The 143,769-nt window shown below is 44.8% G+C and overlaps 5 protein-coding genes and 1 pseudogene across 14 annotated transcripts in view; 2 read left to right on the forward strand and 4 right to left on the reverse strand.

Annotated features, from left to right (window-relative positions):
* PITX1 (paired like homeodomain 1) overlaps positions 1 to 5,742 on the forward strand; it is an 11,937-nt gene extending 6,195 nt beyond the window's left edge. For both annotated transcript variants that reach the window (XM_054568431.1, XM_054568432.1), the window contains exons 3-4: positions 2,069 to 2,301; positions 4,264 to 5,742. In XM_054568431.1, the coding sequence (XP_054424406.1) occupies positions 2,069 to 2,301; positions 4,264 to 4,806 (776 nt within the window). In that variant the 3' untranslated portion in view covers positions 4,807 to 5,742. The remainder of the gene's footprint in view (positions 1 to 2,068; positions 2,302 to 4,263) is intronic.
* Positions 5,743 to 21,921: 16,179 nt separating this feature from the next.
* CATSPER3 (cation channel sperm associated 3) lies at positions 21,922 to 41,577 on the reverse strand. The gene is made up of 8 exons (XM_054567859.1): positions 41,555 to 41,577; positions 37,450 to 37,603; positions 28,198 to 28,437; positions 25,199 to 25,381; positions 24,376 to 24,516; positions 23,932 to 24,051; positions 23,002 to 23,159; positions 21,922 to 22,066 (listed from the first exon to the last, which is right to left on the reverse strand). The coding sequence occupies exons 1-8, from the start codon at positions 41,575 to 41,577 to the stop codon at positions 21,922 to 21,924; spliced, it is 1,164 nt and encodes a 387-aa protein (XP_054423834.1).
* A 2,132-nt stretch (positions 41,578 to 43,709) lies between these two features.
* PCBD2 (pterin-4 alpha-carbinolamine dehydratase 2) lies at positions 43,710 to 99,354 on the reverse strand. Of its 4 annotated transcripts, none has more exons than XM_054568435.1 (4): positions 99,303 to 99,351; positions 91,418 to 91,549; positions 45,497 to 45,577; positions 43,710 to 44,293 (listed from the first exon to the last, which is right to left on the reverse strand). In XM_054568435.1, exons 2-4 carry the CDS (start codon positions 91,502 to 91,504, stop codon positions 44,198 to 44,200), a joined length of 264 nt encoding a protein of 87 aa, XP_054424410.1. In that variant the 5' UTR covers positions 91,505 to 91,549; positions 99,303 to 99,351; the 3' UTR covers positions 43,710 to 44,197. The 4 variants fall into 4 exon arrangements, with proteins under 4 accessions (XP_054424410.1, XP_054424409.1, XP_054424412.1 ...); XM_054568434.1 differs by lacking the exon at positions 99,303 to 99,351 and adding an exon at positions 98,867 to 99,047; XM_054568437.1 differs by lacking the exon at positions 91,418 to 91,549 and having other exon boundaries at positions 99,303 to 99,354.
* On the forward strand, positions 76,282 to 76,661 carry LOC129066748 (40S ribosomal protein S15a-like; annotated as a pseudogene).
* Positions 99,355 to 101,953: 2,599 nt separating the features above from the next.
* Positions 101,954 to 116,985, reverse strand: TXNDC15 (thioredoxin domain containing 15). The gene is made up of 5 exons (XM_054568438.1): positions 116,781 to 116,985; positions 108,501 to 108,988; positions 107,209 to 107,372; positions 105,322 to 105,452; positions 101,954 to 103,454 (listed from the first exon to the last, which is right to left on the reverse strand). Exons 1-5 carry the CDS (start codon positions 116,845 to 116,847, stop codon positions 103,258 to 103,260), a joined length of 1,047 nt encoding a protein of 348 aa, XP_054424413.1. The 5' UTR covers positions 116,848 to 116,985; the 3' UTR covers positions 101,954 to 103,257.
* Positions 116,986 to 133,271: 16,286 nt separating this feature from the next.
* Positions 133,272 to 143,219, reverse strand: CUNH5orf24 (chromosome unknown C5orf24 homolog). Of its 6 annotated transcripts, none has more exons than XM_054568441.1 (3): positions 142,962 to 143,219; positions 142,283 to 142,495; positions 133,272 to 137,785 (listed from the first exon to the last, which is right to left on the reverse strand). In XM_054568441.1, the coding sequence occupies exon 3, from the start codon at positions 137,780 to 137,782 to the stop codon at positions 137,216 to 137,218; it is 567 nt and encodes a 188-aa protein (XP_054424416.1). In that variant the 5' UTR covers positions 137,783 to 137,785; positions 142,283 to 142,495; positions 142,962 to 143,219; the 3' UTR covers positions 133,272 to 137,215. The 6 variants fall into 6 exon arrangements, with proteins under 6 accessions (XP_054424416.1, XP_054424417.1, XP_054424419.1 ...); XM_054568442.1 differs by lacking the exon at positions 142,962 to 143,219 and adding an exon at positions 142,574 to 142,749; XM_054568444.1 differs by lacking the exon at positions 142,283 to 142,495 and having other exon boundaries at positions 143,020 to 143,219.
* Between the last annotated feature and the right edge of the window lie 550 nt (positions 143,220 to 143,769).

Raw genomic sequence — 143,769 nt, forward strand, 5'->3', positions numbered from 1 at the left:
GGCGTTTAGTGCTTTACGAAGGCGCTTCCACGCGGTGGCCACACGCCCCGAGGCCGCGGAGGCACGAGCCGCGCAGCCTGGAGGCGGACTGACAGCCCTTCTCGATCGGGAGAGAGCGGACCGGGGAAGGGCCAGGCTCGCGCGGGTGGGCGCCGGGGGGCCGCCGGGGCCGAAGGCAAGACGGCCGCGAAGGGAATGGGGCGGCGGGTGAGAGGGAAGCACCCAGAGAGCCTGAGAGTGGGACAGACGCCGGCAGCGGGTGGCCGACCGAGGAGGCGATACCAAAGAGCAGGGGTGGCAGTAAAGTCAGAAACGCAGACCGAGGGCGAGGGGCGAACGGCAACCTCAATGGAAAGGAAAACTGAGGACGGCGAGGGTGGGCGGCCAGTGGGGCGGCCGGGCTCGGGCAGGACTCCGAAGCGAGGGGTCCCGGTCCCATGTCCCATGTGCGTCGCGGGAGCCGGGAGCCTCCAGGCCGCCCAGCCAGGGCGCCAGCCCCGCCCGGGGCCCGCCTGCCTCCCGCCGCCTTCCTGTGCGAACTCCAGCTCTTCTCCGCGGGCCGCGCCGGGCCCCGCCGGGCCCCGGGCGGGCGGTGCGAGCCGCTGCGCGGCCGAGCCCCGCCGGCCGCCCTCGGGGCCCCCAGGCGGCTCCCTAACCCGGAGCCTCTTGCGTTGCTGATCTAAGCCCCCGCAGAGGGCTTCTCCGCGGGCTTTTCCTCTCTATTTGTTTCTGTTTTGCATCCCTAAGTGACTTTCTCTGAGAGGTGCTGTTTGCTTGGTTTTAAAAAACAATCAACGCTAGACCATACTTTTGTTTTCAAAAGTTTAAAGCATGGCCTTTGCTTGGTTTTTATTTTTAAAATCCAGAGAAATATATAGTTACAGGTTGTTTTTTAAAACCAAAGGTAGGGGGACGAATTTAAATTTTTGATCGTGTTTTTCTAAACAGAAAGAATTATAATAGCTATGTTTCTCTGGAATTTAAAATATCTACATGCAACATTATTCTTCAGGAGATTTTTAAAAGTCGATCCAAAATGGCGCGTTTCTTGGGTAGTTCTTCAAAATCCATCTCAAAACCCGGTGTTAATTTGGGAATTTAAGTTACCTATCTGTAGTGTTGTATTTCCCTGGAATTTGAAAATTGCCTTTAGAATGACATTATTGAGAAGGGGTTAAAAGCTATCTACAACAGTACATTGATTTTTAAATCCCAGAGAAGGCTGGCCGTGGCTGCCTGGAGCTTATACCCCACACACAGCACTGTAGTTAGTTAGGGGTGTGTTTCTGGCGTCTTACTTTGCATCTGCTCTGTGTTCCTACCTGACTATTTTTAAGTTTGTGATCCTTTCTATGCTTTTAGGCATGGAGCTGTGAACTTTGGGGGCTGCTGAGTTTTGCTAAGTTCTCTTTTTGTGTTTCGATGTTTCTATGACTGCTTGTGTTTTGTGTCGCTTTTACAAAGCAGAGAGGCTAGAGCTCCAGGTCTCCTAGACAGAGGCCGGCAGCCTGGGCTGCCTGGGCCGCAGCTAGAGAAATGTCCTGGGCCTTGGGACCAAGGCCTGGTGCTGCAGTGGAGAACAGGGCTGCGCCGGCCTGCCCCGTGGGGCTCCCACACAGTGCAGGAGAGAAGAAAGTTGGGGGGGGCAGCAGGTCACAATGCCTGGCTCCTGCTCCACCGACCCGCTAGCTTTGGGCTAGGAAAATTTGATTCCAGTTCAGCAAAGCAGAGACCTCCCTCAAGTTTAGGCTAACTCTTGAAAATGGTACCGTGGCGGGTGACATTCGCAGTCGGCTCAAGCCCGAGCCAAGCTGGGAGAGCGGGCCCTGCCCTGCCAGGAGTCCAAAGCCGCGCGCAAATGGGCTGCTGGGCTGGGCTCTTCCCCAGGCACCCCAGCCCAGAGGTGACTGCTGACCACCAGGCGCCCGGCGGGCTCTTCCCAATGGAGACAGTTCCAGGGCCCCTGGCAGGAGGGAGGGCGCTGAAGGCGGGCCCTTCGATGGAGCCGGGATGGGATACACAAGGGCTTAAGCCCAAGGTGACCGGAGCCCCGTCCTGCCTGCTTCAGAGAAGGAGCGCAGCGGGGAACCCAAGGGGCCGGAGGACGGCGGTGCTGGCGGCGCGGGTTGCGGAGGCGCAGAGGACCCCGCCAAGAAGAAAAAGCAGCGGCGACAACGCACACACTTCACGAGCCAGCAGCTGCAAGAGCTGGAGGCCACCTTCCAAAGGAACCGCTACCCCGACATGAGCATGCGGGAAGAGATCGCCGTGTGGACCAACCTCACAGAGCCGCGCGTGAGGGTGAGCCCGGCGCGCGCACACACGGCTGCCGGCGCCTCTGCCGCAGCCTCCGAAAGCTAGACCCGCGCTCAGACGTTCACTGTCTCCCACCGCGCAGACCTGCTCCCTCTTTCCACTGCAGCAGATTCCACCTTAGGCCCCATCTGCGCAGCTGCTGCCGAGCCCTTCGGCCGCCAGCACCCTCAGCTGCGGCCGCTGCTGCTGTCTCGGATCCCTCTGACCCGCATCCTCCCTGACCCTCTGGCTCTACTGCAGCCTCAGCCCAAAGACCTGTGGCCCCAGGGAACTTTCCATGCCCTGGATGGTCCAGGGCCTACCCAGATGGTACCACCATAGACAGCACCTACGGTACCCCACCGCTGGGGACCTCAGAGCTGCTGGCGCACCTCCCCCCTACCCCCCCCCAAAAAAAAACCAAAAGGGAAACACCCGTCCTGCCTGGTAGCCTGCGAGAGGCCTGGAAGGTGCCTAGGCTCAGGGTCTCAGAAATTCCTGGGACCGTAGTCCGATCCATACCAGCTTCTCCAAAATTGCTGGACTTGTCCCCCTGACTCGTCCCTAGCCATTCAGCCAATCAGTAGCTGGGCCTTTTCCCTAATTCATTTTCCTTTGGGGATGGGGTCAGGTGGGGGAGGTAGCTCTGGTGGATGAGTGACCGGCAGGTCGAGTCCCCTTGGAGATATAAGGTTTCCTACTAAGACCAGGCGGCACCCTACTTCTCCTCAGCCTTTCGTTCCCAGTAAAAGCAGGCTCTCCTGCCCAAGCAGCAAGAGAATAATTTCTTCTCTGGTGCGCATTTAATCATATTAGGAGCACATCTCAAGCCAGACCAAAGTCCCACCTGGACTCCCTGCTATAACCCCAGCCCTCTCTCCTCCCCAGTCAGGCCGGCCAGCCTGGTGAACGCAGGGTGAAGACAGCACTCAGAATCCTGCCCGCTGATGGTGGGGTGGGGGTGGAATCAGGCAGCGTCAGTGCTGGAGACTGGAGCTGGCCGAGGAGATGCAGGGCCCGGCAAGGAGCTGGGGAAACGCAGCCCAGGGCTGGAGGGCTGCTAGGGAGGGCAGAGGGCGTGCAGGGGAGGCAGGCGGGGAGCCGCAAGGGGCAGGAGGGGAAAGAGGAGGTTCCTAGTCAATGTTGTGGGGGAACGTGGAAGGGGAGATTAGAGGGAAACTTGTAAGAAGTGAAAGGAAATTAAATATTTGCAGAGAAACGTTTGGCATATACTTAGGTGGCAGAGACGAAATTAAATATTTAAGGGAGAAGCAAAGGAACCAAGTATTTGAGAAAATAAAGAATCAAATATTAAGAGAAACAGTGAAGGTCAGATATTTGGAAAGCAGGAAAAAAAAACAATATTTGAGAAGGAATCAAAAAGACCAAAATGGGGGATAACGAAGAAAATGGACTGTTTGAAGGAAAAGAAAGCAGTTCAGATAGCAGGGTGGACTAAACGAAAATAAACATTTGGGACAGAAATGAGAATATCCAATATTGCAAATAAAGATGAAAACAGAGCATACGAGGAATGAAAAACAGATTGAAGAATGGGGAGGGGAGGTCGGAAGATCCTAAGCTTCAGGGAAGAAAAATACCTTTTGTATTCGAGGAAGAAGAAAACGACCGGCTATTTAGGAGACAGGGCCCGTTAGGGGGAGAAAGCAGAAGATGGCCTGGTTGAAAGAGGAAGGAAAAAAAAGGAGTATTAGTTCGAACAAGAGGATCCGTATTAGGAGAAGAAAACGGATTTAATTTGGGGAAGAGGATAAAGATCAGAAATAGGGAAAGACTAATATTTACTGGAGACAGGAAAGCGACCATTACGGAGAAAAGGCAGGGGCGGAAACACGGAAGAAACTGCATTCAGAGACATTCAGGGAGAAGGAAGTGAGCGGATTGCTGGGGTGGGGGGGCCTTCCCGCCCTCTGCAGCCCTGACCCTTGTCCTGCCCCCTTCCCCCAGGTCTGGTTCAAGAACCGGCGAGCCAAGTGGCGGAAGCGCGAGCGTAACCAGCAGCTGGACCTGTGCAAGGGCGGCTACGTGCCGCAGTTCAGCGGCCTGGTGCAGCCCTACGAGGACGTGTACGCAGCCGGCTACTCCTACAACAACTGGGCCGCCAAGAGCCTGGCGCCAGCGCCGCTCTCCACCAAGAGCTTCACCTTCTTCAACTCCATGAGCCCGCTGTCGTCGCAGTCCATGTTCTCGGCCCCCAGCTCCATCTCCTCCATGACCATGCCGTCGAGCATGGGCCCGGGCGCCGTGCCCGGCATGCCCAACTCGGGCCTCAACAACATCAACAACCTCACCGGCTCCTCGCTTAACTCGGCCATGTCCCCGGGCGCCTGCCCGTACGGCACACCCGCCTCGCCCTACAGCGTCTACCGGGACACGTGCAACTCGAGCCTAGCCAGCCTGCGGCTCAAGTCCAAGCAGCACTCGTCGTTCGGCTACGGTGGCCTGCAGGGCCCGGCCTCGGGCCTCAACGCCTGCCAGTACAACAGCTGACCGCCCCGCCGGGCCACGCGGGCCGCAAGGCGCGGGGGCGGAGGACGCACGCGGGGCCCCGCTCCCGGCCCCCGGCGCGCGCCTGCGCCGCCCCCTCCTCCTCCACCCCACTCCGGGTTGGTTTTGTGTTTGCTTTTCCGGACCCCACTCTGCCCTCCAAAACCAGTCAAAACAAAAAGACGTCGGAGCGAAATGCCGCAAAAAAACGGATGAGTTGCAATTTCCCTCGGGATGGCGCAGATGGTGTGTGTGCGTTCCCTTGGGCCTCGGCGGGCCACTCCGCGCAGAGGACACGGCGCGGGAGGCGGGCTCCGAGGCCCGGCGGCCCGCGTTCCCGCCGCGCTGGACCCGGACTGCGCCGCCGCGCCTGTGAACTAGACGCGCGGGACCCGGGAGCCTGGCCCCGGCCCCGTACGAACCAAGATGCCCCCTCCGAGCTGGGCCTGGCCGAGCGAACCTTAGCTGGATCCGGATCCGAGTTGGAGCGGGCGTTCAGCCGGGGATGACGGCGTCTAGCCCGGGACCGAGGACTCGCCTAGGAGCCTCGCACGGCCCTGGCGCGCCCCAAGAACTCCCGCCCACCCGGCGCCCGGGAAAACTATTTTAAGGCTACGTAGCCGCAGCTGGCGGCGAGAGGGTGGGTGGGCTCGTCTCCGAGCGCCCCAGCTTCGCCGCAGGCCCAGGCCCTGTGCTCTGCTCCCAGGCCAGGAGGTGGCCCCCGGCCCGGCGCAGAGCCGCCTCCTCACCGCCCGCCGTGCAAGAGTCGAGCCGGGAGAGCTCGGGGCGCGGCCAGGGCCTCGCGCCGCGCCCACTTTGCACACCCGCTCTCCGGCCCGCTCCCCTGTTTACAGCGTCCCTGTGTATGTCGGACTGACTGTATAGAATTATAAATCTGTCTATATCGACTTGTCCATGTACGTCTATTAAAAACATAGTACGAGCGTGCTAATCACTGCCGAGCCCCGCCTGCTTCTTTCAGCCGAGGAGGGAGGCGGGTAGAAAGGGAGCTTTGCCACCGAGGGCCCCGAAGGTAGGGAACGGCGAGGCAGACCCCGCCGGGGCCTGTACCCGCACTTGCCCACCACCATTCCTGACCCGTCTGCCGGGCCTCCGGGAAGGCGCTGCCGGGCGCTCCGCGCTCCCAGCCCCTGCGCCGCTCGGCCGGGCGCTCGCCGGCCACGCTGCCCAGCCCGGGCGCCGCCCCGCCCGGGAGCGCCTCCAGCTGCCCTCAGACCCCGGCTGCAGGCCGCCGGCCTCTGCAGGCTTTCCCTGGACCGGGTCTGCGGTGACCTTCCGGGCTCTCAGGGTGTGCGCGACCCTTGTCTGCCCAGAGCGCAGGGATGGGACGGCTGAGAGCCTCTTTAGGTCTGGGGTTGCCTTTCTCCCATGGGCCCGGTATCCCCACCGTGGAGCCCCCGCCCTGACTCTTTGAGGAGGACTGTGCACGCTGGATCCGCCAGAGTCTAGCCAGGGCCTCCCCCTCCCCTCGCCCGCCCAGTCCCATCCAGAGGCATGTGGCTTGCCATGGAAAGTGTCCATCACACAGAACTCACTTCTCACTTCCCTCCCGTCCCAACTTACTGGAGGCTACGGCTGCCTCCGCCTTCCCCGGCATTGGGACATTACTGAACAAGACCAGCTTGCAAACTGCCTGTAAAATTCTGCTTTCCTTAAGTCCTCCACTTCTAACGGCAAAACAAGATGTATGCAGCTGCCGCGAGGAGAAAAGAGTCGGTCATTCTGCTTTAGAATCACCTTATGACAGGGACGGGCACTGCCCGGGGACTGGACCGAGGCAGGCCTGAGCCGGGAGCGGGTGCAGCCGCCAGCTTAGTCAGGACCTAATGGCGGGAGAGCCCTGCGCACACATTCTTAAACCAGGTCGGCGCTGCCTCTGAGGTCAGGAGTGCTGTCCCTGCCACGCAGATGGCAGGACGGAGGCTCCACCACCTGACGTAACGGGGCCAAGCTCACGCGGAGCCAACAGTGTTTAGATTCCAAAGACAGGCACCTTTCCACTGGCCTTCCCACCATCAGAGGAGGCATGAGGAAGGGTCTTCCTGGAGGATGGCCCCGCCTGATGCTGTCGCACCTAGAGTGTAGGGTGCTGAGGGGGCAGGGCCAGATGCACAGGCTGGAGGAGGGAGGTGGGGGGAGGGAAGGCTGGGGCAGGGGGCTGGAGCCAGACCACCCCTCCCCCAGCGGCTCCAGTCCAGAGCTCCGACCCCTGGCTCTCTGGAAACATAAACACAATCACATCTGGACTCAGAGTGCCTTCCCCAGCCTCACACATCTGCCAAGGCCAAGGGGCCCTGGTCTCAGCTGAGGGCAGGAGGCAGGGGAGACCTAGGAGGAGGTGAGACAGGAGGGAAGTGGGAGACAGAGAAACTCCTCTTGAAAGGCCCAGCTTCAGCTCCAGGTGAGAGGGGGGCGCAAGGAGCTCTGGTGGAGACTCGGCGTGGCTGTGGGGCCACAGGCCAGACAGCTGCAGAAGGATAGGAGGGCAGAGGCAGCCCCAGAGTGACCCCATCACTCACCAAGAGCCATAGCCAACAAGGTGAGCGCAAGGCCCAGCCGAGGCCCCACCCAGCCACGCTGCCTCAGCTGTTCCGCCCTCCGGCACAGCAGACGGCATCCAGCCCTTTCCAGCTGCACCAGCTGCAGGGCCATCTCTGGTGGAGGGGCTGGGGGACACACAGGGCTCAGAAAGCCAAGTGCTCTGAGAAGAGGCAGCAAGTCCTACTCCTGCGCTGCCTGGAGAAGACCAGGGAGGGGGTGCCATCCACTCAGCCGCCGTTTACTGTGCTCCTGCCCTTGGCGCTGGGGGGCAGGCAGTGGAAAACAGACACAGTTCCTGCTCTCATGGACAAGTAAACAAACGTGTGTATAATTACACACTGGGCTGAGTGCTCTTGAAGAAAAAGTGCTGTAAGAAAAAATGAGAGTCCTGCTTTCAACAGGGTGGTCAGGGAAGGCTGTCCCAGGGAGGAGGCTCCTTCTGTCTTCCGTGGCAGGCGCTGTCATGGGTTGAGCCTGCCTGGGGTCCAGGGTCCGGTGCTAAGTGTACACTCCTCATTGATGACTCCCTCCACCTGCACGTCAACCCTACAAGGAAGGGTTCCTGTTAACCCCTTTCCCTGATGAGGCCCCAAACTTCAAGAGGTCAGATCACTTGCCCAAGGTCGCACAGCCAGAAGGGATGGAGTGGATTCAAATCTGGTCAGTGTCCGTGGGCAACATGGGCTGTCATGGGGGGCGTGGAGGGGCAGTGACCTTGAAGAGACTGGCCCCAAGGAGACTGAAGCGCAGATTTGTTTTTACCTGGCTCTGACAAAGTCACAGACGGCTGATGGCCCGAGCGGGCTGCTGCAGGTTTAGGGAAGCCATGAATTAGGGGCAGGAGGGCAAGAGGCTGGTACTCAGCACCTGTCTGCAGGCACTGGGGCACCAAAGGAAAACCCACCAGCCCCTGCAGCCTGGTCATTGAGGGGTAGGTACGGTGGTGCCTTCCCGAACTTTATGGCCCCAGCTCAGCTGCAGGCCCCCCTGGGGCCACAGCATCCAAAGAAAAGGCACAGCTGGCAGACCTGCCTTGGAGCGAGCAAGGCCCAGGGAGTCCAGGCTCTGGAAAGGGCTCCGTGATGCCTTTCGGGTCCCCCTGAGAGAGCGGCAGGGCCTCAGTCACCAAAGGGGCCAGTCCAGGAAATGAGAGTTGGGGTGGTTTTATGCCCCTTGACCTTCCCATTTCCTGGGCCAGTCACTTGGCTCTGACATCCTGGGTCTTTTAGAGACAGAGGGTTTGAGTTCTGGCTCCATCTCAGAGATGCCTCGGACAAGAGATTTAATTAATGTCTCTGAGCCTCTGTTTCCTCTTCCATAAAAGGGAATAACAACAATCACTTCACACAACTGTTTAAAGAATTAAATAAGACACATAAAGTGTCAGTTGGGGTGCCGGTATAGTAAGTGCTCATTGAATGATTAGTGATGGTAGTGTTTTATTATTAAATATCATTTGGGGTCCAGTTTGGTTTCCTCCCTCCAGCTTTGCTGGGTATCATAAATGTGAGTCATGGTTGACGGTCCTGCTGACTTGCCCGCTCCGTCCAGCGTTCCCTTCCCCCAACCCCTGGACCCACCCTAGACGTGGGCCCTCAGTCACCCAGCCTGGGAGACCCAGAGGAACGAGGCCCAGGCTCCGCTGCACACTGGGCCTGGGACAGGCAGGTCAGCAGCCAGGAAGGGCTCTGCAGCATGGGACGAAGATGCCCGAACACTTCTTTTTGTGTTGATCATTTCATCAACAGCTCACATCAGGCCCTTGCTGAGCAAGCGCCAGGCTTCCGGCAAGCACTTTATAAGAGTTAGAACATTCGTTCCTCACAGGAGGGAGGGGCTTGTTATTCTTACACCAGAATTAAGGGAGACTCAGAGAGCACAGCTCATCTGGGAGAGTCGTACTTCCTCCGTGCTGCCTAGGAGCTGGCAGCCCTCTGCTCCTGGGCACCGTGGCTGCCATCGGACCCTCATGAAACCCGAGACTGTCAAAAAGAGGACAGGAAGTTCATCCAGCACCAGTCAGACGGATGTGTCAGAACGAAGCGTGACTGGCAGAGACCCAGAGGCACTGACAAAAGGGTGCGCAGATGAGTCAAGGGCCAGGCCTTGAGCCCCACGCTGGCTGGGGAGCAACAAGAAAACAAAGCCCATGCTGCCCAGTGGCTTTCAGAAGTTCCTGGTCCACAACGTGAAGGAGCTCGAAGTGCTGCTGATGTGCAGCAAGTGTCGCTGTGCTGAGACTGCTCACGTCTCCTCCCACAACCGCAAAGCCACTGCGCGCAGAGCAGCCCAGCGGGCCATCAGGGCCACCAATCCCAACGCCAGGCTGCACAGTGAGAAAAATGAAGAGACAGCTTGCCTGTGCATTTGTGTTAGTAAAACCATAAAATTCTGCCATCTGGCAAAAAAATGAAATAAAAACTAAAAGAGTAAAACACGCGGGAGAGAGTCAGGACCTGCACTCGGGCCGCTCTGACCAGGTCCATGCTCCCGCCCGCTGCCCCGCACACCCTCCGGAGGAGAACCCCCTTTGGCCTGGTGGTGGGGCTGGGGTCGGGGCATGCACTGTGGTCATTCCTGTCAGGAGGCTGGGCTCGACTGGGCTCTGGGGGAGAACAAAAGGGCCCCAGGCCATGAGATTTGCCTACCCGGAGCGCACTCCACCGGCTGTGTGAGAGGACAGCGGGGGCACGGGCCACAACAGGGACTGAGGAGGCACTGGGGTTGGGGGCAGCAGAATGTGGTGGGCAGGCAGGGCCCTGAAATAACAGCCATTAAATCCATCCTCCCACCTCATTCAGCATGTCAAGCTCCTCATTTCCTAGATGGGTGCTTCCAGTTTGCCTCCCTCTGGAAGCCCTCCAGGCTTCCTCCCAGCCCTGGCCGCCCCCTCCTTTCCCCTCTGTCCACAGGAGCCCCACTTGTCACGCTCCTGTGTTGACTTTGCAGGACCCTGGGCCTGTCATCCAGTTGGCAGGTGTTGCCCACTATCAAGTAGCTGCAGGGACCCAGGAGCCAGGGTGGAGGGGGCTGCAATCCCGTGGATCCGGACACTGCAGAGGAGCAGGTTGGGGTGCAGAAAGCAATTCAGCAACCCCTCTGCACCCCCTACCTTACGCACACGCACACACACACAGTGGGCCTGCAAGCCATTGTGGTCATGGAATCTTTAAAGAGGCGGGGCAGAGGCCAAGGACAGGATGGCCTTGGTGGGGAAGAAGAGCCACTCTGGCCGTCCCAAGCATGTGGCCCCATGTCTCACTCTGCCCCATCCCCCGCTGGGTACTGGGCATGTTTAATTTCTCTTATGAGCCTCATGTTCCAGATGAGGAAGCTAAGGCTCAGGGACATCATGTAACCTGTCCAAAGGCAGCTTTAGGGATGCAGGCCCCAGCCTGGCCGCCCGCAGAGCCTGTAGCAGGGCGCTGGCAGCGCCGCGTGACTGCCGCAGCCCTGGAGAGCCAGGGCAGAGGCGCAGGCAGGCGCAGGCGGCAGCGGCCGGAGAGGGTCTCCACACGGTTGGTGCTCAATCAACATGTGCTGAATCAAGTGCTGAGGGACTGCCTTACCCCTCACTCCACAAAAGATACTTTGGCCCTTTCTTCCTCTTTCCATTCCTTCCTCTCCTTTCTCTTTCTTTCCTTCCTCCACTCACTCCTCCCTCTCAGCACAGGCAGCTTTTGGCATTGCTTTTAAAATTGTGTCTGAACAACAACAAAAAAATGCAAACAACCCAATCCAGAAGTGAGCAAAGGACTTGAATAGACAGCTTTCCAAAGAAGATACACAAACAGCCAATAAGCACATGAAAAGATGCTTCACATCACTAATCATTAGGGAAATGCAAATTAAAACCACATAGTGAGATGCCACTACACATCCATGAGGGTGGCTGAGAAAACAAACAAACAAAAGAACCCTAAAAAAAAAATAAAATACCACCCAAACGAACAAAAAAATAGACATGTTGGCACAGATTTAAAGAAACTGGAACCCTTGTGCTTTGCTGGTAGGAATGTAAATGGTGTCGCTGCTGTGGACAACAGTATGGCAATTCCTAAAAAAATAAACATAGAATTATTATATGACCCAGGAATCCACTTCTGGAGAGAGACCCAAAAGGAAGGAAGCAGGGACTCAAACAGATTTTTGTCCACCCACATTCACAGCAGCATGATTCCCAGCAGCCCAGAGGTAGGAGCAAACCAAGTGTTCATCCACTGGTGAATTAACAAAATGTGGAACATACATACAACGGAATACGATTCAGCCTTAAAACAGGAGGATATTCTAACACTCGCTACAACCTGGGCGAACCTTGAGAACATTATATAGTAAGTGAAATGAGCCAGTCACAAAAGGACAACTATTGTGCCTCCACTTACACAAGGTACCTAGAGTGGGCGAATTCAGGTGGGCAGGCACTGGGATGGGGCGCCGGCGGCAGCGGGGACAGCAGGTGGGGAAGTACCGGTCAGTGTGCTTCGAGCCGCGTTCCAGGATGATGACCCAGTTCTGGAGACAGGTGGCGGCCATGGCTGCGCCACCACCTACTTAATGCCCCGAACTGCACGCTTTAGAAAGGTTAAAATGGCAATTTTCACATTGGGTGTATTTTTCTACAACTTAAAAAAAAAAAAAAGAAGTCCGTTTATGCCCCTTCCTTCTCCAGAGGCCCTCGGGGGCCGGCGCCCAGGACACCCAAGGCGGAGCCCACCGTTGGAGCTGGCCGGCGGCTCGTGAGAAAGCCCGCCTTTGCAGCCCCCTCCCTGCACGGGCAGCCCGGGGAGCCCCAGGGACAGCCGGCCTGCGCCGGGCCCTCACCCTGCTCTCCACCCCTCCGCTGGGTGTGCAGGGGGACCTCGTTCAGGGCGCTGCCCTCACTGAGGATCACAATGTGCGCAACTTTGGATAATGGCTTTTCTCTATAAATTGGGCATAAAATTGATAGGTTTGTCAATGCCTTTTTCATTTTTACTTTTTACTGAGCTTCTCTGCCTGAAAAACTAAACAAGGCAGGCTGCGAAACAATCCATGAGCACAGCACCATTTCTGTTCTCCTACACGCACAGACAACTATCCTGCATGTGCCCTTGTGGTGGGATGTAGTTTTATTTTCATTTGTATTTTCCAAGTTTTTTGCGCTGCGCATATAATACTTTTGTAATGATGGAATGAAACAATCAATATTATTTTAAAAATACAAAGACCTGCGATCTTTAGGACTGGCGATGGCCTTCTGCCCAAGGCCCCTGTCCTCACCCCAGATGTGTCCGTCATCACCTGCCTGGGAGGACGTGTCGATCCTCGGGATTCGGCCTCATTTGGGGAGAGGCCAGCAGGACAGGTGTCAAGTAAACATTTACAGATTTTTACAGAAATGGAAGTTCTGTTTTCAAAGACATTCTCCTTTAAGCAGATGTCAAATCAGTAGGTGCCAAGAGGAATAGACAAAGACTCATTTGTAATGACCTTTTATCACTAGGCAAAGAGGGCTCGGGGTTTAAAAATGGTAGTCGTGAGCAGAGAGCCCATCTCCCTCCTCGCTGCCCTCCCACCCTGCAATTCAGCAACGCCCCCCCCCCCCCCGCACCCTTACCTTGCGCGCACACACAGTGTGCCTGCCAGCCAGCGTGATCATGGAATCTTTATTAAAGAGGTCCAAATTACCAAGGTTTTACTACACTACTAAAAATAGTCATGCTTACTTAGCCTTACTTAGGGTTTAATAAGCACACCATTTCTAATTTTTCTGCCTGAGTAAACTGAAACATCATTCCAGAAATGCATTTTTACCGAAACAGGAAGGCTTGTTCTTTTCTTCTTTGTTCACACACTTGCCTCCCTCTTTCCCCTTCCTCCCCCTCTCCTCCTCTCTCCACCCCCTGTCCCCATCAGCTCCCCGCCCCTACTCTTTTTAAAATTTCAAGACACAAAGGGGAAAGTAACAGTAATTTGGACTTGGCTTCCATGCAAAATGGACCAATTTTTTTTAAGTGTTGGTAATTTGTCCTGAAAATGGATATAGGGAGTCGGGCTGGAAAGGCTTTGAAGAGGGGGTTTTATGAGTGGAAAATGAGGCCCGAGCGTGTGAGAATGTGGGCTGCGCCCCCTCCGTGCCTGGGACAGTGCGGGCACGTGTGACAGCCACAGCTAATAGCACCATTATTGCTATTATCACATTACGTGATTATGCATCAGAATCGGACAAAGCGTATTAACCCACTTAATTGAACCAAGGGTTTAATGTCCCAGTGACTCCACGGAAAGTGCCTGGCAAACCCTCTGAGACGTTGCCGCCGTAAAGTGCTGGCCACTTTGTCGCTCGCCTGGCTGTGGCGAGGCCAGAGAGGGTTTCCCCAAACTGTTCCCGCCTGTGGCCTCTCTGGGCACTTTCCAGAACACACAAGGATGAATGTTCATTCCCACCCCAACTCAGCCTTTCGTGCACACACCTATCCCGCTTTGGGTAAACCGGATCTCATCAAGGATGTATTTATACCAGACACACATACAGACACCCCAAGGACCCCTCCTCCACCCCCTAAGCTGGTACCCTTATTGAGTCACCAAGGCTGGTACTGAGTACTGACACCCACAATTAATGGTGAGCACCTGGCTTCTTCCGAGCTTGGCACCCACGCCTCCGAAGCTTCTCAGCTCTCCCTTGATCCAGAGCCCGGGGTAGGGCCACAGAGGCTACGCCCAGCACCCCCCCAGGCTCACAGACTGGCCCGGCCTGAGGGGACAAGGCTGATGGAGGGGCCCCCTGATCTAGTCCCGGTACTGAGCTCCTCCCTGGGACACAGTCCCCCTCCCGAGGGCCCAAGTTTCCCCTCAGGCTTTGAATACCCCAGATGTGACGAGCAGGTAAGTCTTTCGGGTGGGCTGCTGCTTCAGAGACACAAAACTGTCCCTGGTCATGTCACTGGCCTCCTATGTCTGGAGAAGCTCTGAGAGGGGAAGCTGATGTTTGGGCAGGGCATCTAGGCCCCCCTTCCACATCCGTCCCCAGTGCCCCCGCCGGCTGGCCCCACAGGGAAACAGCGCTCCATTTCCGGGAGGATAATGGCTGTCCCAAAGCCCCCGAACGGAGGTTGCACGGCCCCTAGGTCCCCCACAGGGTCACCTAAGTGAGATGGCATCACCCTCCTGACCCAAAGTCCATTTCTGCTGGGCCTGGGGCAGCAAGGCACAGGACAGTCCCTCCTCGGACCCAGCCCAGCCAACCTCCAGGGTGGGGACAGCCCGAAACAAGCAGACCAGGGGGTTAAGAGAATGGACTTTGGAGTTAGTGCCTGGGTTCAACGCATAGTGCTACCACTTACTTCCACCCTTCCTTTTGACAGCTCAGTTTCATTTTTCAACGGCTCTAAGCCTCAGTTTCCTCATCTGTGAAACAGGGATAAGTATGAAAATGTATGTACAGTGTTTGGTGCTGTGCCTGTGACCTCATAGGCTCAAAATAACTCCTGGGTCTCTCTGGCCACTCTCTGCCTCCCCCATCATGACTCGAAAGCTGGCCTATCGGGGGCAGCCCATCACTGCCACCCACGTGTCAGGGCACGACCCCTCAGTCGGTGGCCCTCCCCAACTGGGGGCTGGAGGAAGAAATCACTACGGGTAGAGGAACTGAGGTAAAATTTAAGGTCAGGTCTGAAGTCCAGGGTGAGAGTCTGGGGAAGTAGAAATCAAGGCTACGTGGAGCAATCCGGAAAGGCTTCCTGTTAGAGGGGACCTGGTGCGGAGCTTTGAAAGACAGGCAGGACTGGAATGGGTGTGCAGGGGAGGGGGTGAGACTGAGCCAGGCAAAGGGGAGCCCTGGGGGTTATGGAGAGAGGAAAGGGGAGACAAAACAGGGGAGCCTTAAAGGCCAGGTGAGGGGGATGAGGCCCTTCCCAGAGAGGCAGCGGAAATCACATCTGGCCAGGTCAGGTCGCTGTCCCGCTTCGACTGACTCCAGTCCATTGAATCCTTTCCCAGTGCCACCCCCCGCGCCCCAGCCCGTCCTGCAGGCTGCAGCCGCTCCACCTTCTCAGCGCCCCCCCCCGCCCCATCCCGGGCGCCTGCGGCTCCTCCTGCCCGGAACACGCCTCCACGCGCCGCGGCTGTGGCCGCTCACACACTCACACTGCCCGTCATTTCTTTCAAGCTGGAAATTGTGATTCTTCCCCAATTATGAAATACATTCATTCTTAAAATTCAAAAAGTTCATCATAGTGTGAGGACAAAAAGTTAATTCCATCGAACCACTATTCGTATGGGTACCCTTGCAGACATCCCTGAGCGCGCATATCTGCGTGTGTGCAAAAACATGCTGTATGCTCGCTCACCAGTACACAAGGGGTAGTAGTACGTCCCATGTTGCTCCAGAAGCCACATTTTCCACTCAATATCAAGAACATCTATTCTTATCAAGAGATGACTTTTTAAGTATATGTTTTTATGTACTATTTTTATTACAGATTCATAGTAATTGAACCAGCTTCCTCACCAATGGGCATTTAGTTAATTCTCTTCTCTTTTGCTGTTTCAGTTATAACAGGCCACATGAACATCCTTAGCCATGTGTCTGCGCTTTTGTCTTTCGGCTTCTTAGGATCATCTCAAAAAGCTGAACTGCTGGGCCGAGGGCACGCCCGCCTAAAACCCAACCTGTGCCGCCTTATGAAGGCAGCCCTCCCTGCACCACCTGAAGCGAACACGGTGCCCTCTCCCTGCACCCTGGCCAGTGCTAGGACTGTCTATCGTCTTTGCTGCCTGAAAGAGAAAAAGTTTCTCACTGATACTTTGTGTGTGGTTTTATTTCTCCTTTTAAAAAGAAAATACGGATGTCATGATGTACAGCACTGTAACTGGCTTTTTCCTCCTGACGGCTCTTTCGCCCCTTCTCTGCTTGCCCACTCCCCGGTCCGGTAAAAAGCCATCTGCTTGGGCCCAGAGGCTCCCAAAGCGCCCCCTGGAGAGGCCCACAGCTTCTACCCTTGCTGACCCCCCTCTGTTGTGCCACCCCACCTACAGGCAGGGAAGGGAGGCACCTAACAAGCCCTGCTTCTGCACAAGCCATGATTTCCTGGTTAGATGCCACAGCCGCCTCGCCATCTGCACACACTGATTGCTTCCTGCCGTCCTCTCTGTCCCTCCGGCCTCCCAGGGCCACGCCAGGAGCCACTGGGCCAGCAGACTTCAGACCTCGCAGTCTCAGCCAGGCAGTGAGAAGGCGCCAGGAAACTGGCAAACCGAGGCCCATCTGAGCGACCACCCTCCCTCCTCCCAGAATCAGGCCTTGCTCAGGAAGGAATCATGGTTTGATTTTTAAAGTTCAAAAAATTCCTTTGAGCCCTGGCTGGGTAGCTCAGTTGGTTAGAGAGCTGTCCCGGTCAGGGCACATACAAGAGTCAACCAATGAACACATAAATAAGGGAAACAACAAATCATCTCTCTCGCTCCCCACCCCCTTCTTCTCTAAGGAAGAAAAAAAAAGTCAATAAAATAGTTGGCCTCTTTAAAAACATTTTTTTTTTAAATAATTTTGAGCCCTGGCTGCTGTGGCTCAGTGAATTGAGTGCCGGCCTGCAAACCAAAGGTCGCCTGTTTGATTCCCAGTCAGGGCACAGGCCTGGGTTGCGGGCCAGGTCCCCGACTGGAGGAATGCGAGAGGCACCCAGTTGATGCCTCTCTCGCACATCGATGTTTCTCTCCCTCTCCTTTTCTCTCCCTTCCCCTCTCTCTAAAAATAAAATATCATCTTTAAAAATATAAAAATAAAAATAACTTTGATATGAAAGAACAAGGGTGCTGTAAGGCAGCAGAGCAGAGGGGCACAAGTATGGCCTGCATTCGAATACTGACGCTGCCCTTCAATGACAATCTTGGCCAAGTGACAGCCTCTGAGAGCCTGCTGACCCCCCGATGAAAAGGGCGTAACAACTCCGTAGAAGACTGACGGCCAGCATTATAGCAGGGCGGACAAAGAGCCAGACACGCTTGCTTGTGGGTCCTGGTTCCTCCCGTAGTGGTACAGCCTCGGACAGGTTATATCGCCTCTTTGAACCTCCATTTTACCACCGGTTCAATGGGAATAATTAGAATACCTGAGTGTTACCTTGAGATTCCAATCAGGTATGGGTAAGTATCATATACTCAGAAATACTGACTACACAGAAGGCCTTCTATGCACAGCCAACAAAGACAACGGCTGTTCCTCTGCAGGCTGGGCCTGAACTGTTTGGACTCCTCCGTCTCTGGTCCAGAGGCAAGTTTTGAAGAAGACTTTTCATCTCAGGCCCCAATCCCAGGCATCAAGGTCCCCTGAGGAGGGGGGTCCAGGGGCGGCTGCACTCTCAGGGTGCCGAACAGTGGGGTGCCCTGCTGCGACAGCGTCGTGGGATCCCCACCGGCTTACAAAGGTCGGGGCCCATCTCCAGTTTCCCCTTCATCCCCTCTGGCCTCTTCCCCACTTCCTTTTGACACCTCAGTTTCATTTTTCAAAAAGCCGGTCGCATTTGGTGCCGCCACCCCCTGGAGCACTTCACCAGAGGTCTCCGATCCCAGCAGGGGGCTCTGTCGGTGGTTTGCAGACCCCTCTGGACACGTCCCAGTTCTGGCCTGACAGCTTTCTATTATACGGGGTGATCTTTATGTCACCCAATATATTGCAGACTCTGCAAAGGCTGCAATATATTGCACTCAAATCTGTTCCACAACTCATCTTTCAACAATCCCAGTCATTATTTGCCTGACTGAACGAACCTCGGGGAGGGTCCAGTTCTTACCCCACAAGGACACCTGTCACCCCCATCTCTCCCTTTTCCAGGTCTCAAGGTCTCATACTCCCACCGTGTCAGAGGCTCTGTCCAAAAGTCTCTGTCTCCTGGGTGCCAGCCTCGCTCCTCCCCCGTGTCCCAGAGCCGGACCGCACAGGCTCACGCAGCCTTATTAGCACCCAGGTGGATTTCTCCTGTCCTTCCCATCTCCCCGACCCTCCGCCGGGGAGGAGAACCCAGGAGCTGACCGAGAAGGCACAAGGCCCCCTTTCCTTCCAGCGCCCCAGTCCTGGCTCTCCCCCGTTCTCCAGGCGCTGCGTCGCACCAGACTGAAAGCGAAGTCAGAGCTACAGCCGGGGAGGCAGGTGGCCAGCCAAGGACAGACGCCATTCCTGGTGGCAGCGCGTGGGAAGAGTGGGCATTCCGCGAAGTCCCGCTCCTTTCTCCCCACTTCCCATCCCTGTGACCGGGATCAGCAACCACCCCCTCTCCTTTCCGTGTAGCCTAATTAGGAATTCAAGGCCATCTCTCTTGTGTCTGCGGGACAGTGGAGCGGACCCAGGCAATGCGGGGCTAAGGACAGAGACCAAAACAGACGGAGGTACCCCTGAGAGTAAAGCCTGATGGGTGAAGGGCTGCTCATTTTGAGAGGCGCCCTGTCTCACCCATGCTGGAAGAAAGGAGGTGGTGTACAGTCCCTGGCACCTGTCTTGGACTTCAGCAGCTGCGGGGATAAATAGGAGAGCTCACACTCTCAGGCACTGCCTGGATCTCCACAGCACAGGAACTGCTTCCTGCTGGTGGAATCAACAGCAGTTTGAAAAAAAAAATCTGGTCACTTTCCAAACACCTCCAGCCTTGGATTCCAGATCCTTCTTACAGAGCTGGGGGAGGGCCCGGGTGTAACCAGGAGACTCAGGCTCAGGTGCCCCCCGCTTCCCACTGCCAAACCACCAGGCTGGCAGACGGGAGAAGAGCGAGCCATGGGGGGAAAGCTCTGCTGGGTCCCAGGGCAGGGGGAGGGGAGGAGGGTCCTGCTTCCACTGCCAGGCCTGGACAAGCAGAGCCACTTCTGCCCCAAGCAAATCAATTCAAAGTTTGGCCAAGCCTGTTTGAGTTGGTGAGAGCCCAAGTGGGAATTCCAACCTACCAGTGTTTGCTCTACAGGCAAACAGGGCCAAACAGAAATGCTGCTTTGGGAGTCTGCGCCAAGTATCCATCGGCTTGCTCTGCCAGCAGCGTTGGGCCAGCCCTCTGCAGGTCGCCCTCTCAGTGCTCTGCTCCATGACAGCCTGCTGCGTGCGCCCTCAGACGCAGCTTGCCGCAGCCCAGCGGCCCGGGCTCGCGGCTCCCCTGCTATGCCCGGAAGCCAGCCTCCCAGCCCGGGTCTGCCTGGGGCATTGCCATCCTGCGTCAGCCCCACCCCGTGCGGCTCCGGGCCTCTGCTCCCTGCTCGCAGCTCCACACTTTCCTCCCGCCTCCTCGACCTTGGCCCGGTCCCTTTCAGCCCCTGACCGCCATAGCCCTCTCTGCATCTGATGCCAGAGACGGAGCTGACAGCCAGAGAGCACGAACCGTTAAGTTGACTACATCTTTTCTTCACACTGTCATGTGTATTTTATCTGATCCTTACAGTCTTATCAGCCCACTTCTCAGGGGAAACAGCTGAGGTTTCCAGAGACAGGACGCCTTGCCCAAGGTCCCCCCGATGAAGGAAGCCAGGTCTCCTGACTCAAAAACCAGGGTACTGACTGACTTCCGGAGGCAAGTTTTGAATCTTTTGCTGCTCCCAGGTGCCGGGAGCAATTCCCAGGGTGCGGGGGGAGAGCAGCTGGGTGTGCTCTCACCTTCCCCTGAGCAAGGCTGGTGCAGCCAGTGTGGGCATCGGGCCATGTCCGCTGTGCCCCTCCCCGAGTGGAGCCACCGCCGGAGGCCCGCCCACCCCGCCAACTGCGTTCACCCACCCTGCACCCCGGGAGCCCCCAGCCCACACAGCTAGGCACTGAGTGCACAAGGCCCTGCGCCTCCTCCCCGCCACCGAGGGCTCAGTCACCCTGTGTGCCTCAGGTCCGGCTCCCGGGCAGTGGTACAGAGTTCCCTCTGCACCAGGAGGCAGCCAGTTCCGTTCCCAGCCCTCGGAGGGCGCCCCATGGCACGGAGACCAGCCTTGCTCTGCAGAGCAATCCTTCACCCTGCTCACACACTTCTCGGTTTTGTCCCGAGACTGTGAACGTTTGCAAATGGACATACATCGAGTGCCCCAGCAGATGCGTGCTCTCTGCATTCAAACAAGTATCGTCACTTCCTCAGGAACTTTCTCTCCCAGTCTGATGGGATGTCTGTCTCCCCAACACAACCGCGGGCGCCAGGAAGGCCAGGAGCAGGCTCTGCACAGAACCCCAGCACCCTGCACAGCTCAGAAAACAGCGATCAATACAGAAATGAAACCATAAATATACTGTATTTTGCCCTGTATAATGCGCACTTTTTTGCCCAAATGTTTAAGGGAGAAGTAAGGATGTGCGTTACACATGGGTAGTACCTGAAATACCTTGTATCTGTTTTGTGTTTTGTAATTATTTGTTACTTCAAGTTCTTTTGTACCATGTATGTTCAAAAATAAATGCTAAAATTCCTTTATAGTACAAAAAACAAGTATCTAAATCTAAATAAATAATTAAATTGAAAAATTAAAAGGAAAGATTTTTTTTTTCCTGAAAGTTTGGACCAAAAAACATGGGTGCACACTATACACGGAAGCACCTTATACATGGCAAAACTCAGTAGATTTCTACCTGCTCTTGTCCTGGGGCTTCAGGGCTATTAATTCACCCAGGCCTGGAACCCATGGGCCCACCCACGGGACCCTTTGGTCCAGCCACTTGCAACCCAACCCCATGTGTTTTCCGCTGACCTGACTCCCGAGTGTGGGTTTCGGGTTTTCTGCACTCGGCTCCTCCCAGAACCCACCCTTCTGTCTGAGATGTTACTGCCAAGGTGACCAGCCTCAAGGACACTCCTTGGCCATGGAGCAGAAGGGAAACAGCCAGACCTCTGGCCTGGTCAGCTGGGAGCAAGAGGTACCAGCCTCCTGCCCTACCTGGGCCTTCGAATGGCCCCATCATGGTTGGACCAGTGTGGTACCAGGACTCCGGCAGCTCTGTCACTTGACTAGGGATGTTGCAGAAAATCCCACCTTTTCAGTGAAGAGTCCTAACCAACCATAAGAGGGGAAGCAGCCCGAAGCGCTTGAGGCTAGCCAGCCAGACCAGCCTGCCCTGAGCTCCACGCCCACACAGCAGAGCCCTCGGAGCACCAGGCCTCTGTGAGCCTAGCAGAATGCCGAGGCGACTTCCAAAGAGGGTCCAAGGGCAGTGGGCCTGCGGAGGGGGTGTAGCTCTGCCAGGGGTAGGGGTGACTCCGGAGATGAACCCAGCAGAGGTTCCAGAAGAAAGAAGGTCACACCAGCTCCAAGGAGCCGCACACTCTTAGGGGGCTGCTGGGTCCGAGGCCCTTCTCAGTCCGGGGTCCTCAGGCGGCTTCCCCAGGAACTCAGTGGGTCCCTGCTGCTGGAGTCAAGGGAGGAGAGACCCAGCGTGGCCTCTGGGTGTGGCCACTGGTGGGGACGAGTCTTGAGCCCCCTTCTCCCCACTCCCAAGACCTGGCAGTGTCGTGAGGTGGGTGGTGTTGGGGAATCAGGCTCCATGGGCACCTGTCAGACCCAACCGACAAGGAGGGGAAGCGCCACGACCACAGCAACCACGAAGAGGCTAATGCGGAAAGCCGGCATTTACTCGGGCCTCACAGCCTCGAGGCTCCCCACGCCTCGGAGCTCGTCATCCACCTTTACTGAGAAGTGGGACTGCCTCTTCTTGGGCAAGTCTTCAAGCATCAGGCCCAGCACGTGCACAATCTCGTAGTACAGCTCCTGAAGCCTGGAAGTGCGGCAGGAGGGGGGGCATGAGCGTGGGGCTGGGCCCCGCACATCGCACCTGGGCAGGCACCACACCTGGCAGGTGAGAAAGGGCAGGAAAGAGCCAGGACTTCAGAGCCCCATCAGGCTGGACTGGAATCCAGACCCGCCCTTCTACCTGTGGCCCCCGGAGTAAGTTCTTTTTATCACATGAGTCAAGTTAGAGACAACAAACTCCTGGGCTGAGTGAGGTGACCATATGGAGGGGACCAGGCACTGCCTGGCCCGCTCTGGGCCAGGAGGGGTACTCCCTGATGCCCCCCAGCCCCGGTAGTTCCTCCAGTCCACAAAGCCCTCCAGGGGACTTCTGTTGAGAAGCCGGGCCAAGTGTGTCCTTCCTTGTTCCAAGAGCCCACTGTGGCTCCCTAGAGCCCACGCCTAGGCCCCCTTCCTGCAATTAAAACCCCGGCTAATGTCCGCTGAGCACAGCTCCGGGCCAGGCCCAGCTCACATCGTCATGGAATCAGTCCAGCAGCCCTTCACATGGCAGGTGGGAAAGGGGCGGAGATGGCCCGAGTCACAGAGGAAGGTTTTGGCTGAACCAGGTCAGGAGCCTCGGCTCTTGGCTCACCAGCCATGCTCTTTCCTCTGCCCTTGAAAGGGGCGGGCAAGGAGGGGCCGGGGCGTCAAAGGAGCCAGCGCTGAACACAGGCCAGGGCAGGCTGCAAGGGGCAGGGGGCACAGTCGCCACAGCCCTGGGCCTGTCCTCACGCCAGCCCAGCCCTGTGCACTCACGGAGTCCTGCACGGCTAAGCAGGGCCTCGCTCCACCCGCCCGGCTCGTTGGCCATCCTGGCCCTTGCTCCCCCAGGGCACCGGAAACGCTCCACCTCAAGGAAGCAGGGGACCGGGAGACACCTGGTCTCCTTGGGCCAGGGGCAGTGGGGCTGGGACTGACTTGTGGATCGTAGTGTCCTGGTTGTCCAGAGTGGACAAGTAGACGTCGATGAAGGGTAGGCTGGTGCCAAAATCATCCAAGACCATGGGGTCAGTGTGCCGCAGGGTCCTCTTGAAGTTCTCCACCAGCTCAGTGAAACTTCTGTAGTCAACATTTTTCTAGAGAGGGAAGAATAAAGAGTCAACAATAAGGAGGAGGTGACATCCAAGATGCACAGAGACCTGGGGACCCTCCACAGGGGCCCCAGCAGAGCTGACCTTGACCCCAGGACGAGTCCTGAGCCTAATCCCAGTCACCTGGCCCCTTCTGAGCCCGGACTCCCGGCCCGAGGTAACCTCGTGAGCCACCGTCACTGACGTCAGGACGGATGACACAGAAAGGAAACCGGGAGAGCCTGAGTATGGCTCACATGGCCTCGTCTGCCCTGAACAAACCTCGAACAATCAAGAAAGGCAGATGTCTTTGCCTCAGAGAGGAGGCCGAGGAGGGATGCACGCACCACGTGCAGGAGACAGGGACCGCGGTTCCGAGCCGGGCAGAGCGCCCCAGGCGCGGCACAGGGGGCTCAGAGCCCAGCCCCAGTGGCTGGATCCTGCCCAACAGACACTCCCCAGCCTGCTGTGCTCTCTGTGTTCGGTTTAGAATGGCCTCACTCGCTCAGAGGACGGGGGCCTGCGCCCATCTGGCACCCAGTGAGCCGCAGTAACAAGAGCACAGCAGGCAGAGAGCCCAGCAGCGCAGCCGGCCGGGCCCCGGAAGGAGGGAGATTCTACAGTCTGAGCACTCCACGCGCTCACAGGTCCAGAGAAGTACTAAGCACCGAGAGTAAAGCCTGCCCTCTCCACAGGCCCTGAGGCCCCTCTTCCTGGCCATTCCGCCAGCCTGTCTGTCCATGTATCTGTGTGTCCACCTGCCGGGGAGACCACACACCTGTGTCTGCATCAGCCTGCTGACCTCCTCTTGCTGCCGCTTCATGATCACCTGCTTCTCTTTCAGGAGCGTCATGTGCCTCTCCAGCATCAGCTCCCGCTCAAACTTCTTGATGGAGTCCTGGAGTCAGCGGAAGAGGTGAGCGAGGGTTCTCTCTGCACACCCGCCCCCAGGCCTTCTCCCTCCCTAGCCTCACACTGCGGCTCAGACCCCTTGGCAAGAGGACCCGCAACTCAGGCTGCCGATGCAGCTGCAGTGGCGTCCCAAGCCCCTGTCTCCTGGCCGCCACCATGAGGCAGGGAAATGCACTGGCTCAGGGAGGGGTAGGGTTGGGTGGAGAGGGGCCCCCTTGGCCACCTGCCCTCCACTTCAGGAGGGAGATAGCTCAGGGCCCTCCCTGCAGAGTTGGGCCCAAACCCCCGACCCTTACACACGCAGCCTCACCTCAGTGTGGATGATCATCACCCCCACAAACATGCTGAGGAAGATGAAGGAGGCAAACAAGATGAAGGTGATGGAGAATGCTCGGCTCAGAGCAAAATTCTGGTCGTCCAGCTTCCCCTGCAGGTCTGTCCAGCCATCGACCTGCTCGGGCGAAGGGGGGGCATGCCAAGCGCCAAGGCCCGGGGAGGGGGCCTCCTGCTCACCTACCTTATGGGAGCCCCCACTCCACTAGGCGGAGGCCGGCGCCGCCTCCATATCAGCCCCTCAGCAGCCCCCAATCCACTGACTGCAGTGCATACGTGGCAGCTTGGGGTGCAGAGCACCACTGGGCGGGGGCCCTTCTGGCCAAGGTGCCCCGAGGGCTCTTCTCCAAAAGGCTTCCCATCCTTCTCCAAAGACACTGCCTCTCTGCCAGGAACTCCTGTGGAAGGACTCCAGTCTTTCCAGAGTCCAACAAAGTCTAGACTTCTAGGCTTGGGCTTTGCAGGCTTATTCTGCGTGGATCTGTGACAGCCTGTTCCAAAAAGGCTATGTGACGTGGGCTTCACTTCTAAATTAAACTTAATCCAAATGAATCACCTTTCGAGAACCCTTTGAAATTTTTACAACTCTGTAAGACCAGTGGGAATGCTCTAGGGCATCACAAGATTAGAGACAGAGATGGACCCTTGGCCAGAGCACTTACTCCTGCCTCAGTTTCCACGGCCCAGCGAGGTATCTGAACATGGGAAAGGCCCAGCATGTCCACACACTCACACCAGCTGGCAGTCCCTTCTCAAGGAGCCCCCGCCCCCGCCCCAACCACTGTTCCCAAACACAGTACCGTCGCCAGGCTGAAGAGGGTGAAGAAGGCCTGAGCCAGGTTCCCCCAGTTATTCAGGTTGCCGCCATCTGGACCTCCGAACAGGCAGAAGCCCAGGACAGCGAAGATGTACATCAGGATGAAGAGCAGGGTGAGCACGGAGGCCACAGTGTAGGCTGTCTGCCCAATGGCGGTGATGAGCGTCTGCAAGGCAGAGGGGCCAGGCTAGGCAAGGCCGCGGCAGGGCGGGGCTCAGGGGACCACGGCGGTCCCCAGATCCAGTGCCCTGCCTGCCCATAAACGGTTGGATGGAGAGATGGAGGACTCTGCCCGGACTGAGCGCTGGACCAGCCGAACGTTCCCAGCGCCTGGCCTCCGCCCTCTGCCATCTATGGGCAGATCGTGTGCCGCCTCAGGTCTGGGGGCTCCCCCCATCAGCACCACTAACTGCCCCGCTCGGACCCCTGCCCGGCTCCACGAGCGATCATGCCGAGGTGTCCTGCCCCTGCTTCTCACCAAGGGCCAGCCCTGAGTGCCCCTCCAGGCCCCAGAAGAAGGGAGGGGCCGCTCAGGGAGCGGGAATGAAGAGGACGGAGAGGAACGTGGCTTCCCATTCTTTCTGGGCCCCACTTCACGGGCAGGTCTCTGTCTTGTGACCTCAGTCCAGCCTCCCACTGCATTGCCCACTCCTGGGGCGCACACTGCACGGCTCCTATCGTTCACTCTTCACGGCCCGGAATCCCGCATGTCGTAGGTGCTCGGTATATGTGGACTTGCCTAGACGCTGCCGCAGACATCGCGTCAAGGCCGCCAGGTGTCACCTACCCTTCTTGCCATTTCAAGACGAGGGACCAGAGGCTCAGAGAAGAGAATGGCTTGGCCAGGCTCCAGAACAGTGGCGGAACTGGGACCAACTCTCAAGCCCTTTGGCCCGTGCACCGCCTTCCACCACTAAGGCCCCTTTTCCTAAGCCAGGAAACCGCTGATTAGCTTAACGCTAGGAAAGCAGGTACCTGACAGAGCTGGGACCCAGGACACTGTCTCGGAATCTCTCCCTCAGGCTCCACCCCATCCTGCTGTCATCCTGGGGGCCTTGGCCCCCGCCACCCCCCAGGCCTCCTCGTGCCTTGACTTCCTCGACCCCAGCGACCCTTGCACCACATTAGACCCCTCCTCCCTTGGTGCCCAACACCTGGAAAAACCAGGCTTCGCTTCCTACTACGTGGTCACTCCTCACCGCCTGGTGCTCACCCCCCCAGGGACCCCCAGTTTTCTCTCCTGACCACCTGCCTTACTCTTGAATCTACATGACATCAACTCCAATGCCCAGAACCTCAGGCTCTCCCCTCCCCACTCCTAGGTCACATTGCAGGGTCTGTCTCTAGCCTACAACCAAGGGGAGCCCGACTCAGGTTTCAAAAGGACGGGTGTCATGATTTCATGCCCGCTTTGGAGATTCCCCCAGTTGTTAGGGCATTTTGGTTCTGAAACTCTCAATAGTATAGGAAGCCATTGCAGGAACCCAGGTAAAGGTGGATGGTGGCGGAGAAAAGATGATGACTATGGGAATGAGAAGAAGTGGACGTTCAGTAACTATTTAGGAAGCCATACAACAGGGCTCTGGGAGACAGGAGTCAAAGCTTACGCTCAACTGTGTTACTTGGAAGTTGAACAGGGTTGGGGAGGGGGGCCTTTCAGCAAAAGACAAAAGGAGGAGCCAGGGTTTGGGGCTTGAGAGAGGGGGCCGGGGAGCGAGTGATGACTCCCCGCTGAGACGTGCCGAGTTGGAGGAGCATGCAAGATGTCCAGGAGGCAGTTGGGGGAGGAGGTCAAAGAGGGAGGCATGGGAAGGTGGAGACGCCCGGAAAGTGGAAGAGGTGACCCCAAAGGAATATGCAGAGAAGAGAACTCAGGGCATGGTCCTGAGAAAACAACACTCAGGAGCCAGGCAAAGAAACGTACCTGGAAAGTCACGCCCAAGAGGCAGGAGGAAAACCAAGAGAAGGCAGTGACGAGAGAAATGACCAGTGGACTTGATGACAAGGAGGTTGCTGGCAACCTCAGAGGGACTAGTGACTTTGGAGCGGAGGGAGGAAGCCAGGGCGTAAGTGCCAGACAAGGAAAGGGGGACTGGGAGTACAGACACTTCTTTGCAAAGCCTTGCTGCGAGGAGGAGGGGGAGGCTGGACTACACCGCCTGGGAAGGTGTGTGACCCCATGAGGGCAGGGGATGAGTGAATGGGGCTTTGTGGCTGGGCAGCCTTTTCACATGGTCCTGATCTTTCCCCCAGGACCGGGGCTCCCCGAGTGTCCGTTCTGGGCCCTAGACAGGCACCAGGCTGGGCCAGGAACAATCTCTTGGCAGAACAGGCTAGCACACCCTCACTGGTCACATAAGAGCAAACCAGCCCCTTCCTAGAGAAGCAGGGACACAGGGCGCAGGGCCAGGGCAAGCCTCCTGCGTCCAGGCTGATGCCCAAGGGAATGGCAGGTCAGCTCTAACATGTGAGCTGGTCACGCCATGACTTCTCAGCAGGAGCAGCATTTCCAGAGCTGTCTGAACCGAGTAATGAGAATATCCCCGTCAAAAGCAGCAGATTTTTAGCTGTTTGGAGAAATCAGTGAGTGGCCTGGGCTACCAGAAAGCTAGAACCCCCCTCCCCTGCCCTGGGCATGTAGTTTGAAGAGTTTGCACCTAAGAAAATGGTACAGTTTGCGGATTGGCAGAGAGGAAAAGTTCAGGGGATTCTAGAGTCAGACATGCCTTCCAAATCTCAGCTCCAGCATCTAACTGCTGAGAGACCTTGGGCCTCAATTTCTTCATCTCTAAAATGGAGCTAATAATGTGTTTCCTACCACTGTTAAAAGATTAAATGAGATATTAGTAAAGATCAATCTTCCATACAGTAGGACTCACTAACTGGATGACAGTAGTCCAATTATTATTTTATCGGGGGCTGGTGGGCAGGCAGACCCTGACACCGGCACCCCCAGAACCACGGCCCCCCCAAGTTGCTCACCCGGATGCCACGGCTATAGGTAATGAGCTTGAGGATGCGCAGGGACTGCATGCCATCAGCTATGTTGAGGTAGGGGTAGTGCTTGCCCTTGATCTTGCGGAGAGCGTAGGGGATTGAGAGATTGACAATCATCATCACATCTAGCAGGTTGTAGCCATCCTTCCAGTAGTTGATGGGGTCCACGTAGACCTTCATGTAGAACTCAGCACTATAGATGGACACAAAGATGATCTCTGAGATCTGTAGGGGTGGCAAGGTTTGGAGGGTCAGAGATAGATGATTGATTAATAGATAGATAAATAGATAGATAGATAGATAGATAGGAAGGGAGGGAAGGAGGTGGAGGGGGATCTATTTGTTGTCCCACTTATCTATGCATTCATTGGCTGATCCTTTTATGTGCCCTGACTTGGGATTGAACTTGCAACCATGGTGTATCAGGGTGACTCTCTAACCAACTGAGCTACCTTGCCAGGGCCTCTAAATATTTTTTTTCTATTTTATTATTAGAAATGTTATCTTTTTTTGTTGCTGGTATATTAAATATATTTCAACTTGTTTATTAATCATATAGCCAACAAACTTGCTGGACTTTTTATTAACTTTATTAATTAATAATTCTTTCAGATTCTTCTGGGATTTTTATGCAGGAATCATATCACTTGTGAATAATGATAGTTTTTCACTTTCTAATCCTTAAATGTTTTTTCTTTTTCCTGTATTATACATTGGTTAAGACTCTAATATAAATCTTATCAATAATAACTGGAATGCTGCTAAAGTTTCACAACTTAATGTGAATATTGATATAGGTTTTTCACAGGTACCCTTTATCAGGTTAAAAATAAATCCTTCCCATTATTAGTTTGAAGTTCTTTTTTTCAGTTTGCTAAGTTTTTCTCGTGAACAATATTCATGATATACTTTTTTCTGCACCTCTTGAAATGATCTTACAGGGTTTTTTTCTTTTTTAATATTTTAAGCTGGTTAATAAAATGTGTCAATTTTTCTAATACTTGCATCCCTAAAGAAAAGCAACTTGGTAATGGTACATTATCTTTTTGAGAGATTTTTAAAATTCAGTTTCCTAACATTCTGTTTTGAATTTTTGTGTCCAACTTCATCACATTGGGTGTAATTTTCCTTCTTCATACCGGCCTTGTGTAGTTTTGGCATTAAGGTTCACAAAATAGATTGTCTGTGGACAGGGTAGATACACTCATTTATTTATTACTTAAAGTATTTTATAGGTCTGGAATTACACGTTCCATGAATATAAAACCATCTAGTCCAGGTTTGTTTTGAGAGATAAAAAATTTTAACTACTAATTCAACACTTTATCACCATTAAAGGACATGTATGAACATAGAAGATGAATGCAGGTTTTGCTTTTTTTACTGAGACAGTTTTGTAACCTTTTTTCCTAGAAAATTGTCTTATTTCAGCTAGGTTTTCAACTTTATTGGCATGAAAGTATTAGATTTCTGATATCAAATATACCTGTAATTTCCTGTTATAATTCCTAACAGGTTTCGGGGCTTCTATTTAGCTTGTCTCATGAAAAAAGTTATTTTAATTATTTTCTAAGATCTGACATTTGGCTTTATTGATACTTTCTATTGAATCTTTTGTTTTCTGTTTCTTTCTTTTTGGTCTTATCTTTACTATTTCCTTTCATCTACATTCCTTCTTTTTCCCTTCTATGTCCCTTTTTTCTTCTTTTTTGATATTATTCTATTGTTCTTTTCCAACAGGTTAGCTCATTAATTTTCAAAATTGAAATATACTTCATGTGCCATAAAATTCATCTTTTTAAACTGTAGAATTGCGTGCTGGAGGATTAGTTTTTGCTTTTTGCTTGTTCATAAGTATACATACCATGACATTTCTATTTTTGACCATTTTTGTGTGTACAATTATTTCAGTGGGATCAAGTAGATTTACGATATTGTGCAACTATCACTACAATCCATTTCCAGAATTATTTCACCACCTCAAACAGAAGTCCCAAACCCAACGAACAATACTGATTATAACCTCTCCCCTCTGCTCCTAAGAAACTCTATTCTACTTTCTGTATGAATTTTCCTATCTTAGGTACTTCATTTAAGTAGAACCACACAGTATTTGTTTCATATGAGGTTTCTCTTAACATAATGTTTTCAAGATTGATCCACATTATAGCATGTAGCAATTTCATTCCTTTTAAGGCTGAATAATATTCCATTTCCTTTACCCATTCATCAATTGGTGCACATTTGGGTTGCTTCTACTTCTTGGCTATCATGAATAATGCTTCTATGAACATTGGCGTACAAGTATCTGAGTCTCTATTTTCAATTCTTTTGGGTATATACTTAGAAGTGGAATTGCTGGATCATGTGGTAATTCTATGTTTAACTTTTTGAGGAACTGCCAATCTGTTTTTTTATGGTTGATGAAATCTTTTATTTCTATAAGAAATCTACAGGGCCCTAATTTCTCATATCCTCACAAACACTTATTTTCCATTTATGGTTGTTTTTATACTAGCTGTCCTAATAGGTATGGAGTTGTATCTCATTGTGGTTTTGATTTGCATTTCCCATTCTAATGCTTAGTGATGTTGAATATATTTTCATGTGCTTATCGGTCATTTGTGTATCTTCTTTGGAGAAATGCCTATTCAAGTCTTTTGACCTTTTTTTGAAATCGGTCACTCTAGATCATTGAGTTGTAGAAGCTCATTATATTTTCGGGATATTAGTCCCTTTTCAGATATATGATTTGCAAGTATTTTCTCCCATTCGGTGGGTTATTTTTTCACTCTCTTGATAGTGTCCTTAGATTCCCAAATGTTTTTATGTTGATGAGTCCAAATTACCTATTTTTTTCTTGTTACCTGTGCTCTTGATGTCATCTAAGAATCCATTGCCAGATCCAAGGTCATGAAGACGTACCCCTATGTTTTCTTTAAGAGTTCCGGCTTTTATACTTAGGATGCTGATCCATTTTGAGTCAGTTTTTGTATATGGTATGAGAAAGCAGTCCAACTTTACTCTTTTGTAAGTGGATATCGAGCAGTCCCAGCACCATTTGACGAAAAGACTATTCTTCCCACTGAATGATCTTGGCACCCTTGTGAATCAGCTGGCCATAGATAGTCGGACTCATGTCTAGAATCTTAATTCTATTCTACTGGTCTATGCATATGTTGATCCTAATGCCAGTACCACAGTTTTGATGACTTTATCTTTGCATTAAGTTTTGAAGTCAAAAAGTGCAAGATCTCCCACTTTGTTCATTTTCAATATCGTTTTGGTCATTCAGGGCCGCTGGCACATCCATAGGAATTTGAGGACCTGCTTTTCAATTTCATTTTTTTAAGAGGCTGTTAAAATTTTGATAGGGATTGTAACGAATTTGTGGTTTGTTTTGGATAGTTTTACGTCTTAAACCTCCTAATCCATGAATAGGGTGTCTTCCCATTTATCTAAGTCTTATTTCTTTCAGCAATATTTTATAACTTTCATTATACACATCTTTTATTTCCTTGAGTAAACTTACTCATGAGTATTTTATTATTTTGGATGCTATTGGAAATGGAACTTTTTTTTTTAATACAAGTTTATTTCTGTATCATGTGAAATCCACTCTGGGTTTGCATGACTCTAGAGAAGCTGTGCACAAGCTGGCTCAGCACCTCAGGCGGCCTTGATCTTGGGGCACCACCGCGGCCATGCGGGTTCCATGACGGCCAGGGAAAGGAAGAGGGGCCTGGAGAACCAAGCACTGTGGTTACATGCTTCACCCTGGAAGTGACACATACTTCTTTAACTCACATTTCATTTGCCAGAACTGCTCACATGGTCACCTAACTTCAAGAAGGGTCAAGAAACATAACCCGTCTCTATCCACACGTAGATGAGTACTGGCTCTTGGGGAACATTGGTAATAATCTGCCATGCCATTCTAAATAAATGGTCGCCATTGCAAGAGGTATATATCTTTTTAGTGAAAGCTTGTAGTAGATGTTATAGAGGTGCCGCGTCTGTCCAGGTCACAGAACCAAGGTGACCCGAGAAAGAGCCCTGGACATCCGCCAGGCAGTTCTACTTATTATAAACCATGTCACTGTGAATGGGTTCACCTCTGTGACCTCTGGTTTCTCCATGTAAAGTCGTCCTCATTTCTGCCACATAGAATTGTGAAGGCTAAATAACAGCATGATGCTTGGTACAGTGCCTGGCTAGCGGTTCATCCCAGGGGGCAGACATTATTATTTCTGTTCAGGTGACATTTATAGTCTTATTCAGTTTTAGCTTATGAAGGAGCTGAATTTCCAGGTTCTCCAAAATTATCATCGGTGCTGTAATTATTGACATGTCCAAAGGCTTTCTCGTCAGTTGGTCCTACAAAGCTCTCATCATTCTAACCCCAGGCCTGAGGCCAGCAGCACACCTGCAAGTGAGGAAATGGAGTTGGTCCATGGCAAAGACACTGCAAAACCTGGAGCTTTTAATTCCAGTAACTGCCTATTTATTAGAACCAATTATGTAAGGATTTTTTAAAATTCATTAGATTGGGGACATATCCTGGAGCTTTTACGTAACGTTTCAGCGCACCACATCAGATTGAAAGTTTTCACACTTTTCCCTGTCGGGACATGCATGGAAAATGTACGGCATATCCCATGTGTCACTCCTGGCACACTGGCTCTTCGGCCCTTCAGGAAGTTACTGAAATGCAAATGAGAGTGACATTATTAAAGATGTAATCTTGAATCATTCTAATGTCTAAAAAGTCGATTGTATCCAGTCTTCAGAATGTGCAGATTAGGGGCATATTTCCAGTGTCACGACACTCCATTTGAGAAATGCCACCTTAGGCATTGGTACTTAGAACCCAGAATTTTGGACACATACATTGGGACTTTAAAGAAGCCATTCTCAGAGCTGCAGGCTCAGTGCCGAGAGCAAGCCGTCGTCTTTGCGGAGAGCAGCTCCTGGCGGTGCGCAGTGTGTGGCAGTCCCGCTTTGCAGGGCGCCCTGAGATCCACAGCCACGGAAGAATCCTCCCTTTTATTGGTCTTTGCTCTGTACCTTGGAGCAATGAGGTATCATCCAGTCAGCAGCCACATCCTCCTTGTTTGGCTCTTATCTCTTCTTATAGTATTTCATGGTGGACTTTTTCCTTCTTTTGGATGAAAGACTTTTGAAGTAAAATGCAATCAATATTTCCAGCAGTTCCCAAGAACTCTGAGTCTGCCGTTGAGTAGGGGGAAGCCCTGCCCATGGTAGCTGCTCAGCGGCCCAAGAGCTATGCCACCCCATGCTGGCTGCTGGTCACGTCTGACGGGGTCAGCGATGGGGCAGGCTGGACTTTCTCCACCTCCTTATCTTCCAGGTCCTCCCCGCTACAAACCCACTCCAGGAACCTGGAACTTTCTTAATTTTCTTTTCACATTGTTCACTGTTAGTGTATAGAAATTAATTGATTTTTATTGATGGTCTTGTATCCTGCAACTTTTTTTTAAAGATTTTATTTATTTTTAGACAAAGGGGAGGGAGGAAGAGAGGGAGAGAAACATCAATGTGTGGTTGCCTCTCACATGCCCCTTACTGGGGACCTGACCCACAACTCAGGCACTTGCTGTGACTCGGAATCGAACTATTGACCCTTTGGTTCACAGGCCAGTGCTCAATCCACTGAGCCACACCAGCCAGAGTGTATCCTGCAACTTTGCTGAATTTGTTTCATAGCTCTAATAGGTGTGTCTGTAGCATTTTTTCTTTAATCCTCACCCAGGGACATTTTTCCCCATTGCCTTTATTTATTTTTAAGATTTTATTTACTTATTTCTAGAGAGAGGGGAAGAGAAGCATAAAAAGAGGGAGAGAAACAGCAATGTCGTTGCCTCTCGAGCGCCCCCGCCTGGGGACCTGGCCCGCAACCCAGGCATGTGATCTGAGTGGGAATCGAATTAGTGACCCTTTGGTTCATAGGCCAGCACTCAATCCACTGAGCTACACTAGCCAGGGCTCCCCATTGCTTTTAGAGAGGAATGCGGAGAGACAGAGAGAGAGACAAACATCGATGTGAGAGAGAACCATTGATTGGCTGTCTTCTTGTGATCCTCAACCTGGGTACATGCCCTGACCAGGAATCAAACCTACGACCTTTCAGTCTACAGGACAACATTCCAACCAACTGGGCCACACTGGCCAGGGTACATGTGTATTCTTCAAGATTTTTTATATATAAAATCCACTGCTGGGATTATACCCTAAAAATCTCAAAACACCAATTCAAGAGAACCTATGCACCCCAATGTCATAGCAGCACAATTTACAATAGCCAAGTGCTGGAAGCAACCTAAATGCCCATCAGGAAATGAGTGGATCAAAAAACTATGGTACATTTACACAATGGAACACTATGCAGCAGAAAGAAAGCAAGCTACTACCCTTCACAACAGCATGGATGGAACTGGAGAGCATTTCGCTAAGTGAAATAAGCCAGAGGGTGAAAGACAAATACCATAGGGTCTCACCCTATAAGGGGAACCTAATCAACAGAACAAGCAAGGAAAATATAACCAGCAACATGAAAGAAAAAAAACCAACAGTAAGGAGAGGGAAGGAGGGAGAGGGGTAAAGGGGAAAAGAAGGGGAGGGGTCAAATCAAAGGACATGTATAAAGGACCCATGGACAAAGCCAAAGTGGGGAAGGATTGAGGGTGGGAGGTGGGGGAAGGGGGGATAGGGAAAAGCGGTGGCGGGAAAATGGAAACAAATTATTTGAACAATAAAAAATTTTTTTAATTCAGAAAAAAAAGAAAATCAAGTCATCTGCTAATAAAGACAATTTCCGTTCTTCCATTCCAGTTTGGATACCTTTTATTTCTTGTCCTTGCCTAACTACTCTAGTTAGAGCTTTTAGTAAAGTGTTTGAATAATGGTGAAAGCAAGGATTTTTGTCCTGCTCATCTTAGGAGGAAAACTTTCAGTTTTTTCACTATGGAGTATGAGGTTAGCTGTGGATTTTTTAATAAATATCCACTCTCAAGTTAAAGAATTTCCCTTCTGTTTCTAGTTAGTTTGTTTCCTACAGCCAACAAAACTTTTGTTAGTTTGTTTCTATTGGCATGGAATATCTTTTCATTCTTTGACTTTCAACATATTTGTATCTTTGAATCAAAAGGTATGAGATTTTTTTAGCATCAACTGAGGTAATCATGTGGATTTTTTCCTTCATTCTATTGGTGTATTACATTGATTTTCATACACTGAACCTTGCATTATGGGATAAATCCTACTTGGCCATGGTGCATAATCCTTTTAAGTTGCTGCTGGATTCATTTTTGTTAGTATGCCACTAAGGATTTTTGCATTTGTATTCATTATATTCTTCTGTAATTTTTTTTAATGATGTCTTTGTCTGTCTTTATTATCAGGGTTAATGCTAGCCTCATGGAATGAGTTCAAAAGTAGTCCCTCCTATATTTTGGAAGAGTTTGAGGATTAGTATTCATTCTTTTTTAAATGCAAAGCAGAATTAACTAGTGAAGCAATTTGATGCTGGGCATTTCTTTTTGGGAGGTTTTTGATTAGTGATTTAATCTTTTTACTTGTCATGGTCTATTCCAATATGTCTGTTTTCTATTTCTTCTTGAGTCAGTTTGGTAGTTGGTTTGTTTCATCCTAGGTTACCAATTTGTTAGCATACAATTGTTTATTGTATTCTCCTATAACCCTTTTTACTTCTGTATGGTCAGTACTAATGTCCTTTCCTTTGTATTTCAGGAAATTTGAGTCTTTTGTTATTTTTCTTAGTCAATCTAGCTAAAGACTTGCCAATTTGGTTGATCTTATTAAAGAACAAATTTTTATTTTTCCTCTGTTTCTCTATTCTCTATTTTGTTTATCTTACTCTAACCTTTTTTATTTCCTTTCTTTTGGTAGCTTTGGTTTTGGTTTGCTCTTCTTTTTGTAGTTCCTTCAGGTGTAAAGTTATTCATTTGAGATCTTTCTTCTTTCCTATGCAGGCATTTACAGATATAAATTTCCCTCAGAGCTCTGCTTCTGCAGCATCCTATAAGTTTTATTATGCTGTGTTTTCATTTTGTCTTAAAGTACTTTTCTAAACTCCCTTGTGATTTCTTCTTTGACCTATTGGGTATTTAAGAGTGTGTTGTTTATTTATTTATTCTGTTATGTTGTTTAACTCCCATATATTAGAAAAAATTGCAAGTTTTCCTGTTCTTATAGTTTTAGTTTCATCCCATTGTCAGAGAAGACATTTTGCATGATTTTAGTATTTTTTTAAATTTGAGACTTGTTTTGTGCCCTAACATATGGTCTACACTGAAGGATGCCCTATATGTACTTGAAAAAACCTTCTCTTCTCAATGAGTAGACCCTTTTCAATATACAATGTTCTTCTTTGCCTCTTCTAAGAGTTTTTGCTTCAACGTCTATTTTGTCCAGTGTCAGCATAGCCAACCTAGCCCTCACTTGGTTTCTATGTGCATGAACTATTTTTTACTTTTCACATTCAACCTATTTATATCTTTAGATCTCAAGTGAATCTCTTGTAGACAGCATACGTGTGCTTTTTGATGATCCCATCTGTCTTAATTGTAGAGTTTAATTCACTTACATTTAAGGTAATTACTGATAAGAAAATATTTCTGGCACTTTGCTATTTTTAAAAATGTCACATCTTTTTTTGTTCCTCAGTTCCTCCATTACAGCTTTCTTGGGTGTGCGTGCATACGCGTGTGTGTTCACAGTGTACCATTTTCATTCCCTTCTCATTTGTTTTTCTGCATATTTTTATTTTCTTGGTGGTTACCTTTGGGATTATAACTAGCCATGACACCTGGGATGCTAAGATGGGCTTTGAGACGAGAGTCCCCCATTTCCCAGGTCCTAGCACCTGAATATAACCATTTTCCTGTACATCAGCACCTGCCTCTTGGATATTGGCTTTTGTAGCAGCGGTCCGCTGGGCCTGCATTTTGTTACAGATTCTTGTATGTGCCCTGACTAGCAACTGAACCCACAACCTTGGTATATCAGGACAACACTCTAACAATTGAGCTACCCAGCCAGGGCCATACTCCCAGATTTTAGAGTGTATTTCAAAAGCCCTTAGAATTTTTTTTTTTTACAGAAAATTTTCTTAAAACAACATGTCTTAAAAATTACATAATATTTTCAGAAAATAGGTGAAACAGAAAAAGAAAAGGATCCATTTTGTCTGCTTACCTCACCAAATTTGAACAAGTTGTATCTTGTTTCATAATCAGTCCACAAGACCAACAAGAAAGCATTCATTGAGATGGTGCTAATCATAATTATCTTAAATAGAGGACTCATTATGACTTTCTTCACAAATGCCTGACATTGAGTATCTTTCCTCCTGTCAAAAAGTTGAATAAGAGGTATGATTATCTCACAGCAGAGCTAGATCCCCAAACAATGCACCCTTTTTGGTAGGAACTAGATCTGCTTTCCCTCTTCTGTGAGTATAAGTTCATTTATACTTTCAAATTGCAATCCAATACTGGCTGAACGACCCTTGAAATGTGAATGATGATCACTTAGTGGGTCTGTCTTCAGGCAGTTCCTCAGTTCTTTCTCTCCAGACCTCTGAAGCAGAATGGGTACCACTCCTTCTCAAGCAAAAAAAAAAAAAAAAAAAAAAAAAAAAGCACCACCTTCATTTACTCAGTCAACAATTTTTTTTATTGAGAAACTACTATATGGCAGGTATTACAGCAGGCACTGCTGATATAACGTGAGCAAAACTAAATGTTGTCAGTCTAGTAAGGAAAATGGATAATAATCAAATAATCACCCAGACAAGTGCTTACAAATCAATGATAAAAAAACTAAACACTCTAAGAAAAAATATGGGCAGACACAGTCAATTCATGAAAGAAATGCAATGACAATAAACTTTCCCCAAAGTGTTCAGCAGTACTACTAATCAGGGAGATAGAAATTAAGTAAAACTATTCTTATTCCTTATAAAATCAGCAAAGACTCCAACATGGTAACATTTAATGCAGGCAACAGTGTACCGTGATAGAGCTTTGTCATAAACTGCAAGGGGGAATGTAAACTGACACTTTTCTGAAAAGCCTGTTCATTTCCTCTGACCCAAGGAATCTACCCCCGGAGAATACAATCTGAAATGCAAACAGTGACTTGCGCCAAGTATATTTATTCCAGCAGTATTTATGGGAAGAATTTAAAGTCTTTATAAAAAGAGATTGGTTAAACAAATTATTGCATATCCACCTCATGGAATATTATACAGATATGAAAATGTCTGTGCATTTTTCATGATTTAGAAAAATGTTTATGATCCACTGAATAGCAAAACACAAAAACAAAACATGATACAAAATCCTCTACTCATTATCTCAACTGAGCAAAAATGGGTAGAAAAAACTTGGCAGAAAATACGTCAAAAGGTTGATAGTGGTGAGGTTGTAGGTGATTCTTTTTCCTGTTTGTTCATATTTATCTTTGCTTTGCAATTTCTCTCAAAGAGTATAACTTTTTCCTATTATATATAACAAATGAACAATTCTCATAACAGTAAAAAAAATACGGAACGTATATACTGCTATAATGTATACAAACAAGATACATAATTTTCATTACCTTTTTTGAGATAGGGTCGGTTACCCAAAAAAATAAAATTAAATTAAAAAGCCTTTAAATTATCTAACACAGTTAACAAGAAAGGACAAAATGAAGGCAAACTAGTCATTCAGTCTACAGGCCAAATAAGAGCGTGACCAAATATATGACTGAACCAGCCAGTCCTGACCCTACACCCAAAGAAGTGACATGTCTGGCCAAGCCTAACCCAGCCCACCAGTCAGAGATACCAGGCTGTCGAGGACGTGCACCTCAGTCTGAGAAGTGCATGAGCACCGACGGGAAGAGGCTCAGAGCCCTGCCCCCACTGCCATTTCCTAACAAGCAGAAGAAATGGAGAATATTTACTGAAACGTCTTGAATCTTGCACAGAACATTGTCAATGCGTTATACGACTGGGAACTAGAAACGACTCTTGTGCGGGTCTGGCGATCGAAGTATCGAAACATTTTCCTAACTTTCAATTTTTACTCCTCGCTTTTATCATCCAACAAAAAACCTCTGCTTAGGGATTTCCTCGCTGTCTAGATTCCAGAGGCCGCAGAGAAGGGTCCACGGGGAGAATCCTTGCTCTGTGAGGTCACCCTTGGACATTCTAGTACGTTACTAGCCGGCAGGCCCCTCGAGGGGCAAGTTCTGCAGTCAGTCTCTGCACAGATCCTCTCTTCCCAAGGGGATTGGGCACCTCAGTTCAGCAAAAGGGTTATGAGTAACCCACAGCTGTGCAGCTCCAGGCTCTAGTTAAGAGACACCAGAGACAGGCTAGATGAAAACTCCTTCTTCTTCACAAGTGTCGTATCTGACAGACAAAGGCCCTTAATAATGTTATGGTACATTAAGGCTAATAGAAGAGGGGAAAGCAAAGTCATCTGAGGTTCTAAGAGCAAGGGAACAGCCTTGGAAAAACCTGGAAGGGCAAGGAAACGTTTTGATGGGTTTGGAGCTAGAACCTAAGAAACGAGGCTAACTGGGGGCACAGGCCGTATGTGTGTGAACCACCTAGAGTGGAACAAGCGCATGGGGCAGAGGTGCTTTACATACAGGAGCCAATAGGATTTTTTGACCTGTTCAGTCCTTGGGATTAATATATTCTCCTTGCTCTTCTACCCCTTCGGTTTTTAAGGCAAATCAAGACAGAGGGATGTAGGTAGCCCTGTTGTACTAAATCTTTAGTGTCTAAACTGGTCAAATTCCTGGAAACCTAAGTTCTTGGGCCACAAGAAAAAAAGTGACCACCCAGCTGTCCCAGGTGTTCAAACACAAGGGCAAATGACCATTCCTTGTATGAAAGACTCCTGTAGGCAACCAATATACTAAACTGGGAAATAACATCTTATTTACTCAATTCCTTTATTTAAAATCAACAGTCAAGCTTTAAGAATAACTTTGATTAACATCCCCAAGATTCAAACTTTAGTCTCATCTCGTCTGTCGACATTCTCACTCTCAGGGGTCAGCTCCTCCTACACCTCCTACGGCCTCCTTCGGGCATATGCCTCCTAACTTAACCTCTGGGCCCCTGCCCCATATCCCCACCGTGGTCTCTTAGAGCAGTTGCGTGGAGAGAGCCTGACTCAGTTCTGTTTTTCCTGTCTCAATACATCCATGTGCCAAGTTCCATTAGAGGCATATGGAAGGCCCTTAATAAGCGTGTGCTATATGAATATACAAATGAATGGCCCCAGGGACCCTTATGCTCATTCATGTAGCTGAACACAGTGGAAATCTACTTTCAGGGATGCCAGTGATACATTTCTATGCCTTCTCCCTTTAAGCATGGCAGCAATGCTTTTGGGGAGAACTGGAGAAGAGAATGAGAATATACAGAATTCTTCACGATGCTCGCAGAGGTAAGGAAGGGTGGCCGGCTGGGCGCAGCCCAGAATAGCCCCGCTGTCCTTAGCGCGCTGCTTCAGCACAGCCCACCACTGCAGACGGAGCTTCTGCAGTCACCGGTGAAGCCTTCTCGTGTGGGCCTGAAACTCGCTGCTGAGTGGAATCAGAGGGGACAAGCTAATCAGGGTCTACTGAATCCAGATCTTCTCGTGAAGTCGTGGGCATCCTGGGGTAAGAAGCCAGAGGGCCACCCTTCTGCCCGTCAGCAGCGACTCGCACTCTGCCCGCCTTGGGGACTGCACTCAGCAGCGGCATTCGACGGGAAGTCAGCAGTCAGCAGGCACGGCCGCTCGGCGACTCCAGTCTCCTGGCCAGGAGTCCTTCCTTTAGTAACTGGCATTGAAACACAAAGCTCACATATTACAGCCAAACCCCATAATAGTTCTTGCTGTTTTGCAGGAAATTTAAAAAACCTGAAAGTTACAGAGTTCACTTAGTATACTTTCGAATGCTAAGTCAGTGTAAAGGCTGCTTCACACCAACACCAGCAGTCCGAGACTTCAGTACACTAACAAAGGTCAGGGTCTGCGTCCAAAAGTATACAGGCCACTGTTCCTGGTATAAGCACAAGCATAAAAACTGTGCCTATTCTATGTACCCAAAGGTTTCCTAAATCTTATCAATGTCAGAAAGTAACTATTATTTTCAGAATTTTCATTCATTTCATTTTAGAAGAGGACAAGATGCTGGCCCTGGTTTGTTATCTATGGAGATCATGCAAGGGGTCATAGGTCATGTCTACTTAACTCCCCTCTACTCCAGTGATCATTTAGAAAGAAAATGGAGGAAAACCAAAACTTACCACAGCAGAGACGCCAGTGCCATCACACAAAGATTTGGAACAGAAGGGAACTTGGGGCCTCCAACCTTGCCAATGCCTCTTTTAAGCTGAAATGTCAGTTACCGGAAACAAGCCTTGGGACTCGTTCTTTTGGAATTTACCGCCATGAGTATTTCCACAGACTTGGTATGGGACCTTTGGTCCTCTATAGTAAAGTCTGTGAGTGCCAGCAGATGCAACACCTTTAACATGAACCTTCTGTTAAACTTCCATAGAGATGCTAATCAGTAGCTGTATTCTCAGGTCTTCAACCACTGCAGTTCTGAGCCATGTCCTACTTCCTCTAGTGTGCGGTGTGTGGGGTGTGTTAACAGCCAATGAGATTAGCCTCTCAGACTCAGAATACATTCCAAAGACGAGGAAAGGTTTCCATTCAGGGAACAATGAAACAAGTTAAATTGTACCGCAAGAGAGTAAACAAACAAATCCAGAAGGTGGAATGTTCTACAGGACCCCTGACCCAGTTTTTGCAGTAAGTCAATACCACGGGGAAGGCGGAGGGCAGGGAGGAGAGCTTGCTTGCTCTAGGTGGGAAGATTAAAAAGACACAACGACCAGATGTGATGGGGAGACTTCATGTGGATCCTGATTAGAACAAAATCACTGTCCAAACACATTCTTGACCTTCAAGGCAATTTGATTTTGCCCGGCTATTAGGTGATACCAAGAAATCATGGTTTATTTTGTTAGGTGTGATAATGGCATTCTGGTTTATACAAGAAAATGACCATATTTTCCAGAGATATTTACTGAAGGATGTAGGGGTAAAATGAAATGCTGTCAGGGGTTTGCTCTTAAATACTTTAGCAAAGAAAAGGGAAATGGGGGATTATATGAAGTAACTGGGGCAAACTCTTGGATTCAGTGTGCTATTCACTCTTTTAAAATGTGTATTTTTTCGTCATGTTTAAATACTCATGTAAAAAATTGAAGCACTGAACTAAAAATAAAATGGTAATAAAATATATAAAAGTCCCTGAAAATCTATAAATAAGGGTTTATAAAAACACATAGATTTGCCTTTTCCTCTAAAAAAAAATACTGAGGAGCACAAGTCCGAGCACCCAGGCTCGGGTCCCCAGCAGCCACAGAGCCCGGGGCGCCTCTCTTCCCGCCCTGCACCCCCAGCACCCCCAGGGCAGGCTGCCCGGGCCCGCCTCCCCGGCCACCGGAGCCCGCCAGGAGCCCGCTTCAGAGCTCCCTCGTAACGTGCCCACAGGGCTTCTCAGGCTGGAGGCGGGGGCGGCGTGGGGAGTGAATGTTCTGGCCTCTGAAGTGAGGTGGGTTACAAAGATGATCCCTATTACATCCGACCACAATAATCCTTCAAGGGGTTCCCACATGTTCCTTGGATAAATATATACAGGGGTGGGCAAAAGTAGGTTTACGGTTGTGAGTACACAAAACATGGAGTTTATCCTTGTATTATTATCACTTATTGTGTTTATTTGAATTATTTCCATATGAACAACTGTAAACCCACTTCTGCCCACCCTGTATACATTTTTCAATTTTCATTTTAAGCTCATTAATAAGAACGCTCCTGAGTTCCTTCACAGAATGTTATTACAATTTTATTATTTTTATTTTTTTAAAGACTTTACTTACTTATTTTTAGAGAGAGGGGAAGGGAGGTAGAAAGAGAACGAAACATCGACGAGTGAGAGAGACACTAATTCATTGCTTCCCATGCGCCCCCAGCTGGGGACCTGGCCTGCAACCCAGGAATGTGCCTCAACTAGGAACCAAACTGGTGACCTTTCAGTTCGAAGGCCCACAGAGCCACACCCGCCAGGGCCGCCATTTTTAAGTAACAGGTTGCTTCCTGTTCCCCTTTACTCCTGTCAGAGACACACAGAGTAAACAGAGCTCTTTCCTGGATAATACCCGAGTAGCGTCCAGCTCAACAGCAATAGAGCTCCAGTTCAGAGGTCACAGCAAGCAAATGATGAAAACAAATGACCTTTGGCCCCTCCTTAACTCAGTCATTCAAATGCTGACCTGAATAGTTGGCCATTTTTGACTGTGAACCCTTCTATTGTCCCACCTTTCTGGAAGCCATAGACAAACACTTGTCCTCTCCCTTCGACTCCCTTCAACAAGGCAGGCCAACCAATTTTTGTGACTCTGTAGTTTAATTAACTACTTAATAACAGCAGCTGAAGTCTACATTCATAAGAATTGTTACAGATGGTTAAAAACCCTTTAGCTACAGAGTCCTTCATTATTTTTCTATCTCACGACTATTCTCCAACACACTGCATTTGCAAAGCCCCCATGATCGCTTCAATTTCTGGGTTATAAAATGGGTAAATGCTCCCCCACCTCAATTTCTGGTCTTTAAGAATGCTATTCCTCTCTCTTTCTGAATATCATATCATTAATATAATTACCTAGGTTGGTTTGCCTTATATATGTGATTTAGATATAATAAAAAATACCTCAGACTCAAATGTAAATCATTTTGTATTTAGCACTGATTTTATAAAAATGTGGTATATAAAGTTGAACTTAAATTTACAACTTAATTTGTTCACGTTAATCACCTTCAAAATATACTGCACCTGAGATGTGTATACGATTTTACATGCATTTTGAAAGAAATCACATAGAAGCAGCTGCTTTTTCAATAAACTTGGCCAGTTTCACGTCTCTTTTGGTCAGCTGACCACAGTCATGCGAAGTGAGAGTTATCTGGACCTAAGGAAAGAGAGAAGCAGTTTTTAAAAACCTGACCTGTGATTCATGGTATTCTTCCGTGGTTCAGAAATCAATCTATATTCCAACATTCATATTTAAGAACTGAAGAGATTAAATGATTTAGAAAACATGAATAAGCACAGCATTTCCAAAGCCCAGGAAACTGCAGGGGCACAGTCTGCTTCACGCCGCACCCAGAGGTTGTCCGGGGGTAGAAAGGTTCTCTCACACGAAGGGCAGTTCAGCTGCCAGAATCTCAAATCTTGTCTCTTGAGAAAAAAAGAGACCGAGGTTCCATTTGAACTCCCATTACTTTAATTACACCCACTATTTTCAGGCCACTGAAAAAAACCAAGCTATCAAATGTAGTATCTTAGCAAGGTTAAAAAAGCCCATTTCCAAATTAGGGAAGTAAAGTGGGGGTGGGATGAAGGAACAGATTCTTACTTCTTGACAAATCAACTAAAAGGCAAAAGCAAAGTTATAGGCAAAGAGAGGTTAACTGTAGAAGAAAAGTTTATACTGATACCTGCATGCTCTGAATTATCCTAATAAGTCACAAAAATATCATGAAATATTCTCTTTATTCAAAGAGGACTTTCAAAGAGAAAAAAGAACTCCACAGAAATCTAGACAATAAGGCATTCTAAATGGTATGACCATAAAGGCAAGGACTTTGAGGGAGGCTGATTCTTGTCACTGTGCCCCTTAAAACTGCTTGATGCAGTCTTTCCAGCCTGCTCTTTGTCTTAAGCAAGGCCAGTCCCACTAAGGATACAGCATTTAATAAATAATTATTATTTAAAGCATAGTTCTTAAGATACTTATATCAATGAGATAAATAAGGCCATATCTTTCTTACTTGCTATCATGTCTTTCAATAATTTACTTTGAGGGTTTAAAATTTTATCTACATGGCTGATATTCAAGTTTAATTCAGGAGCCTAATATAATATAGCCCAACTTTCATATTAGTTTCAAAGGGGACAAACAGGAAAATAAAGGGCTTAGTCCCTGTTCTCGAGCAGATCCACAACTTTGTTACTAAATTACAATAATACACATAGATTCTGAGAAAAAAAGAAAAAGAGAATACTTTCCTAAGTACAATGACACTTAGCTGCACAGGATGAGAAGGGAGAAGGAAGTTTCTTATACTCCGTAAGTAAGAAAGGTGATCCCAAAGTAAGGCAGCTTCATTACCTTGTTGTACGCATTGAACCATTCCGGGTGGTGATTCATCTTCTCTGCTTGTAGAGCAACTCGGGACATAAAGCCAAACGCCTGCAGAAGATGAAGTCGAAAGTGATTACTGACGCTGCCCTCTGCCCTGGACCTGAGAGAGACCCCAGAGCAATCCAGCCAGATAAAGGCATGGCCAGGATCCTTAGGGAAGCCCGGAGAAATCAAATATGAAAGGGATTGCTCTCTGCAGAGCTGGGGTAACGGTGTAGCAGGACCGTGACCTGCTGCTCCATGGTGAAAACAATCAGGCTCAAATAAACAAAGCAGGAAATTGGTCTCACCCAGTGACCTGTCTGGACTGTTTAATTGTCCTCAGGACTAGACTCTCCAAAATAGCCCGGGAATAATTTCCCTTCAACCCAGTGCCCTGGACCCACTGGCTGGCCCCAGATCTGAGCAGCCACTTTTCTCGCAGTGCTGTTCCTTTTGTTTTCAGCAGCTGGGTTGCTCCCGAAGGTGTCGACGTCAGAATGTCTCCTGAGTGTGTCCTAAGCCAGGCACTGGCAGAAACGAACAACTTCCCTATTCCACCTCTCAGGCAGGGCAGGAAGGGAGGAAAGACTATTTTTATGGACACCCAGAGTGAAACAGCAAAGCCTGGCTTGCCTGCTCCAGGCCTTCTGCCCCTGCCCAGCACTGCCACCCCGAGGGGAGGGCCCCGCCTCTCAGCAGAGGGCTGCGGCCCCGCCACAGGTGTGGGCACCTGGAGGGCTGTCTTCACGCCACAGGGGACCTGCACACCTAACTTTGTCAAGCACAAGGCAAACTTGTCCTGAGAGGAAAAAATCCTTTTTTTTTTCTTTTGCCTGCTTTCAAATTTTTATGAGGGTAACTGCAAACAATAGGAGAGTCTGTCTCTATTATGCCCAGAAGGCAGGAATAGTTGGTAAGCCTCTAAGGTAAGGTCACATTAGTCACAAAGTTACAGTGGAATTCACAGAGCAGTCTTCACTACAGCCACGAAATAAATACTTAACTTTATTACACCATCCAGAAAAATCAATCTAATGCTAGTTGTGTTGTCTTTGGATCAACGAATGACAAAAGAGCATATTTCCAAGTTAACAGTGAGAAATACGGAAGATGCCATTTAAAATAATTTTTTGTCATTCATAATGGTTCCTGTCTCCAAATCCACTTTATTCAGGATAAAGATTTCCATCTTGACATTTAAGGCCCAAAGGTTTTCCCTGGTTAGGAAAAGGAAGAAAATCCAAGCGAAATCCATCTAACCACATACGGAATTGTCAGCAGGAAGGCAACACTCACTCTCCCGCCCTTCTCTCTGCATGCAGGGCCCCCCTTATCCCCAGTGTCGCTTCCCCTGGTTTCAGTTGCCAGCGATCGACCGTGGTCTGAAAATATTAAATGGAAAACTCCAGAAATAAGCAACCCCTACGCTTTAAATTGTGCACCACTCTCAGCACCGTGATGAAACCCTGCACTGTCCCCCTCCCTCCTGCCCAGGACGTGAGCCCTCTCTTTGCCCGGCACATCGCCGCTGCGCATGCCGCCCGCCGTCTCAGCTCTCAGACTGGCTGTCAGAGAGATCACATTCACATCACTCCTACTACAGATATTATCACACTTGTTCTATTTTATTATTAGTTATGTTACAAATCAGGCCTCTCACTGTGCCTCATTTATAAATTAAACTTTATCAGAGGTACGCATGTAAAGGAAAAACACAGCCTATTCTGTGTTCGGTACTATCAACAGTTCCACGCACCCACTGGGGGTCCTGGAATGGACTGTCTACAGATAAGGGGGGGACCCTGTAGTCTGATTCTCTAGACTGTGTGAGGGGAAGGACAAGTCTAATGCAAAAGTCCGTTTTCATTATTCAAATGCAGAGTTAACCTGTATTAAACAATGTATAATGTGAATTTTTACTGTTTGTCTATAATGCCTTATTCTTGTTTAGCTATAGAAGACTTACAATCATCACCTCTGAGACAGTAGTAGTCGTTAACGGTATGTGCTTTTGAGCCAGTGAGTCCTGGATTCAAGTCCCAACTCTACTACTTACTGTCATGCAAGTACCTGCAAGCCTCAGTTTTCTCATCAGTAAAATGGGGATAATAACAGAAAACTCATGTAACCATTCAAATAACAATGAGGCAGAGTATACAAAAGCATATGGCACAGCACTAGGCACAGAGTGAGAGATCAATAATGGCAACAGTGCTATCCCTGCAATTTCTCGTCGAACTTTACAAAACACAACGATAGGTGACGAGCCCTCCCGAAGCCCTGAGAGCCTAAGATCCCAGTTGCCGTCTCCCAGAACAGCCTTTCCTGTCCCCACATGCCCTGGCGAGAGACTGCCACACGTGTACCTGACAAATACATAAAACACTGTGGGGTGGCACTACGGTGCACACTTACTGGGGAAAACAGCCTAATGACAGCAAATGAGAGGAGGTGGGCGATCACTCACTGCCCAAGTTCTTAAGCCCTGCGGCCAAAACTCCTTTGAACCATGTTTTCCTAAGAGGTCCAAAGTGGTACTTAGAATCCCTTCCCATTTCCCAAGAGCCACACGGACCAAATGGATTTGAACATGGTCAGAAGAGCTCCTCAAATCTGTGACTACAAGTATCAGCATAATAGCAAAATCTCCTTCATCAAAAAAGAGAACACCCACATCGTAAGAGGTATGTTGACCAAAGAAAAAGCATCTACCATACCTACACACAGTGTAAAGGGGGGCGCACATCTGAAGACCCTCTAAATTCGTATTTTCCTCAGCTTTATATATTTCCCTCAACTGTCACCTGATATATGCATTTATTAAAATATCACCAAGCCTAATAAACCATTCACACAAGATTTACCCCTAATTCTCCCTTAGGGAAAGAACACACCAACTGCTCTGGAACAAGGAGGCAGTTCCACAGCCCTTCTTCCAAAGGACAAAACCAAATAATCCCCAAAGTATTTATTTTTGAATCCACAAATTAAAAACATCCATAACAATACGCATTCAAATTAAAGTAGAATTTCTGCAAAAAAATTATAGGAGTGGATAGGAGAAGAAAAAAGTAAAACCTCAAAGGGGAATTCTAATTATCTGAAACCTAATAAAGAAGGAATATGACTCAATGGCAAACATGGCTGATGATGAAGAGCATCTGTCCCCTCTTTCTAAGATTTTTTACAGCCCCACCTACTCGTTACCAGGGTGCCAGTTGGAGTCTAAAGGGCCTGAACCAGCTGAAAGTACAGATGTTCTGTAACCATTCCACAAAGATCTAATCACTCTGTTGTATAGCAACTGTAATCAAAAATAAAAATTATTATTAAAAAAAAAAAGCTGCAAACAGCCCAAGGCCAAAGAGATACCACTAACTACCCAGTAAGAAAAACAGGGCTGAGAAAATGGGCAAAATAAAGTAGAAATCAACAAAAGTTTATAAGAATTAGAAAACAATAAATACAGAAGAAAAAGCAGATCTAACACTAAGATAATTATTATCAATGAAAACAAGAAAAACAGAAAAATTAGAAATGTAATTCAAGAAAAATGTCCAGAAATACAAGATTTAAGTCTATAGATGGTAAGAATCCAACCATGTGTATACAACCATAGAAGAAAAACAAATCCTTTGAAGAAAAAGAAAGATCAATTCACCTATAGGAAGAAAAGAATTGGACTTCAAACTTCCACACAGCAACATTCAGCACAGAAGTCAGAGGAGCAATGCTTATCAAGAATCTAGGAAATGAGCCCTGGCTGGCGCAGCTCAGTGGACTGAGCACCGGCCTGCAAACCGAAAGGTCATCAAATCAAAAAGGTCAACTCTGTCAGGGCACACGCTTGGGCTGAGTGCCAGGCCCCCAGTTTGGGGCGTATGAGAGGCAACCGACTGATGTTTCTCTCACAGATTGATATTTCTCTACCTCCCTTGCTCCCTCCCTTCCCCCCCTCTCTGAAAGGAAATAAATAAAAGCTTAAAAAAAAGAATTTAGGCAATGAAACTGCAAAGTATTTTATACCTAGCTAAATTAAACTGTTGTTCAAAATTAATGCGAGACAAATTTTTTAATGCAATACTTCAGGGAATAATTCCCATTCATCCTTATTAAGGAAACTTTTATTTAAAAAGAATGAAATATAAGAAACTAAGAGATGAATGGAGAAACTATACCAAAGGTACTGACAGTGAGCAATAAATTCACTCAGCTTTAGGAATACATTTAAAACAATCATGGGGATTATGGTCACAGAATAAAATGCAAGTTTTATAAACTATTAAACGGACTGAAGGAAAATGGGGAAGGTAGATGAAAGTTTTAAAAAGTCTTGAAAGCTAAAAGATCAAATGTTACAAATGTAAATATAAAGGTATGAAATATAAGTACTAAAACTAAAAATAATATAAATTAAAATTGTATAGTAAAGGGAAAGTAGAAGTATAATTCAGATATTGCTTAGTGGGGAGACCGCTATATAAAGAAATGCTATCTAAATGCCATCTAAACAAATAAAGAATTAAGTTTGCTATATAAAATTATAGGTATAATAGTATCCACTAGAAGAACCAGAATAAAAATAAAAACATTGACAATTAAGTAAAGAAAAACAATTAAAATGAAGCAAAGAAAACACAATTCATACCATCATTTAAAGGAATACATTGGTTCTGTCATATTTTATAAGACCAAACATCTTTTCGATCCATAAACTAAAGAGCCTAAACCCAACCAATTAAAAGAGAAAACTTTACATCACAAAGCAAAACCCAATCACTATATATAGAAGGACACAAACAAATGTAAAAAAGACTTTTTTAAAGAAATCACAAGGGCAATTTACAATTATAAAGTATATCCACAATGAAGATTAAATAATTGTAAGTATCTATACTACAAATAACACAGCATCAAAATCAATGAAGCAAAAATGACAGGAAATATAGGACAAACAGAAACACGCATAGATACTTTAATTCACTTCTCTTAATCCATGGCTGATTAAGCAAACAAAAGTAAGGATACGGACTACTTAAATACATTGTTTAAAAGGTAGGTCTAATCAATATATTTTATACTCTAAAACCTGATAATATACTTTTAAAAATATCTATCAGACATTCATGGAAAGTGATCACATATTAGCCCACAGAGAAAATCTCAGTATGTTCCAAAAAGTAGAAATAGTACTGACAACATTTTCTGATAAAATTAAAAACAAAACTAGGACCCAAAAGCAGCAAAATATGACACAGAAATTTTTTTAAACACTTCTTTTAAAAATCTGGAGTCAAAGAAGACATCAAAACTAAAAAAGAAATTAATAATGTAATAGGTACTATATATGATACATCAAAATAGCAATAATCAGAGTAAACATTTTAAATATTAAATTACCTTAAATTAATGAACACGATAGAATAAAAATAAATAAATTAAGCACTGGCTTATGTGGCTCAGTTGGTTGGAGCATCATCCCATGCACAAAAATGTCACAGGTTCAATTCCCACTCAGAGCACATACCTAGGTTGCGGGTTTGATACTCAGTGGGGGTGAGTATAGGGGGCTACTGATCAATGTTTCTCACGCGCATCAATGTCTCTCTCTCTCTTTTTTTTTTCTCTCTCTCTCCTCCTTCCTCTCTAAAGATCAATGGACATATCCAAATAAATAAATAAATAAATAAAGCACCCAATCAAGAAGGTAAATAAATAACAACAAAATAAACTTAAAGGGAACTGGAAAGAATGTAAGAGAAAAGCAGATATAAATGAATTAGAAAAAAGAAAAATGGTAGAATAAATCAAAATGCTGTATCTGAAAAAAATTATACAATAGAAAATTGGTTACTTCATTTAAAAAAAAAGACAAGGAAAGTACAGATAAACAAAAGAAGAAATGAGAATAGGGAAGTAACTATAGGTAAAAGAAATTTTAAGACATACAAAAAATTTTAAGTACGGTTTACTAAATTTTAAAACTTAGCTAAAATAGTTCTCCAAGAAATAAAAATTATCAAAACTGACAACAGAAGAGAAAAATATCTAAACAATTAAGCAACTATAAACAATTAGATAACTCTGGTGTCTAAAGGTGGCACCAAAAAGTAACAGTTCCCAATCATTTCACAGAGGCATTCTGCCAAACCTTTAATCAAGTTAACTCTAATATTAATGAAATTGTTCCAAAGCATTAAAAAAGACCAAAAGAAATCCAAGTTATGTTTATAAACTATAACATTGTCTCCAGATTCCCACAGAGATAGCACATAATAATAAAACTATAAATTAATCTCATATCTATTGAAATCTTAATAAACAAAACCTAGCAATACACTGAAAGAACAAAACACCATGAGCAATTAGGATTTAGTGTAAGAATGCAAGGATGGTTCAATATTAGGGAATATATTGATATAATTTATATTAATCAAAAATTCTATGACTTCTATAAATTCTGAAAAGATACTTGATAAATTCAATGTTTATTATGTATTAAAATTCTTAATGAAAGAAGAATACATGAACCCCCCCTTAAATGATTAAACTACGTCCTCAGTATCATTCTTAATAGGGAAACACAAGAATTCCAATTAAAGGCAAGAATAAAAGAAGCCAAAATATTCAACAGCCTTTTAATACAAGCAACTAATTAGAAAGTACACTGGAAGAAAAGATCCCACCTAAAATGGCACCAGAGATTATCTAGGAGTAAACTTAACAAGAAATATATAAATTTCACATGCAGAAAACTTTAAACCACTACTAAAAAAGTAGATAAATCTTATTACATTAAAATGTTTTTCTATGTGGTAATAAAAACCAAACAATAAACAAATTAAAAGACACAAAATAAATTGGATTTGCAAATTAAAACTAAATTATATGTCAATTATATCTCAATAAAGCTGGGGGAAACTAAGTTAAACCTATCAGTTTGGTAAAGATCAAAGAGTCTGATAATATTCTACTGGTGAAGATATAGGAGAAAAGGCACGCTTGTGAGTTGTTGGTGAATGTAAACTACTAATGATCATTATGGAAGAGAATTTGATAATATCTATCAAAATTTTATATGCCCAAGCCCTTAGGGGAAAAAAATGTATATGCCTTTCAGCCAAACAATCCCACTTCTGGGAACTTGTATGCAGACACACTCAGACATAAATTACAGGAATGGTCACTGCAGCCCAGCTGCTAAGAGCCATGGACTTGAGAGAGCCAAATGTCCATCAACGGGGACCTGATTAAATACACATATTACAGCAGTTTTACACTAGAATACTATGCAGCCATTTAAAAGAATGAGGAAACCGTTTATCCCCTGACATGAAAATACCTCCAAGTGAAAAAAAATGGATAAAAACAGTTTATGAATTGTATAAAAAGGAAAGAAAAGAAACTATATGCATTAATATCTCTGGAACGAGTAACAGAGTGAGTGATGGCGGGGGTGGGGAACTGGGTGTTTGAGAATCAGAAACAGGGAAAGACTTCTGTACTCTGGAACCTTTTGAATTTTGCACCACAGATCTACTTGATCTATGTTTAAAAATTAGTTTGGGAAAAAATGAAGAAGCCATGCAAATGAAGGTCTCACCGTAAAGGCAGCTGGGATCCTGCAGCCTGTGTAACCTGGTTCATATTAAAATATTTTGGCTCATGTTAACTTCTTAACATATGCCTACCTGTTTAGGTGGGTTTTTAGTGCCAATTTACAGCATAGTTTGTCTATGAGCCATGTTCTGTTGAGCCACGGCCATTTCAAACAAACATATGGCCAACAAATAACATATAATGGCTGATAATAGTTTCAGTCTTTCCTCTATTGCAAATTACAAACATTTTATGAACAAGTCAATGAATGCATGATGAAGTATGACTTTTTAAGTCACTCTGCCATTTTAAGGAATGTAAGCATTACAATCACAGTAAATTGGGCCAATGAAGTTTGTCATTTGGAAATCTCCAAACCATCAGCAATTAAAAGATTTTTCCATGAACCTCAAATCAAGTATTCTTTGGAAACTTTAATTTTTCTTAAAGTTCCTTTTGTTTCATTTTATTCCATGAAAATATGAAAGACTATCAGATGCACGAAACCAAAACAAAAATCCTGTATCAATCTGTGAAATGTTTAACAGCACCCTGAATTTAAAACGCAGCTTCAGCCAAATCACATGTATGATTTATTAAAGTTCTAAGACTTAACTTTTGCACATATTTACAATACAAATCTTTCATTACTCAGAGCAGTTCTCTTTGATATGTTCTTTAAATCAGCTGCCTTTTATATTTTGATTGTAGACTATTTTAATTATGCACTAAAAAAGAACATATCTCCCACTAAGAAAATGAGCAACAGCAACTCCAAAGTAATTCCCCAGTACAATCTCCATTAAGCCTCTAAATACTTCCTTTACTAATTCAATGAATTAGAACTCCATTGTTTATGAATCACCTTTATGTTTGTAGGCCCATAACCCTTCTTTTATAAAACACAATTGCTATGGAAGGAAATGATATTTATGTCTGATTAGAAATGAAAACACTATTACATAAATCAGTTTGGGCATTTCTTCACGTCTTGAAACATGATCGGCAATTTAGTCTAATTGGTGATCAAGGAAACTATCTTGTGATCAATTAAAGTAATTACCAGATTCCGGCAACACAACCTACCTTAATTTTGGCTAGAGTCTGTACTTCTTCAACTTTAATTAAAAATAATGAAAATTATTAAGCAAAATACACGGCAAGATCATTGCCAAGCACGCACATGTCACAGGACAGGACCTTCCCTGGGTGTTGGTGTCTGATCAATCACATAAACATTGCTTGGTGCACCAAGGAAAGGCGTTCTTTGCCCCAGAATATGATTACGTGTCTCAACATGACTTTCTCATGGAAAACACTGTTAACTGTTCTAGCCACTGCAAAGGGAACATCAGATCTTAATTTGTAGGCAAAAAAATATTCTCGACTAGCAACATGAGAATTGTAAGGAACAGACCTAACCAAAGATGCATTTGATCCATATTTTTTTCTCCAAACTGTTACCCATGTTTTGAACACAATGGTGAGTAGAAAAGACCAATAGCATCAGAGACCCGGGTTCAAGTCCTAGCTCTGCTATTCACTAGTTATGTGACCACAGAGGAATTACTTAACCTCTGAAATGAGCCTCAGTTTCCTCATATGTAAAGAGCCTAATTCATGTAACATGTTTACAGTATGCCAGTCATTCCATCAGGCATGCAGTTAATGTCAGTGACGATTATCATCACCATCACTTTAACATGTTACATATATGAGGCCTGTCCAGGAGGTATTCCACCATGTAATATGAAAAGGAGAGACATTTATTGAAGAAAATACAAGATACAAGAAACACAGTACATAGGACAATGATGCCTCATTCCCCTTCAAAGTAGGCACCTTGGGACCTAACACAGTTCTCCCAATCACTATGAGCTGCCCTGTTGTATGTTCCTGAACCTTACTGGTGTTCTGAAATCTCTTCCGTTTCAAAGGTGATTTTAGTTTTGGGAAAAGCCAGAGGTCACAGGGCACCAAATCTGGGCTACATGGGGGCTAAATCACATGGGTAATTTGATGTTTCACAAAAAAACTTCACGTGAGACGTGATGCACGAAGGCACATTGTCATGATGAAGCTGCCAATCACCAGTTGCCCATAGCTGCGGCCTTTTGAATCATCGGAATAGTTTCCTCAGAGGAATGTTCAAGCTTAATGAAAAGTATGATGCTCTACTCACTCAGACATTTTGAATCTCCACAGACACACACAGAGAGAGAGAGAGAGAGAGAGAGAGAGAGAGAGAGAGAGAGAGAGAGAGAGAGAGTGTCTATGGCCTGGAGAGAAAGAATTCCTTTCCAAAGAAATTCACCTGGCTGGACCGAGAAACACAGAAACATATCTGAAACTGTTTCTCTAAGGGGTCCTCACAGGAAGATTTCCAGTGCAACTGGCAATCTGTCATTGAGCATCTTAGCCAAGCAGGTGACTCATGCCTCCCTGAGAAGCCAGACTAAAGGTCTCATGTGATGACCATCACCTAAGCAGTCCAGGGGAGGGGAGGGGCGGGCACAACCCCCACCAACCTCGGGCCACTAGTCTTACCTGCCTTCTACTTAACCCACTTAGAACACAACATTTCCAATGCCTCAGGTCAAGAATATCCAACTCTGAAACTAAAGCTGGCTTCACCAGACATTAAGACAACGTCCACACATTCCTGGAAGAGCAGCCTGCTCCACTGTGCCCTCAGCCAAGTGAGTGCGCCTTCATACCGCCTAGGAGAGGGCATGCTCACCTCTCAACATTACCTTCAGAAGCTGCATTCACAGAACTGTAACATTTTAGAGCCTTTAAAAAAAAAAAGAAGCAGCTCTTAAGTCACCATATTTGGGAATTTTTGTAATACCCTAAAAAGCCACTTAGAAAAACAAGGCATCTCTTTTAGCTAATTACACAGTAGCACCTTTAAGAGATGCTGTTCAATGAAAAGGCAAGGTGCAAAACAGTTTTCCTTTGCAGAATTACGATTTCTAATTACATTGGTAAATTCCTCCTTAATTCCTGGGCTGGGAAGACTTCCCTCTGAGAGGCCTACTCTCCTCCACGCAGCTGTCTAACCAACATAAACACCTCTACACAGAACTTGACCAAAGAGCTCTTTGCTTCTGTTCCATTTTTAGTGAAAGCTCTCTAGATAGATTCCACACAGCTGATGTGTGCCAACAAGACATTCTGGCCAAGATGGTCACAAGGTGAGAATATCTTTTCCCTGAAAGGACACTGCTCATTTCCGAATCTGTCTGCCAGTAAGCTTAAATTATAGTTCCCTATATCATCATCAGCTACTATTCGGAAGACCAACAGCTTAGTCTGATTAGCTCCTTCTAGAATTTCTCCCAAACCAGTTTTGCTCTCTTGATCAACACATTTCACCTGTTTTCTATCCATCCTTTCCCTCTAAAGCAGACTGAAACATGGGTTTCAAAAATCATGCCAAGAGAAACCATTTACCCAGAGTCCCCTAACATCAGAACAGCTCCTGAAGACTCACTGCTCGCTCAGGCCAGTCGGCTGCCTCAGGAGAGCCCTGATGAAGGCCTTTGTTCCTCACTGACTGAGAGTCCCAATTTGCAGCCTTCAGGGGTCTTATGAGGCCAGAAGTAGTGCAAAGACTACCAAAGTTCTTTGTTTCGTTTTACCAACCCTTTCAGAATTGGAATTTACACTCATTGGTATTATTGTCATTATAAAATGTATAGAAATTCAAATATCTATTAAAAAAATCTCTCTTAAACTTCATGCACCCAAACCACTAAGATATATGGAGTATGAACAAATACATTTTAAAAAACTGAATATGCAAAATGGCACTCTACTTCCTGCTTTGTCTTCTCTATAATCAATTGGCTCCTTCTAAGACTTTCACTGAGTATTCCAGTTTATATCTGACATAAGACTGTCTTGCCTTATTATTGTAATAAAAGGAATCTACAGGCACCTAATTTTAAAAAGAGAAAGAAAGATAGAAAAGGCAAAAAGGCTCCTGCTCAAACTGGAACACGTCAGGTTAAACTGAAAGTCAAGACCCTACAGCACCAACCACAAGGGCGGGGGAAGAGAACGAGGGTGCAGGGGAGTGGGCGCAGTCAACAATACGTTAACGAAACAAACCAACACTAATTTGGCTCAACGGTAGGATAAACACATTTTTACAAGCAGTATGCATTTTGTGAAACAGTCTCATCCCCCTGCACAAAATATCAGATGGTATAAAAAGGTGTGCACAACATCAACATATCCTTTCAACATACTGATCCTTTCTTTTACTTATTTTTAAAAAGGAATCAATTTTAAGAGTTTTTAAGTACAGTTTTGGTGACACTGCCAGTATCTCCTGTAAGGAAAATACATCACCCAAATACGCGAGACTGATCAGACAGGCTGCTGCTTCCACAGAGGACCCCAGCAACAGCTGGCTACGATGCGTCACTGGGAGAAAACCGCTTTCCAGACCCACTTCTCGGAAAACAGTGCCAATTCAGAAAAAGCCAGTGAGGAAAGAGCCCATCTCACAAGGCATCTGTATTTGTTTGTTTCAAAGTGCACACCCAGGCTGTGAACTTGGAAAGGTCCCTGAACCTGCCGGTCTTCAGACACTGAGGTGAAGCAAACCACAATACATTCAGAATTTATCCCCAACCTGCTATGAAGAGGCTTAAGGAGAGATCTATTACTACCCTAATAGACTGAAACGAGGTACTTCCTTGTTTTTGCATTTCAAACGGTATTACTACAGAAAAAAGGAAATTCTCAGGGCTTGAGACACAGCGAGAGTAAAATAAGCTTAGCACTTACCCTGTGTTTGGTATCAAAGACTCACAAGATCTGGGGAGTGGTATCACCCACCAGAAAAGTTCTAATCCTACCTCTGTCTCCATCTGTAGCCTTGAACGAATCCTAAACCTCTCTCATCTCTCCTAGTCTCTGGAAATTGAAAGCACTACTACTTTTCAACTGCACTATATGAGAAGGTCTCACAAAAACAGGCAGAGTGCACCATACAGAAAATGCGCTACTGTGGAACACTGAACGGGTTCCAGTTTGCCTGAGTCCTACACAAAGTAATTTCATGCCTTTTTTAAAAAAATCTAGAAAATTTACTTCGTGTGGCCAAATAAATTTAGTCGCATCCTGAATACAAATGAATAATTATAAGTCTCTGTGTTAAAAACTCACAAATAAGGCCAATAACTCAGAAAATAGTTATGAATAGAGGAAACATTTAAAAGAATAAATACTTACTTAAGTCAACTCTTTCTGCAATCGCCCAACATAAATTACCTTAACTTGAGCTGTTGATTAAGTAGGGTTTGGGGGCTTAGGGTTTTTGTTGTGTTGTTTTTTTTTTTTTAAGTAATTTACATAACCCTGAAAGGAAAAAAATGGTTTGTTTTCCTGAATGGACAGAAATGGGATCGTTTGCTTTTGTCCTCCTTATACTAAGCAGGCATCCGGCCAGCGCCCCCAGAGCAGGCGCCCTCTCTGCGCAGGTGAGGGCGGCCGGGCGGGCGGCACCCAGCAAAGCTCCATCTCTGCCCCGAGAATTGCCAGCTCGTGCAGGATCCACCAGGGGGAAAGCACACACACAACCGGCGCTAAAACACCGGGACAAAGAAACTCAGGTTCTGATGGAGTGGGAGTGCGCAGCCATTTGATGCAGTTACTAAAGAGAAATTCTTCCCTTTTGTTTTTAAGTTTATTATTTCATACCTTATGCAAATCATACTTTATCTATTAGGCAATAATATTTGAGAAATACTCAAGTCAAATTAAAGGCTTCAATAGCCTTGCCAAAAGCACTGTGATTTTCCTATAAAAAAATTATTCCAATTTGTTGATCTTACATAGGATGAAACATACTGTAACAATCTTCGTAATTTATGTCCTGTTGGGACACAATGATTTAAAGTAACATAATACAGAGCCGCATCACGGCTAATCTAAACCACCTGACCAGATAAACACCAGCTTCCCTTCTCTCTTCAGCAAGGGCATTTCTGTTTATTGTCATATCATTTCCTCATTCTAGGAACATGCAGAATAAATGCAGCCAACCTGCATTTCAGTGGGAGGCTGAGCTGGCCTTTCCCATGTCAAGAGGTTTGTGTGCACACAGGTACCAGTACAATGTCAAGGGCTTACAAGACAGAAAACAATCCAAGAATTCCACCCTCAAAATCATTTACAACGAAGCAAATATGGATTCATCCAGTACAATCTGGACCAGGTGTGGTGTTATAAACCACAATCTTTTGGAGATTTTTTAGAATGTCACTGAAGAGGTAATTCTTTAAAACAAATTATGGGGCTTACTATGGGCCAAATTTTTATAAATGCTCCAATCATGCCTCATGCCGTGGTCACAGGCACTCACGATCTGATTAACCAAGCTGAAACGCCCTTAACAACCAATGTCTTTTGGGGACAAGGAATCTTAGTAGAAGAGAAAACAAAGAGTCCACATGGCAGTAACCATGGCCATTTCTAGGGCACAAATGCACAGGCAGATTTCAAACTGCGCGGTTTCTCCGGGGTCCAAATCCCTTCTCCCTCCTCCTATGTGCACAGCGTACTGGGCAGGGAGGTTTCTAGGGGACTTAAGGGAAGGGTTTAAAGTTTCAATCGTGAAAGAAAAAGTGCAGAAACACATGTGCGTTCGGCAGATAACAATTCACTGAAAATATTTTAAATCAAAACAAAATGCCTGTCTGACCAAATTTCTATAAACTTGGTTGGGGAAGAGGAAAACAAACAATTGTTTAAGAGCGGTTTCAAATACTGCTTTCTGCTCTTCCCGAGACTTCTCAAAGCTCTTCACGCTCCATTGGAAACGGCTCTGCTTCACAAGCTGTTCTGGTCAGTCCTGCCAAAGAAATGCTCTGATACACCTTATTACAAGTTTATTGATTTGCTTACCCAGGCAAAATATGTAATTATCTTTGCCCATAAAGACCAGCGTAAAACAGGATTCTCCACTGAAAGCAACGAGATTCCTAGCACACGATTAAAAGACACAGGGCTCGCAGACGCTAGGCATCTGCATCCCACCTCCAGCTCCAGGAAGCCCCCACCGCAACATCCTGACTCAGTCCCAGAACGAGCAGCACCCGAGCCAGCTTGGCCAGCGCCATTTCTCAGCCTCACAGGTATCTGTGCAGGAAAGGAGACAACAAGTAGTTACATTTCTGCCACAACGTGGGCCCTTTTCATTTGGGAAATTAAAGGGAAAATATCATTTTAAAGTATTTCTTTCCATCAATAGACATTCAGTAACTTGAGTTTGAACCTAACACTATGCCCAACTGTAAAAATTTAAGGTAACAGATTATAAATCTGCAGCATGATTGGTGCCATTCCAAGTTAGTGCTGTCAACAGTGAATCTTGGTAACGAATGTAAAAGGGTCATTTTTGCCCTAAGACACTCACAACCTGGCCTAAGGCCTCACCGCTAATTCCTGTTCCCATGATCTTTGCACTTTCTGTGTACCTTCCTAGGTTTCCAGAACCACTTCAAAAGCAACTCACTGTTGCTCTGAAGTCCCAAGGGCTTAGGTAACCCTGAGTCCACCGGCCTCATGCACGGGCAGGGATTCTCTGATGACAACGAGCGTTGTCATCACTGGGCTACAATGTGACTGTCTCAAAGCCCTGACCTGCTCATAATCCTGAACCTTCATTTTATAAATCTGTGTACCAGACAGTTATCCCACAATTCCATTTTTGAATCTATACGCTAAGGAAACTCTCACACCTGTACTCAAGGAGACCCAAGGATGCTTGTTACAGAACTGATATAATAATGAACATCTTAAAGAATCTAAATGTCCATCAATCGGGCAATGGCTAGCCTGGTTAACTTATTTAAATTTTTACTTGATTTGCAGAGGACTAGAACATTTTATTTTTTTATTTACTGTACGTTTCCATTACCATTTATCCCCCTCAAACCTGCCACCCCTCTGTAATCACCACACTGCTGTCCATGTCCATGAGTCCTTTCTCCTTTTGCTCCATCCCTCCCCCTCCCCAACCAACCCCCTAACTCCCAACAGCTGTCGTCCTGCTCTCCATTTATGAGTCTGTCATTATTTTGCTTGTTAGTTCATTTTATTCATTAGATTCCACATATGAGTGAAATCATATAATACTTGCCTTTCTCTGACTGGCTTGTTTCACTCAGCATAAAGCTCAGTAAGTCCATCCATGCTGTTGCAAAGGGCAAAGTGTTCTTTTTTACAGCCAAGTAGTATTCCATTGTGTAAATGTCCCGTAGGTGTTTTTTCCACTCATCCACTGATGGGACGCTTGGGCTGCTTCCCTATCTTGGCGACTGCAAATAACACTGCAATGAATATAGGGGTGCTTATGTTTTTTTAAATTAGTATTTCAGGTTTCTTTTGATAAATTTCCAGAAGTGGAACTGCTGGGTCATAACACAGTTCCATTTTTAATGCTTTGAGGAACCTCCATACTGGTTTCCACAGCGGCTGCACCAGTCTGTGTTCCCACCAACAGTGCACTAGGATTCCTCTTTCTCCATATTCTCACCAGCACTTGATGATTTATTGATATCCCGCCAATCTGACCAGTGTGAAGTGATATCTCATTGTGGTTTTAATTTGCATTTCTCTGATGACTAGTAACATTGAGCATCTTTTCATATGTCTATTGGTCATCTGTCCCCTTTGGAGAAGTGTCTGTTCAGGTCCTTTGCTCATTTTTTAAAATCGGATTGTCTACTTTTTTGGTGTTGATTTTAATAAGTTCTTTATAAATTCTGGACATTAACCCCTTATCAGCTGTATTGGCAAATATGTTCCCCCATTCAGTAGGCTGTCTTTTCATTTTGTTGATGAATTCCTTTGTTGTGCAAAAACTTTTTAGTTTGATGGAGTCCCAGTTGTTTTACTTTTTCTTCTGTTTTCCTTGCCTAAGGAGATATATCAGAAAAAACATTGCTACAAGCAATGTCTGAGATTTTACTGCCTATGTTTTCTTCTAGGATTTTTATGGTTTCAGGTCTAAGATTTAAGACTTTATTCCATTTTTTAATTTATTCTCATGTGTGGTATAAGAAGATGGTCTAGTTTCATTTTTCTGCACATATCTGTCCAATTTTCCCATACTACCCAAAGCAATCTACAGATTCAATGCAATTCCTATCAAGATACCAATGACGTATTTCACAGATCTAGACCAAATATTTCAAAAATGCATATGGAACCACAAAAGGCCCCACATAGCAACAGCAATCCTGAGAAAGAAGAACAAAGTTGGAGGAATCAAGCGACTTATTATCAAATTATACTATAAGGCCACAGTAATCAAAACAGCATGGTTCTGGCATAAAAACAAACACATAGATCAATGGAACAAAACAGAGAACCCAGAGATAAATCTACACTTTTGTAGTCAATTAATATGTGTCAGATGAAGCACATACGATAGACTAATGGTAGTCTATTCAATAAATGGTGTTAAGGAACTTTTTTTTTAAAGATTTTATTTATTTATTGTTGGAGAGAGGGGAAGGGAGGGAGACAGAGAGGGAAAGAAACATTGATAGGTTGCCTCTTACAGGCCCCCAACTGGGGACCTGGCCGGCAACCTAGGCACGTGCCCTGACGGAATTGAACCAGCGACCTTTTGGTTCACAAGCCGATGCTCAATCCACTGAGCCACACCAAACAGGGTAGGACTAGAACATTTTAAAAACACACCTCGTATCAGAATCAGTGCAAGGCTATAGAAAGGCTATCCAGCATGTGAATGTAAAACCTGGCCTCTAAACCTAGATGTTGAACAAGCTATTACACATGACTTGGCTGGGTTGAGATTCCCATCTGGGTACAATGAGATGATGGGTACCAACCACACAGCAAAGTGCCCTCACACACACAGTAATATTTACGAAAAAGAATATTAGCTGACCATAGTTGCAGCAGCATCTAGTAGGCACAAGGAACAGGAGATCTCTGATTACTTCCTGATTACTTCAGCATTAATCGTAAGTTATTTTATCAATAACACAGAAACACTTGAGTAGACTCTCTTCTGATCAAGCAGTACCTTCTGAACATAATGACTCTTGCTGACTATGGATCACTGATTCTCACTGGTCAGTTCTATGGACGAAGAAGGAACGGGGAAAACACAATTGGCATTTGTAAAATAACAAGTCCAGGGCAGGCGTTCACGCCAGCCCGTGAACACGTTATCGTGCCTGTTTTACAGAAGAGAGAACTGAGGTTCTGCCAGGGTAAGTCACATGCCCAGAGTCACACACCTCCTAAAAAGGGATGCTGGGCTTTCTATACAAGTGTGTCCAGATGCAAAGTCCCCACATGCGCACTTAGGACAAATCCCTGATGTCAGAATATACTTTTCTCATTTATTTCCTTTACCTAAATGCTAATTATAGCAAAAATAAGTTCCCTGTAATTTTAATTTTAAAAATTGGATAGCAAGAGAAAAAGCATTACAGACGTTCAGAAAAAACTATTATACATTTTGTTTTCATTTTCCCCTAGTGCCCTTTTTCCACAACTGCCATGATAATATTTATTTACTGTGTATCCTGAACCTTCTTTCAACATGAAAACATTCTACTCATTTTCCATGTGGCTCCTGGTTCTTCTTTATTTATTTTTTAGAAGCTGCACAATCTCACAAAGAATGGGTAATTTTCTCTCTTAGAAACTATTTCATGTAAATAGTTCAATCATGTAGTAAGGAGGCATATATACCAAACATATCTTTTTAAGCCAGGTCTTCTGAACATAAAGACTCTGAATTCTCTCCCAAAACACATTGTGGAGTTTCAAGGGCAAAATTCGAAGAGCAACTGTTTAATTGGGAGTTTATGGAATAAATGAGAAGTCATTTTTTAATCCTTCTTTAATGTCCAGCGAAAACATTTGATAAGATGATAAATCCCTCTTTAGTTCAGCACCTATTAAAGCAACCAATTAGTTCAGGTATTAACAATCTGCTGTGACAAAACTGTAACAAGTGAACCTGGTGGAACCTCCACCCACACCACTTGAAACAACAGGAACACTGTCACCAAATTCTCCCACCTGCAGACAAGTATACCCTGGGGAAAGATGCCCTGAGGAGATTTCTCTGAGACCCAAGATCTTATCTTCAAATATTCCCAGCCACAAGTGTGACTGTGGGCCTGTCACCCAACTTCCACACTCAGCTCCTCTACTTGTCCAGGGAAGGACCAATGAGAGGCGGTGAGAACATGTCAAGGAGTCAGGATGAACTGCACGTAAAAGGAACCCTCATTTGCTGATGGGACTGTAAACTGGTGCAGCCACTGCAGAAAACAGTATGGAGGTACCTCAAAAAATTAAGAATAGCGCTACCTTATGACCCTGCAATCCCTCTTCCGGGTACCTCCCTGAAAATTTTGAAAACATTTCTTCATAAAGATATACGTACCTCTATGTTCATTGCAGCATTATTCGTGGTGGCCAAGACATGGAAACAAGCGAGGTGTGGACAGATGACTGGAGAGAGAAGATGTGGTACATATATACCATGGAATACTACTCAGCCATAAGAAAAGATAAAATACTGCCATTTGCAACAAAACAGATGGATCTTAAGACTATCGAGTTAAACAATATCAGTCAGGCCAAAAAAGCCAAGAACCATATGATTTCACTCATGTGTGACATACAAAACAGAAAGCAACAAACAAAACAAACAAACAAAAACAGTATGATGGTTACCAGAGGAAAAGAGTGAGAGGAGGTCGAGGAGGGTAAAGGAGGTAAAATATACGGTGACAGAAGGAGACTCAGCTTTGGGTAGTGAACACACAGTACAATATACAGATGAGGTACCACAGAAATTGTATACTTGAAACCTATATAATCTTATTAAACCATGTAACCCCAATAAATTTAATTTTTTTTTTAAAAACCTTCCTGTATTTCTGTCTTTAGTGCTTAGCCAACAGAGTACAGTCAGCCTTCCATATCCATGGGTTCTGCATCCACAGAGTCAACCAACCACAGATCAGGAAAAAAGAAAAAGAAAAAAATCCCAGAAAGCCCCAAAGAGCAGAGAGTTTGCCTCTCTCCAAGCACTACCCTGAATCCAATGAACGACGGGGAGCCAGTCTTGCTGCGGCCTCCCGCCATTTCACAGATCCTCGGTCTCTCCCCCACACTCATTTGAGCACCGTTCACCTCACGTCTTGCTCACAGGCCATTTCACACGAGGAACTCCTCGGATTCTGGCATCCACGAGGGTCCTGGGAGCAAACCCCAGCAGTACCAAGGGACCGCCGACTGCTGTGGAACAATCTCCACCTTAACGTTCCCAAATTGTGATATTGGTGGCATTTCATGAGGTTACAGTCCCCGTCACCCTCTTGGCCTGCCTGATCTCCTCCGGAGCACCCGCTGCCAACTTGCGGGGCACGCCCTCCCTGGCGCTCTGAGATGCATTCTTCACTGCAACCTTGAGAATGATGACCCATGGCAAATCTAGGGTTAAAATAAAACAAAAATATGCTGAGCTATGAATACAGGGAGTGGGCAGAAGGTCAGAAATAAATTCGGGGGGGGGGAGCCTTTTGAAAGAAATGCATAATCCAGGCGGCCAGGCTTCCTGAGGCCAACAGGGCTGGGACTGGCAGGGGCCGCAGCAGTGACCTGGCCCAAACCCTCGCGGCTCAGGATAGCAGGCCTTACAATGTTTTCATCTAAATTTTCTGTACGAAAGAGGTGTTCTGCCTTAACATTAAACCTCTGGGCCCACGCAGAATGTTATGGACAAGTGCCGGACAGTCTTGTAATACAGAAAGACTGAGCAGGGAGAGTGTACTTGGGGTACAGGCCTAGCCCTCCTACCCTGGGGAGCTCCTCCTCTCCCCGCCTCGGCGTCCTCCACGATGGCAGGGCTGCGCCCGCTGTGTGACCTGACCAGCACGAAGACATCATTGCCGGGCACCCTGGTGATTTTTAAAGAAAAGATTATTCTCTTAGCACTGACTGGGTCTCCCTAAGCCAGCAATCAGACTGTTCTTTAAAAGTGAGAGTTTTGATTTTCCTGGTAGTCAGGGAAGGATCTGTAGGGGCACCCAACCTGCGGCCCGTGGGCCACATGTGGCCCAGGATGGCTACGAATGTGGCCCAACACTAAATCGTAAATTTACTTAAAAACTTTTTTTTGCTCACCAGTTTTCATTAGTGTTTGTGTATTTGATGCGTGGCCCAAGACAACTCTCCTTCTTCCAGTATGGCCCAGAGACGCCAAAAGGTTGGACACCCCTGATTCTAGAGTTTTCTCTCTGAATTAAAAAAATAAATAAGGAAAAATAGAGTTCTTTCTCTGGCATAAATGACCTGTTTGGTACCTCAGAAGTTTTTTTACAAGCTTCAGTAAAACTTTAAGGTAGTTAAGTGATCTTTCAGTTTCTTATATCGTAAGAGCAGATCCCATGTCACAAATGTCTGCCTCAGGCGTTCAGAAAGAGCACTTTTGAACCTTCATATGTGTTTCATCCGTTGCCTCCCTTAGAGGCACTGATGGTTTAAGCCTGGAGCCTGCACACGTGGTGGACGCAGCACAGGATTTGGGCGGTCTCTGGTGTTTTGCACAGACGGACACTCTGAAGCACTTTGTCCTCACTGCGCAGATTGCAGCAAGACCCCCTTCAATGACAATGGAGGCTCCTATAGCCCAGCAGAGTCCCACACACACGACACAGGCATAACAGCTGAGGGATACAAACCTCTAAAAATTTCAGAATCTCAGAAAACAACAAACAAATAAAATCTGAATATAAGAATATCAACAACTACATTAACACAAACTTGCAATGAAGGTACAAATTCTGTCCAGCCTCCTTCGGTGAGTACACCGCTTTCTAACAAGGCAGGGCAGTCCTGAGTTACACAGCTAGAAGAAACTCACAGAGGCCTGTTTTGAGAAGGTTCCAGGTTGGTGTTTTCTCTCAAAAGTCAATACTATTCAGTATTCTCTTTAACTATATTTCCTTTAAATGGTAAATGTAATCAGGCATATTCCAAATATGGTATTTTTAAAAAGTAAAAACACAGTTTTAGTAATGGATTTAAGAAAAATCTGCTTACAAATCTGACAACAGAGAAAATGAACGGTAAATTAACATAGCCCATATTCATATTATTTAAGTAAAGCCTCTGGATTTTAGAAGTATAGCTACGCCCTACTCAATTTAAAAGTTTTTAAATTATACCTAAATAAAGAGATTTTTTGGTGTGGCACTTTTCTTTTGCCATTTGTAATTCTGTGAGTTAGTTATAAATGACGTTGGTTACATCAAAATAAGTGGGAAATGGTTTGGGTTTTAATGCAATTTTTTTAAAGGTGGTTCTAAATTCCTTTAATAGCATTCTAAATATATATATATATATACATATATTTAAAAAGCAATTACAATTTCCATACTTAACGCTTGCACTTCAGACAGCACTCGAGCAGCGCTAACCTCACAACCTCCTACCTGCATGCTCTCCCCACCCCCCAGCACTACCTCAATCAGCACCAGCTTCCAGCCTCTACTCTCACCCAAAATTAAGTCAAAGATTAATTTCTATTCTAAGTCATACTCTAATCCTGTGCTCCCAAAGTGCCCCACCCAACAAACAAAACCACCACATCAACAGTCTCTTTTTCTACAAAGTGGGAGGGTTCACAAAAGGAGGACACTTGACAGAGAGTGAAAATCAGTTACAAAACTCCAAAGTTCCACTGATCCCCACACCATGTTACAGACAAAATGGCTAGTTAGGCAAAAAGCTATTTCGTACATCTCAGCTGCCATTTCTTAGTGCGAAAATGCCTTTTAAAAGCTGGTCAAAGAGCCACGAGAGACAAGGCTAATAAAGCCACTGCTGGTTTCAGTTCCGGTACCCAAAGTGGATGGCAGCGGTGATGGGTCCTGAGTGGGCGTCGTGATAAAAACTGAAAGACAGCAACATCGCGGGCATGGAGCCTATGGGGACTACAAACCAAAGACCGAAACCTCGGAGCCCCCGCACTCACAGAGCTAAAACGTTTCCTCGTGTGAGAAACAGAACCACCACTAACAACTTTTGGAAATAATATTTGAGTCTTGGCTCAACTGGATAATTTTGTTCTGCCCCGAAAAACCATTCCATTCAAATTCCCAAAGTCTAGGAGCAGATTCGTACTAATTTTGAGACACAGTTTCCTTCCAAACCCAATGAAATGAAAGGCAGAAACCAGCAAACGAAAAAAAAATTAAAAAACATATAAGACGGTTTGCCATTTTATGAAAAACAAATGAAGAATTACCCTCACATCACACTGATAAACTGAGAGGCTGCCAGTGGCTTTCAGGGCAGATGTAACATTTTAACAAATGTGATTGTTTGTGAACGAAATAATTCTGATCAAAAACTTAATTGCAGCCAAAGTGAGCCCTGGGCTGTGTCACCATAATCCATCCTGACAGGAAGCAGTGAGTGGAGATTCCTACTGTGAACGGAGCACATGTGAAAGGTCAGCTTTGGCTGGAACTTCAAAACCGTTAACGTGTAAAACAGTGTGCATTAGAGCCCGGAACGGCTAACCACTGGATTAGCGGATGTCCGCTGTGTGGGTCTGATGTGCTTTTGGCAGGTAATGGTTAATTGGTAAATAGGCAATGTATTGTAACTTTCTTCTCTGCCTCTTCCCAACATTCACCAGCAGAACCCATTCTTAATTATAGGCCAGAATATTACATTCTTAGATTTATAGCATGGTCTCATTATAACTGTTTCTTATTTAAATAAAACTTATTTTTAACAATTTAGTGAAGAAAAAGTTGCATGTATTTAAAAAAATAAATGTGTGAGTGAAAACTTTTTTCATGTAAAATTAATATATTTGTCCATCAAAGAGCAACTATAAAAGCCAAAATTTGCCAAATGAGGATTTCATTAGAATAAACACTTTACTCATATACCATCATATGAAGAACAAATTACACAATACTATGTTACATGGCTTAAAGCAAAATTTTAAATAAAAATGCAGTTAATACCAGTTTCCATTTCTCAACAAGATGTTACTTATGAAAGAACCAAGCTAAATATTATCTTATAAGCAAATGCATGTGAAAATATACATTATTTAGTGCTAAAAAAATTGGTCCGTTTGGCTTTCAGTTAGCCACCTCTCCTATATCTACACCGCTTAAGGTAATATGGCATTAATGAGTGATAAAAGCTGGCAGTGGGTACTTCAAGTCAATGGTTATTTTAGGGTTAACTCATTTTTGAGTTAACTAGAACTAATACTTCTCTGATAGTGAGCAGGTCTTCCAAAATAAGTGTTATTTCTGTTTTCAAAATCCGCCTTCTAAGGTTGCGTCTTGGGCCCCTGACAGACGCAGCCCCTGGCCCCGGGTGGGCTGAAGCCAGGGATCCTGAGGTGGCTACGTGGCCAGGGGAGCCTCAGCACCAGCAAACCCATGATTCCTGTTCCCTTCACGCTGCCAACCGACACCTTTGGAAACAAAATCACATGTGCCACCAACTGGAATAGAAGACTGAGAAGAATCTGGTTAGGAAAACGAGTTATCCATATCTTATGTTTCTGCTCTCCATACAACATCCGAAACCTTTAACATGTTGGAAGGATGCGGAATCTTCCGAACAGTCTGTTCCTGAAGGTATGGGACGCATTTACCGACGTGCTGCCCTTCCTGGGCCCAGGCCCTGGGGCGCAGTCCCTGCCCCCCAGGAGCTGACAGAGTGGTGGGAGAGGGCGGAAAGGCAGCCGTGAAGGCCAGGTAAGGAGGCAGGGAGGCAGGGGAGGAGGCCATCAGAAAGGCGGTGCGAGCGGCTGGTGCTGGGCACGTCAGCTCGTGGCTGCTCCCCTCCCGTCCGCAGAGCAGAAACGGCAGCAGACTCACTGAGGGCACCTACGTTCCCCTGGGAGCTGCGTTGATCCTGGGGACACACGTACAAGAGAGATGTCAAAATTCGCCAAAAAAAATATTTTACAAGCCTCCACACTGGTCACTAATAGGCATTTTCTTATACCGTTAAGTGATTAATTACACCGGGTAACACACTACACTACATATAATTCTGGCCTCGCTCCTAATCGTTTTTTCCGTCACCACAACCCGTTCGGCACAGTAATTCTTGGCTACCGTTCCACTTCCTTGGTGAGCCTCAGGCTCAAAGAAGATTATAAACTTACCTCACAAAGATGGTCAACAGAGAGAAAGGGCCTCCACACTGAGTCCCGACTGAACGCAGACACGCCCACCCCGGGTGGCGGCCCCGCGCTGACACACCGCGTGCTGTCCTGCCCTCAGTGCTGGCACACGCGAGTCTCTCGCTGGGGCAAGGCTACTGCTCAAATGCAACTGATTACTGATTATGAGAAGATACCGCCTGCTTCTCAATTGGCTTGTATTTGTTTACAGACCTTAAAATACTAAATGTCCTGAAGGTTGAAGTTAAACTTTAATTCAGTTCTGGACTGCAGGTTACTTTTCACAAATACAAGGAAAAATGTTACCAGTTTCTTTTAAAGGACTGATGTTCAAATGGGAGGACACCAGAGAAATTAATCATTCAATTCTTATTTGTAGGAGCAGATTCCCTGTAACTTGTAAATTATCTTGATTTACGGCAAATCATTATTGTATTCATAAATACTGGAAAATTGGTGAACAACATGAAATAATGACACCCCAAAATAATTTTATAACTGCAGGTGTGCAAATCGTGACATGTGGGAGATGACTCAAAGGATAATGGGGAATAAAACAGTTTAGAAAGGGTCACGTAAAGGGGGAAGGGATGAGGGCACACCCCCCCACCGTCCAAGAGGTCTGTAAAACCGCCTGTCGCTTACAGGCAGACGCAGCGGTCCGGCACGGGCAGCACAGTCAACAGCTACATTTAAACAAGCAAAGGCAAAATGCTCCATAATTTACAACAACCCAATCACATTGCTCATTCTTTTGAGGTTAAATGCTACTGACATAAGCTACACCTGAATCCAATCAGTGCAGAGACGTTGAGAAGATTCACACGAAAGGACTAAATTTGTCACAAATGGGTTGGTTTCCGATCTTAATGTAACCAAGTTGCTTTACTCTGACCTCCATTGAACAAATCAACTTAATGGGCACTAGGAGTGCTATAAAACTTAACAATGGAGTGATTTTTAACTTTTAAAATATAGTTATGAAGCAAAATGTTGGATAGCTTCTACAATACTGGAAATCAAATTAAATCTAGATGTTTTTTAACAGTCTTGACAGATATAATCCTAGTTACCATGTAAATTTATGGTAAGCTGCTGTGATATTAGCCACAGGTGCTACTTTTAATATATGAGCTGCATCTGGCTGGGAATAGAATTTCTCAGAGGACTGAAAATGACCTCACTATCAGACAATGGAAGGGAAAAAAACAAGACCACTGTGGCATATAAAGAGCTGAAGATGTGGTCCACGACTAAATATTTCACATAAAATTCATTTTAACTCTGCAGTTGTAGATTAAAGAATATTATGTTTTCAATATTTAAGAGGCGTAGATATATTTCAACCAAATATCCAAAAGATTAAGCATGTAAGACAGTTATGAATACCCTGGCTACGTATATAATACTAGTTTTCAGACCTTTGATCAAGGTTGGAAAAAATGATGCACTAAGACTTGAAAAGAAAATTATTTCATGGTTCCCAAGCACACGACATGATTAGACACCACCAAGCATACCAAACCAAGATGTAACAATTACCGATCTCTAAGCAGCAGCCACTCTCCAGTGCCTGGCCAACGTCACTGGTTATGTTTTTAAAGTTCTTTGGAGTCACTCATCACACCCAAGAAAACATTCTCAGGGGGTGAAATTTTTAAAAATCACTACAAGTAATTACTATTCTGAGTCTGAGAACCAGCAATATCAACCAGACACAAGTACAAAGAGAAAATATAAATTTCTCCTACCTATCCAATCAACAATAAAAAGATAAATATGTATAAAACCCAGAAGTGTTTCCTTTTAAGAAGCCCTTCCTGGACTGCGTGTAAGCCATCACTGGCCAGAGAACTGGCAAGTGTGGAAATGTGATAGAGGATTTGCAAAGATTTAATTTCCTATGAAATAACTCTTCCTGAATTAAACCAGCCTCTTTATCTGAAAAATAAAAATCTCTAAAAGAGAAACATTTCTATGAAAATATTCCCTACATCACTGCACTAAGCTGTGAGAATAACAGCTACAAAGCTCTATAATGCTAACATCTTTCTTCTGACCTTCTCAAGTAACTGGAAGGGCTTGATTGTTTTAGCTTCAACAGATCAATCTAATCTAGGCAATGATTTCTATTTACATTGTTTTTAAACAAGTAAATGGATCTATGCACGATCTCAATAGGCATCAAGATCCTGAGTATCCTCAGCAAGAACCTGGTATGACTCCCTCTGCGATCAACCAATAGCATTTACACGGAGCATTGAGACAAAGTGGGCTCATAAAGCCTCATCTGTGAAGATGGTTAGTTACTGTGGAAAGGTATTGGCTAAATTAAATACAGCCTCTCCCTTCAGTGGACTATTATATATATCCCACCATTAAAAAATCACGAAGCAAAACGTTTTACTGACAGGGAAAAATGTTCACCACACATTAAGTTAAAATGCAACTGACCAAAAACAAAACCTACAATATGATCTCAAATATATGTTAAATACATACGTATATACATGAATATTCACAAAACACACATTCACACATACTGTTTTTTAAGTGAATAGAAGAATTATAGGTATTATATTTTTTTCTTCTTTGTACTTTTCTGTGTTTTCCATACTATAAAACATATTATGCAATCATAAAAAAAGTTCTATTTATTAACAAGCTAAACATACCATTCCTGTAAGATTGGGAGGCCGGCCTGATCTCTGTAGTGTATGAGTAATCCATAAACATTAAACCCTTCTGTTTAACACTTGCAGTTTTAAACAAATAGGAAGATGGAGAAGACTCATTCTCAAGTTCACATAACAGAATCATACGTTAAGACACTAAGAATTACAGTGGCCTCTCTATTCTACACATCTGTATCCACAGCCGTATGGTCAGTAGCTCAGAAAGCTGGGGTCTCTCAATGCATGACAAGTTTATCTTCTCTCTACAGAGTTCTGACTTGCAGAGTAAAGTTTTCAGCTGCTTTCTGCAGACTAATCTGGAAGTGACTTTCTACTCTAGATAGAAGCTGAACTCCAATCTGTAATCAACTTCGGACAAATAACTGATCATCCAAGTATTAGAAACGAATGTTTTCAACGCAGGGCATGGGGAAGAGACCGCGCAGCAATTTACAAGTCAAATTCCTATCAGCAGCTGACCACCCTTTCCTTCAAAACATGCAAAGAACACGGAGCCCCCTTTAAGACCTCCAAATTCAACATTTTTTCCTAAACAAAGAAACAGACTTGATTTTGAACACAGAGTTGTTCATTCAGAGGTTTAGAACATTACAAGACAACGACAGTCCACACCCTGAAGTATTCTGCAACCTTCAAAGTACAGACTTGGGTTAGAGGAGGAGATCTCCCTTCCAGGGTAGGAAGTCTGGCCTTGGGAGGATGGCCCCTGCCTGCTACCTCTAAGTTGAAGCAGGTTCCTTAACTTCCCATTAGCAAAACGTGGTTACCAACCCTAACCTTGCATGGCTTCTGTTATTTCATAGGTCACCTAACAAAGAGCTACGAATGCCTCATAGACCATTAGTTCAAAAAACACTTTGAGACTCTCCAAACTGTCACAAAGAAAACTGAGTTGGTTGCACTTCAGGTAAATGATGCAAAATTAAGAGTTATCTGTACACAGCCCTGGCTGGTGTGGCTCAGTGGACCGAGTGCCCACCTGCAAACCAAAGGGTCACTGAATCAATCCCCAGTCAGGGCACAGGCCGGGTCTGGTTGGCGGGCCAGGTCCCCAGCGGGGGATGCTCAGGAGGAAACCACAAGGTTTCTCTCCTCTTTCTCCCTAACTTTCCCTCTCTGTAAAAATAAATAAATAAAATCTTGTTCTAAAAAAAGAGTTACCTGTACACAGAATGACCTTTAAGCAACATTTTAATATCGAAATCTCCAAAGTAATTCCAAAAAAATGTATCCAATAAATTGTTAAACTTTTCTAGCTAGAATGCACCAAGTTATGGTTTAAAACAAAACAAAACAAAACAAAAACCTGCCAAGACTGCTGGACCATAGTCGCAGAAAAGGAGAGGGAGGGGAAAAAAGGATCGGAGGTGAAAAGAACTGTCTGGAAACAAATGAGTGCCTAATCGAACAGGCCTGTGGCAGCCTCCCAGTGCAATACGTGGGGGAGCCTTGGCCGACTCTTCCATGAGCCCTCAGGACACCAAGATTCACAAGACTGGCTGTGGGTAGCTGAAGCCGTGGGGCCCATATGCTAAGTGCCAACCTCGGGCTCTCATCATTGGAGGCAATTTACTGGAGATGCCACAAGCGGCTCATTTCCCTGATACTTCAAATCTGCCTGCAGAGCAAAGGCACAACCACTGCTGCTCTTCCGAACTCCAGATCATCCCGTCACACACCACGACTGGGAGGCCAAGTCAGCTGGTCGCCATCAGGAGCCATCTGCGTCTAGGAGTAAGGAAATGAGGGTGAGGAAGTCCCCGGTGAGAAAGGGTTTTAGGTAGTAACCTGTAGGAGACGAAAAGATGAAAAACACTGTTTCCTCCAGGCTCAGGACACTGACTAGGACCACCTACCGTGAAAACAATCAAGCGACCTCATGCACTAAACACTGGGTTTACTAAACAGTGGGTAATACTGGGCTGAGACGTACGCAAGCACAACCCAAGCCTCTGCCCTCGAAGAGCTTCTATCTTCGCTGGAGAGAAATACAGTGGCAACATCCTGATGCTGCCGCTGGTTCATTGTCAACTTAGGCAAAACATTTCACTCCTGGACCTCGGCTGCCTCATCCCTTCTAGTCCTAATGCTCGCAGGGTCATTATCAAGACAAGGCTGGAGGAACATCACAAACAAGATAATCCAACAGGCTGAACTCTAAATGGGAAAAAGAGACAACAGACTGATGTCTGTGGCTATCAGGATCTGCTGAAGGCAGCTCCGCTTCCTCTCCAGGCTGGCCTGCCCCGCCCCCCAGCCATCCTTGCGATGGCCACTGTGACCTGCATGCTGCTTAAGCCAGCCGTCATCTGTTGGTGCTCATCTTACGTGAAGTCTCTGCAGAACTGATCCCTCCCTTCTTTGTAAGGCAGCATCGTGTTTTGCATTCTGTGATACAGCACTGCCTGACTCTCGTCCCATTTCACTAACAGGCTTTTCTGCCTCCTGCCAGTAACTCCTTTCCTGTCCAGCCTCTGAATGGACTGAGGCCCAAGCCCTCCTCTTCTCACACGACAAGTTACACCTGAGTGACAGCATCTGGTACCTTGGCTTTCTTCTTTCCACACCTATGACTCCCCAATTACCTCCAACCCAGATCTCTGCTGACAGTTCCTAACTCAGACGTGAAGCTACCCCTCTGAAGCTCACATTTAGGTGTCTCACAGCAAATCACACTTAGCAGTGCCCAAACCAGAAATCCTGACCCTTGCGCCCCATCCTGTCCCTCTCCCACAATTCCCCCATTCAGTAAATGTCACTTCCGGTCACCCAGTTCCTCCAGGCCCTAAACCTGGGAGTCATTCTTTTAAAACCCCTCTTCTTCCTCATAACCCATCACCACTCCTCCCTAGCGAAACTTTGGTTTTCTCCTAATGTTTACATTTTCCATGATCCCTCTGGTTCCCGTTCATTTAAATCCCAAAATACAGCTCCAGCCTGTACCCCTCTTTGCTTCCCCTGTCACTGCCCCAGTCTATAACCTCCTAGCGATGATGTCTCACCTGGACGAATGCAGCAGGCTCCTTACTATTCTCTCCTTCTGACTTTTACGCCCAACACCTCCACTCCTCCTCTGAGTCCTAGGATTGGTCTTTTTAAGAAAATGCATCAGCCCTCCCCCCACCACCTTCCATTAGGCAGTCTATTTTTGGAGGGACTGCTCTGTTGAAAGTCTGGCGATGGCCTTTCCCTATCATTGCCTGCTCTTTCCTCCATCCCTCCGCACCTCCATGATCGTGCGCATGAATGTCCTGGCTGATGCTCTCAAGGGCACCGACAATGCCAAAAGGACAGGCAAATGCCAGGTTCCCATGCGACCACGCTCCAAAGTCACTGTACAGTCTCTAACTGTGATGATGAAGCCTGGCTACATTGCCAAACTTGAAATCATTGGGGATCACAGAGCTGGGAAAATTGCTGTGAACTTCATGGGCAGGTTAAACAAGTGTGGAGTGGTCAGCTCCAGATTTGAGGTGCAACTCAAAGATCTAGAAAAAAATGCAGAGAAACCTGCTCCCACCATGTACTGACAACTTTAGCTGGCATCACGGACCAGGAAGAAATGAGGCAAAAACACACAGGACAGAAAATCCTGGGATTCTTTTCCTAGGATGCAATACATATGCGCAAATAAAATACCTCAATGGGAAAAAAGAAAATGATGCATCAGCTTCCTGCTTCCTTAGCGAGGCCTTCCCTGACCGCTCTCCTCAAACGGATTAGGCCTTCCCATTATCCCCCTACAGCACGGCTCTGCTGGACCGGCAGCACGCCCGTTGGCAAACAGCAGGCACTGCCAGGGGTCAATGCCCAACTCCACTGCTAACTAGCAGTGGGGCCTCGGTCAAGTCACCAAACCTAAAACTGTTTCCTCATCTGTAAAAAATGTTATCTACTTCACAGGATTTTGTAAGGATTAAGTGAGTAAATACATGCAAACTCCTCACGATAGTCTGGCCCATAAGTATTGTGTGTTCTCCACCTCAAGTCAAGTCTCAGTCCGTCACCATTTATCCCCCATACCCTTCACTGCCTCCCTCCCCCTGCCACCCCAGCAATCACCACAGTGTTATCTGTGTCCGTGAGTTTTTTTCTTTTTCTTTTTTGCTCAATCCCCTCCCCGACCCAGTCTGGACCCAACAGCTGTCGGCCTGCTGTGAGTCTGTCACTATTTGGCTTGTTAGTTCATTTTGTTCATTAGATTCCACGAGTGAAATCACATATTTATCTTTCTCTGACTGGCTTATTTCACTTAGAATAGTGCTTACCAGGTCCATCCATGCTGCAGCAAACAGTAAGATTTCCTTTATTTCCTTTATGGCTGAGTAGTATTCCACTGTGTAAATGGACCACAGCTTTCTTTATCCACTAATCTACTGATGGCCACTTGGGCTGCTTCCAAATCTTGGCAACTGTAAACAATGCTGCAAGCTGCAATGAACATAGGGGTGCATTACATTCTCTTGAATTAGTGTTTCGTGTTTCTTCGGGTTTAGTCCCAGAAGGGGAATCACTGGTTCATAAGACTGTTCCATTTTTAATTTTTTGAGGTAACTCCACACTGCTTTCCACAGTGGCTGCAGCAATCCACATTCCCACCAGTAGTGCACAAGGGTTCCCTTTTCTCCACATCCTCACCAGCACTTGTTTGCTGATTTATTGATAACAGTCATGTTGACAGGTATGAGGTGATAGCTCTCTGTAGTTTAAATTCGTATTTCTCTGATGATTAGTGACATTGCACATCTTTCCAAATGCCTATTGGCCACCTGTATGTCCTCTTTGGAGGAGTGCCTATTCAGGTCCTTTGTGCATTTTTTTATTGGATTGTTTGGGGTTTTGGTGTTGAGTGTCATATTCTTTATAAATTTTGGATATTCTCCCATTCAGTGGGATGTCTTTTCATTTTGTTGATGGTTGCTCTTGCTGGGCAAAAAGTTTTTTGTTGGATGTAGTCACATTTATTTTTTCTTTTGTTTCCTTTGCCTGAGGAGACGTATCAGAAAAACACTGCTATGAGAAATGTCTGAGATTTTACTGCCTATGTTTTCTTTCAGGATTTGTATGGTTTTGAGTCCAACATTTAAGTCTTTAATGTATTTTGTGTTTATTTCTGTGTATGGTGTAAGAAGATGGTCTAGTTTCATATTTTTACATATGCCTGTCCAACAGTCCCAACATCATTTATTGATTAGACTCTCTTAATCCTATCATATACTTTTGCCTCATTTGTCAAATTTAATTGACTATAAAGGTGTGGTTTTATTCCTGGGTTCTCTATTATGTTTCATTGATCTATAACGTCTGTTTTTATGCCAGTACCATGATATTATCTTGATTACTATGGCTTTGTAGTATAGTTTGATATCAGGTAACACGATTCTTCCAGCTTCGTTCTTCTTTCTCAAGATTGTTGTTGCTATTTAGGATCTTTCATCATTCCATATAAATTTTCAGAGTATTTGTTTTAGTTTTGTGGACTACACCATTGGGATCTTGATAGGAATTGCACTGAAGCTATAGACTGCTTTGGGCAGTATGGGCATTTTAATTATGTTAATTCCTCCTAACCATGAACATGGTATATGCTTCCACTTATTTGTATCTTCTTCAATTTCTTTCTTCAGTGTCTTATAATTTTCCAAATATAGGTCTTTTACACCCTTGGTTAAATTTATTCCTAGGTATTTTATTCTTTTTGAGGCAATTGTGAATGGGATGGTTTTCTTACCTATCTGATAATTCATTACTGCTGTATAAAAATGCAACTGATTTCTGGACATTTATTTTGTATCCTGCTACTTTACTAAATTCAATTATCGGTTCTAGTAGTTTTTTTTGGTGGCATCTTTGGGGTTCCCTATATATAGTACTAAGTCATCTGCAAATAATGACAATTTTACTTCTTCCTTTCCAATTTGGATGCCTTTCATTTCTCATTTTTATCTGACTGCTGTGGCTAAACTTCCAGTACTAAGTTGAGTAAGAGTGGTGATAGCAGACATCCCTGTCTTGTTCCCGATCTTAAGGGGAATGCCCACTGAGTATGATGTTGGTTGTGGGCTTCTCCTATTGGCCTTTATTATGTTGAGATATGTTCCCTCTATTCCCACTTTGCCAGGAGTTTTTATCATAAATGGGTGCTTAATTTCATCAAATGCTTTTTCTTATTGATATGATCATGTGGTTTTATATCCTTTATTTTGTGATGTATGACATTTATTGATTATTGGATATTGTACCAACCTTGCATTCCCAGAATAAATCCTACTTGACCATGGTATATGATCTTTTTAACATATTGCTGGGTCTGGTTTTGTAATATTTTGTTAAGGACTTTAGCATCTATGTTCATCAGGAATACTGGCCTATAATTTTCTTTCTTTGTAGTGTCTTTATCCAGTTTTGGAGTTGGGATGATGCCAGCCTTGTAAAATGAGCTTGGGAGCCTTCCCTCCTTTTGAATTTTTTGGAATAGTTTGAGAAGGCTAGGTGTTAGTTCTCCTTTAAATGTTCAGTAAAATTCACCTGGAAAGCCATCTAGGATTTTTGTTTGTTGGAAGCTTCACTTTTAGTAGTTGTAATCTGTCTATTCAGATTCTCTGATTCTTCCTCATTTAGTTTTGGAAGATTTTAGGTTTCTAAAAATTAATCCATTTCATCTAGAGTGTCCAATTTGTTGGCATATAGTTGTTCATATTTTCTTGCAGACCTTTGAATTCCTTTTGGTGTCAGTTGTTACTTCTTTTTTATTTCTGATTTTATTTATTTAAGTCCTCTCTCTCTCTTTTTCTTTTTTTTTGATGAGTCTGGTTAAAGGATTGTCAATCTTATTTATGTTTCCAAACAACCAGCTCCTGGTTTCACTGATTTTTTTCTTTCTTTTTCTTCACTGTTGTTCAAGTACAGTTGTCTCCATTTTCCCACCATCACATTCCCTTGCCCCATCACCGACCTTTTGTATTGTTTTTTAGACTCTATTTTTATTATTTCTGCTTTGATCTTTACTATTTCCTTTGATCTTTATTATTTTGCTTTGGGCTATGTTGTCCCTTTTTTCCCCAAGTTCCTTCAAGTGTAACAATAGATTGAGATTTTTCTTATTTTTTGAGGTAGGCCTATAATGCTATAAATTTCCCTCTTAGGACAGCTTTTGCTGTGTCCCCATAGGTTTTTAGATTATTGTGTTCTCATTTTCATTTGTTCAAGGTATCTTTTGATTTCTTCCTTGATGTCATTGTTAACCCATTCATTGTTTAGCAATATGTTGTTTATCCTCCTTGTCTTTGTGTGTTTTTCAGTGTTTTTCTTGTGACTGATTCTAGTTTCATATCATTATGGTCAGAGAAGATGCTTGATATGATTTCAGCTTCCTCCCAAGAGCCACAAACCACAGACTCTCCTCATACAACTCTAGTCCATGCCTCCCTCCTTCCACAGGAGCCCAGGGTAAATGGTGGTGAACAAAAGTTTGTGTGTTGGCCCTTTAAGAGGGTGTCTGTGTCTCTAGGAGACCCCCACCTCTCCCTGGTGAACAGAAACCCAGCTGCTTTTCATAGCCAGATGTCATGTGGGTGCCTCTTCCCAGCTCTAGTGTTCTGGGCTGGGGAGCTGGCTTGGGGGTTAGACCCCACGCCTCTCAGGGAGAACCCCCCACAGCTGAGATATCACTCCGGAAGCTCGGCCGCTGCCCACAGGAATGGGGCCAGCCCTTTTTGTAACGCTGCCCTTCCTACCAATCTTGATGTGGCTTCTTCTGTAAATCCTTGGATATAAGACTTCTCTTCAGCTAGTCTTCAGCTGGCTATTTGGGATGATTGTTCTATAATTTAGCTGTAAGTCCAGTTTGGTCCTGGGAGCAGGTGAGTGAAGCTTCTACCTACTCTGCCACCATCTTGGACCTCCCCTATAAATATTCTTTAAACATTAGCTATTAGGAATTTCCTTAATGGCACTTATCTCACTTTGCAATTATATATTCATTTTTTTCTTTGTTTATGCTCTCCCTTCCCTACTATACTCTGAGCCCCATGAAAATGGGGACAATATCTGCTTTGCTCACCACTGTACACCAGTGTCTAGCAGAGTACAGAGCCTATATTAAGTGTGCAGTAATTATTTATTAGTATTGAGTATATAAGAGTCAGGAAAAATTTTCTAGAAGTGAGTGGACTGTGGAAAGATGGGGCAGGACAGGTGGGATGCAGCACAGGAAGGTGAAGAACAGTTGGCATTAACGAGGAAAAGAACTGACCTGAGACATTGGGGGTCTTGGCTGCAGTTCCAACATAGTGGTCACTAATGTTCTGTGCTCCCCCTCTCTGAGACTCAGTTTCCCCGCTTCTTCAGTGAGAGGAAGGACCTCTCAGGTATCTTACAGTTCTAATCTCTCACAGAGTAAAGAGGCTTCTTACAGAGAAGCAATGAGAGGCAGGATTAGGGCCAGAGTGTGGGCGGCTTTGAAAGCCTCTGAGAAGATGATATGAGATATAATGAAAAAGAACATGGATTTTTCTGAGCAAAGACCAACTTGGTCACTACAAAGCAGCTTGCAGGCCACAGCAGGCCAACAGGACCTAGAGGACAAAGGTCCTCTAGACCTTTGAGTGAGAAACTCCCACAGCAATTCCGGGGCAGGGGGTACACCCAGACCAAAAGCAGTCTTGGTGACAGACACTAAACAAAGACCAATCAGTTCTTGGTGACTGGTGACCAAAATAAATCTTCAGTTTCAGGTCTGGGTGCTTGAGAGGATGGTGGTACTGCTGAGAGAAACAAGAAAGTTGGAGGCAAGACAGAAAGACAAAAGTTGGCTCTCAGATGCTCTAAACCGGAGGCGACACTAAACCCAGAGAGAGCACAGAGGCCCTGGCTGCCAGGCTTCAGCCCAGCCGCTGCACCAACCTGAGCACCCTTGCCTCCCCAACACAGTACCAATCTGATGTGCCCTCTTCCTCCCTGACCTTGACCTACGCCAGCTGCTGACTCTTCCTTAGCTCTTCGCCTCAAAAACAAAACAAAACAAAAAGCAGACCTTTGAGGACCAACTCAAAATTCCTCTTTCTCCAGGCCACCATCCTGGAAATACACCTCCCTCAGCTTATTACTACATTAACATCTGGTTAACAGAGCAATTTTAAAAATCAGCTATCCTGTACAATGCAGATGTGCCACCTCCCCAATGAAAAGGGCAGAAATAGAATCATGTACTTCTTTGGGATCTTCCTCCTCCTACGCCGTCAGCCCAGAACAGTGTTAGTATCTTAGTGGTTGCCACTAATATGGAGGGCTAGGACTGCTAGCTCTTCATGGAGAGCCCACAAGGCTCCCAGCTCAGCCCTGGCTGGGTCTGCTCCAGGCGCCTGGTACTTGTCCACAGCCAGGGATGCAATGACAAGGACAGGTCACAAGAAGTCAGTTTGATGAACAATATGGGAGAAGGCCACAACTCTGCCTTGCCAGCTGAATGACCAGAAGCAAACAGATACATTAGTGGTACTCACTGTTTCAATGGGATAGAATTTAATGATACAATTAAATGAACTCTGTTTGCTCAGCAATGATACTTGGGTCACTCCTAAACAAGCACAGCTTTGTTGTAGCTGGTGAGTAATCCCTTTCTCAAATCCACTTAAGACAGAAAAGTGATCCAACAGGTAGTCCTTTGAAAATAAGGTATCTCCTAGGAAAAATAAATAAATAAAAAATAAAAACAAAAATACTTTTCTGTATCGCAACAGGATCTAAAAATGTCGCTGTATGAACGAGAGATGTGAGTTCCTACTGAATGTGACATGACCCAGTGTGACCTCACGCAATCCCATGATCTCAGCCTGGTTCGGTGTCCGCTGTAAAACTCAGTGAATTGGTTAGAATGGCCCATTCCAGCCTGGATCAGAAGGGTAATGTGATGGTAAATTATCTGCAAAACAGGGGAGAGGATGTGCTGCTTTATTTAAAAGGATGTAGAAAAAAAAGCAGAGCACAGAGAGCTCAGAGACAGGGGAGAAGGCCTTCGCCCACCTGTCCACACTGGGGGGCTGAGTCACTCCTGAGGGCAGGGGTAACTGGTCATGGCCCCACCACAGAGGCGTAAGTGCAGCCCTGCATTTGCTGCTGGGGAGAGGTGACCAGCTGATAAGGCCACTCCATCAGGACCCAATACCCAATTTTTTAAATTGATTTTTAGAGACAGAGAGGAAGGGGGAGAGAAAGAGAAACACTGATTTGTTCTTCTACTTATTTATGCATTTATTGGCTGATTCTTGTATGTGCTTTGACCTGGGATGGAAGCCACACCCTTGGCATATCGGGACAACACTCTAACCAACTGAGCTACCCAGCCAGGGCAACACCCAGTATTTTAAAACAGCCAAATGCAAGTTTCTATGTCACGGCCGTAATGCACCAAAACTCTGCTGACAAAGCTTGCTGTACAAACCTGAACGCTACTGACAATGGCTGTGCTGAAGCAATGGGCTGGCATACCAAAGAAAAACAGAAACAGAGCAGAAAAGCCCAAGACCAAAATACTTTTAAGTTATTATTTAAGGTCTCCTTTAAATTATTGTCTGTAATTATTGAGCCAAGCAGTCCTTTGTTATTAATTCATGTTCAACCTATTTAAGCGGTACCAGCAACACAGGCTGAAAACAAATGCCTCAGTAATTTCCTAACTTTTGAGTGTTATTTTCTTGTCAGTTAAATTTAAAGCAACCCATTTGTGACCACATTATACCAAGTTAATCTCATCTAAAGTGCTTCACAAACCCTAACAGCTACACTAAGGTTTTACACTAATGAAGGCAATTTACATAAATGAAATTTATGTCAATGCATTTCATGACAAATTTTTTATTTTATAATGATTATAGTACTTATATGATAACATCTGTTGATATTCACAGTCTAAACCTGGCAAAGATTTAAACCCACATTTTCCATGCATCATGTGCATTATCTGTGAAAAGTAATAAAAAAAAGCAATGAATGCATTAATCATACCAATATCATCTGCAAAGCATAAATCTGAAATACCTTTCACGTCAGCTCAAACTGCTTTCTATTTTTTACACACCCGATTTTACACCATCTGTAAAAGGGCAAGACAAAGACTGTTGAGGAAATTATATTTCTTGGCTGTTTGACTTTTACAAAATACTCAGGCTAAGTTCTGTAAACAGAAGATTTACTATACGACTAAGAAAAAACGATGCAGTTATAAGTCCATTTTTATTAAGAGGACGGTATAATGACCACAGCATTCTCCCACTGCTGTGTGGTGTCCTATTTGCATTTTTGACACCTGTTTTACATTTCCCCCCTGTCTATCTAATGCATGTGTTTTTACAAATACACATCAAGTCTAAACCTGCTCTCTAACCTGAACTGCAGAAGCAAGACTCCAAATGGTGGCATTTCTGACTCTAATTTCTCTACCCAGGTGAACACCAGCACTGCCGTCCCCGCCACCACCTGGCAAGGGCAGCACGGGCCTGCCCCCGCCTTCCACCCCAGCTTCATTTCACCCAGACACAGCCTGTTTCCGGGCGCTGCCAAGGAGGGTGGGCCCCCCTCCAGTGCCGGGCAACCCAACAGGCAGATGAGGCACAGAGTCAGGGCCCCGGCCAGGCACCAGTACCAGAGTAACTCGCAAGTGAACACTGACATGAATACACCACCCAGGCATTTTTAATAGCCTCTCAAACCTTAGGTGAAGTTTGCTCAAATGTTGAGTGTCTCCATACACGATAACCAAGGACACTTTCTCAGGTTTCTAGGTTGCTGTGGTTACAGAGGGCCTGTGCTAAGCACAAGCTGCTGTGTGTGATAACAATACAAGTTTTCACTTTCCCCAGCTCCCAGACACACAGACATCAGCCTATATGTTAAAAGCAAAACATGGACACCTTCTGATCTATGTGCTGCGTAAGCCTGGTGACCGTTCTCTCTGGGGGAGCTTCCCTTCCCTTGCCAGGCACAGTGAGTTTCCGCTTTTAAGGTACGACATTTATAGTACTGCATTTCTGATTCATAACTCTGATGTGCACCATGCTTTGGTGCACAACAATAAGCAATGAACCTGAACTGATTCGTTCCTCATGAGAGGTGATAAGACCTCCACTACGTCCCGCCGAGGACTGAAGTTTCCACTGACCATTGTCTTTATGATATCATCAAGCCTTTGACTTCACTAAGGGTTTCAAAATGTGAACCATAGCCTATTATCAGATTCCTCACGAAAACACTTTTATAAAGTAAGTCAGCAACAGTAACTTTCAACTGCTCTACAGCAGTAGCTCTGGGCACAGGAAGAAAAACATCCTACAAAGCTCGAACTTACACAGGATGCTACTTCCGCTAGACACACAGATCGCCCACCGCGCTTCCACCATCACCATCACCGCCACCGCCAGGGCCTCGGCCTTGGTCTTCAGGAGGCCCCTTCCCATCCTGGCTCTGAAACTCTTTCAATGGCAGCACTTACAATAACCAAAACGTGACGGACAAGATACGGGATGAATAAAGCTTGGACCTTGCTCTGCAACAGATGCTACACTTGGACAAGCTGTCAGACTGAACCCCATAAAGTGCCATTTCTGCAGGTCAAAATTGGCTGAATACCAGCCATTTCATATGATTCGATCTAACAAAACCAAATGCCCCCCAGGCAAGTCCACCTGAGAAATTCAAACAAGAGACTCCTGTCTCTTCTCCAGAACAAGAGACTTCTCCAGGAAGGCCCAGAACCACAGTTCTTCCTCACAAAACTCAGTCCCTTTCTCCTGAATCACAAGTGTCCTCCTTTACCAGCCGGAAACGCCATACATCCTCCACCCAGGATTCTTCATTCACCCAACAGGTGCCAAACCAGGTCAGCCCACCACCACTGCTCAGCCATTCCTGCTACCAAGCTTGTTTCCATGCTGAACAGTGGGCCCAGTATCCAGGAGTGAGAGAATGGGACAGGCTTCCAGGGGAGGCTGTGTCGCCACCTGCCCGGTCTGGACTCCTGCCCTACAGGGCGCCACCTGCTGGCATCTGGAGTAGCTGTGCCCTGGGTTCCAAAGCCTCCCCTGGTGCACCTACTATACAGCTTAAAATGCCCTTACGTGACAGTGCATAGCAGCATTGGTCTTTATGGGACACTCCCACTCATATTTCTGACATTTTCTTCTTTCAAAGCAGACACCCTGCAGTCGCCAAACACCTAAAAATACGTTTATGTGTCACTCAGAAACTTCTCCCTGTGTGTGTGTGTGTGTGTGTGTGTGTGAGGCAATGTGTGTGTACACACACACACACACACACACACACACACGGTAAAGCTCCTTTACAGGTGTCAACCCCACCCGGCCCGGGCACTCCAGGGACGGGACGTCCCGCGGGCGCCGCGCGGCACTGCCATGCTCTGACTGCTCGCGGAGTCTCCCCATCCCCATCGCACTGCCCGCCGAGGAGAGGCCGCAGATGAACAGCCTCGGACACCGAGGGCCACCTCAGCCGCCCGTGCCATTAGAATTCCTGGGGGACTTTCTCATTCTTATTCTGAAAGTCTATGCGCCCAGCTGAGCTATCAAATGCATGTGGACTATTTGGAACTAATTATCTCCTGGAATAAAACCTCAAAGAAAAAAAAAAGTTGATCTCTATTTTGCTGGTAAAATCTAAAGTAACCCAAAGCTTTGAGCAATAGGTTTTTCATCCAGGACACTGAAAATGTTTCTAAAATGTATAGTTCATTTTCTCCAGTAATAAAAGAAATGAATTCTAAAGCAAACTTGCAATACCATTTTACACACACTACATGAGCAAACCATTTAAATATTATAACACCCAACCAAGTGTAATCTTACTCCTGAAGATTTATGGTAGGTAAAATGAAAAGACTATGTAAAGAACTAAAAAATGTTCACCTATCGAACAAATTAAACAGAACTATTCTTTTACCTACGTGTTCTGCAAAGACTTAAAAACATATACTAACAACACCTAGTGTGGGCTGAACTCTCTCAAGGGAGGGGGACCACTTCTGACAGCGGCCCCTCCAATCTACAGCGCTGAGGACGGGCGCTGCCACTGCCAGGAGCATGTGGGGCCCAGCGGCGCCCCCAACTCCTGCCCAGGGTGCGGCTGCCGCGAGGGGGGCAGGGCCCTCCCCACGGCTGTGCGCCCCCAGGACAATGCCTGCTCCCAGAGCTATAATGGACATCCTCACATATCCGTTGTGCACTCAGGCAGGACTACTTCTAGATAAATTTCTAGACGAGGACAATGGGTACGTGCATTTTACGGGCTGACAGACTCTGCCTAATCGCCCTCCAGAAAGATGCCATGAAAGGACACTCACTCCTCTTCACCCTCCGCCTCCACGTCACAGCTGCCCTGCCCGCAGCGTCTCAGCCTCTCCTGCCCCGGGCTCCTCCACGGCACTCGGCCGGCAGAGGCTCAGCCCCTGCTTACGCCCCGCTCAGCACCTACTCCAAGCCCGTGCCCAAGCCGCTGACCATGGCTGGACAAAACACACCACACCTTCACTTTAAATGTTCGACCGTAAATCTCCAGTGACACAGAACTACCAGCAAACAGCCGCATTTCCTCAGTTAGTTCACTGTCTCAGTCTCCATCTCCAAGGTGACTATTCCACTCATCTTCCCATCTTCCCAGGTCTCCGATGCCCCTCCCTCTCACCCTGCTTGTTCTCAGCTGATGACCTCATTAAGAAATAGGAGCAGTCGGAAGAGAACTCTCTCCTCTCCCTTGGACAAACACAGCAGCCTACTCCACCCACACGCAAGTTCTTGGCCTTCTCTCTCATTTCAATGGACAAAGCGTGCCTGCGCCTCCACCTGCCCATTCGCCTGCTGATCCAGGACTGTGCTCTCACGGTCACCCCCTCCGACAACTCCCAAACTGACACCTCCAGCCTGCACCCCATCCTCATACTATCTACCTGCTGGCCCGATCGCCACTTGGGTGACCAGTATCTCAGGCCTGACACATACAAAACAGGGTTCTTAATCCCCTACCCTGCCCTCCATGCCATCTGCCCTAGCTCGGGAAGAAACACCACCCTTCACCCTACGGCTTGAACCAAAACCCTGAGATCACCCTGGACCCTCTCCTCCTCACACTTGATCTAACAGGAAGCCATGACTGTTCCGGCTCCAAAATACATGAGGAACCCCACCTTCTCTCCCCACCACTGCGCCCTCCACAGCCTCCCGTCACCTGCTGCCGAGCCTGCTGCAGTGGAGACCTGCGTGGAGCCGGCCTGGGCCTGTCGCCTGGGCTGTGGTGTGGAACACAAACATCAGCGTGAGGCAATGCCACTCTGCGGAGCGCGTGCCCACCTCCCCCAGAGGCCACCAGGACCAGCAGAGCCCTCGGAGAAAGCTGCAGGGGTCCTGCACGAGGTGCCGGGCCGCGTGCCATCACCCACCCGATCAAATCCCCTGCTGCATCTGCGGTGACCACATCGCCTCTAGGACGTTCACACAAAAATAAGACCACTCGGTAGTAATACCTGAATACAGACAAACCACGAACCCCCCACGCCTGGCTAATAAGCGACTGCAGCTTTTTACTCATTTCCACTTTAGTCTCTTCCCCCTATACGTAAAATGTATTAAAATATTGAATTATATGTACACCTGAACCTACCGTAACTAAGGTAATACTGTATATCAACTATACTTAAATTAAAAAACCTTTTATAAAAGGACTTCTCCAATTTAAGGGAAAAAGTACTGAATTACAAGATTACCCATTCCCTGACAGCATCCATTTGTGGACACCAAGGTGGCCACATGCCAACCCTGACAAGCTCCGGGGAGGCGTGAATGGCGGCCTTATTAACTCAGAGACCGAAAGTAGCCACAAAGGGCGGTTTGAAGTTAAAACTTATTACCTAAAAGCAGTTTATGTCCCAGGCTAGAATCTTCCCTGACAAAAGTCAATCTTTACCTTAATTAATCCTGTGTATTGTCCTTTTGTATCTATGATAACTTACCTTTGGAGCGTCTAAGTGACTTCCTTTCTCCAGACCCTCAAAGCCCAGCCACCGCACCAGAGCACCACAGCCAGGGCCACAGAGCCCCTCATTGGTACTGCGTTAACTGTTGACCATCAACTATCCTATACCCACCAATGTAAAAAAAGTGTGCGTCTACCCTCTTCCTTGTCATCCAATCCCAAGGTGCTTTCCCCGGCCTCTCTAATCTATTACCAGTGGATTTCATGCAACCCACTTAGGGCCTCTCTTTTGATTCTAATGTATAAAGCAGGTTGCAGAACTGCCAGTCTCTGGAGCATTTTTCTCAATCCATTGAGATTTTACTCCCCAGCAATTATCAGTGTGGCTCAGATAAACTCCCAAAAATCCCCTACAGGTCTGAATGTTTCTTACGTTGACACACTCCAGAGCAAAGCCCCTAACCACTCTCCCAAACCACTAACACAAGCCCAAATCCTGTAATAAGTCTACGGCCATCTTCCTGAGACACCCCACAGGCTCCTACGGCGTGAGTTCTCCCCTGCTTCAACAAGCAGGAAGCCTAACCTGTTCAACTACCGGTGTGTTTCCGGTAGTCTTTGGCTGGTGGGCGCTGAGAGCTGTCAGGACAGCAGTTGCCACAACAGGCCACTACACATGCAGAAGTCACAGGAGCCCGGCTGGAGAAATGATTCTAGGACACTAACTCGGTGTTGGTTCTCTGAATACACTCCCTGACGTCAGCTGATCTTCTTGTCATCTGCTTCTTTCTCCTAAAAGCTGGATGAAGTGAGAAGAAAAAGTCTAGTTCGTCGGATGTTGCCCCGGACATCTTCCTGCCCCTCCCTTTTCCGAAAGTCGCCCTGGCACGAGGTTAGAGTGGGGCCGGACGACCGACTCATGGGCAGAGCCCTAGGCAACACCACTCAAGTACTTTAAGCCACATGTTCCAGCCCAATAAATTAGCCCAGGCTTAAAGAAGTCAGGCTGTACACATGTAAGAATTTTAATAAGCTTGGAAAATGCTACCTAGAGCTTATGCACGAACTTACTGTACCAATGGGATTCCCTGCCACCAGCCACAGAGTGCTAAGCCCCTGACAAGAGCTTCCGAGCACATGGGGCAGCAGTGACAGGGAGTCGGCTCGGTCCAGGTTTCCTCAGGAGTCAGAGACTCACAGCCGAAGGCTGGCAGCCAGATGGACGGGGAGCAGAACAAGGCACGCAGCTCGGTGGGGCCGCTGGCGTTTACTAGGAAAACATGTCGGAGCTTTCTCGGGTGGAAATCGGGTCCTCACACACCCTTCCAGAAACAAGCAAACACTGTAACCAATGTCTGCATTTATCAAATGCCTGTTTGTATGCAGAACTGGATTAGGTACAATAGAGAGGTTTTTAAGCAAACATGGTCTCTGCCTCCTAGATGCTGACACCTAAAATAAATAAAAACAATAAAGCTGTCCGGAGGATTACCAACCTAACTGAACAAACATGAAATGGGTAAAAGCACTGATCTTATATAAATGCAATGGAGTTAGAACTGCAGGGCAAGTCATGGGAGATGACTCTCTAAACAGGGTGGCGCCCTAATGGAACAGTTACCTTGTTAAGGCTGAGTCTCCACCTGGAGATCAGCTTTTAAGAAAAGCTTCAAGGGCTGGCTACTGGCTTGAGGGAAACGAGCCAATCAGAGAAGAGGGTGCAGCTTGGGAGATGATTTAGACAGAAATACAACAAGAGGGTGCAAGAAAATTTGACAATTGTCCAAGAAAATTAGGAGAAATCAATCAAGCTGGTGCGTGTTTCTCAACTATTGTTACATTCCCTTCTGATAAATATAAACTCACGCTCTCTTATCACATTATTTAAAATTTAAAAGGAAACTAAGCCTCCTAACCAACACCAAATCAAAGCAACAGTGGTTTCAGAATTTGATTTTCCAAATGACACAACACCCTCCTCCCCTAGAGCTGAGTAAGAATCACTCCCTCAGCTGGATGATATCAAATGTCAACAAGTTGAATTCTTTTTTTTTTTAAGATTTTATTTCTTTATTTTTAGAGAGAGGGGAAGGGAGGGAGAAAGAGAGGGAGAGAAACATCAATGTGTAGTTGCCTCTCGCAAGCCCCCAACTGCAGACCTGGCCTGCAACCCAGGCATGTGCCCTGACTGGGAATCAAATCCGTGACCCTTTGGTTCACAGGCCGGCACTCAATCCACTGAGCCACACCAGCCAGGGCGGGACTGAATTCTTAAAGAAGAGGATTTAGATGCTGGATCCACATGGGATCCGACAACCAGCAGTATTACGAAGTTACAGCCTAAGGTGACAAAAACCGACCGTGGTACTAGCAAGAATATGTCATAATTACCTGATTAAAATTTTTGAAGGAGAACTCTTTGTAGATGGCATCTCTCTCTTTTAATTTCGACCATCCTGCTGCTTTAAGGTCAAGCATAGCTTGGTTCCTCTCCTCTGCTGTCAACAAGTGAGCATCTGCTGACTATAAAAAGAACACATTTAACATCTGAAATGTAGAGGTTTAGTTAAACTCAAATCAACTTACAACTCTTTCCCTTACTAGAGATACAGAAAAAAAGTCTTAAAGGCAACAATTTCTAACCCTCTTTGGTTCCCTTGGTCTCAAAATACAAAGTTCTCAAAATATAGACAAAAACAAGACAAGCTCTCCACAACGTACGCTGCCTCCATGGGACGGTGCCTCAGTAGCCCACCCCCGTCTCACACATCACACTTCAGCTTCTCGGGTTTATTACAGATATGACTGAGACTGACCAGTACCACTGGCCACCTTACCAATGACCATTAACAACGGCCAGCATTCCAGTTATTAGGAAACTCAGGTGAACACACCCACCCAAGGAAACCCTGCAAGTCCACTGGCAGGACCAGATTAGAACCAGGGCGCTAAACTCCTGGTCTAGTGCTCTTTGGATGGTCCCACAAAACCTCAGCAACCTTCACTGCTTACTGACATGGGACTTAATTATCGGGGTTCACTATCCCTTTCAGATATGATGAAAACTAATCCCCAGAGGAAAAAAAACAAATGCAAAATTATATAGGATTTTGATAACTTCTGGGAGGTCCAAGACCCTCTGGACTACATGTAAAAAGCCTTTCACCTTAGTGAAGTTCCTCAGAGCACCAGGAAGATCTCCCTCCGGCCTGGCCAGAGCGCTGCCCAGTCCCAAGCCCCAGCGCGCACTGTCCCCCTTGCTCCTGCTCACACTGCTGCGGAAATTCGCAAACCCGGAGTCTGTGGGTTAACAGACCCACACTTCCCATACTCCTTGTTTTTTAGCTGAAAGAACTCTAAGCATGGCTAGAGATAAGAGAAGGGAATTCCAATCAAAGTCAGAAGAATTTTGTTCTCACTCTGGCAAAAATGCCAACCAAAACCTGTTTCCTTACCTGTCTGCAGGGCTACTCTAGGCTCAGGTGAGAGGGGGACTGTCATGCAGAAAGAATAAACTAACGTGAGTTCCTCATCGAAGGGTGACGGCGGGGCTGGGCCGGATCCTCCACCACAAAACTGCAACTCATTCCCATTTCAGGAATCCTAAAACCTTTATCACTGACATTAATGTAAGAGGACAGGCAGTAAACTTACTTTAAGACAACTTATTCCAGAGGTTCTGGTAAAGGTGGCGGAGTAGGTGAACACTATGCTCTCCTCCTACCATGATCACATTGAAATTACAAGTAAACTAAAGAACGATCAACCTAGAGAACCACCTGAAACCTGGCTAAACAGAAGTCCTGTAACTAAGGATGTAGAGAAGCCACAACGAGAACGGTAAGAGAGATGAAAATGCAAAATGGGCTGACCCCACACCCAAGTGGGCAGCTGAGAATCGGGAGTGGTGTATCGGCTACAGAGGTCCCCTACTGAGAAGCAAGGGGTTCCAGCCTCACAGTGGCCTCCCCAGCTGCGCTCACCAATGGAAGGAGAGGCCCCGACAACACCTGGCTGTGAAAATCAGTGGGGATTCCATCCATCTGGGTGACACTGAAGGCTGCTGGAAACCCAGCCACCCTCTCGCAGGGCCCACACACAGACTCACTCACTCACAGGCACTCGCCCTGGGCTCCTGAGGAGGGGTAGTGGCTTAGGAGGTGTCAGAGACATACGGGAAGGAACTGAGTTTTGTGGCTTCAGGGTAAGTGCTGGAGGGACGGCGGCCACCGTTCCCTGTGTTGAGCTCTCCTTTTGCACAGTTGAAGGGCACCATCCACCCTATGCTGAGCCCTCCCCCCAAACAGCCAAATGTGAATCTATATTAGCCTGGTGAACTGCACTCACTCCCCACAACGACTCCCTGAGGCTCCCCCACGCCCAGGTCAAGGACCAACAGAAGCTATTTCAGCACTGTGAGCTGGCCCCATGTTACAATCTTTCTTAAAAATCCTCAAAGGGCCCTGGCTGCTGTGGCTGAGTGGGATGGGCACCAGCCTACAAACCAAAAGGTCGCTGGTTCGATTCCCAGTCAAAGCACATGCCTAGGTTGTTGGCCAGGTCCCCAGCTAGAGAGTCAACTAAGTGATGTTTCTCTCTCATTCTGATGTATCTCTCCCTCTCTTCCTCTCTCTCTTCCCCTCTCTCTAAAAACATAAATACATTTTTTTTTTAAATCCTCAAACACCTGCAGGCCCCACGGGGGTGGCTGCTGGCCTCAGCATGCCCCTCGCTGAATGGACCCTGGGCTGGCACTGGTGCGTTCTGAATTTGCATTAACCTGGTGAACGCCACTCTTCCCAGCCTGGTGACTCCCTGACGCCCCACTTCACACAACTTGTATACTGCCCGCGGCTCTTTCAGTGGCTGAGCAGCTGGCAGGCAGCAGCAGGCCTCACAGCGCCCCGTGCATCTGGCTGAGCTGCCCCAGGTGCGGTACTGGTGGAAGCCGGCCTCAGTGCACAGTGCCCAGCACAGGCAGCCAACAACCACAGACGGCTCTGTAGCCTGCTCAAGGTACCCGCGGCCAGTCACAGGCAGCGGCTGACCCAGGTCTTCACTGGAGCACTCCCCAAGAGACCTCAGAAACAACACACCTGGGGGCCGGCTTCAGACCATAACAGACCACCGCCTGATTGGCTCCACAAGTGGCAGGCCCATAGGAAGATCTCAGGAGGCAAAGAGCACACTGGGGTGAATCCCGTTCCACAGGGTCAGCCCCCAGCACAGCAGCTCATATGGTTGTGGCCAATGCTCACAGCCAGTGAGCCAGAGGGGCAATCCCACCCACTGGCATGCCAACGGCAATCAGACTCAACTACACTCTTTCTCTTCTGGTCCAAGGTGCTTCGGGAGCCACAGGCTTCAGTGGAGACATGGCCAAGTCCAAGAATCACACCACACACAATGAATTTCGAAAATGGTCCAGAAAGGGCATCAAGAAACTTCAATCACGAAGACACAAATCTCTTCAGGGGGAAGACCTCAAGTTCCTGAGAAATGTGCTTCTTTGCCAAGAAGCACAAGATAGGCCTGAAGAAGATGTAGGCCAAAAAGACCAAGTCCATGAGTACACATGCCGCGGCTATCAAGGCCCTTGTATAGCCCAAGGAGGTCAGGCCCAAGATCCGAAAGGGCAGTGGCCAGAAACTCAGTCAACTTGCTACACTGCTCACCCCTAACTTGGGAAATGTGCTCATGCCCACGTTGCCAAGACAAGGGTAGACTTTAAAACAGAAGCTATAATAAGAGACAAACAAGGACATTTCATAATGATACAAGATCAATCAAACAAGAGGCTATAACCCTTGTAAACATTTATGTACCCAAAATAGGAGAACATACATACATATAGCAAATGCTGATGAACACAAACAGAGAGATCAACAGTCATACAGTCATACTAGGGGGACTTTAACACCCCATTGACATCAATGGACAGATCTTCCAAAAGGAAAATCAACAAGGAAACAACAACCCTAAATGACACGTTGGGTCAAATGGATTTAATTAACATTTTTAGAGCATTTCACCCCAAAACAGCGCACATGGAACATTTTCCAGGATAGACCACATTCAGGCCACAAAACAAGTCTCAACAGTATGAAACTGGAAGTAGTTTCAAGGAAAAAAAAACTGAAAAATGCACACATGGAGACTAAACAACATGTTACTAAACAATGAAAACAAAGAAATCAAAAGACACATTGAGACAAATAAAAATGAAAACACAACCCAAAATCTATGGGACACAATGAAAGCAATCCTAAGAGGGAAATTCATTGCAATACAGGCCTACCTCAAGAAACAAGAAAAATCTCAAATGAACAATCTAAACTTAACACCTACAGGAACTAAAAAAAGGAACAACAAAGTCCAAAGTGAGTAGAAGGAAGGAAATAATAAAGATGGGAACAGATTTAAGTGAAATAGAGCCTAACAAAATAATATAAAAGATCGATGCTATCAAGAGCTCATTCTTTGAAAAGATAAACAAAATTGATAAACCTTTAACAGGACTCATCAAGAAAAAAAGAGAGAAATGAAACAGGATAAGTGACAACTGACACCACAGAAATACAAAGGACTGTAAGAAAATACTATGAAAAATCATATGCCAACAAATTGGACAACTTGGAAGAAATGGATAAATTCCTAGAAACATATAATCTTCCAAGACTGAATCAAGGAGAAACAAAAATTCTGAACAGATTGATTATTGCCAATCGAATCAAAAAACTCCCAAAAAACAACAGTCCTAGACCAGATGGTTTCACAGGTGAATTTTACCAAACATTCAAAGAATTAACACCTATCCTTCTCAAATTATTCCAAAAAACTCAAAAGGAGGGAAGGCTCCCAAGCTCATTTTACATGGCCACCATTGCCCTGATTCCAAAACCAAAGACATTAAAACAAAAAATTACAGGCCAATAATCCTGATGAACATAGATGCAAAAAATCCTCAACAATGTAAACTAAAACCACAACGAGGTATCACTTCCTACCTGTCAGAACGGCTACCATCAATAAGTCAACAAACAAGTGTTGGCGAGGACGTGGAGAAAAGGCGCCCTTGCGCACTGCTGCTGGGATTGGTGGGACTGCAATGTGGAGCAGCCACTAAGGAAAACAATTAAAAACAGAAGTAACGAATGACCCAGCAATTCAACTTCTGGGTATTTATCCAAAAAAATCCAAACACATTTAAAAAGATACATGTACCTCTATTTCACTGCAGCATTATTTACAATAACTAAGATATGGAAGCAACGTAAGTGCCCATCAATATACGACTGGATAAAGCAGCTGTGGTACATACCATATTTTGCCGTGTATAATGAGCACTGTTTTGCCCACATTTTTTACGGAAAAATAAGGATGCACATTTTACAGAGGTGGTACTAATTCAGTATCTATATAAATGGTTTTAATTCTTTTATTAATACTTATGCATTAAAAGTGTAACTCTAGAAAGCAATAATGATATCCATATGCAAAATAATACCCTGGAATACAATAATCAGTTTTGTTTCTAAATATAAATAAATAATTGAATTAAAAAATTTAAAGAAAAGATTTTCTTCCTGAAAGTTTGGGCCCAAAACATGGGTGTGCATTATACATGGCAAAATGCAGTATATACAATGGAATATTACTCAGCCATATAAAATGGAATCTTTCCATTTATGGCAGCATGGAAGAATGGAAGAACCTACAGAGTATTACACTGAGTGAAACAGGTCAGACAGAAAAAGGCGAGTTCTATGTGATTTCACTTACATTGGAATCTAAAGAACAAAATAAGCAAACAAAAGAGAAACAGCCTCATAGATACAAAGAACAAACTGATGGCTGCCAAACAGGAGAAGAGTTGGTGGACAGTGTGAAAAGGTGAAGGGATTGAGCCCAAATTGGTAGTTACAAAATAGTCATAGGGATCTAAGTACAGCATAGGGAATATATGGTCAGTAATATCGTAATAACTATGTCTGGTGCCAAGTGAGTAGGTCACTTCATAAATTATATTAACGTCCACCATGCTGTACACCTGAAACTATTATACAATAATATTGAACGTTGACTCTAATTGAAATATAAAAAAACTTTAAAGGATAAAAAGACAACTTAGTCCATGAAGAGGAAAACAGGACACTAATGAGATAATTTTCTAGTTTCCCTTCTCTGCTAGGTCAGCTACCCTTACCTATAACTAACAAGAAAGAAAAATGAAAATACCTCTTGCTTAGATAAAAAACATTCAAAGGCTTGTTCTCAAAAACATTTACTACTAAGAACCAAAATACCTACTCATTCCTTTAAAACGACAGTCTCTGAAATTTTTCACACAAAGACCCACTACAAGTAACACAAAATTCTTATGAAACTTAAATATTTTACATCAACTCAGAGTATTTTGGAAAAGAAACAGGACATTCTGCATCCACACTGAGTAGCTGCAAAGAAAACGACTGACCACGTTGTAGGTAAGGCAACAGTCACCTGCAGTCTAGGAACAAGTGCTGAGCCGCTCCGTTCTCCCCCTTCCACAACCCCAACGAGGTCAACAGCACGAACTGTCCTCACTGCACATGTCTGCCCGGGAACAGGGGTCCCGTCCAGCACAGTGAAGTGGAGCCACTTCATCTACATAAGAGAAATGCCCTCCCGCCGGGGACACACCCCTATACAGAACCCTTTGTGGTGGGCTTAATTTTTTTTTCTATAGGAGCTGGGGTTAGTGACAGGGAAAAGCATAGTATCTGAAGAGCATTAACTTGATTTAAGGCCTAGCTCCGTTACTTTAAGCTGTGAGATGGTGAACAAATCCCTGAGCCTCTCTGAATACCAGTATCCTCGTGCCTATGATGGGAATATTACAATATTAACCTGATGAGATTTTTGAAAGGCTTCAATTAAAGAGATCTTGAATGTGAAGGCACCCAATATAGAACCTGGCACGTGGCAGCTCCTCAAATCGTATGTGTTTGTTGATTTCTTCCTGAACACCTAATTTTATTTAATCACCAGGACCTTGATGAGAGTTATGCCTGGAGACGTGCCTAGGCGGCAGTAAACACTCAACACTCAACCTGTGTTCTCACCTTAATGGCCACGAAACAAGGTGCTTATCTTCCTCCATCCCCGAGGTATATTTAATTTCTTCTATCAAAAAACTGCAAAACTGCCAAACGGGCTCTATCAGGCAACTTAAAATAAAATGAGTTTAATGCAACACTTTCCCACTAGGTGGTGCTGCATGTTAAAACTTTCACTCAAGTTAATTTAGCCCAATATATTAACTTCTCACGCAGGATGACTGACGGACGCCCCTCGTAAGAGGAAAAAAGAATCGATATGTCACCAAAAAGATAATTTATTAATAACTCCCCCAAAATAACACCAAAACAAATTAGTTAATTCAACATTCGGCCACCCCACCTGCGGCGAGCGCGCCGTGGCCGAGACGGTCCCTGCTCTCACCAAGCGTACAGCCTAGAAGACTGAATAGCAGCACCTTTAGTCAGATCAAGTGACCCAAACATCAACTATTTTTACAACTACTTTTATATTTTAAAAAAATAACAACAAAAGTCGTCCTCGTTTGTTTTCTGGTTGGAAATTTCGTAGACTCCGACGGGATTTTTAAGCCAAGGAAAAACTGCAGGATGCTCCGGCCGCGCCGGTCCTGGACCAGCGCGTCCGACCCGCGCGGCTTCCAAGGTCTGATCTCCAAGGGCGGGCCCACTTCGGGGCCGGCGCGGGTCCCTCCCGCCCCTCCGCCGGCTCCACGGAGCCTCGACCTCCTCCCACCACCGCGCGTCCTCGGCACTCACTCACCATGGCCGCGAGACCGGAGCCCCGACTCCGCAGCGCCGCCAACAAGCGCCGCACGGGTACCCGCACTCCCAAAGCCGTCGCCATGGCCGCCCGCCCAGAGCTGCCCGGCGCACTGCCTGCCGGCCGCCCACAGCCCTAACTGCCTGTCCGCGGACAGCTCCCAGCGGCGGGCCCAGCGGCCCCGCACAGTCCAGCCCCACCGCGCAGGCCCAGGCGCGGCCCGGCCCCGGAAGGCCCCCAATAGCTTCAATGCCCGTTCCGCTGGCAGCGAGCGGACGGGGTCCCGCAGGCCCCCACAGGCCCCCGCTCTCTCAGATGCCGCTCTGCGTCTTTTCTGCGTCTCTCTTGCCCCGTTGCCCAGTTTCCCCTCTATGTGGGGAAGGCGAGCGGCCGGCGGGGCGCTGGGGTTTTTTTGGCGCTTAGAGTTGACACTCACGGACGGCCTGACCGTGCTGGGCTCCCTGCAGGGTGGTGGGGCGAAGAGTCCGCCCAGCAGAAGGACGTCGGGGACAGGGGAAGGAAGAGATGACCTGTGGGTGGGTGCTTAGGAACCACTCTCCTGTGTTTGCGGGAAGCAGTGAACAATCATGATTCGGGTCAGGGGCTTGTAGGTCAGGTAGTCGTAGGCTCGAATCTGAGCTTGCTTTGTGGTTCCTTAGCTGCCAAGACTCTGGAGCAAGCTGGCTCCTCTGTATTTGCTAGATAAAATAATCTTTTTTTGCCTTTTGTCTTTTTGATATGTAATTCACATATAACAAAATTTACCCTTTAAAGTGTGCGATTCAGTGGGTTTTAGTATATCCGCGTGGTTTGGTTTTTTTTCCCTAGTTTAAGCAAATTATAAGCAGTTTTGCAATGGTTATAATACAAGAATTTTTTTTTTAAAGATGAGTCCATTGAAGTTAAACTTAGTAGTTACTGACAGTTTTTCTTATTCCCTATATGGACTTGGAAAAAATAAAGCCTTTTGGCCTCAAAATAGTCTAAAACTCAAACTTACAGCCCAAACCAACTTCACCCACTTGAAAACTCAGGGAGGAATCTCACCAGAGACCCTAATTAAATGCTACTGGTCTCAAAGCATTTATCTAAGGTACCGTAGTTTCTCTGCCTTAGAATAGACTAGCGGTGGAATTAAAGGTTGTATTTCCAATATTTACCTTGTGTTTAAGATCATTAAAATGCTGCACAAACTTGATCATTAAAGCAAAAACTGAAAAATGAACCGGTAGGTGTGAGGCCTATGGTATTGTGATTTATATTTGGTCTTCCCTAAGTGCTGAAAATGATAAAGGTGTCTTGTTAAAATGTTAAGGAGTTCACTTTTGGAAAGCGCCTAAGGCCCCTGGGGCAAAGCACGTGATTAGTGTTGGACATTTCAGCCCCACCCCGTGACCTCTGGGGAGGGGGGCCACCTTGCTGGGACCCCAAGCTCCCGTATGTATGTATCTCTTTATCTGGCTATTGATTTGTATCTTTTAATATAATTTGTAATGAACTCGTCTTCTATGAGTAAAACGGTTTAGTTCTTTAATCCTTTCCAGCAAATTCATCAAACCCAAGGAATGGGTTGTGGGAACCTCTGATTTATAGGCAGTGCATTAGAAGCACAACCCTTAACCTGTGGAACCTGATGCTATTTCTAGGTGTGCTGTTAGAATTGAGGTGAATCCTTGGGCACCTTCCTGGTGTCCAAGAGTTGTTTGTTGGTGAGGGAAACCCCACCGCCACTACATTGGAAATTGGGTCCAGGAAACCCTTTAAAATCCCCTCATCATTTTCATAAGTTTCGTTGTTTTTTTTTTTAATATGCTTTTTATTTCTTTTAAATAGGCATGTTTTCCTCGGCTCTACAATGTATTAGCTATTTGTTTAAAAAACAGCTTTATTGAGATACCATATTAACTGCCTATTTAAAGTGTACAATTCATGCCTGACTGGTGTGGCTCAGCTGGTTGAGCACCTTCCACAAAGCTAAAGGTCACCAGTTGGATCCCAGTCAGGGCACATTCCTGGGTTGCTGGCCAGGTCCCCAGTTGGGGCGTGCCAGAGGCAACTGATCAATGTTTGTCTCCCTCTTCCTCCCTTCCCCTCTAAAAATAAGGAAATAAAACCTTTAAAAATATGAAGTCTACAATTCAGTGTCCTTAGTACCTTCATACCCAAGTACCCAAGTACGAAGGTACTAAACTTCATAGAGTTGAACAACCATCACAGTCCTATTTTAGAAATTTGCATCTCCCCCTAAAGAAACCTTGTACCTACTGTCATTCCTCATTCCTTCCCTCTACTCCCAGGCCTAGGCACCACTAATCTACTTTCTGTCTCTATAGATGTGTTGACTAGGCACACATGGAAGGGTCTTGTGGGGCACTACAGAGTGGGCAGCTGGCTGCTGGGGGCACCAGCTGGCCATGAGGGACGGAGGCACTATTGGAGCTGGTCTTGCTCCCTTTTAATATAAAAACTTCATTCCATCCAGTGCCTTCCCTTGACAGCAGCCATTCCCCACTCTCTACTCTTGAACCTCCCCTGCAAGGTACAGCCCTGTTCCACATTTTCCTCGGGGGGAAGCCCATGTAGCCTGTCTCAGCTAAGTGTCAGAAGCAAAGCCGTGGATCTGTTGGTCATCCTGGGAGTTTTTCTTGACCCCAGACTAGGTAGAGCAGGGCCCCATTACACATCAAAAGGCATGAAAATTCGGTATCTTTAAAGAATAGCTCCCACTCTGGGAATCTGCCCCCAGGGAAATGAGACTACATTCCAGAAATCCAGTAAGAGAAAACAGGTTAGGTAACCAGTGCCAAACCACCCAAAGGCCTATTATATAGCCATGGCTAGGAAAACTAAGCGCTAAAATATAGCTATATTATGGCTACGACTGGGAAACGTACAGACTAGAGGGAAATAAACACCATGATCGCTTAGGCCATGGCACAGAGGTGCGGCAGGGCACCGCTCCACAACGCCAAGGTCTGAGGTGGGGGTCCCCTCGGTGGAACCCGCATAACCAAGAGCAAGTGATTTGGGGCCTCATTTTCTCTCCTGTAAAATGAGAATATTAAATAGTAGTGCCAATCTCATGGGGCTATTGCACAACTGAAATTATACATAAAGCTCTTAAAATAGAACCAGACACAACACACACAGTACTATTCAAGCGTTGGTTATTGTAAGAGAATTACTAGACATATTTTCCCTATATTTTAAGTACAGATACATATGAAAATTGAAATCCCAGCTACATCAACTTTGTGTATAACCTGGGCAAGCTGTTCAACCTCTCTGTGCCTCGGTTTGCTCCCCGATAAAGCGGAAATAGTAATGGCACCGTTCTGAGCCGCAGACCCCTCCTGCCTGTGACTGCCGCAGCCGTGGCTGGCCACAACGCAACACGAAGTCCTGAACTCCCATCCAGTAAAACGCTGAGAAGACTCACCCAAGGTTTATTTCCATAGGATTTAGGGTGCCTTATGAAATGAACTACTCTCTAAAACACTAGAAACAATCAGCATAAAAGTAATTTATCATCATGTAATCAGCTGTCATACCTGAATTTAAGGGATCTTTTAGAAACAGCTTATCAAAAAGTTTGTATTAAGTTACATGTCTGTTTTCTACGTGTCTTAAAACTAGACTAGAATCAACTTGGGGGCAAGAACAGTGTTTTATATTTTGGTTCTCATTAAATGTAGCATATTGCTAACTAACATTTTCAGGTTCAGTTAATGCATTAGCACAGAACGGAACCTAAAAAGCTTCATTTATGATAACAACATTTACCTTCTCCTAACATCTGCTTTACCCAGAAAAAAACGTAAACCATTTGAGATTCTTTCAATGAAGTTAGTCACAAATGACAGGGTATTTGACTCTTTTATTTTCCCACGAGTTGCTACTTGTAAGGTCACACTTAGCAATTCCAGTTTATTCTTCCCATAACAACACTTTCCTGTTTAAAGTCTGAAAGAAAACCTACAAATGAACAGAAATTCACCTTCTTACACATATTAAGGAATAAAGAGTTTTTAAAACTAACTTGGAAGTCCTATTTCTGCCTTCTATATAGTCAGCAGATTGTCCTTCTGCTCATTATTCCACCAGAATACATCTTCCATTTCAAACTGAATTATTCCCTTAAAATATTGGATTATGTTCTGGTAGTTAAAACAAGGACAGTGAACTCTATTGAATGTTTTTGCATTGGCTTATTGCAATACTAGTTAAAACACCAGTTTATAATTTTTTACATATTTAACAGTTCAGCAAATGCATGATTCTTCGACTGAAGTTGTAAGTCAACTCTTCACTGGAGAAAATGTGAGAAATTGCAGCATTAGTTTCTGGGACAAAGGACTGAAATTCCTCTTTCCAACTTCTTCGGTCCATTCCTACTCAGCATGTTCCTGCTCTTGTCCTGGAATTAGCCACCGAATGCTCTCAGTTCGAATGGTAGCATACATAATAAAACTAATTAAAAAGAATAAGGAAAATACAAGCAACCAGTCCATGCTTTTTATCAAAGTGCTGGGAAGAGGACCTATTTGGTCAGCTTGAGTTACCACCACATTTTTCTTGGCTTCTATACCTGCAAGAGAAATCAGTTGTTTCAAATCAGATAGAAAACACATCCACTACAGATCTTCTTCAAGTATTTTGCATAGTACCCAAAATGACATGCAGTCAGCCTAAAACGCCACTGCTAGTATGTCCGGGACGGGTCTCAGGTGCCTGCCAGTGCACTCGGTAATGCCCCTTTCTCCCCGCCACGCCACAGGGACGGGGCTGCCCCCACGCGGCTGTTCTCAGCTAAGACACTAGAGCTTCTGCGAGCTCACAAGGACATTGTAAGAGTTGTCTTTTGTTCTTTTTTTCAATTTTTTGATTAATTTGGGGGGGAGCGGAGAAATATCGATTTGTTGTTCCACTTATTTATGCATTCATTGGCTGCTTCCTGGATGTGTCCTCACTAGGGATCAAACCCACCACCTTGGTGTAGCGGGATGTCACTCTAACCAACTGAGCTACCAGCCGGGGCCTTTGTTCTCTTCTGAGACCAAAGCTCAACAAGTAACTAGTAAAGGTACTGTCAGGAGACTACAGAAGGTATATTCAAAATGGTTTTAATTCTTCTTTGTATTTTTTTTCCTTATTTAAAAATGCTTTAAAATGAATCTACTAAAAGAGTTGTTAGTACAAATAACAATTAGGATTGGTGATTACCGATTTCATTTGTATCCTATGTTTTCTTAGAACATTGAACAAAATAGCTCCCTCTCTTCTTATCAAACTGAATGACAAGACCTGAAATAGCTAACCACCTGGTAACAAGCCACCTTCACCTATGAGGTCACTCAGCTGTTTGTTCTTTAGTGGTAGATAAAAGTAATTACATGCAACTTAATATATATGGAAGGTGTTTTATAATTAGTATTTATTTCCAGGGAATATACTTCAGGAAGAAGATGGGTGCTTATTACTGAGGTGTTAACGCTTTTGAGGAATAGACTTTCTTAATGAAGGAAATTTCTTCAATACACAATGCTCAAACTTTTACAGAGTAAGAAATAAGGCCATCTGATTTGGCAAATATTAAGGCATTAAAATAGCATCTGTAAATGGATTAATTAATGGAATACTATACAGAAACAAAAAACTATACACAACAGTGCAGATGAATCCCACAGATGTAACGGTGAGTGAAATAAGCCAGGCGAACAATCCATACTTTGTCTCCATTAATATGAAGTTCAAAAACAGGCCACACTAGCCTACGGTGTTAGGGGTCAGGATGGTGGTGATCCCTGGGGACGGCAGGAGCAGTAATGCGCAAGCGGGGCTGGTGATGTCCTCTTTCTGGATCTGGTACTGGTTACCCAAGGTGTTTGTTTTGTGAAAATTCATCACTTCTGTTCACTGTCGACTGACGCACATTTTTGTGTAAATATTATACTCAAATGAAAAATGGATTTAAAAAGGTATCTATGGGTATATGGCATGTGAATTCTATCTCAATAAAGCTGTCTATTGTTTTTTTTAAAAAAAGGTATCTTTAATAATATTAAAATTGCCTCTTCATGTTATGCTGATTTGGGAGACATTCAACAGGCATTCTAACAGTTCATTAGGAAAGAAGTTTTACATCTCAGAGCAATCTTGAATCCTTTACTTAAGGATGATAGCAGATCGGAACCCATAGAAGGCACATCCCCCAGCAGTAAAATGTCTTCTAGCCCGGTTGGTGTGGCTCAGTGGATTGCGCACTGACCTGCTGGTTCGATTCCCAGTCAGGGCACATGCCTGGGTTGCGGGCCAGGTCCCCAGTTGGAGGCGTAGGAGAGGTAACCGCACATTGATGTTTCTTTCCCTCTCTTTCTCCCTCCCTTCCCCTTTCTCTATAAATAAAGTAAAAAAATTTTAAATGTCTTCTTCTATAATGCATTATTTCCACATACCTGTCTGGTTAAAAATGAAGATTTTCAGGGTCTCCAATGTTCTGTCTGTGTGATTAAATCTAGCCATTGGTTTAGCTCCTTGAAATAACAAGATGTTAGGAACAGCTACAGTGCCAAATCTGGTAGAAAGGCTGCAAGAGAAAGTCAGAAAGCCTGAATTACCAGTGGGCGTGCTCACACAATGACCGTATGAGAACGGATGGCAATAAATGAGACCGGCTCTGTTTTGTGTGGAGGTTTCGGATATTCAAACTCTGACTCCTCCCTTATGGGTCACAGTTGGGAGCAGCCTAAGTCCCTAATTACCATATCAAGAAATTCTAACTTGGACAAAGCGAAGTGTGTCAGTTTACTAGACAGAAGACATTTCAAACTCTCCAGAATGCCCACCTCCCTCCCTCATAAAAGGTCCAACTTACAGTAAACAATCACCTTGGTAAGCTGGCAATAAGGAATCTATAATCCAACAAACACACCAGGAAGTGCACAGCTAGGGCAGGAAGACTAAGGGGTAACATGACCTGTGTGGTTTTGTTTCACTTTTTCATAATACAGAGCAGTGGGTCAAAACACTCTGGGTTCGCGCCTCCATTCTGCCACTGAACCAAGTCATCTGTGTAACCTGCAGATTATTTTTCCTCTTTAAGCCTCTATTTCCCCCATTAGTAAAATGGCAATATTGGATAATCGGGATTTTTTTTGTATACGTGCTGTAACTTAACTATTAATGAGACAAACTCACGTCCCATGCCATCCATATAAGAACAAGCATCCTTTATTGTCCATAATTAGGGCACCATACCAGACACTGAGAAGGACGCGTGGCGATGAAGGAACAAGCAGACGACAAAGCCTGCAGGAAGTCGGGGCTGTGGTGGGGCTATGCTACCAGACCCCACACCAGAAAGAGCTGAGCAGGTGCTGGAGCCACCCTGCCAGCCTGGACACAGGGCGGGGCCCAGGCGAAACTGAGACCTGTTCTCCTAGGCCAGGCCACTTAGATATTCCCCCGAAGCCCTTGTGAGGATTACTAATTTGCTGGGCAATTTCTTTCTTCATAAACAGTTTCAGGTAAACACTGGCAGTTACCTACACCAAAAATCCCCAGAGCACAGGTCAACCAAGTTTTACTACGTTTTCACCACCACCTTGACCTTCACCCAGACTTGCGACACTTGCTCACACTCAGCGCTGTGCCAGGGCCGGCTGGGGAGCTGCTGATCGGGGAGGGGAGCCACGCACAGGCTTTAACGCAGGCACAGGCAGGGCGCTGAGGGTAAACGCGTGCTGTCTGACCACAGTTCCCAGTAACTTATCCTACTAAACATTTAAAAGGACAAAAGTCCGCTGAACAATATAAAAGAAATATAAAACGGGTAAATGTCATTTGAAAGGGCTAAATTAATTAATTTATTGAATGTCTAGTAAGGAATATTCATGCAAAAAATAAATGTAAGAGAAAGGAAGAAAAGAAAAAGAGAAAGAAATCCTAAATAGACACGGAACAGGGGTGCCAAGAGCTAGGCTGTCAGGGCTGGGGACCGAAACTGCAGACGAAGGTCACAAAGGAAGACCCTACTCTGTGACCTGGTTCTGCTAATTCGTTCTGGCCAGGATCCTAGAAAGTCCTCCGGCCCCGCCGCGGCACCAGGCAGAGCCACCTGCACCTCACAGAAACTGTCTTCCTTCCTCAAAAGGGACCTCCAGAGAGGGAGCTGCGTCAGCTGCCTCGGTTGGATGGACGTCCTCACTCCTCACTCACACTTGCCTCTCCCTCTGCAAAGCCCACGCCTACCTCCCCTGCTTTCCTCTTAACTAGTTACCACCTCCAAGTAACTGCCATTGTTGCCCCAAAGGATGAGTCAGACACCCGACAAGGGACAATACCTGCTGTGCTGAGATGCATCCAGGGCCAAAAATTGAAGAGCTGGAAATGCCCGGGGCAGAGAGTTAAAATGAGGGGCCAAACTGGCAGAAAATCGGCACCAAGGGGTGTAAAACAGGACTAGCGTGCAATCACTACCGTTGGGGTTTAGAAAATCCATAAGGTCCTGTGGTAAAAGAAACAAGTGTTACAGTCAGCGGTAAATGTACATTTTCTGGAAGGATACCCAGGAAACAGGAAACGCCGCTGCCTCCAGGGAAAGGAGGCAGGAGCAGGAATAGGAGGGAAACGGCAGGGTATCCCTCAAAACCTTTCGTACTTTGAGCTATATGCAGTCATCAACCAGCAGGAAAACACTATCAAACGACAACTTACAAACTTTCTTCTAACCATTCTTAATATTACTGTAGAGCCATGTTAATATTTTTTCATACTTTATCCACCCAGTACTAGGTACTCACTCGCAGGGCACGGGCCACTGCCCGGCCCTTTGCATCCCGCGCTTCACACAACCTTACGGCATTATCACAGCGAAAGGTTAGCTCGAGTCAAAAATGCACCGCCCCTACCCTGGCTGGTGTGGCTCAGCAGACTGCTGGCCTGAGAACAGAAAGGCCACCAGTTTGATTCCCAGTCAGGGCAAGTGACTGGATTGCAGACTGGGTCCCAGGATGGAAGCACGCGAGGACCAGCTGATCAATATTTCTCTCACAGATGAAAGTTTCTCTCCCTCCCTTCCCCTCTCTCTATAAATAAATAAATAAATAAATAAGAAAACTATCGGTCTTCATCTGAGTATTCTCTTTGGAATCACTGTCCAACGAGCTAGAAAAACATGGCTTGGTTTGGAACAACTGTCTCAGCAGTCGCTCAAGAGTAAACACTGGATTCGCACTCTTTGGAGGAAAAAAAAACCCTCAATATTACATACTTCCTAGGGGGGTAACTAATCGAAACAATGCTAAATTGTAATTTTAGTAACTCAGGGTTTTTTTTTTAATAATTCAGATTTTTAAGGGGCTTCTGTTATGATACTGATATCCACTGGGATTTCTGTCATGAGGCGTGGTGGTGAGACTACCCCAAAAAGCACAATGGACACTGGTGATATCTCCTCCTTCCCCTACAAACATCGCAGAGAACCAAGTCCATTCTCACTGACGCAGCCACTGAACCCGATCCCACTTACTGTATGATCAAGACCACCACCATCCATTTGAAAGTTGATAAAGAATCTTGAATCCTGAAATCAATGTGCTGAAAAGAAGAAAAGCACTATGCCGTTTTTTCTTACCTGTGACATATTTAAAATTTTCAGGGTGAAATTTTCTAGCCCGGTGACGTTTCTCTCCTCGCAGTTGACCTTGGGGGATTTCTGGCTGTCGGTGTGATTGGAGTCCTCGCTGGGGGCCGGGTCGGCTTCCGCTGCCTCTGGCTCCGTGTAATCCTCCTCTTCTCTCTCCGGGAAGTTGGCTCCTGCACTATCCAGAGAAAAGAGGCTCTCCCGGAGGCTGCACCGCAAGTCCTCGCTCCCTCCAGCCCCGCAGGTGCCATCGCTGGGCTCTGAGCTCGGTTTGTCCTCGGTTTCCGCAGGAACCACAGACAGCATCATCATGCGGTCGCCTTCAGTGTCCAGCCCCAGCACTGCCCCAGCCTCTTCTGCGGACGTGTCCGGGCCCATCGGGCCATGTGCAGGCTCCTCTTCACCCACGTACATGGCCCCCGCATGGAGCGGGGCGGCAGACTCTTCCCCTGACCATAAGTGACCACTTTCCTCTGCAACTAAAACAGGCCAGCAGGTTCACAGCCATGTTTGACTTCCAAATACATAAACCCAAAAGAATTACAATTCTCCTCTACTATGAAATGTTCCCCTATGGAGAAGAAAGCTACCCTTCCCATTAAACTATCAAGAGTGCCCCTCGCCATTCTCCAGGTCCTGACGAAGGTCTCAAGGAGGTACTAGATTACCGAACCCAAATAAACAAGTGGACAAGCCCTGGCTGGTGGCTCCGCTGGTTAGAGCATCATACAGATACAGCAAGGCTGCAGACTCATTCATTCCCATTCTCTCTCTCTCCCACCCCGCCCCAGGCCCCAGTTGGGAGTGCGTGAGAGGCAGCCAATCAATGTTTCTCTGGCACATGTTCCCCTCCTTCTCTTTCTCCCTCCCTTCCCCCTCTCTAAAAATAAATAATTTTTAAAAATCATTCTTTAAACAGTCAAAAATAAATAAGTGGACAAATACATAGCTTCAAAGAAAACCCGCGGCTTGCCATGCGAATTATAAGCAAAAAACATTTCAGTGCAGACATCCTTTTGGGAAAATACAATACAAACATTTTAACACTTCGTTTGATGAGAATATCCAAGAAAATAACGATGGCTTTATGAAAGATTCTACTACGCAAAGCACTGCTGTGTACACTATAACAGTTCTGTGAAATGGGCAGGACAAGGGCCTTCACCCACTTAACAGATGACCAAGCGAGGCACAGAGAGCTGCGGCGTAATGCCCAATGGCACACAGCTAGCAAGCAGCGGGGCCGGTGTAGGAGCACCCAGCAGTGCAGGAGCAGCAACAGGGAGAAGAGGAAAACTCTCTTCCCACTTCAGGGCCACTAGCCAGGGCCCAGGCAAAATGCTCAGGTAAGCAAAGAGGCCTGGGCAGGCTTGCATGTCCATTTAAAAATCTCCACGCACCTCTGTAACAAAGACTCCCGCCCTCCAACTCTCACTAACTCAGCAAGAGCTACCAGACTCCATGCCGGACACTGACTACAGGAAACCAATGACCCAGCTGGACTCACACAAGCTCACCGCATGGCTGGGGAGCCACCTGCTGGTACTGAGCTCTGCCAAGCCACCAGCATGTGGCCAGATTATGAATGACCAACTAGCTTCAGAGTTGGGTAGGGGTCTGGGAGCTCCCTAAGGTACGCACATTCGTACAAGGTCTTAATATTCCCATAGAGATTGGCAGGTTCAGGCAACTGAAAACCATTCTGCTTCTGGCCAAGACTGAGTAACAGGGACCAGATTTACCCCCCCTCCCAAAGAAACCCCCAAAACAGTCAAATATGTGAAACAATAGTTTCAGAAGACTAGTTATCAGGCAAAAAGGACAATGATCCCAGGAAACAATCAAGCAAATGAGGAGAACCCTACAACTGAACTAGCTTACCACCTGAGGAAGAGCCCACTGCGGCGCGGGGGACGGGGCTTGTGCAGAGCCCAGTGGGCCCACTGAGTTGAGGAAATGGAGATGAGGGTCAGAGACAAAGGAACTTAGAGTTTGCAGGAGAGAACAGAAGGGCTGCGGAGGGTGGACCCAGGAGATCTGCAGAGGAGCCCTCTCAAATGTACTGGTCAGCACATGCACGTGACTAGAAAGAACCACCCAAAAGGATTAGAGGCAACAGAACCCAACATTCACACAGAGCTGCAAATAGTACCTGTACCCACCAGCTAGATAAGAAAACCTTATGTTGCACAGGGCACCAGGTAGAGTGCACAAAAAGGACTTGCCTCCATAGCGGAGCACAATTAACCTCAGAGTAAGAACAGCTCTGCTCCCATCTAACAAAATTCAAAAGCAAGGGTCAAGTTGTTTTCAGCAGTTTAACTTTGAGAGGTTGACCTTAACTGTACTTCAGAATAAGACTCAAGAACATTTATAGGAATCTTAAAATATCCGTCAAGGTAAAATTCGTCTCTAGCATCCAATCAATGATTTTCAGGTATATAAAGAAGGAGAAAAATGACCCATAATGATGAGAATAACCTACTAACTGAAAGTGACTCAGAAGTTGCACAGATATCAGAACTATTAGACAAGGACCCTGACAAGCATGACTCAGTTAGTTGAGTGTCTTTCCACAAAGCAAAAGATTGCCAGTTCAATTCCTGGGCAGGGCGCATGCCTGAGTTGTGGGTTTGGTCCCTGGTCAGGCACATGCAAGAGGCGCAACTGATCGATGTATCTCTCTCACATCAATGATTCTCTCCCTCTCTTTCTCCCTGCCTTCCTCTCTCCCCAAAAATAAATAAATACAACCTTTAAAAAAAGAATTCTTAGACAAAGCTATTAAAACCATAATTATAACTGTATAACAAGAGTTCAAAAAGTTAAGTAGATAGAGACATAAGATTTAAAAAAACAAATTGTACTTCTAGCAATGACAACTACAGTCTCACATGAAAACTGCACTGGATGGTATTAATTGCAGATTAAACATTACAGAAGAAAAGGGTAGTGAACTTGAAGGCATAGCAATAGAACCAATCTGAATGAAACACACAATGGGGGAAAGTGTCCAAAAGAAAAAGTTAAGAGCATCAGTGAGCTGTGTGACAATTCCAAGTGGTTAATGCACAGATAATTGGAATAGCCAAAAGAGAGTAAAGAAGAGGGAGAGTGGACAGAAAAAGTATTTGAGAGAATAATAACTTTAAAGTACTGGGGGTGAAAAAATAAAGTACTGGAAGGAAAAAAAACTACAAACCTAGAATTCTATACCCAGCAAAAATATCTTTCAAAAAGCAAAGGCAAATAAATATTTCTTTCAGACATATAAAGACGAAAGAATTCATCACCAGCAGATCTCATGAGAACAATTTTAAAGGAACTCATTCAAGCAGAAGAAAAACGGTAACAGATGGAAATACGGATCCACACTAAAGAATGAAGAGCACCAGAAATAGTAACTACATAGACAAATGTATGCAATTCTTTCTGAAAGTCTAGCTATGAAGGGGGAGAATAAAAGCCGGGTAGTTGCTACAGGCAGGCAAGAAGCTAAGGGAGATTTGTGTTTTGGTTTTTAAGACTAGGAGAAACTTAAGGATGTATAAAGCTGATGGGAAAGTGTATGAGGAAGGAGAGGTCACAATATAGGTTAGCTATGGCCGAGGACAGGGCTTGGACAGCAAGGTGAGGCTTTGACAGAAGAGGGTCAAGCACTTCTGTCACTATGACCTAGAGAAAGGGCCGGATGCCAGCACAGGGAGCTCTGCAAATTTGGTGGGAGTGGCCTCCACATGGGAGGTCTTTCTGTAGCCTCTGTTTAATAAGCACGCACTGTTTGAAAAATCAGAGGGAAAGAAAACAAAAACAAAACTTGTTTGCTATGCCATCCACAAGACAAAGCAAGAAATGGAGCCAAAGAGGCTAGAAGTCTGGAGAAGAACAAAGGGTGCCAGATTTGGGAGCCAAGCCCTACTCCCCAATGCCCCAGTTCTGCAGAGATCTGCTCTCTCTGAACCTAATCAATATTCTGGGGCCAATAAGAAAGGGAGAATGCCAGCAGCCTAGGAGAACCTCAGCAGAAAAGAATACCAGGGCGCATATTAGACTCTGGTTCTCTCTGATCACCCTCATGGAAACAATGGATAGAAAACCAAAAGATAGTCTGAGTGATGCAGAGAGCTGGTACTTTAAGTTCAGGAGTGCACTTTTTCCCCTCCTATGAAGATATTTAAGTACACAGTGCAGATTAGGAAAAACAATGCATATGGCCTTGGGTACCTTTGTTTTCATTTAGGTACTGGGAAGAAAGAAACCATTAAACTGTTTCACACTAAGACAGAAATGACCTACCATTCAGGAGCCACGGAGCCCTCCCAGGGTAATGCTCCTTTCAAAAGAGATTGCTTCTTAACCTAAACAAGCTGATGGTAGCTTGACCTATACATAAAGTGGAAATTATTGCATTATTGGCAGCAAGGAAGATGTTTGGAGAACGAGGGTGGGGGCACACACATGTCAATGCTGCCAGGGAGGCCTAGCCTAGAGCAGCTCCTTCACACTGTTCAGTTTTTCTCAGAAGGCTCTCTATCAGCAGCAGTGGTTTGTTGTTGTGGTTGTTGTTGTTGTTGTTGTTTGTTATAGTTATTGCTGTTGTTGTTGTTTTACAATGGCTCCTATGGCAGGGGAGCCACATGTGGGAGGACCAAAAACAGCCAGGGGTTGGAGCAGCTGCAGCCCCTATTTTCCACAGGAAATACTCAGTGTGCACATCTAACAAGTGCGGAAAAATACCACTGAAATGCAGAAACTCACAAGGCTACTCTGCAGATTAAATGAGAAAAGATGTGCATGGTCCCTAGCACATAGTAGGACTCCCTAAATGGTTGCAGTGCTGCTGCTGCTGATGATGATGATATAACTGATGTTTACAATTCAAAAAGGTGGAAGGGCACCATAACTAAGTTCTTTTAATTTCTCTGTTAAATACATCCTGGATGCATCTACTTCTCCCATCCCCGCTCACACGCCTCAGCCCAAGCCACAGCCATCTCTCACCTGGACAACTGCTGCAGCCACCTAACTGGTCTCCGTGGCTGGCCCTCTATCTCCCCGTCCAGACCCTGCTGCTCACAGCAACCCAAGTGGGTCTGAAAGTTCACGATCAATCTAATCATGTCACTCCTCTGCTAAAGCCTGTTCAATGGCCTCCCCCTGCCCTGTGCCTGAGTCTGCGTCCTGTAGCCTAGATACCAGGCCCCTCATGAGTCCACACTCCACTGGCGCCCCCAGGCATTTCTGGCCCCTGATCACCCTGCTCTCCTTGTCCACCTTCCTCAGGGCTGCCGAGCGGTTCTCTGCCAGGAAGGCCCTCCACTCCCTCTTTGGGCTAATCCCTCTCATCCTTCAGGTCTCACCCTGCACTTCACCTGTGTGAGGTGAACTTCGCCTTCTCTCGCCCTCAGACCAGAGGGGCCTCCCATTACAACATCCAGTAATGCCTGGGAACTCTCCTGGAAGCATTTTCCACTGTTATAATTTACTTAATTATTTGTAGTCATTTAACGCCTGCCTTCCCCATCGGACAGAAGGACGGGTCTGTTGTGCTCTCTGGCTCGCCATTTGTACCCTCAGGGCCCAGGACAGTGTATGGCACATGAAGGACATGCAGTAAGAATCTGCCAGTGGACTGTCTAGTGAGGACCGGCCTGGGTGTGCTGAAGCCAGGAGTAACCTCCCGTTCCTTGACACCTGGGCAGCACTGCCACCTCGAGTTGCTAATCTGCCACTGGTGTCCTTTGCCGAAAAGAAGCCTTGGAATCGGTTGGGGGGCTGGGTGAAAAAGGTGAAGGGATTGGGACCTACAAATTGGTAGTCACGAACTGGTCCCGGGGATGTAGAGCACTGCATAGGGAATATAGTCAATAACACTGTAATAACTGTGTACAGTGCCAGGTGGGTACCTGAAATACCAGGGGGGCCACTTTGTAAAGTGTATGACTGCCTCACCACTATGCTGCACACCTGAAACTGATACAAAATAATTTAATGTAAACCCTAATCAGAAAATTAAAAAAAAAAAAAAAAAAAGCCTTGGACTTTCAGCCACCCTGAAAAGAAACCAGCTGGTGAAGGTTCCTAGGTCTTCACCCCATTCATGACCCAGCCGTGATGACCAATGACCAGCCCCCCGCCACACACGGCTGGTGTTACCCTCAGGTCTACATGAGTATGACCCTGGCTACCAGGTAGACTCCTGTCTGCCACAGGAAGTCAGTGCCCTGAATCAGCCAAGAGAAACAGAGAACACATTCAACTTGGGCAATTCGAGGGAAGCTTAATAAAGAGACCACCAACATGCGGACTCGGTGTAGAGAAAACAAAACCGACAGTATGGAACTCCAGTGCCCATAACAGCAGACGGCAAGCCAGTCACCACGCATAGATCGTAAGAGGCCAGAGGCAGAAACAGTCAGAGAACCTTGAAACAGCACGGACAGACTTCTAGAAGCTGTGACTTGCAGTGGAGGGACACAGCCAATCTGTGATAACCCCTGAGGGAGGGAGCTAAGAGAACCAATTCCCCAACCTCTCTCTCCCCTCATTCCAACCTGAAGGGAAGTCAGAAGGCAGGAGAGACCATTGTTATTCTAAACAGGGTCCAGAGCAGGATGAAGACTTGAGAATGATCTGGGAGACAAACAGAAGATATCCAGCACATGCTGTCCCCTCTCGGAGGCTGGCAGTTAAGAGTAATGACAGAAGGGTAATACAGAGATTTCACTGTGAAACCAGACACACCCGGGCTTGAATGGCGGCCCCTCAACTCTGGCTGTTGGATGTTGGCAAGCCTTCTTGATGCTGAGTCTCAGCTTACTCATCTACAAAGCGGTGATGATAACCACACCCACTTCATAAGCATTTAAAGATTAAATACGAGGCCCTGGCCAGACAGCTCAGTCGATTAGAGCATCCTTCCCAATAGCCACAGTTGCGGGTTGGATCCCTGGTCAGGGCACATATAAGTTGCAACCAATGAAGGCATAAATAAGTGGAACAACAAACAGATGTTTCTCTCCCTACCTCTCTCTAAAATCAATAAATTAAAAAATTTTCTAAATAAAGATTAAGTAAGACGACGTTTGTAAAGCACTAACACAGCAGCTGGCCTAGCAAGCGCTTCCATTAACGGTAAATATATTACTATTCCTCAGCCTTCTCCCTGCTCAGCCAGCCTGCTGCCCTGCCCCCACCAGAACACCCATGGAAAGGAAAGACCTGCCTATTCCTGTTCTGAATGACAGGCAAGGCCAAAGGGTGTGGACTTGACTAGGATTGCGAGGGGTGAAGGAGCAGCAAGAGGAAGGCCTCCACACCAGGAACCCGCCTGCCTCCAGGGTGGCTGCCCCCCCAACCCTGAGGGGCCCTGAGAGCACAGCCTGGCAAGCAGCAGGCTGCAGGTGAGGGGGCATCTGGGCTAGAGTGGCTTGCTTTATTTATCTATTTGTTTACCCTCAATGAGGACAAGCCCATTGATTTTACAGAGAGGGGAAGAGAGGGAGAGAAATATCTATGCGAACCAGAAACACCCATGGGTTGCCTGTCGTGGGCACCGGACTGGGACCGAACCAGCAACCCAGGCAGGTACCCCGGCCAAGAATCGAACCCGCAACCTCTCGGTCCGTGGGACGACACCCACCCAACTGAGCCACACCGGCCAGGGCAAGAGTGGCCCGCTTAAAAGAGTGGTCGAGCTGGGTGGAAAGTAAAGCACGGGCTTTGCAAGTCAGAGGCAGGCTCTGCCCCTTTCCAGAAGCGCAAACTCAGGCAGGGGAACCTGGCCTCCCTTAGCGCAGCATCTTCATCTGTACAATGGAGATACGAATGAAGCCTGGCCCGTGGGGTCGGTGGGAGGACTGAATGAGGTAAGGATGGAAAGCAGTAGCACAGCTCCTGGCTCCTAATAAGGGCGGCACAAATGCCAGCTATTCGTTATGATTAGTATCATTAATAACAAAGTGCTCACCAGAAAAACCAAGTGCTTCGGTAAGCGCTACTACAGGGTCCCTCCCTACCGTCACTCGTGCGCTGAGGGGGCCTAAGCGTCCCGCGGTTCCCCCCACCGCGGACCACGCGCGGGGACCACCTGGGCGGGAGCGAGTTCGGGATAATGCTGGGAGAAGAGCCGGCAAGAAGCGAGGCGAGGCGCACCTTGCGGGCCTTCGCGCCGGTTAAAGATCATCGCACAGACAGTCCTCCACTTGGCCCCTTCATTTCGCTACCCGCCACCTGCTGCCCCCCGCAGCCACGGCCCCAGTACGTACTCACCCTCCTGGCCGCGGGCGGGAAGCCCCAGCACCCACAGCAGTACCTGCCACCAGCCGAGAAGCCACATGGCGTGGGGCGGGGGCTAGGACCACCACGCAAACAGAAGGGCAACCGGAGCGCGGCAACGCGAGACTAGCTCCCAGCCGGAGGAAGGCTGGGGGTGGACCGCGCGGGAGCGCGGACGCGGCCCCGCGCCGCCATCTTGGAAGCTGGCGGCCGCCACAGGCACCATTTTGGTGTCGGGCGGCCTGCTTCTGGCTGGTGGCCGGTGCAGTGGTTACAGGGCTCTTCAGGAGCCAAGCACCAGGCATTTCAGGTCATCTCGAGCTTTTTTGACCCCCAAGCCTTGAGCGGGGTTCCAGCAAACACACGTGGCCCTCTTTCCTCACGGGCTAGGTGGGGACTGGCTGCTGGCAGCACACTCTGCACCTGCTGGGTGCTTTATTCTTGGCCTGGAAGGCCCGGAAGCCTCCTCCTTCCAGTGCCCCGTCGCAAACCTTCCAAGCTCCTGCTAGCGATGCTACCCTACCTAGGGTTGCTGGGTAGAATACAGGATACCTTGTTAAATTTGAATTTCACAGGAATAATGAATAGGTTTTTATTGTAAGAGACATAACGGAATTCAAATGTAACTGAGTGCCCCCTCATTTTATTTGCTACCTCTGGCTGTCCTAATCCTACCCGTCTACTGAAGGCAGGAGGTTTCAACTGGTTTTGTAGACATAAGAAACGTCCAAACGTAGAGTTTATTTGAGCTATATTGACAATTGCCAGGAAGCAAAATCTCAACAGATGAAAAAAATGCTCTGGAGAATAGCAGTTTTGCAGCTTATTAATAAGGGGGTGGACCCTCCAAAAACTGGAATTATCATCTGGAGGGGCAGGCCCCTTGTAGCACAGGCTTCCCCTGCTAAGTGAGTGCTCCAGGAACCCATCTGTATTCATGCACCAGCTGGTGGTGTTGTGAGAGGCTACCTTCAGCTTCAGTAATTTTTTTTGTGAAGACTCAGTATGTTTGCTCATTTCGCGATGCGTGATTTATGAGCACATCTGTCCACACGTGCTTAGTGTTCAGCAGTTTTTGACCAAGAAAAGGCATGACCCTATTGCCCCATCAGCCCTATTCACCTGATCTTGCCCCTAGTAGCTTGTTTGTTTGTTTGTTTCCCCAGATGAAAAAAATCCTCAAAGGGAAACAGTCTGCTGATGTAGAAGACGGGGAAACAAAAAACAGTGGAAGCACTGAAAGGCATCAAAATAGATGAGTTCAAAAGCTGTTTTGACCAGTGGGAAAAAAATCTTAATAGGTATATTGCATCAAATGGAGAGTACTTTGAAGGTCAGTGAAGTTTAGACATGTAAGAATAAATACACAATTTTTTAATAAATAAATTTGGGGTTTGGGGAGTCCCCCCTCATATTTTTACACATTAAAATAAAAGGAAGGTTTACATGAAATTCATTGGTGGTAGATTAGGGAGTCAGGAGAAAGCAAAGCCAAGAAATGTGAGATTGGATCAAGAGTGAAAAGGAGAGACACATACTTTTCAGTTAACAATTAACACTTACAGCACAGAGAAGGTCTGTAGAAAACAAGATAACATGAGGGGGTTCTGTGGTCTCGTGCTCTGGTGCAGGGGGTGTGCCCTGAGTGGTCTTTTTCACTTAAGGTAAAGACTTTTGTCTAGAAAGATACAGGCCTAGGTTGTCACTAGTGGCCATGACCTGCTTTTAGTTAGTCATTTTTATGCTCAGACCATCCCATGTGGTTCCTTTCAGCCTGTGAGTTTGTAGGGCCCACCATGCTGGCCTCCCTTGAGCTTGCCAGGTTTAGTGTGTGGGTCCTGGAGGAGGTGAAGCCACCTAGAGCATCAAGCTGGGAAAGGGCAGAGAATGAAGGAAGCCTGGGTGTGGGGGAGGGATGTGCAACCGAGGAGCAGAGCTCTGCATCCCAGAACAAAGTCACGAGGGGGAACCTAAGAGAATATCCTCTGAGGAAATAAAAAGGATGACCCTCCTTGTCAGCCGGTGGGGAGAGGGCCTCCTGAAAAAGAGGAAAGCAAGTTTGGAGCAGCCAGTAGTGCTGAATCACGGTGGAGAGTGCAGCTTTCAAACTCGTTTTAAGAGGTTGAAAAAACAGAAGTAGATTTCAAAGATCTTTACCTCAAGGCATTAGTAAATATAACAATGTTAAGAAGAAGCTGGACTTTTTAAGTCATGGTGAATTCTGGCTCCAACATTTATAACAGTATATATGGTCATTCAGGTACGTAATTTTTCTCAAAGTTCGGTTTCTTCATCTGTAAAACTGGGATGAAATTATAGAGTTATACGGGTTATATGAGATATAACCTGATGAGTACAGTTACTAATGCATAGTAAGCACTTCAAAGTGGTAGCTGTTACTAGTTGGATGATATGATTCTAGTAAAGTAACCATAGTCCCCTTGCGCCCATCCCAGGTTGTTGGGCCAGAAAGATGCATCATCAATCTGACCCCGTGGATGACTCTTATATTCTAAATAGGCTGCCATGGCCCTGGCCACTGTGGCTTGGTTGGGTGGAGCATTGTCCCATAAACCTAAAGGTAGAAGGTTCGATTCCCAGTCAGGGCACACGCCTGGGTTGTTGGTTTGGTCTCCAGTCAGGGCCTGTAACGAGAGGGGCAACCAACTGATGTTTCTCTCCCTCTCTCCCTAAAATCAGTGAGCATGTCCTTGGGTGAGGTTTAAAGATAGATAGATGATAGATAAATAGGTAGATAGATAGATAGATGGATAGATAGATAGGCAGGCTGCATGGTTTTGCTCTAATAAATTCTCAAGCAAGTCCAGGAGTATCCGAGACAACGGACAACATGGGTGAAAGGGCCCACGGTTCTAGAGCTGATCTCTGCAGCCATCATTTGACTCCCACCCTCCCTCGCCCCCAACAGTGTAATAACAAACTTTTCCTTCTTTAACGTATTCTCTCCCTGTTCCCTCCTCCATACCCCATTAGAAGGCGCATGAAAAGCCAATAGAACAGAGAATTAAGGGGATTTAGGATTAATGAAAAGGAGGCTGATTTGACACATCTGGATACGCCAGCATGGATGCCCTATAGTTACTACTCCTTCCTTTTTACTGTGTCCTTTCCCTCCCCGTGCTTTTGGAGAGATACACTTGTAGATGTTAGAATTGTTGTTCAATGACTGCTCAATAAATGCAGTGAACAGGAGAGAATGCACTTTTGACTATCTCACCAGCAGGTGGCACATGCACTTATTTTTGGTAAGAAAATTGCCTTCAAGCTTGTCTTGAAACTGATTTTATTTTTGTGGGGTTTCTGGGGTTTTTTGGGGGGAGGTAACAGTTGACATCATCCTCTTTCTTCGGCTGAAATGAGTTCTATGCACCAACACCATTGGACCAGGGGTTGTTCATACAAGAGTCTGATAATGGTTGGCATTGTCATGCACAGCACACACCTGCACTCCTGGTGGTGTTTGTCCCCCTTGATAGGTTTGCCTAAATTATTTTAATGTGATGAATCACAAGGACCTTTCTTCTTTTTCTCTCTTCCTCCCTTCCTCATCAACAGACAAATATTTACTTTTACTTTGATCAGATGTGGCAAGGTGTACTTTCCAAAGGTTGCCACAATGCTATGCCCCATTCCACATGCTGTTCTACAAGTAATTTTGCCATTGCCCCATCAACAGGTGGAATCTAATTCCCCTCCCCTTGAATCTGGACGGGCCTGCAATTCCCACATAACCAAAAGAATGTAGCAGTTTATGAAGTGATCCTGTATGACTTCTGAGGCTACAGTACACAGCGTTATCCTTTTTGCTCAAAGGTTTGTATGGGAGCCCGGAATCACAAAGTAGTGGGACTGTGCAAAGGCTGCCAAACTTGGAGGAAGTTCAAACCACCTTGTGTAGAGGAGCCCTGACATGGCATGAAGAGAGATGCCCACCATCACCAGCTGGTCCCAGCCTTACCCAGTTCCAGCTTTAGCAACCACTGCATGGCTACTGCCTGCGAGACCAGAGCCAGAAACATCCAGCTGGAACTTCTCCCAAATTCCTGGCCTACAGAAACAGATTAAAAATGTGTTATTAGTTTCAAGAGGGCAGAGGAGTGAATGGAAGTCACACTGACCTTCTCCCAGGCCAATCTGGAATTACAACTAAATTGTGGATAAATCACCCGGAACAACCAACTGAACAATAGCGAGAGAGATGTCTTATAACCTCAGACAGACAGAAGATTCAGCTTCAACACAACCTGACTAGTAAGGAGTGAGGTGGAGACTCATGAAGGCTGGCTGGGCGCCCATGGGCGGCAGTGCCAGAGGGATACTTAAACGGCCAGTTGGATCCCCCTGAGAAGAGTGGGGTCTAAACCATAAGCAGGGACCCCCAGCCTACAGCACCAGAGCCCAAAAAGTATACAGATAACAGCCTGCTGCAAAAAGTGGCAGATTTGCTCTCTGCCAGAGGCTGGCATCTGGAGACGCAAGAGCCGTTTAAAGGGCCAACGCATAGATTTCTGTTTGCAGCCACTTACCCTGGGCTCTGGCAAAAGCAGGGGCAGAGTGAGCTAGAGATGCCTGAGGAGAGACTGGGGAAGGAGGCTTTGGAGAGAGAACTGAGAAAGTAGCTAGCGGGATTCCCAGTGCTGACTCATCCCCCATACGGCAGCAGCCATCTTGCTCAGTCAGACCACTTCCCTGAGCGTCAGCAGTGTAAGAAGACCCAATAGCCACACCCCCAGGAGGGATTCTGCCCTGCTCTATGTTGCTTAAGCCTGACTGCTGAATGCAGAGTGACTAGATTAATAACTGAAGGAGACAGCCACAGAGAATAGATTTCTGGAAGTCTCGAACAGACTGCCTAAGGTCAGACAGGGTCAACATCTGAGATCATCAGAGGCAGATCCAGAAAGAAAAAACGGTGGTAAATACTAGAGGCTACCGAGACAAAATCCACTGTGGTCTTATCCACGATTTGCGCTATTTTCTTTTCTACATAGCTCTTTAACGTCCATTTCAGGTCTATCAAGTTTGTGCATATTAAGTAATTAGAGTTTATACTAATAGTTTATTTCTCTCCTTTCTTATAATAGTCTTAATCTCTTTGCAGCCTTATTAATACTGGTTCATTTGCTGTTGATAGTGGGATTACAGGGGAGAGTTATTTATGCAGATGTGGGTTTGTTTCCTGGGCTTTGTGGTTTTCTTCTGGCAGCACCTGCACAAAAACACACAAGATGTGCTGGGCAGAGTGACCCTCAGCCAACCAGCTGGAGGATAGGACCCACCAAAGAATGACCAAACAACAATCAAAACCCAATTACTTCCAGAGAGTCAACATAAACAGCATAAAAGGCATCCAAAAAGCAGTCAAGTTCAGGAGATCAAGGAGACTGCACCACTGAACCTCACAAGCCTCCTACCATAGAAGTTCACACCACAAAGTCAGGAAGTCAAGACAGATCAATTTAAGAAGCAGAAGCAGAAAAGAAGAGTCTCACAAATAATGGGAAGACAAAGAAACACCCCCCCCCCCAATCAAAGGCAAAAGAGGAATCTCCAGACAGAGAACTAAATAAAATAGAGGCAAGTAAACTATCAGATACTGAGTTCAAAACAATGGTTATAAGGAAGCACGATGAGCTCAGTGAGCTCAGAGAGAATTACCAAAAACTACAGGCAAACTACGATGAACTTACTGCAAACTAAATCAGCATGAAAAAGGACATAGAAACTATCAACAAGAGGAAAGAGGAAATGAAGAATACAATTTCTGAATTGAAAAACACAGTAGAAGGAATCAAAAGTAGGTTAGATGAAGCAGAGGATCAAATCAGTGAGCTGGAGGACAAGGTAGGAAAAAACTTCCAGAATGAGCAAGAATATGAAAAAAGATTCAAAAAGAATGAAGAGGCGTTTAGGGAAATTCAGGATAACCTGAAACATAATAATATCTCTATAATAGGGATACCAGAAGGAGAAGAAGAGGAGCAAGGGATAGAGAACCTGTTTGAAAAATTAATGATGGAAAACTTCCCTAATTTGAGGAGAAAAAAATGTCACACAAGACCAGGAAACACAGAGGGTGCCATTCAAGAGGAACCAAAGAGGCCCATCCCAAGACACATCGTAATTAAAATGGCAAATATCAAAGACAAAGAGAGAATCCTAAAGGCAGCAAGGAAGAAACAGGTAGTAACATACAAGGGAGCCCTGGTATGGCTAGCAGCTGACTTCTCAACAGAAACACTACAAGCCAGAAGGGAATGGCAAGAAATATTCCAAGTAATGAAAAGCAAAGGCCTGCAACCAAGACTGCTCTACCCAGCAAGACTTTCAATTAAAATGGAAGACGAAATAAGGAATTTCTCAGACAAAAGAAGGCTAAAAGAATACACCTCCACCAAACCAGCACTGCAAGATATGCTAAAGGGACTGCTTTAAGAAGATGAAGAAAAAGACTGAGGAAGAGAGGAACACAGGTAGAAAGGGAAAAAATGAATATGTAGCTATCAATAATAACTTTAAATGTAAGTGGATTAAATGCTCCAATCAAGAGACATTGGGTGGCTGAATGGATTAGAAAACATGACCTGCACATATGCTGCCTACAAGAGACCCACCTCAGAACAAAGGACCTACACAGACTGAAAGTAAAGGGATGGAAAAAAATATTCCAAGCAAATGACAGGAAAAAAAAAGTCGGGGTAGCAATACTTATATCAGACAAAATAGATTTCAAAACAAAGGCCATAAAGAGACCCAGAAGGACACCTCATAATATTCAAAGGAAGAATCTATCAAGAAGATATAAACATTGTAAACCTATATGCACCCAACATAGGAGCACCCGAATATATAAAGAAAATCTTGGAGGACGTCAAGAAAGATATAGACAGCAACATGCCAATTGCAGGGGATATTAACACCCCACTGTCAACAATGGATAGATCTTCCAAACAAAATATCAACAAGGATATTGTGGAACTGAATGACACTTTAGATCAAATGGACTTAACTGATATATATATATAGAACCTTTCATCCCAAAGAAGAAAAACACACATTCTTTTCAAAGAATAAAACATTTTCAAAGATAGACCACATGATAGGACACAAAACAAGCCTCAACAAATTCAAGAAAATTGAAATCATAACAAGCATTTTCTCAAACCACAATGGCTTGACACTAGAAACCAACCTTAAGGAAAAAATTCAAAAACATTCAAAATCATGGAGACTGAATAGCATGCTATTAAACAATGAATGAGTCAATAATTGAATCAAAGAAGAAACCAAAAGTTTCTGGAAACAAACGAAAATGAACACACAACAGTCCAAAACCTATGGAACACAGCGAAGGCAGTCCTGAGAAGGAAGTTCATAGTAATTCAGGCCTGTCTGAAAAAGACAGAAACATTTCAAATAAACAGCCTAACTCTACATCATCAAGAACTGGAGAAACAACAACAAACAAAGCCCAGATGAGTAGAAGGAAGGAAATAATGAAGATCAGAGCAGAACTGAATGGCATAGAGACTAAAAGAACAATTTGAAGGATCAATAAATCCAGGCCAAGGTATCATTGGCAAATATATTTTCCCATAAGGTTGGTTCCCTTTTCATTTTGCTGATGTTTACTTTAACCATGCAGAAGCTTCTTATTTTGATGAAGTTCCATTTGTTTATTCTTTCCTTTATGTCCCTTGCTCTAGGGACATATTGGTGAAAACATTGCTGTGTGGAATATCTAAGTTTCCTGCCTATGTTCTCTAGGACTTTTATGGTGTTGCAACTTATATTTAAGTCTTTTATCCATCTCGAGACTATTTTTGTGTACGGTGTAAGTTGGTGGTCGAATTTCATTTTTTTGCATGTAGCTGTCCAGATCTCCCAACACCATTTGTTGAAGAGGCTACTTTTACTCCATTTTATGCTTCTGCCCCCTTTGTCAACTATTAATTGACCATAGAGCCATGGGTTTATTTCTGGGCTTTCTATTCTGTTCTATTGATCTATGTTTCTGTTCTTAGTACCAGTCTGTTTTAATTACAGTGGCCTCGTAATATAGTTTGATGTCAGGTATTGTGATCCCTGCTACTTTGTTCTTCTTTCTCAAAATTGCTGCAGCTATTTGGGGTTGTTTATGGTTCCATGTAAATTTTTGAAATGTTTGTTCGATATCTGTGAAATACGTCATTGGAATTTTAATAGGGATTGCATTGAATCTATAAATTGCTTTGGGTAGTATTGACATTTTGATTATGTTAATTCTTCCAATCCATGAACAGAGTATATCCTTCCATTTATTTGTGTCTTCCTTAATTTCTTTCTTCAGTGTTGTGTAGTTTTCTGAGTACAAGTCTTTTACCTCCTTAGTTAAGTTCATTACCATGTACTTTATTTGTCTTGTTGCTCTAGAAAATGGGATTTTTTCCCCTGATTTCTGGTTCTGTTATTTCATTGTTGGTATATAAAAATGCCTTCAATTTCTGAATATTGACTTTGTATCCCACTCTTTTGCCGAATTCACTTATTAGGTCAAGTAGTTTTTTGGTGGAGTCTATGGGGTTTTCTATGTACATTATCATGTCATCTGCAAACAATGACAGTTTTACTTCCTCCTTTCCAATTTGGATGCCTTTTATTTGTTTTTCTTGTCTGATCGCTGTGGTCAGGACTTCCAATACTGTGTTGAATAGAGGTGATGAAAGCGAACAAACTTGTCTCATTCCCAATCTTAGTAGGAATGTTTTAGTTTTTGCCTGTAGATGTTGGCTGTAGGTTTTTCATATATGGCCTTTATTATGTTGAGGTATGCCCCCTTTACTCACACTTTGCTGAGTGTTTTTTATCATAAATGTATGCTGTACCTTATCAAATGATTTTTCTGCATCTATTGATCATGCGATTTTTGTCTTTCCTTTTGTTTATGTGATGTATTATGTTTATTGACTTGTGAATATTGAATCATCCTTGCATCCCTGGGATGGATCCCACTTGATTGTGGTGGATGATATTTGTAGTGTATTGCTGGATGCAGTTCGCCAATATTTTGTTGAGGACTTTAGTGTCTATGTTCATCAGTGAAAGGGATGATAAACTATAGGCCTGTAGTTTTCTTTCTTTGTTGTGTCTTTATCTCGTTTTGGTTTTATCTGGCCTCATAAAAAGAGGCCAGCATCATCCTAATCTTCCCTCTTCTTGGAATTTTTGGATTAGTCTGAGGACAGGGGTTAGCTCTTCCTTAAATGTTTTGTAAAATTCTCCTGTAAAAGTGTCTGGTCCACAGCTTTTGTGTGCCAGGGGTTTTTTGATTACTGCTTCAATTTCACCAGCAGATATCGGTCTGTTCAGGCTTTCTGCTTCTTATTCATTCAGTGTTGGAAGGTTATGTTTTTCTACAAATATTTCTATTTCACCCAGATTTTCAAATTTCTTGGCATATAATTGTTCATAGTAATTTCTTACAATCCTTTGTATTTCTGTGGTACCAGTTGTAATTTCTCCTCTTTCATTTCTGATATTATTTATTTGTGTCCTCTCCCTTTTTTTCTGATGAGCCTGCTTAAAGACTTGCCAATTTTGTTTATCTTTTCAAAGAACCGAAGGGAGGGTAACGGGGAAAAGGAGATGCGTCAAGTCAAGGAACATGTGTAAAGGACCCATGGACAAAGCCAAAGTGGGGAAGGATTGAGGGTGGGAGGTGGCGGTGGGTGGGGCAGGGGAAAGTGGTGGCAGGAAAATGGAAACAAATATATTTGAACAATAAAAAAATTTTTTTAAACAGAGAAAATGTGCTGTTGTTTTACATAATTATGGTTTGAGTGGTTTCTAATAGAATAGATAACTTTATTTTGTATGAAATACCTTTAATCTGAAGAAAATATTTCAATGAATTTAATAAATCAATACTTTGGACATATATTCATATAGTTTTATTCCAAGCTCCCTTCCCATTCTTGTCATTTTAATGTTATATTTTGATGGACTTAAGTTGACCCAATGCACTCATTACAGTTTCATTAATAATAGGTATTCTCTGTAGTAATAACAAAAGGAATTTAACCTGAGCTCCTTCAATAATTCAGTATCATCCCAGATATTTACTTGAAGAGAGTTGTGTCCTGAAACACAGGGCAGATCAGAGCAATGTAGAGTAGCTGAGGAAACTACTACCTGCCTGAAACAAATACAAAATAATATTGAATGTAAACTGTAATTGAAAAATTTTTTTAAAAGTACAATTTAAAAAAAACTGCTACCTAATATAATCATGACTATAAACCTCAACTGTAATAGGAGACCTCTACATTTCTAATGTTGGTACTAAGCCCTTGGCATTTGTTTTCACTCAGATGGTTTTCTCCAAAAGATATCATTCCTGTTTGACTTGTTAGGAAATTGAAGCACAGAGAAAATGGCTTGGTGTCCCATGGGGAGTTTCTGACAGAGCTGGGGTTAAAATACCAGTCAGAATCCAAGGCTTTTTACATTATAGTATACAATCAGTAACTCATTTCAAATGATATCACACTGTTCATTAATACTGTTGTAATAGCTTGTGTAAGTAAATATTAGATTTAAATAAATTAATTGTATTTAGAAGATAATGAGAAAGCTCCCGTTGGGAGGGGTTTGAGATTCAGGAGAGAGGATACTGTCTGAGAATTGGGGAAAGGGATCCCTAGAAGGAAAAACCCGACACAGAGAAATACCTCCTCCATTGGACTAGGAGAAAAGGATGGATGCAGATAAGCTATTTTCTCTGTGAAGAAGAAGAGCAAGCCCGCGCTGGTACACAAGTTTCTAAGGAGTGGAGAGTGGAAATGTGAAATAGCCTAAATGAAGAGCATGGGAGCTAAGCCTGCGAAAGGACTTCCTGGTAGTGCTGGGGATGCAGCTGTGGTTGCAAAGCAATTTATAGTGGGGAATGGCACAGTGAAGCACTTTTCTACAATAGCAGTTAGCAGCCATGGGGTTAATAGTAGCCAGAATTAGCCCAGAGTTAGTGTTTTGCCAGGCTTGTGTGATGGAAAGACCAGGAGTCAAATTAGTTGAAAATTATGATACTGGCTAATGTTTGTCAGTATAGTTGAGTCTTAACATTATTTTTAAAGGAAAAGTTCAAGAGTTGGTCATTTCTTAGGCTCATGAGTACTGGGTATAACCTAACAATCATTATAATCAGTGTGTTAGTTATCTATTGCTGCAGAACAAATTACCCCAAAACTTTGTCTGGAAACTAACAATCATTTATTATCCTACATCATTTCTGTGGGCTAGGAGTTCAGCAGTGGCCTAGCTGGGTGATTCTGTTTGCAATCAAGATGCTGGCTAGGGCTACCGTCAACTAAAGGCTTAACTGAGGCTAAAAGATCCGCTTCCAAGGTGGCAAGCTGACACTGACTGTTGGCAGATGCGCTCTTAACCATGTCGATCTCTCCATAGGACTGTTGGTGTGTTTGTAACACAACAGATGGTTTTCCCTAGACCAAGTGAGCCAAGAAAACCTGCAATATTTTGTATGGCCCCGTCTCAGAAATCACTCCTTATTTCTGCAATATCCTATTGGTTACACAATGGAGGAGAAGACTATCCAAGGACATAAATACCAGGAAGTGAGGATCATTATGAGACATACAGGAGGCTGCCTTATCACAACTGATTAATAAGATTTGGCTACCTATATTAACACTTGATGATGTCATAAATAACATGAAAATAACATTGAAGAAACCCTACCCAAGCTATTACCTTATGGTCAATTACCTACTTATCTAATATGTTCTTCCTCCCCTTTTCAATTCATTGAATCTGACTTTTTTGTTTGTTTGTTTGTTTGTTGAGAAGCACTTGTGCTTACAACAGGATTTCAGAAGTTGTTTATGAGGTGCAAAATCCTAAAATAATGAAGAAATTCCTAAATTATGATTGTTTACTGTTGGACAATGTATCCAATGTAGCATTTGAAGACACTGATTGACTAATCCTACCTTCAAAATATTAAAGCTGACATCAAAATGACAACTATAAAAAGGGCAACAGGCCATATATATCTTTTGTTCTTAAACCAGTGCATGCAGTTGTCAAGAAGGAAGACAAATCATTCAAGTGTTGTCAGTACCGTTATAGCCAAGCTTTCCCAGTAAGAATACCTGCATCAACTGATGGTCCTCTTCTTACCTCGCTCCATCCCCACCCCAGATAACCTTCAGATTACTTAAAGGCTGACAGAGTAGCTCATGATATTGCCTGGTGTTCGATACCAAAATTCCCAAATCAATGGGAAAACTTTACAAACTTAAAAACTGAGCATTTGTTTTCATTTTAAGATACATTGTTAAAAGACGTTTTTAAAAAAAAATTTATTTTTAGAGAGATGGGAAGGGAGGAAGGGAGAGAGGGAAACATCCATGCAGGAGACAAACATCCATTGGTTGCCTCTCATAAGCCCCCAGCTGGGGACTCAGCCCACAACCCAGGCATGTGCCCTGACTGGAAATTGAACCAGTGACCTTTTGGTTTGCAGGCCTGTGCTCAACCTACTGAGCCACACCAGCCAGGGCTAAAAGACCTTTTTGAATGTATAACAAAAACTAAAATTATCATACTAACATATGCCAAGTGCTGAGTTAAGTATTTTGGTTATATATTCCATAAAGTTCTTAAAATATCCTTGTCATAGATATGTTACACATCTAAAAAATAAAGAAAATAGCCCTGGCCGGCGTGCCTTGGTTGGAGTACCATGTTGTAGACCAAAAGGTTGTCTGACCTTCATTCAATTCAATTGAATTGTCAATGTCTGACTCAGGCATTCAATTCCTGGTCAGAGCATATGCCCAGGTGGCAGGTTTGATCCCTGGTCAGAGTTGTCAGAAAGACAACCGATGCCTCTTTCTCACATTGATGTTTCTCTCTCTTTCCCTCTCTCTCTTAGTAATGAAAAAATGTCCTCAGGTGAGAATAAATAAAATAGTAATTTGTCTAAGGCCCCACATTAAATGACGTATCTTGAACTTGAACCCCAGCCCAAACTTTTTGTCAGTATCCCAAACTACCCACATATATTACTCTCATTTAATTCTCTACAAACCCATTCCTGAAATTTAGAAAAATTAAGCAACAACTTGAGAAAGGTCATAATCTAGTGAGTGCGCAGGGACTCAAATCTAGGTCCACCTCTAAATCCAATGTATTTTGCTACAAACATAGAAAAGTAACATATTACAAGTATCGAATTAAGATTAACCCAATAGGCCACTGAAATATGAGGTGTCCTGGAAGACGTTTACCCAGCATTCAATTTATCTATTCAGAACCAGGATTCAAACATTTGACAAAGGCTAGATCAACAATATCTAGCTTCATGTAAGCAACTGCAACAAAAATATTACTTTACCAACTGCCATGAAAAGAATAAGCCTTTATCCAAGTGCTTCTTGTTTTCGTTGGAGAGCTGCCGTGGGGTGCCGTGGGGTGCCGTGGCAGGGAGGGAAAGAAAGAAAAGGGCTTGGAGGATGCTCTATCAGAGCAGGACACTGGATGGTAAGATGTCCGTGTGCAGGGAAGGACTATTAATTTGAAAACAAAATGAATATGCTTAACGGTATCTCACACTTCTAATGTCTGCTCAGAGGGATACTCTAGAATCAGTTTACTAGGAACTCCTCAGACTGGAATATAGCACATCAAACTAGTGCCTTTTTGTTTTCTTTGCTTTCCTTCCTTCTCCCACCTTTCTTTAAATATCCTTTGTTTACAAAAAAAATTTTTTTCTAATGTGTCTAATTTTTTAATCTAAGAGTTCTTTCAAATCGTTTTTGTATTTTGTAAGACAGTGATTTTTTAAAAGTGGAGGACATTTCTTCTAAACCCCATACGCCCTAAAATTCAAGACAGCTTCCTAAATTGCCTTGCTAAATCATAAGACCTTCTTGTGAGTCTAGGAAATTTTGTCTTACTGGCATTATGTCAAAATAATTAAGGAGCCAAATTGGCTCCTGCTAGCCAAAGATGGAACAATTTGAGCATAAGAATGAATACTTTCAATAGCCAGAGATACATTACATTAGAATCCATGAGTTCATACTGATAGAAAAAAAATATTTAAGTAATCCATCCTTTGGAAGATGCTGGAGAACCAACTCTATTCAGAAAATTGGTAGAGAAAGGAAAGAATCGGGAATTTATGTTTCTGACAAGGATTATTTCAGAGTAACCAAATATTTGATGAGAGGAAGGTTTTTAGTATAGAAACATTTGACCTAATTGATAATGAAACAAATAAAATTAAAAATTGCAATTTTGCAACCCCTAATATAATAATCAGTGACTAGTCTTGTAGGCCAAGATCATCAAAGGTTACAGTGATGGTTAATTTTATGAGTAAATTAGACTGGGCTAAAGGATGCCCCAATAGCTGGTAAAACATTGTTTCTGGGTGTGTCTTTGCGGATGTCTCAAAATCCAACACCCATTACTGATTAAAAAAAAAAAATCTCAAAAGACTAGAATCAAAAGGAAATATCCTCAATCTGTTAAAGGGCATCTGCTATAAACATATATCTAATATCATACTTAATAAGGAAAGACTGAATGCTTCCCCTTAATGTCAGGAAAAGGCAATGACATCCATTTTGACTACTTCTATTTAACATGCTATTGATGGGTCTAGCCAGTGCAACAAGCAATAAAGAGAAACTGAAGGTGTATAGTTTGGAAAGAAAGGACAATTGTTTTTTTTAGACAGATGACATGATCTTGTTCCTAGAAAATTCCATGGCAACTACCAAAAATACTACCAGAAAAAGTGATTTTAGCAAGGTTGCCAGATACAAGATCAATAGACAAAAATGGACTGTATTTCTAAATACTCACAACAAACAATACCAAAGTGAAATAAAGCAAGCAATTCCATTCACAATTATCATAAAAAATTAATACCTAGGAATTATTCCAACAAAAGAAATGCAAGTTCTGTATACTGAAAACTATTAAACACTGCTGACTGAAATAAAACCTAAATAGATGGACAGATGTATCATGGTCATGGGTTGGAACATTATGATGGCATGTCTGCAAATTGATATAATACCATCTCTGACACAATCATAGAGGTTTTGTAGAAACTGACAAACTTATCCAGGAATTTATATGGAAACACAAAGACTGAAATATCCAAAACAATTTTGAGGGAAAAAGCCAAAAACCCCAACTTACACCAATTACCTAATTTTCAAACTTATAAAACTACAGAAATTGAGACAGTGTAGTATTGCATATAGATCAGTGAGGTAGGCAAGCAAGTCCAGATATAAAACTACACATTATGTTGGTCAACTGATTTTCAATAAACATGCCCAGGTACTTCAGTGGGGCATAAATTGGTCAGCCATATAAAATATAATGAACTGTGTATTTATATTGGTTGAGATTTTTTGATATGTAAATTATGCTTCAATAAAGATACAAATTATTTTTACAATTATGAGACAAGTTTTAACACTGTATACTTGATATTTAGGAATTATTACTCTTTAAAATAATAGTATCATGCTTATGTGTTTTAGAGTCTTTAGTTTTAGATATATGTGTTAAAATACTTTAGGATGACATGACTTGGAAAATTTTGCCTCAAAATAATTGAAGGGGGCAAAGCAGATGGGCAAAAAAGAGAAAGATCTTGAACTTTTTAATTACTAAAGCTTGGTGATGGTCATATGGAGGGTCATTACACTCTATATTTACTAAGTTTTGTATGTTTGAAATTTCCAAAGTAAACAAAATTTTCAGAAATTTCACAAAGTTGTTTTTTGTGGGGAGGGCTGTTTTTGTGACCCTCCTGTACTCAAAAAAATCATGATCAGTTTCAGTTGCCAGCCATTCTGAACAGGGCATACTGAGGATAACACAGCGCAGTTCTTACTGTTTCTTCTTCATGTAACACAGGTACAACATATGTAGCTCCCAAAATGAGTTAAAAGCCAGCGTTATCACAATAACCATTTTTTCTTGCCAAATTCATCTAAAAAGTAGCCTACAGGTTAGGACTAGGCAGATGGACTGTAGACTGGTTCTGTGCTAAAATTAATTAGCTAATTTGAGAGATAACATGTTAAAATGTCAATTCAGAATGAATAAAAATTGGCATCACATTGTCTGAATTCTATATATTAAGGCATTTGTTTTCCCCTATGGTTTCCTTGAGGGTAGAGACTATGTGTTATTCAGTATGTGAGCTGCCACACTGTAGAGCAGGTGCTCAAAAGTTACTAAAGTTGACTTTATTAGGCTAGCTGAAAGCTTGGGAAAATGATTAAAATAGTTTTTTTTTTTACTTAAAGCACAATCCAAGAAAAAATATAAGATCCATGGTTATAAAAAAACTTACCATCCCCCTACTTAAAGAAATAAAGTAGTAAACAAGTTGGTTTTAAAGTAATGACTTTATTAATAAATATACATCCATATGATGATGTAGATACAAATCATGAACACTACTCCATTCCCATACACATAATTGCACACGAGTAGCTCAAGTTCATGGACATAAAAACATACACAGTATCTATTCAGACTTTTTACAGCAGAGGACAGCGTGCTTCTATCAGTTAATTGGTAACTATTTTCTCCATAATTATCTGTGGAAAAAGGAAAGTGTGAAACTTAAGAGTCAAAGTGGTCTGATTACTATAAATCACACACTTGATTTACTACAGCATTAAATTTTCCAAAAATTAAATACATTATATGTGAGAGCACAGATTTATCTACTTGGAGGTGAAGGGGGGAAAATAAAGGAAAGATTTAGATACATCCTAGAGTTTAATAGGTATAAGTCAGCTATAATAAAAACAGAAACCTAACAGCATTAAAATATTTTATGTCCAAGGAAAAATGTTTTCAACAACTGCTGTGTATTCTTTTACTATAAAGGGATCATAAAATTTTACTGCATATAGAGACAATGACTGACAAAAGTAGCAGTTATCGTCAACATCCCCTGAATTATTCTTTTATTAAAGCTTCTTAGAATATAAAAGAGGTGTGGTTTTTTTTCTCCTTTAGCTCACACTGGTTTTTCTTACACTGGATGGATTACTTTTAATGTAATAAATGGATTCAGATAATTTTTCCCTACTAAACTGAAACTATTATTTCATGAAAATATACATGTAAATTTACACAACCTTCAGTTTGGAATGAATATTGCTCTTATTACTTTAACAGATGTTTCTTTTAAAAAGTAAATAAAAATATAAGAATTTTTTAATCTAATTGAAACACTGATTTAAAAAATGTCCCCAAATATTAAAAATTAAGCCAATACTTTTCTTCAAACACAACATGCCAGTATTTTTTTAATATCCAGTGCAAAACTCCAAAGACAGTATCAAAATCATCCCATACTAAAGATTAGTTATGCAAGGTTATATTTGTCAAAGATGAAAATTTCATCTGCATTAGCTCATTGGTTAATATAAGAATAATAAATAAGGCATGTTAAAATATTTAAAAGACAAAAGTTAAGCAAACTTATTTGAACAGCAGATCATTTTCTGACCAACAGTTTTAATATAGAATAGTGAAACCTATTTTGTGAAGAAGAGAATTACACAATATAAAATTAGCAATTCACCTTTAAAGGAACAATCATACAGTGGGAAGAAAGTCCAGTTCTCCCCAAGTGATTATATTAAAGTATAGGCATTTGTTTAACATGCTATTTCAGTGTTTATCATGACAAGAGACAGTGTTACAAAAGATGCACAATGTAGTCTTTAGATTATAGACAAGTAAAAATATTTTATATTTTAAGACTTCGTGTTATTACGTAGATGTGTCTTTTTTAAAATTTAATCTTTATTGTATTTTTGTCCCCTACCATTTAGACCCCTTATACCCCCTCCCCCCATAAATGTGTCTTTCTCTTCAGCATGGCACCAATAAACTGTTCACAAGGAGAAAAGGAAGTAGGATCAGGAGAGGCTCATCAGCACATAGATCTGATACTCCATTTAACTGCTGACATGAAGAGAAAACTCAGCTTTCTAAACGATGTCATCCATTCACTCCCTTTTCTTCCTGGGACATAGCTCCTGATACTAATAAACACTGTTATGAACATACTTCCTTTAATTGATTTCACCGTTTCATTAAACATGTATAAAAAATTCAGTATACAATAATACACCTGCTTTACCTTCTGACACACCGCACAGCACCACTGAGTAGATGTGCTGGAGGACGAGGAAAAGGGGAGTGAAAGAACGTAGATAAGGCAGGGGGGAAAGGGAAGGTTTTGTATAACAAAATCAGGAATTAAACAAACTGAAAGGGCAATGTCAAATGGACATACTAAAAAACACAACATGCAACCAAATTTACAGTAGAACATTTACTTAAACAACTGTTTTCAGGAACTCAAAAGAGGATTTCTAAGCAGTCAGATGCTGAACATCATCTTGAAAAATAGGTAAATGACAGATACATCGTAAAAATGGATAAATACATGAATAAAGATGTAAGCATTTGTGTGCGTCAGAAGTTATACTGCTTTTAGTAAATTATTAAAATTTTGTATTTTAAGCTTCTGCAAAAAGAAACTCTTGTAGCAATTTAGCTGCCAGAATGTTGCAACTGATTTTGTAGTCATCAAACATTGTTTGCTATGATTTGTGCAAAGTTAAAATTGTTGAGGTCACTGTCTTAGATGCCAGTGCACACACAGCTCCCACATACAATGCAACACTTCTTAGTGTAAAGAGCAGCATAAAATCGAGCTCATTGTGTCAGGCATCACTGGAACACCTGAAGGCTTGCTGCTTTTTTCCTGATAAAAAGGTATGAAAAATGACATACATTTGCAATCAGAGTCTGCACTAACTGAGAGCAAGCCCAAACAACACAATATGCGCCTTTTTAAACTTTTAATTATTTTTAAAGTTTCTGGGCCCTGCAAATCTACATTATAATCTCCAAGGCATTTTAAATGGCAAACACATACACTGTAACTTCAAAGTTCAGTGGAATTTTTTTCAAATCCAAAGTTTGTAATAGTTTATTTAGAACAAACTCAGAATAACTAAAATGTGTATTAAAAAGGATATTACTTTCAGAAAGGGGTCAAGAGAAATTTCCTTCTGCCCCTACTATACGTATCTACCCAATACTTTTTTCTTTTCTATCTACCTTGCTTCTAAAGCAAACACTGTTGGAAAAAAATCTGGTGGGGAGCAGGGGGTAAAGGGGTCTCACTGGAGCCACAATCGGATTTTTAATTAAACTAACCAACACATTTTTTAACATGTTTCATGCATAGGTAGATTCCTATATATTTCTTAATATTTGTGTTCTGACAGTCAGAAAACTGCTTTTTTTGTTTGTATCGGTTTTATAGCCTACCATTCAGTTTGTGTCCAAACCTGAAACCACAGTAAGTTCTAATGCAACGGGACAATTTCTCAGAAAAAAACTAAAAACATTCTGAATAAATGAGTAACAATAATAAATGTTTTAAGCACAATGCTTTGAAACTGAGTATATGAAAGACAAACTGTAGTGAATATAGCTCCATGCAAACCTTAAGAATGTTTCTTTTTCTATTATATTACATAAGCTATTCTCAGAACACATCATATTTCCCCAATAATGTAATGTGCAGTTTTTATTAAAAAGTTTATTTTTTTTGTAAATATGAATTGTTTGCAGTGTTTGGTATATATGCTCTTAGGCGATTAAAAAATATACAACCTATCATTGCTGAAAAGGAAACACTAAATAATTCCTTTTGGAACAATGGTTAAATCAATTAATGCCATTTAGATCAATAAATAAGAAGCTGCCAAAACCTAGAACATTAAAAATAAAAATTTTAACATCTAAAGTCTATGTAAATGCCAAAGCATACAAATGTCTGTGTCTTGTCTCATGAAAACACGTTACAAAATTTCACAGCCATACTTCAAACAATCCTGAATCATTAGTTTGCTTTGTTCCATCAACTAAAAATACCTTAGATATTATCTTTATTATATTGTAGGCTTACTTCACAAACTAATAGGTATAATGGTTTCAGTTGTTTAGCACATGAAGCATCTATTTAGAATAGCCCAAAAGTAGTAATGAAATATGAGACATAACCATACTCTAAAGGAAAAACAAAAATGATTTAGTTAGGTGTTACAGTTGAACCTATGTACAAATTCAATGCCACTGCTCATGCCCTGAGTGCATCTGTCAGCATATGGCGGTTTTTGAGCAAAAGCAGGGGGTAAAAAAACACCCAAACAAACAGGAAAACAAATGTGGAAAGTCCAGGCCATAAAACCATGTATGTTCAAAATAAAACCAAGAAGCTTTGGGATTATTCACAATCTTCCTTTAAACCTGGCCCTCCTTTCCTGCCTCTTTCACTCATTGGGTGGCTTGACTTCGCTGCTGGTTTCCTCTACCCCGTGAACTGCTCTGCCATGCATCATAGGGTAAGGAAAAGCAGCAGTGCCACAGCCATAACCAAGATCGGCAAGACGGGACAGAGCTTTAATGCTACCCGGGGGTCTCCCTGGGCTGACTTTGTATCCCGCAGCTTTGGTTGTACCCAAAGGTCTGCCTGGACTTGTCTTAAATCCAGCCGCTTTGGTGGTTCCCAGGGGTCTGCCTGTGCTGGTCCGGTATCCAGCTGATTTGGTGGTTCCAGAAGGCCGGCCACGCTTACCAGATCGATTGAGATTTTTCTTTTTCTTCAGTTCATCTTTTATCTCTATGCTTCTGCCACTTGTAGTCTGCAAGTGTGTTTCATTTAATGGGTCTTGCCTCTGACAAGCCATTGGTTTGTGGCTGACTGTGTGGCTATATTTGCTTTGCTGGGAGGAATATATGTCAAACTGATCAGCAGCTCTCATGGCATCTTCACTGAGGCAAGAAGGCTTGCCAGGCCCACAGAAAGCGGGATTACTGCTGGCAACAGGATGCATCATTTTCTACCAAAAATAAAATACAAATATGCATAAATATATATACACAAATATATATCTGTATGACAGCATTCAGTGGGAAAACAGTCTGCCTTCCAACAACTATGCAGGCTACCTAAAATTAGACTTAACAGACAGGACTCCAGACCACTTATAAACAAACGCACATCAGCAGATTCAAAGATACTTGTTTTTCTCAATTTAGCCCTGGCTGGTGTGGCTCAGTGGATTGAGTGCCAGCCTGAGAACCACAGGGTTGCAGGTTCGATTCCCAGTCTAGGGCACATGCCTGGGTTGCAGGCCAGATCCCCAGAGGGGGCTGCACAAGAGGCAACCACACACTGATGTTTCTCTCCCTCTAACCCTTCCCTTCTCTAAAAATAAATAAATATAACCTTTTAAAAAAAAATCACAGGTAAAGACAAATGCCATATAAACTCAACAACAATACTGCTTTAGTAGCTATAATATTCTCTGCTTAGAAAACAAAAAGGTGTGTGTGTGTATATATATATAAAAAATAAATCTGTTATATTCTGTAGGAATATGTTCTATATTCCTATATACTCTGTATTCTCTTTTCTTTTAGATCACTAAACCCCAAAAGGATAACAGTAAAGACAAGGACTATTATTAACATGATTCTTTTTTTGTTTGCCTAACATTCTTAGAATGTCTCCCTTTGGCTTTTTATTGTATTTCTCACATGTATATTTCTGATCTAGCCACAGTTTCCACAATGTGGACACTCACTCATTATTATTATTTATACAGAATCCTGAATGTATGTTACACTTTACAAAAGATGGAATGTACCAAACAAAGAACACAATCTCTTGGCCTAATGTCTTGCCTCCCTTCAAACTACTCTATTCAAACTGGAGGAAGTATCGATATAAAGAGTAAACAAAGGTTTCCATTAGCTAAATGAGTGAACATTTACACAAAAATCGAGACTTATACTAGAAAAGTAAGGGTAACAACCGTAAAAAAATATTTTCTATTTTGAAGGTATTATTATCAAGACTAAAAATTGAATGTACAACATTGCTTTCTCCCTTGATCATAAATATGATGTGGATCTTTTTCCCTTATAAGAGCCCTGTGACAATAGTCCAAAGTCTCTGTTTTGTCTGTGAGAGCAACCCTGTGATTTTTTTCCCTGTTTATAAAGGTTGTATTACCACCATCACTGTAACAAGGCCAGGCCTAAGAAGCTGTATCATTAAAACACACAGAAAATGAAGAGTTTACAAAAAAGATAAATATATGGGTTCCAATTCAGGATTAGAAAGAGAATCTCAAATGTATATGAAGGCTTAGCCCCAAGTTGTTAGATCTATTTCCTTATAACCTTACTACATGCAAAATTGCACCAAAACCTCACAAAAGCAGTTACTCCCAGAGGCAAAGAACAGATAATTAATGGGAGTCAAAACCACTGTAAATCTATTTCAGTTTATAAAGGCAAAAGGAAATGGGAATCAAGTCACAGAACTGAAGTCTGTTAAAATTACTAAATATTTGCTAAGAATCAACAGACACAGAGCTGTTGTTCCACTGGCTTAAACTATTAACTATCGAGGAAAAACATCAACACTGAGAAGCTACCTGTTTATGGTAGAAGCCTTATAGACTTCAGAACATAAAACAAGACTGAGCTAAACACAAATATTAAAAGGTATAATTCTTCACTCATTCCCCAGGGATACAATGAGAACTAGGTTATTAATTATCACTAGCTCAAATTCTCATTTCAGATGAGAAATAAGGAGAGATCATCAAAGTGTGTTCAAAATGTATTAATAATTAGCTGAAAATTATCAGTTTTTGAGCATTTTCCATGTGTCAGGTAATAAGCCTGACACTGTGCACATTACCTGATTTAATCATCACCACAACTCTATGAGGAACATACTATTATTAACGGTTTTACAGAAACTGAAGCAGACTTTAGCAAATTCCCAGGGTCACATATTAGGAAATGGTAAAGCCAAATACAAATCCAGATAACCTGCCTTCAGAACCAACAAAATCAGTATAGTATAAAACTATATCAGGGTTTCTCACTAGTAGCACTGTTACTTGGGTCAGGTAATTCTTTGTTGTGGAGGGTTGTCCTCTGCATTGCAAGGTGCTTAGCAGCATCCATGGCTTCTACACATAGATGTTATTAGCTACACCCTCCTCTTTGTCCTCCCAATTTCTGACAACCAACAACTTCTCCAGACACTGCCACATATTCCCTGGGAGACAAAATCCATCCCCTACAATGAGAATCACTCAGCTATACTAAAATGAAAATACAGGACTCAATTTAAAATATTCCTATTTAAGTTTTTATTTACCTCTTTAGTCCTTACCTATTCAAACATTCACAAAACCTTTCTGTTGATAACACCTATAAAGTGAAATAGATTTGCTTTCCAAATTGAAGAAAAGCCAAAATTGGAATTTGTGCAGGAACCAACCACATTCTTCTCCCCTTCAAGTTACAAACCAATTGAGAATATGCACAGGCATGAAACAGGAATCAAAACACTAGTTTATTTCCAATAAAGATGGAATAGAGGCCAATTACAAATACAAAGAGAAACATACTCAGACTTCTGAGAGCAGAATATTGCAAGAGAAAAAGTGACTGCTTTTTCAATTTTATTTTTCAGAAAACACCTTTCTGGAAAGCGCTAGTAAAAAGAGGCAGAAAGGTTAAATTCTCTTCCACAGGAAACACTGCCAGTAAATGGAGAAAATTTTTTTCCCTATAATTTGTTTCACAGCTTTATAATAGTTCATGCCTTTTAAGTTCTTATCACTAACTTACTAACACCTTCCCTCTGGACCTTACTTCCCTTAACTTCATATTCTCTTAATATATCAAAACATTTACCATCTATTAGCACTCAGGATATATAGAGTCTCAACTTACATTTATGTTAGAAGTTTGTTTTATTTGAAAATTTTTATAAGAATCTATTTCACCCAAACTAATGACATATACCGGAAAGTGAGATCTCAAATGCTCCCACGTTAACATTAGGCTTTTGGAGGCAAGGTGCTGTTAAACATCCTTTACTCAGATACCAACCAACATTGGGGAGAAAAAAAACAACACACCATAAAAAAGTAGCCCTGCTGACTGGTGTAGCTCAGCTGGTTGGGAGTCTTCCTGCAAAGTAAAAGGCCTCAGGTTGGACGGGAAGATGCCTGGCCTGCAAGTTCTGTCCCCCTCCTCCCTGGGGCTTGGGAGAGGCATCAGATCCGTGTTTCTCTCCCTCTCCTCTCCTCTCTCTAAAAATAAACAGATAAAATCTTTAAAAAAAAAACTTTCCCAATTAAAAAAGGTAGTCCTCAATTAATAAAAAAGTACCCTTCCCCAATTCCTTTAATCTTTTCCAGAAATTTATGCATTTAGTTTGTATTATGTTAATTTACTTCTGACAAAGCTCACATCTACTGAGGACCAATCCGATGCAAAACACTATTCTAAGCACTAATACACAAAATAGGAGTAAAGCTGTTTATTCCAACAGAAAGACAATAACATACTGACCTAAAGAACATTTCTAAAGGGCAGTCTTTTGTATGTTCTGTATTTTCCTTCCCTGCTACTGCCAAGAAATCAGCACAGTGTTTTCTTATTCCATAACTAAGTAACAAGCTGGGCAAGAAATTTATTTTAAGTTACCCATGTAAATAGTTATCTAAAAAAAGAAACATAGCTAAAACCAATTCTTTTCTACTTTCAGATTTCAACCTGTTAAGGTGCGAATCAGCACCATTAGATCCTTGTTTGCATAAACTATTTATATGTAAGTATACGCAGGCCGTATCTGTATATACAGGCATTAATCCTACACTTAATAATGCTTCCCTACTCCCACTTCAGGGCTTGCCAGCTCACTCTTCTTTCTTGAAAGGCTCTCCCCATACTACAGCACAGAGTTTACTGAAAGTACGCAGAGCACATTTCACAAGTCGGAATTAATGCCACGATTCTAGAAAGCTGGGACTTAATGAAAGCCAAGAGTTACAGAACAGACTGTGTGGATTACCAACAGTTAATTATCTATTAAAATAGTTCACTAAAAATAAGGGAGCCAACTAAGAGCTTCTATATATTTTAACTATGACTAAATTAGATTTTTTAAAGCATACACTAAATTTTGCCGTCCCTGGAGTTGTTTTACGGTGTGTTTAGCCCCTAAAGTCCTTTGGTGAGCTGTTCTTCGTGAAATAATTCCTTTCCGTTCTTTTGAGGGGTGGCAGTCATTACTGCCAGCATCAAGAACTATATTTTTAGTAACTTTCAAAACATTCATGAAGCTTTCTAAACACAGAGAAAGTCTTCCTTTCAAGAATTCCAAGTTCCGCTCTCTTCCAAAGATCCAACATCCCACAATTCTCAGAGATTTATTTCAGGTCACTTGGCTTCGAACAATTGTATAGAATCACACACGAATTTTTAACTCTACATGAAAAGTCCATTTGTGACTCACCCACCTCAATCACCCAGAAAGTCCATGCAGCAAAGACCAAGCAAATGCCAAGAGCTCGGCGTCCTGCCCACCACGGAAAGTTTTGACACTAGGACAGAGCGTATAACGGCCTCCTTTGTCTTCTTTCCACTCCTTAATTGCGCCCCACGGCGCAGTTTCCCCGCTGCCAGAATCCTTAGCTGACAGGAGGCCTTTAGAAACGTAGTACCTGTTGTGCCTGAAAGCGATTATTAACGTATCGGCAATAACAACTTCGCAGACCATACACGCCCACACTAGAAAAAGGGCTGCGTACCCTCCATAATCAAAACCCCTCGCCCGCTGTGCGTGCACCCGGAGTTGTGCAAGCTGTAGAAGTCCACAGGCCACTCCACCGAGACGTCCCCGTCGAAGGAGGGCTGGTGATTCTGACCTCTGAGAGAAAAGAAAGGATGACCCTCCCGCCCGCCGCAAAGGAATTTCCCCCCAATAATGGCTCCAAGCCGAGGGAACAGCAGACTACGTCCGGGGCCCCTCCTCTCGCTCCGGGCTAGGCCAGAGCTCCTCCTCAGGCGCGGGTCCGAGCCCTCGTCTCGCCAAGCTGGCAGGGCCCCGTTCTCGCCACCTCCTAGCCTTCTCCACGAGAGCCCGCGGCCCTCACTCTACTCCCAGCCGAGCTGACAACTCCCCGCGCGTCCACCTACCTCAGCCGCTAGTTGCCCACCCCTCAGCGCGCCCAGGGGCTGCCCATCGGCCGCGAACCTCACGCTGGCAATGCTCCCTCCCAAGCCCGCCGCCTCTGCACTGCAGAGAAGAGCCTAAGGCAGAGTGGCAGACAGCTAGGGCGGCGGCAGCGAGGTGGAGGATGGCCGCCGACTCCGGCCACGGCCAGAGCTCAGGGTCCTGCCCCGGACGCCGGAGGAAGAGGCCGATACAGCCCCGTACTGCGAGGGGGCGGGGTGGGGCGTGCGCGAGCTCGCTAGGGTCGCGCACGCGCACGCGCACGCACATCGCGAGATCCAATCTCCCGCCGACGACCAGCAAGCCAGCTCGGGGAAGGCAACGAGGAAGTCCTGATGCGCTTGCGCGTCGTAGGGACCGGCAGGAGGCGGGGCTTAGACTCGAGCTTCTCAGGGTCGAGTTCAGGCTGTGGGTTGCAGCTGTATTGGAGGAGCCCGCCAAAAAGAAAGTAACTCCCTTACGTGAGTTGCGTTTCACCCCAATTCTGTGATGCTTAAACTACTACCGACCCCATTTCTCAGGATACAGGATTAAGAAATGGGGACAAGATTTGAATCGAACAGTTCCGTTCCAGCTTTTAAGCGCTGTTGGCACAAAGATTTATTTTCTTTTTGTGCTAGGTGCTGCGCCAAGCCTATTAAAAGGACTCAGCCTCTGCCCTTTAGCTGCTTATGGGTGGGTAGAGTGAGACCTCCACCTGCAAACAAAATAGAGGTATCCAAATAGGTGGTGTTTAGACCCTCAGGTCTAGGATTATGTGAAAATGAAATG

The sequence above is a fragment of the Pteronotus mesoamericanus genome, unplaced genomic scaffold (assembly GCF_021234165.1).
Source record: "Pteronotus mesoamericanus isolate MK-2021 breed Mesoamerican mustached bat unplaced genomic scaffold, CSHL_Meso_final contig_2, whole genome shotgun sequence".
NCBI classification, from domain to species: domain Eukaryota; kingdom Metazoa; phylum Chordata; class Mammalia; order Chiroptera; family Mormoopidae; genus Pteronotus; species Pteronotus mesoamericanus.

Bases quoted from the DNA above. Each gene is read 5' to 3' on its own strand.
- PCBD2 (XM_054568434.1), bottom strand. From the start codon at position 98,950: ATGGCGACGGCTTTGGGAGTGCGGGTACCCGTGCGGCGCTTGTTGGCG. The intron at 91,550-98,866 runs GTGAGTGAGTGC...TTCTTTTTATAG, and splicing joins GCTCCGGTCTCGCGGCCATG to TCAGCAGATGCTCACTTGTT. The intron at 44,294-45,496 runs GTAATGAAGCTG...CTCTTTCCTTAG, and splicing joins GGTTCAATGCGTACAACAAG to GTCCAGATAACTCTCACTTC.
- CATSPER3 (XM_054567859.1), bottom strand. From the start codon at position 41,577: ATGGCACTGGCGTCTCTGCTGTG. The intron at 23,160-23,931 runs GTGTGTGGTCTC...TTCCCTCTCTAG, and splicing joins GCAGGCTGATGCAGACACAG to AAAAATGTTGACTACAGAAG. The intron at 22,067-23,001 runs GTCAGTCCCAGC...CCGCACTTCCAG, and splicing joins CAGGACACTACGATCCACAA to GCTTCAGGAGCTGTACTACG.
- TXNDC15 (XM_054568438.1), bottom strand. From the start codon at position 116,847: ATGTGGCTTCTCGGCTGGTGGCAGGTACTGCTGTGGGTGCTGGGGCTT. The intron at 105,453-107,208 runs GTATTGTCCCTT...TTTCTCTTGCAG, and splicing joins GATGCATCTCAGCACAGCAG to CCTTTCTACCAGATTTGGCA. The intron at 103,455-105,321 runs GTATGTGGAAAT...TTTCTCTTGCAG, and splicing joins CTTCATTTTTAACCAGACAG to GTATAGAAGCCAAGAAAAAT.